Source organism: Melozone crissalis, unplaced genomic scaffold (genome assembly GCF_028551555.1).
Source record: "Melozone crissalis strain CALT ecotype California unplaced genomic scaffold, PUWL_Pcris_2 ptg000061l_1, whole genome shotgun sequence".
NCBI classification, from domain to species: Eukaryota; Metazoa; Chordata; class Aves; order Passeriformes; family Passerellidae; genus Melozone; species Melozone crissalis.
In genome coordinates, this window is record NW_026535839.1 from 17,628,069 (window position 1) to 17,769,852 (window position 141,784).

General features: G+C 48.1%; 1 protein-coding gene across 5 annotated transcripts; it reads left to right on the top strand.

The window, feature by feature from the left end:
• Window positions 1-7,711: 7,711 nt before the first annotated feature.
• On the top strand, window positions 7,712-62,955 carry FBXW11 (F-box and WD repeat domain containing 11). 5 transcript variants are annotated; one of them, XM_054287881.1, is made up of 16 exons: window positions 7,712-7,801; window positions 15,913-15,992; window positions 18,302-18,407; window positions 23,257-23,358; window positions 40,886-40,948; window positions 42,007-42,232; window positions 45,345-45,531; window positions 46,949-47,039; window positions 54,285-54,422; window positions 54,939-55,057; window positions 55,594-55,843; window positions 56,794-56,912; window positions 57,432-57,542; window positions 58,082-58,160; window positions 59,567-59,755; window positions 62,588-62,955. In XM_054287881.1, the coding sequence occupies exons 4-15, from the start codon at window positions 23,308-23,310 to the stop codon at window positions 59,726-59,728; spliced, it is 1,596 nt and encodes a 531-aa protein (XP_054143856.1). In that variant the 5' UTR covers window positions 7,712-7,801; window positions 15,913-15,992; window positions 18,302-18,407; window positions 23,257-23,307; the 3' UTR covers window positions 59,729-59,755; window positions 62,588-62,955. The 5 variants fall into 5 exon arrangements, with proteins under 5 accessions (XP_054143856.1, XP_054143857.1, XP_054143859.1 ...); XM_054287882.1 differs by lacking the exon at window positions 18,302-18,407; XM_054287884.1 differs by lacking the exons at window positions 18,302-18,407; window positions 23,257-23,358.
• Window positions 62,956-141,784: the final 78,829 nt, after the last annotated feature.

Sequence of the window (141,784 nt, forward strand, 5' to 3'; positions counted from 1 at the left end):
TGGTCCCTGCCCTGGCCGGCGGCTTCGCTGCCGTCCCCACATCCAAGCTGGAATCTCCCAGGAGATGGGGCTGGGTCTGCTCAGGGCTGAGCACAGCCCTGGCCCTCACAGCAGTATGTTCTGGATTTTGCCATTGTAAATGGGTCTAATGTGACATGACAAGACCACAAAAATTGGTTGTAAATTTACATTTTTGAATATACTGCTTGTTGTTTCACATGATACATTAGGGTATGCAGCTCCTTTTTGTAGTTTTTATTTTTACTATTTAAGTTTGGAAATGATGCCAAATTTTTGTATTTCTTTAATCAATGTGTTCTCTTCAGTGATATATATTGCATTATATATTGATGTGTATATCAATATATACTGATATGTATTACACTTACACATGCAAACACACTCAGTGGGGGTGGGAGATCCTAGCCTTTGCATACTATATAGCCTCTGCAGAGAGATCCCGAGCAGTGATATCTTGGTGTTGTGATGTACAGAAATGGAGAAGAGTATTAAACCATATTTAAGAATATAGTACAGACTCCTGGTTTATTTTCTCTAGTCCAGGAAACTCTTTGCTTTTTGCTCTCAGCTCAATGCCAGCTTCAGGGCTGGAGGTTGGAGGCAGCTCTTTCACAGCTCAGTTTGTTTCTGGATGTTTCTCCCTGTGCTGGCCCTGCTGAGGCCCCTGAGAGCTGTGCCCAGTTCTGGTCCCTCTCTGCAGCAAGGACACTGAGGGGCTGGAGCCCCAGGAGAGGCTGAGGGAGCTGGGCAGGGGCTCAGCCTGGAGCAAAGGAGGCTCAGGGGGCCCTTGTGGCTCTGCACAGCTCCTGACAGGAGGGGACAGCCGAGGGGGTCGGGCTGTGCTCCAGGAACAGGGACAGGAGCAGAGGGAACGGCCTCAGGCTGGGCCAGGGCAGGCCCAGGGTGGGCACAGCAGGAATTTCCCCATGGAAAGGGGGCTCAGGGATTGGCAGGGGCTGCCCAGGGGGGTTTGGAGTGCCCATCCCTGGAGGTGTCCCAGGAAGGGCTGGAGGTGGCACTGAGTGCCCTGGGCTGGGGACAGGGAGGGGATCAGGCACGGTTTGAACTCGATGCTCTGGGAGGGATTTTCCCACCTCAGTGATTCCATGGTTCTGTTTCTCCAGCACACTCAGTTGCTCTTTGAAGCTGGAGCTTGAAACTGTGGCTTCAGAAGGAGGGAGAAACCCAACAGAGGGCCCAAAGGCAGCTGGGCTGTGTTACCTGGGAGCTCTGAACACCTGGGGCAGAGGAAGGACAGCCTGCAGCACAGCAGCCTGCCCTTAGCATCCCAACCCCAGAACCCCTGGGTGTTTTTTTTAAGAAGTCTTTTCTACTCTGCCCCTCGGGCCAGCCCTGGCTCCCTGTGCCTGCCCTGACCTCTGGCTTCTCCTGTGGCCACCCACGTGTGTCCCTGGCTGCCCAGGGAGCCCCTGCCTGCTCCCACAGCTGGGCAGGCAGTTTGGGAGGGACATCATTAATATCAGGGCTTTTAGCTCAGATTCTCCAAGGCTGAGCCTCCACCTTCCATGGGAACAGCAGGGTTTGGTGTGAGGCTCTTGGCCTGTTGCTGCCACACTGGGGCTTGTGCAGAGTCATTCCTGGGGCTGAGACTGCCAAGCTCGTGCTCTGCCTCACAGTCTCTGATCTGCAGCTGTGGCAGGTGGGACAGCCTGGCTTGTTCTCTCCCATGTCCAAAATTTGGGAATCCAGAGCCCCAAATTTTGGACATGGGAGGTTTCTGCTGGAGCAGACCTAAAAGTGATGCACAAATCTCACACTCTGTGTGACCCAGGAACACAGAAGTGATACTGTTCAGCTCTTGGTGTAGGTAAAGGCATCAAGGTGAGCTCAGCACTAAATTAAAAATATAAAAATAATCCCTTCAGTTGGTGCAGTCAGGGGAAGCTGCTGCCTGCAGAGAACTGCTCCTGCAGCCTTCCCATTTGGTGCAGCCAGGGATATGTGTGTGTATTGCTTAATAAAATGGCAGATATTTCTCAGTTGACCCTTTACTGGCAGCACCAAGCCTGGTTTCTGCTTTCCAGCAGTGCAATCCAAGAGGAAGCAGGAGCAGCGAGGCCTGGCTGTGGAGAGATGCCCAGAGCTCTGCTCTGCTGTCACAGCTGTGTCTGAGCTGCTCTTTCCCCATGGAGCTTGGCTGGTTCCTGGCTCTTCCCCTGCTCGTTTCAGTGACAGCACAGCTGTGGCTGGCTGTGCCGGGTCACCTCAGTGCCTGGCACCTGGAATTCTCCCAGCAGCTCCTCACCCATGCAAGGGCTCTGGAGAGAGACGTGGTGAAACTTTGCTTCCTTTCAGCTGCCAGGATCAGGTCACTGGGTCCCTTCACATTCAGAAAGCAGCTCTGCTGCAGCCTGGCTTTTGTTCCAGGTGCACTCAGGCTGCTCTGTATCCAAAAGTGCCTTTTCTCACACTGAATAATGCAGAGCATCAGGGGGGTTCTCCCTGCCCTGTCCAGGTGGGCACCAGCTCCCATCCAGCCTCAGCTGCCTCAGCACATGGGATTGCTGCTGGGGTGGGGAAGGGAGTTTGATGGGGCCATGTTTGGGCACTTCCAGCAGGTTTGGGATTGGAAGCTGGGCAGGATTCCGTGAGGAATGACTATTTCCCCAGAAGGGATCCAGTCTTGGTTATCTGGAACTGAGAGAAGAAGAGTCACTCCAGGATGTCCCATGGAGTTTCTTCTGTGCACGTTGGGGAGGTTCAGAGGGCCCATCCCTGTGTGCTCCTGGGTTTTGATGTGGGGCTGGAGGCTCCTTGTTATGGTTCACCAGCTCCTTCTGGCTCTCTGAAGGGCTTTTTTCCCTTGTGCCAAAGGCTTTAGCTTTTCTGAAACCTCTGGCTGCATGTGCCTCTCCCCCTCGGGAACACCTGGAATTTGGGGTGTCTGTGTGGGGAGGCCGCCCCGCTCCCTCTGCATTCCCCACTCGCTTTCCAGCTGGCCCTGCATGCTCAGATACTCTGGTAATGCTCTTCTGAAACACTCCTTTTTGTCTGGCTGTAATTAAAGCCACAATTTACCCTTTCTGAGTTGTTATTTCGGGAGCTGGAGCTCGGCCTGTGCTGTTGTCACTCGTGGGTTACAAATGCCATTGTCCCGGGCAGCCGGTGCTGCTGGAGGCAGCTCTGGAATCTCACCCCGCTATTTTTAGGCAGTGCTGAAAAATTGCTCTTCCAACACTTTTGAATCGCTGTCAGTGCTTAAATAAACCAAAGGGCAGGTCCTGGCTGCTGTAAAGAGCGGGATGGGGAGGTGACCTGGAGCTGCTGCAGGGCTGAGCTGCAAATGGGGGAGCTGGGGGAGCCCCAGCCCTGGCTGGGCTGGGAGGGGTCACACATTGCTGCCCTGACACAGCTTTGACACAGCTCTGACACAGCCTTGTCACTGCCACTGCCACAGCCCTGACACTGCCACTGCCACAGCCCTGACACTGCCACAGCCTTGTCACTTCACTGCCACAGCTCTGCCACTGCCACTGCCCTGACACTGCCATTGCCACAGCTCTGCCACTGCCACAGCTCTGCCACTGCCACAGCTCTGCCCCAGCTCTGCCACAGCCACTGCCACAGTCACAGCCACAGCCCTGCCACTGTCACAGCTCTGTCACAGCCCTGCCACTGCCACTGCCCTGCCACTGCCACCCGTCTGTCCCCTCTGTGCAGGTGTCCCATGGTCGCTGTTATGCTGGGGTGGCTCTGAGCTCCTTCCTCATCTCACTGTGCCCCTTTTGGGGTCAGTTCTCCGCCCTTCCCTCTGTGTCCCCGTTGGCTCTGCTGCAGCCCTGTGGCCATGCCTGTGTGCAGCTCTGCTCTCCCCAGAGCCACCCTGGACCTGGCAGCTCTTGGGCAGCTGGGATGGGGGCAGGAGCTGCTGAAGGACTCTGTAAATCCTGTGAGTGTCCCTTGTGTGGGCTCCCCTTCCACCCCAGCCCCCTCCAGAGCTGTGAGACAAAAGCTGTTGCTCACCCAGTTTCTCCTTTCCAGTGCCAGGGCAGGAGTTTCCTGACAAGCTGCTTCACCTGCTTGGCCACCAGGATCACACAGTGGCACAAACCCCTCCTCCCCAGCTGAGGGATCCTCACAGCCGCGTTTCCCTGCCTGGTTGTTCCCTGCCATGTGCCTGGAGATCCCAGGTGGCTGCTTTGCTTCCCTGCCGAGGCTCCAGGACTTGCTTGGAGTGGGGAACCTTCAGATCAGCCTGGCTGAGGCTGCTGGGATCTGCAGTGTGCCCTGAGCTGCTCTGCGGCCAGCCTGGGGCGGAACGAGGGGCAGCGGCTCCTGGAAGGACCCTGGGGAGCCTGGGCTTGTCTGGGCTGTGAATCTTGGCCAGCCTCAGGACAGCCCAGTGTGGGAGGGTGTCGGAGAAACAGTTCAGCTCATTATGCAGAAAAGGTGTAGTGAGAGAAAATCCAGCGGTGTCAATCCCAAAATCCTGCCCCAGTGTGCTGTGGTGGTGCCAGGGTACGTGAGAGACAGACAGACAGACAGAGCCTGTGTGGGAATAGAGCCTGTGGGGATGACCAGGGAGCAAATCCTTCCCTCGGACAATGAATGGACAGAAAACATGGACAGAGCCGATGGCTGAGTCCCACTGGATCAGCCCCGGGGAATGGGGGTGCCCAGGGTTTTTCCAAGCACAGGATCACTTTGCTGCCATGCAGTGAGGCTGAGGTGACCCTCCAGGAACCCCCGCCCTGTTGCACAACACCGAGATATCTCCAGGTCGGGACTTTCCCTTCCACTTCCCCCCATCCTCATCCTCGCAGGAAAACCGGCAGAGCGAGTTCTGTGGGACAGGAACTGCCCCACCTCCCTGTGTGCCTCCACCTGAGCAGGGGCCTCATTAGCATTAATTAGCAGCTGTGTCCCTGGTGGCTGCTGTGCAGATGTGACACAGATCTGTCACACGCGGGCACGGCCCTGTCTAAGCAGGGCACACCCAGAGACTGCTCCTCAAATTCCTGCAGCCAGGTAGGCACGGGAATGTTGTGCTTGAACCATGGAGACATTTAGGGAGGAAAAGACCTCCAAGCAGTGCCTGCCAAGCTGTCCCCAGCCCAGAGCACTCAGTGCCACCTCCAGTCCTATCCAGAACCCCCCTGGGCAGCCCCTGCCAATCCCTGAGCCCCCTTTCCATGGGGAAATTCCTGCTGTGCCCACCCTGAGCCTGCCCTGGCCCAGCCTGAGGCCGTTCCCTCTGCTCCTGTCCCTGTTCCTGGAGCACAGCCCGACCCCCCCGGCTGTCCCCTCCTGTCAGGAGCTGTGCAGAGCCACAAGGGCCCCCTGAGCCTCCTTTGCTCCAGGCTGAGCCCCTGCCCAGCTCCCTCAGCCTCTCCTGGGGCTCCAGCCCCTTCCCAGCTCCCTCAGCTGCCCCTCCTAGGACTGACTCTTTCCCATTGAGTTTTATCTCAGAACTAATTTATCAAAACCTGTTTTGGCATCTTGTTATGCCTCAGACATGTTGCTCAGTCCTCATGAGGTTTTAAGTTGTGAGTTGGTCAGAAGCAATTTTAATTTACAGGTACAGGGGTTGATATCCCCACTCCTGCTTTCTTTCCTTGGTGTTCCACATTAAAGGCAAAATATTTGATGTTTTTATAATGCTTTCCCTTATTATTTTCTGTGTTTTTCTCCTTCTCACATCATAGGAATTGCTTTTATTACACCATTAAGAGCAAATTACAGGAACTGCAATTCCAGCTGACATCTCCTGCCAGAGTGAGACCCATCCTGATGTGCAACATCCATTGCTGTGCTGCAGGAACCCTCAAACTGCTGGGCTGGCCACACTGATTTACCCTTTGTACAGAATCATGGAAGGTTTCCCCCCTCCTTTCTTCTCTTTTTCATTTTCTCCTCATTTCCTTTGCCCTAGGAATTCTTCCCATCCCCAGAACACCAGGCTGTGCTTGGGAAAGCACTGGGAGCCTGGTGCTGTCAGCACATCCCTGCCCTGGGTATATTTAGACTGAGACATGCTGATTTTTGACTTTGGTGTCCCAAACAAATCTCTGCTGCCTTGGTCGATGTCCAGAGCCAGGGCCAGCAGAATGGAGCTGGATTTTGTCCCACCTTTCTCAGTGTGGGGTGTGACACAATGGGAACAATCCCACTGCAATCCTTCCTTAGGGGCTCTGATGGGAGGGATCCAGCCCAGCTGCCAGGGGCCCAGTTTGGCAGGAAAGGAAGGATTGTCCCTGGCAGGGGTGGCAGGTCAGGGGCAGCCTGGGGGGTTTGGGGCACCTTGCCCCACTGTGGGGCAGTGGCATCCCTGGGTTTGGCTTTGTCCCCACAGATGGAAATGGGAACACATCAATTTGTTATCCTCAGGTGAGCAGCAGCAGGGGTTTGATGGGGAGGGCCATTTGCAGTTCTTGTTTTGCCTTTTAAATTCCCTAAGAAGGGTTTAGACCTCATGGTAAGTATTGCTCTAAGGGATTTTGAGTGATGAAGGACATTTCTGCTGACTCCACCGTCCTGTGCAGCAGGTGAGCTGTCAGTAAGGAAGGACTTTGCACCATTTCCATTTGTTCATCCTCCACCTCTTCACCATTTGGCAGAGATTTGAACAGGTAACAGAAAAAGATGCTTAGCAGGAAGCTGCAGGTCCATTTCCATGGCAAGCCCAGTGCTGTGCTGTCACAGCACTCTGCTGCTCTGCACAGTTTTGTTTCCAATTCCCAATGCCTGTGGCTGCAGTTGGTCCCTGCTCGTGGCCAGAGGGCAGCCTGGGTGTCCTTGGTCCCCAGAGCACCTGGCTGGCCCCTGGATGCTCTGTGGCTCCTGTGGCACAGGCAGTTTGCCAGAGGGATCCAGACCCCAAAGGCTGAATCAGCTGCTCACTGCCAAGGGCTGAGGTCAGCTGCAAGGAAATGCCCAGTGGTGCCAGCAGACCAGGCCTAAGGCACAGATCAGGACTTGTGAAACAGAACTGTTTATCAAATAAACAGTCCAACATGCAGAGCCATCTCCTGAGTCCATGTACCACAGAATCCCAGACTTGGGCTGGAAGGGACCCTAAAGCTCATCCCATCCCACCCCTGCCATGGCAGGGAAACCTTCCACCATCCCATGGCAGGGACACCTTTCATCATCCCGGGCTGCTCCAGCCCCAGTGTCCAGCCTGGCCTTGGGCACTGCCAGGTATGCAGGGGCAGCCCCAGCTGCTCTGGGCACGGCGGGAGCCCACAGGGGCGAGTCCCAAGGGCGCTTCCCAAGCTCCCGATCCCGCAGCAAACCCGGCCCTGGCCGCTCCCACACGGCTCTGCCCGCCCGGCAGCGCGGGACAGGAGGCCTCGGGAGCTCCCGCCGCCCCTCGGAGGCGCTCGCTGCCGCCCCGCTCCATTCCTGTTCCGTTCTGTTCTGTTCCGTCCCGTTCCCGTTCCCATTTTCGTTCCCATTTCCGCTCCCGGTCAGGCCCCTCAGGACCCCCCCCCCACGCCGCCCCTCCGACGGGCACGCGCCGCTCCCGGCACCCCCCGCGCGCGGCCGGTGCCCAATGAGCAGCGCGGCGCTGCCCGGGGGGGCGGGGCCGGGCCCCCGCTCTTTCCGCGAGCGCCGTGACATCACGGCGGCCGCAGCGCGCGTGCGCGTGCGTGTGCGCGTGCGCGTGCGCGCGGCGGGGGCGGGCGGGCCGCGGCGGGGCCTGGCGGGCGCGGGGCGGCGGCGGCGGGGCCGGGCCGGGCCGGGCAGGCGGAGCGCAGCGGCCGCCGCCGCGATGGAGCCCGACTCGGTCATCGAGGACAAGACCATCGAGCTCATGGTGAGTCCCCCCGGCCCCCGCGCACACCCTCCCGTCCCCTCTCGCCCCCCCCCCCCCCCCCCCCCGGCTCAGGCCCCGCCGGCGCGCCCGGGCCGCGGGGTCCGGCGCCGCCGCCGCGGGGGCTGTGGCGGGCCCTGCTCGGCCCCGGCCGGCCGCGCCGTCCCCGCGGGGGGATCCGCTCGCTCCCGCCTCCGCCGCGGCCCGCCCGGGGCGCCACGAGCGCCTCCGTTTCATTGAAAATAAATAAATAACTGCAGTGAACCCCCGCGGCGGGCAGGGCCGGGCCGGGGCACGCACCGAACGCGAAATGCCCCGGCCGCGGGGGATCTGGCCCCAGCCCCGGCCCGGCCGGACCCCTCCGTGCCCTCGGGGCGGGTCAGACCCCGCACCGGTGCTGCGGCTCCGCTCCGGCACACACGGAATTACCTAACGAGACTTAATTGGTGTATTGGTTCTGCTGCTCATTAACGCTCACGCCGCTAAATTCGCGCTATGGAGAGGCAGCCAGGTGGGAGAGGTAGAAAGAGGTGTTGATTGTTTATTTTAAATATTAACAAATTTATATCTCTATGGGTAAATATCGGAGGCCCCTCATTTTACTGCCTTTAGGCATGAATAAAATTAAGTTAGGAGTTGAGAGAGAATAGTAATCGCTAAATATATTCTAATTTATTTGTTATAAACATAATTGCTTTTTCTCCTAAGCATAATTTGCCCTCATGTACAAAATTTCATACAGTTCTCCAGAACTGAGGGGCAAAATGCGAATAATTTCCCTTTAAGGCACTCTGAAGGTGAACTGGGTTCAGTGGAGACATAAATGGGTTTTTTAGCCAGTGGAGTTGTTGCTAAACTACCTGGTCCACAATATATGAACTTTCTTTAAGTGTGCCATCTGGTCTCAAAAAGCAGAAATAAAATGAAAAAGAAAAAGGGGAACCTACAAAACCTTTGTGTATCTTTCATTATTTCTACTGATCACTGAGGGCAGGGGCTTAAAAGTCATTCCTAGGGAACCTCCTGCCCTGGTCTGTGATCTCACGCTTGCCCTGGGGACATCAGAGCAGGACAGGCAGGGCTGGGGCAGCTCTGTGGGCAGAGCTCAGGAGCAGCCTCCCAGAGATGCCTCCTCAATTCCCGAGGTGGGAAGTGTGCTCTGGTGCCTTTTTTCTGCCGTGGAACACTCACCAGCACTCCTCAGCTTACGGTTCTGTGAGATGCTCAAATAGCATTTGGAGCTGGAAGGTTTGGCTCCCTCACCTTTCAAAAACCCCCACTTCTTTGTGTTTTCACAAGTGCTCTCCCGTTTTAGTCTCTCCTCTTTGTGGCCAGGTTGTATCAGGAGGAAGCAAATGGGATTTTTGCTGGTGAGTGTTGTACCCTCCCCTTGCTGGAGCTGGGAATTGTGCTAATCCATGCAAACATCAGTGGGGCTTGGAGGAGTTTCAGTCTCTAGTAGGAGGTTTTAGAAATACACTTTTCTCCCTTTCACAAGAAATGGATACATGTAAAAATTGAATAAGATGAACAGTTAATTCTGTCGTTTCCAAGAGAAAATGGTGCTCTCTACAATGTAGTTAGTAGTTGAATTTAGTGTTAACCTTAACTTGCACAGGATCACCTGTGTTTGAGTGGAGGTGTTGCCCTAAAAGCATTGCAGATCACTGCTGGATGCAGATGTGGAGGTTTTGCCTTTTGGTGTGGTGCAGCAGGGGAGATTGTCCAGGAGATCTGTGTGAATCCACAGGGCAGAAGCTGTTTGGGCTGAGTTCCCTGTTGGGGATTTCTGTGTGCTCTGGAAACGTGGGAGTCAGTCTGTGGGAACATCCCAGACCTGGGATCATCCCAGTCATCCCTGGCAGACTTAGGGGGAGGCTGCTCCTTTCAAATGTTCCACATTCCTAAAAGCAGATGTTTTATACCTCTCTTTGATCAGGGAGATGGGCTTTGATGCATTGCTTCCCTCCAGTGCCAGGGATGAATCTGTAAATACAGAAATGAGTAAGTACAGGAGCAGAGTGTGATCTGAAGGTTCTGAGGAGCAAACACACCATCATTCTGATGAACATAATGTGTCAATATGTTAATTGCATGGAAGTTTGAGAACGTGCTGCTCTACCCATCAACTGTGCCTTCCCTGGATTGATCATTTGCATTTATTTCAAGGAAAATCAGTCATGCAAATAATACTGTTCTATTTTTAAGGCTGGAATCTCAGAGAACTATTTCAAGGTTTCAGAGTGACAACTTTGATTTGCTGTGTGAAGTTTTAGTGGGTGTTCCAAGCCACTGTGTCCCTCAGGACAGCTGAAGGCTTCCTGTGCCCTGTGCTGCTTCTGTGGGTGCTGTCCTCAGTCATTCCCAGGGCATGAGTGTTGAGTGGTGCCACCCCAGTTGCAGGTGGTGCCCACCTGTAGGGGTGGGGTCCCTGAGGGTGGCTGGGGCTGCCCAGGCTGAGCTCCTGGTGTCTGGCAGGGTTCACTGTGGGCTCAGGGAGACGCTGGGTGTGAGCAGGTAATCCAGAACAGATGGAGGGACACTCACTGAAAGGGCTCTTTCTGCCCCTGGTTTTGGTTTTCTCAGTGAAATTAGATAACTGGGACCTTTTTGCTCTTTTCAAGAACCAAGTGCAATGCTTTGTGAAATAAGTTTTGTTGCCTGCAGATCCGAGTTGCGTATAAAATCCATGTTCAGTTGTATCAACCCTGTGATTTGCATTTCCCTTCCATATCTGCTGAAAGCCTTGTGTTCTTCATTTTCCCAGGACCCTTCCCATGATTGTTATTTAGTGTTACCAGCAGCTTTCACACTGTGGGAGGGTTAGCTGCTTGGGTTGTACTGAGGTGGTTGTAACTGAATACATCAGTGTGGTGAGTAGTTTGGGGGGCTTTTTGTACATTTGTGGGGTGAACTGTGTGCACCATGAGATGTGGAATAAAAAAAATAAATCTGCTGCTCCCAGGCTCCTGTACCTACCAGCCACCCACGGGAGAAGGCTCCTGAGCAGGGATCCAGTGGAAATTCTCCCACTCACTGAGCTTGTGCCCTTCATGTTCCACTGTGGCCTTGCTGCCCAAGCTGCTCTCCAAACACAGGTCCCTGTGCTGGCAGGTTAAATTCAGCACTCACTGCTCTGTGGTAGGAGCATGAAAAGGTTTGGGGAAGGCCATGCCTGGCAATAAAATGGGCAAGCGCTTGTTCACACTGCTATCATTTGTATCTTGAAGTTGTATATATGGAAATAATCTTCCTAACACATGGCCTTCAGTGTCTAGAATGCTTCTCTCTGGCTCTCCTAAAAGCATCCAGTGTTTAAGTACCTTGGTAAATAATAAATGAAGAATTATAATTGAATATCTTGCCAGAAATCTTTGTTTCCCCTGGTAGGAGTTTGATGTGAGGTGGAGGTGTTCAGTTCAGAGGTACCAGCCTGGGAAGGAAGTGTTTCACACAGGCCTGAGCAGCAGCAGCTCCTGCTGTAAATCACTCCAGGGCCACCTCAAGTTCCTTGGGTCACTGCAGCTGGAGATGGTTGTGCCCCCAAAGTATTTAAAGCTAAAGTGCAAAATAAATCCCAGCATTCTAAAATACAGCTGCCGTGTATATATCTCAGTAGGGCTGCAGTGCTCTGGCTTTTCCCTTCCCTGTCTCAGTCATGGCAAGCTAAGCAGGCAGTTGGATTTGTGGGATTTATTTTTCACATACTCTTGGAGGAACCCTTCAAAGAGTTGACTTTTGTAGTGACACAGACATAGGCAGTGATCATCTTTGCAGCTGAAACAAAGGAGATACTGTTCTAGCTGAAATGTGACTGGTTCTTCATTGAAGCCTGGGAGTAGATGGAGTGTTAGTAAGGTATTTGTAAACCTGTGTGTAACTTGGATGTGCTTTATTCAACAGGATAACAATCTGTTTGCTTTGCTGGTATCTTTTTTTAATCTTCAGTAGCTAAATGAGCAGTGCTGAGAGCTGCACGTTGGACAGTAAAGCATGCAGGGTTTTATACATGGGGAAATCAGCAATGGCTGGAGCATACAGCTAAAGAGGTGCTGGTGGGATGGATTTGAGGAAGGCACAGCCTTGGGATTAGCCTTGGGGCAGGGGATGTGAGGTCTGTGCTGCTGCCAGGCTCTCAGAATGACAGTCCTGTTTCAGAGAGTGCCTTGCAGAGGAAGGATGCAAATCTGAAGAGAAGAGATTGCTGTGACTTTGGCAGCAGTGCAGAAAATGGGAAGGAAGAGCTTAAGAACATGAATTAGAGCAAGGCAACTGCACTCAGAGCCAGCAGAGTGGTGAAAGGAGGGAAGTGGACAAAGGAGTGGAAAGCTTTATCTTTTGGTAGGGTTAGCTGGAGCAATGGCCTGATTGGGGAAATGAGGTGGCAGAGAGAAGGAGGCTATAGAGGTGCAGAAGTGTGTAAAGTTATCTGAGGTTTCTGGTGATGGTGGCAGTAGCCATCAGATAATTCAGGTGGAGGAAAGCTGCACATGTGCCAGTTGTGGGGGAACTTCTGAAACTAAATTGCTTTTGGTTCTTAATGAAAGGAAGTTACCAATTACTGGGGAGACTAAGCCCTGGTGTTTAACCAGAGGCTTTTTAGATCTCATTCCAGACTCAGATTTCTCACTTCACATTGCAGTTACATTTTCTAGCATAACAAAGTTGTCCAAGCTCTGTCTGGTGCTGAGCAGAGGAAGTTTCTGCAGTCTGGAACACGTGCAGGGCTCACCTGGGCAGTGTGACTGGGCAGCCCTTGCCTTGTGCAGGGCTCACCTGGGCACTGTGACCGGGCACTCTCAGCCTGTGCCAGGGCTCACCTGGGCACTGTGACCGGGCACTCTCAGCCTGTGCCAGGGCTCACCTGGGCACTGTGACCGGGCAGCTCTCGGCTCCAGGGGCTGCCCCAGAGCCCTGCCCGGGGCTGGCAGCTCCCAGAGTGAATCCCTGCCCAGGTGTCCGTGTGGAAGGAGATCCTGTCTCTGCAGGCAGCTGCTGTGGGTGCAGCTGCCCTCTCTGAAGTGCTCTGGGGCTGCTGCTTTGATGAAAAGCCCATCTGCCTTTGGTGTGTGTCAGACAGTGCCGGCTGTGTCCCTCAGGATACAGAGCTTTGAGCACTGCTGAGATTTGGGTCACTGAGGAGTGTTGGGAGCAGCATCACAGCAAAACAACCTGCCTTGTTACAAGCTGTACCCTCAGAGAGACCTGGGAGTGTTCTTTGAAAGATGGATGTACCTTTTCATTTCATGCTTTCTAAACCACCTCTGGTGCTTGTTAAATCATCTTGCCGTGTGTCTCGGGGTGTGCTGGGTTTGTTGCCTCACAGTTTAGAGGTCGCTGCTGCTTTGGCATTTCCAGTTGCCTTCCAGTTCCCAGCCCTGGGCAGCCTGGAGTGCTTGTGCAGCAGCGTGCTCAGGGAGATTGCTGATGGCTTTCAGATGAAATGGATGGTGCAGCAAATGTGCCAATGCAAGAGGAATGATGTGTGGGAGAGAACAAGAGGCCGTGCTTGTGAGAGGGCTGCTCTGTGACAAGGAATTTCTTTTTGTTGCAGGGCAGAAAATGAATTGAAGGGAAATGAGAATATTGACTGAGTTGTTTAAATTAATGCTGATGGATAACAATTCTTTCCTTCTAGCTTTTTCCTTGGGCGACGTCTTCTTTATACGGATGCCACTGTTTATGTTGTTACATAATCTGATTTCGTGGTTTGATTTTTATGGCATCATTATTCACGGAAAATCCACTTTTTCTGGAAATTCCCTTCCTTCCCCAGTTTATTGATGTATTTATGAGCTCAGTGGTGTGACATCTGACAGCCTACTCCGTTTTCCTGTACCACTTCCACACATTTCCCAATATGAGCGATGCATGACCGAGAGCAGATAATGCAAAAATAACCCAATGCCATTGGTGTTGTAACAACGAAAAGCATTGACTCTTTCTGAAAACTCAATTTGCTCCTCATGCAGCCTGAATTAACAGTGGGAACATTTGAAGGCATGTTGTTTCTTTGGTACTTTGTTAATCCACATCCCCGCAGGACTTGCATCCTTGTACTTCCACCCCAGGAAATTAACAGTTTTGTGTGGGATCAAAGAGTAGTTCAGCTTCCTGGGCCCATTTGTAGGATGAATACAGATGGAAATTTGTAAGATGTAGGTAGGGACCCACTTGCTAGGAATAGGGAGTGATGTGTTTTCTGGGTAAAATGACAAAAAAAGCTTTTTGGGTCAACTTCAAGCTGTTGGCAACAGTACAGAATTTTGGTTTACTCATTGACTTAGAGGAGAAGAGGAGAATCACTATATATATATAAAAATATATATATTCAGTGTTACAAGTTTGCTCTGAGTTTCATTCTGTTGAGTTCTTGAATATGGAGTTTTGGTACAAAAGTTGTGCCAATGTGCACTGTTTGCCTTTTTGAGGGCTGTGAGCTTGTGTATTTCAGCATGGTTTGCATGATGGGGCTGTTTTCAAGTCTTCCAACCTTTGCAGTGAAACCAGTTTTTGATTTTCAGACAAAAATACCTAAATCTCTTTGAAAATCTATACTCAGAATTTGCAAAACTTAGTAAGTTCCAGCTTGGACTTGATAGAGAATCTCATTGGCAATTCTCTTAGGGCAGGGGAGGACTAGCCAGGGAAACTTGTTATTCAGGCTGTCTCCAGCACGCCAGGCCTTCTGGAGACAAAAATCAGACCTGTGCTGTTACACTTGCAAATAACGTTAAGGTTTGGCTTCCTGGAGAAGTGCCTCTCCTTCCAGCACCCTGCTGGCTCTGCAGTGACTTGGCAAATCAGTGCATTTATATAATTTGATAGCTGGCTTCTTGCTGAGCTATATTGTACTCTGAAAATTCTGAGTCATATGCCTTGACATCCTAGCACTTTCCTTGGCAGCCTTAAGCATCATGCATTGGACATGGTAGTGGGCCCACAGTGCTGCTTTGTCCTTGAAACGCTGCCCTGGCACTGCTGCCTCTGCCAGTGCCTGGGAGCAGGACACCACCCCACCAGGAAGGTGCTCCTTTCTTTAGGGAGCTGTGGGCAGTCAGGACAGTCCTGTCCTCATGGAGATGGTTTCCTGGCACAGCTGGAGACAATGGCATTTTTTGCACCCTTCTGTGAGTTGCTGGAGCTCGAGGTGTGGGGCACAGCAGTGGAGGCTGAGGTTCAGCTCTGGAGGGGCTGCAGAGCAGAGGGTGAGAGGTGGTGGTGATGTGTTCCTCTGGGGGTGTTGCAGCATTTTGTTCTCACTGCTGGTGGGGGAAGCTCCATGGGCCATGGCCTGAAGTTTTTGAAGCTCTTGGTGGAGGTTGCATGGTTTGGTCTCTGCAGGCTGAACTTTCTGTTGCATGTGGAGTATGAGTTTTCTGCAGACCCCATCTTCTCTGAGGTGTCGCTTTCAGGCTGCTTTAAAGTAGTCACACTCTCACTGTGCTGCTGGCAGGACTGGCTGGAGGCCTTTTATCTCCCTCCTTAGCAAGAGGTGACTTGTCTCAGGAGTGGTGTACAGTGTCTTACTCTCTTCTGGCTCTAGATTGTTGTCCAGAGACACAGCAGTACTGCAAATGTACTGAATACAGTGCTGTGTTCCCATCAGGAGTGTCTTGACAACTCCATCTTTGTGCTGCAGATGTGTAAGGCAAATGAGGTCATTTTGAGCCTGGAAACAGGGAAATAATCATTGCAGTGAAGTGCTTTAGAGGATGTTTATGGCAGACCAGGAGAACTTCACTGAGCTGTCATGCAAACCTGTGTTCCTGGAGCAGGCCTGCGAGGTGTGAGCTGGTGGTCGAAGCTTTAGGACTTGGCTTTGTTATTTGCATTGTAGCTTCTTCTCATCTTCCTTAATCTTAGCAAAGTGAGCTGTACCCAAAACCACTTGTTTGGGTGACCCAGGGTAAGGGAAGGAGCAGTTTCTTGTCTGTAAATGCGTTTCTCTGTCTTAGATCCACCAATCCGACGCCCCCACTAACGTAGTCGGTCCCGGGCTGGGCAGGTGCCTGGGCTGCCTTTCTCTAACAGCATTAGCAGTAATTGGGATTTCGTTCAAGAAAGAAGTAGATACACCAAGCTGAAGATGATTGGCTGCTCTCTTTTAACAGACAAGTCTGAGAAGGAAAACCCATTCGAATCCCCTTTCATTCTGGATTGGTGGATCTGAAGCCCAGAAACAAAGTTTCAGGTAAGAAGTCACCCTGTACTATATCTTGCTGCTTCTGCTTAGATGGGTTTGTCCGCACATTCAGTCCCTGCTTTAACTGCTTGATGTCCCCAGGTGTTAGGGCACAGGGAATCAGCTGCTGAGCTGAGTCAGGGCATGGCCAAGAGGTACAGGAGCAGTGCTGGAGGGAATGGCCAGTCTGCTGTGGAGCATCGGGCTGGGAGCACGAGGTGAACTTCTGTGAGTGCAGGAACGGGCACAGCGCCGTTGGCTGCCACATCCTGTGTCTGGAAGGGGAGAGCAGCCTTGTCAGTGACTGTCCTGGGCTCCCTGTGGAGTTCAGGGAGGTCCCAGCTCTGAGTTCAGGCCCTGTCCTGATGGATCCATCAGAACTGGAGAGAACTTCTCTGGTTACTCCTAGCTGTAACTTTTTTCTGTAGCTTTTCCTGCTGAAATGCCATTTGAAATTCTTGGAGTCAGTGTCCTAAACCCTTCCTGAGCTGTCAGTGTGAAGGTTTGGCCTCAGCTGTTTGGGACAGGTGTAGGGCAGGGGTGGCACGAGAAGTCTCACACTGACACTGGGTTTATTTCAGAGTAGGGGTGAGCCATTGTACTTGGAGTCACATTCCTCTGAGATTTGGCATGGCTACAAAAGGTTATCTTAGAGATGGGTTTGGAAGGTGTTTGTGTGCCTCAGGAAGGCAAGCTAGGTCCCTGGCTGGCAGGAAAAGAAAATTGTGTGTGTTCAATATCATATCTGGTGTGAATGGGAGAGCTGCACCTCCCAGTGCCCAGCTTTACTGTGAGTTGGTGCTCTGATGGACTTGGCAACTTATTTCTGCAGTGACTGTGAAGCAGTGTACCTGGATTCCTGTGGACAGTAACAGCAGTAATGCTCAGCCTTTGTGTGTTCTCCTTTGTAGGAGTTACTGCAGTGAATGGGGAGCCTCTGTATTTAACCTGCTGTAGCAGAAACTCTGTTCGTGCTGTTGGTCTCATGCATGGTTTGAATTCTGCGTTTGTTTTCCTGGTGTGGTATTTTGTGCCAAAGTTATATTTGAATTTAATTGATAAATACGTTTATAATTAATTACTTGTGCAAAGGTTTCCTGGTTTGATTTTTAGTGTAGTTGAATTTTATTTGGTTAGGGTGGAGAAGTCTGTTTTAGTGTGACTCTTTTAAATAAACCAGAGGGAGAATGCAGGGGAAATACTTATTAACCTTAGACTGACACATTTCTTACATTCTCATCTAGTATCAAATTGAATTTGTTCCACACAGCCATCAGACTCACTTTGGAGTTAAAATTGTGAAATAGTGTCTTTCTGTGGAATATTTGCTGTTCAGGGTGTGCCTTTTTCTAAAAACTAGAGAACAGGGAGACAGAAGCAAACTTGGCATCTTTAGTGATGAAAACTAAAAAGAGGAAATAATTTAAAATACACTGAGCAGGGAAAAAAGAGGAAGCATAATTGAGTGCTCCTGCTGATCAAGATCCTCAATGTAATTTAATATTGCTTAACTTTTGGAAACACCAAAACAGCCAGCCCTACACAGGCAGCAGTTGAGCTGAGCAGGTTGGAGGCTTTGCTCTTGCCTGTGTTTTGAATGTTGCATTTCAGAAAGTGCCCTGTGAGGCACTCTCAGAGCTGTGGCAGTGTTCCTGTGCAGCCCTGCCTGGCAGTCCTGGGTTGCTCTGGCAGCCCAGCCTCCACAGGCATCGGAACTTGAGTGCTGCTACCCTGCCTTGGCTGTTGTAGGATTTATTGTCAGCTCTGTTAGGCCTCAGCCTTGAGAGCCTAAGGGTCTGAGACAGCTTTTAACATGTTAGACAGGTTTCAGCCATGTTTTTCTCTGTGTCTGATGCCCTGCAGGTTTCTCCTGTGTGATGGGCAGTGCTGGGTCTGTGTTGCCCACTCAGGATTTGCCCTGAGCTGCTGGCTGGAGATGTCTGCAAGTCCCTGTTCTGCTGCAGGAGAGCAGAAGAAAGTGTTTTGCTTTAGAAATGGCCTTTTTAGTGTAACACAGGGGATTAGTGCAGAAAGGTGTATCATACAGCTGTGGGAGTTGGGGTGTATGTACATGAAGGAGGCAAGGGCTAATCTAAATGCTGTGTATTTTGGAAAATTGAGATTATTTCAGTAGTGTTCAGAGTGGCTTATGCAAACATCTTAGGATTTTTTTCCCAGTCCTTTGTATCTTCTTGAAAACAAACTGCTGCATCTCATGAGTCTTATCCTGATTAATAAATTATAATGGAGTAAGATGGTTATTCTATTCAAAGAAAGCATTTAATCTTCTCTCCACTGAACCCATATTCCTTTTGTAGCATTGACTGTGTGTAGCAAACACACTTTGATCTTCAGGAGCAGAGTGGGACAGCGTTCTCCATCAGCCTCCTGTGAATTCAGTGTCCTATCTAGAGCATCGCTGTGGTAATAAGGAGAATTTCTCTCATCAATTCTTTTCCCTTGTCTTGCTTTCAATTTCCTGATTCCTCACTTAGTGTTTTTCCCCAAATGCAAGAGCTTATGTGCAGATCTCGAATGGCTGTTGGAAGGTTATTCCATTGAGCAGTTTAAAAATCTATTGTGAATAGCAATGATTTGGCTAAATTGATTTTCCTAATGGCACTGTGACTCAGCTATTGGTTACCTAATTTTTTTTAGAATGATCTAATAACAGAATAATAAAAAAAATTCACAAGTTAAAATTAGTTTTCCACTCTGTGGGTATTCATTTTTGAGAAATTAATTTTTGCATTTGTAGCTCATGGAAAGAGAGAAATAAATGCAAGCGTAAATTACGTCTGAAACAACTTTGTTGACCTGGGAGTCCAGTTCTGCTGAAATTGAAGCAGATTGCTGGAATGCAATGTAAAACTCCCTGAGTGTGGAAATGTGTTGTATGGATGGTGCTCCAACAGCCTTCTGAATGCCCAGTGGGGCTGCCCTGGCCGTGGGAGAGGCAGTGATGTGATGGCAGCGGTTCCAGCAGACCCGTGTGGAGCACAGGGCACCTCCCCGGGCACAGCCTGGCTGGGGTGGCACAGGAGCAGCCAGAGAGCTCCTGCTGGTGCCTGCAGAGCTGTGCAGGGATGTCCCTGCCAGCCCGGCTGGCCCTGGGGAAGCTCTGTCACCCTGCATGTCCCACCCAGTGTTCACACACACCCCTGGATGTTGTGCTTCCCACCTGTGCACACTCAGTCCCAGCCCAGGGCTTCACCACTGCTCTGCTTGGCACTGTTTGAAGCCTGAACAGGAAAAGCACCAGGTAAGATCTGGAGGAAATCCCAGCCTCCAAACCGGGAGGGAGTTGGACTTGGCTGCTGTTCCTGCCGAGTGTAAAATAATAATGAAGGCCTTGAAACAGTGTTACTGCTCATGTTTTTTATGTCTTAGTGTGGTTAATGCTGATTTTTGAGGAGATCTGAGCTTGCCATTAGGCTGGAGATGGGAGCATAAGGCTTTCCCAGACTGCCCTCAAATCCAAGTTGGCTTTTCAGAGCACCTCTTGGGCTGCATTAAACTGAGCCCCCAGCCATGGAGAGGGGTTTAATTAGCACCACTTACCCATAAAATTATCAATATTAAGTGTTGGTGGAAATAAATACCAATTGTGTTGGTCCAGGCCGAAGTAAACTAACCAGGAAGTCACCATTGCTGAGTAGCATGTGAATTTCTTATAGCTAAAAATCTCAAAATAATTGACAGTGAAGGCTGAGGTTATTTGGTTGTACCTTTTTTGCATGTTTTTTCCTTAAGATCAGAATTTCCCAATAAATTTGGATTCTCTAAATTACCTTGTATAAATAAAATGAATGCAGTGAAAAATTTTGAGGTCATATTTTTAATATTTTATAAAACTCGCAGCATAAGTCTGGGTTATGTAAATGCTGTCATTCTTAGTTATGACGCTGCAATATTGCCATGCCTGGGTTGCAAAGGTGTTCTAATTCCATCAGAAACACAGGCTATAGGCATTTCTTGGGCAGTTTAAAGGGCTTTAGAGGATAAATGTGTGAGGTTTTGTTAAGGGATACAAAAGTGTGAGGATTTCTGTGTGACAGTATCAGGTGCTCTGAAGGAAATGATTTCTGGGCATGTTACACTGCTTTAACCAGGCCCTGTTGTAACCTGGGAGAAGTCCAGAGTGAAGGAAAACTTTAGGATAGGATAGTTCAGGGCCTGAGGAGGTGTTTTTTACACCTCCATCCTAAAAGTTCCCAACTACAAAGTTGTTTTATTGGATGCACACTGCTGTGTGCTTAATTAATATAAGAAGTTCTTAACATTTGAGTTTTAAAGACATTGAAGCATCTCCCCTTTTTACTGAGGATTTACAGGTTTCTCTGGGAATGCAGCATTTTGTATAGGCTGCTTCAGTTTGAGATTTGAGATTGAAATGTAAAGCTTGAAATGTAATTCCTGGGGCTAGACCACCAAAGCAGTTCTTTGTGTATGGAATTAGCATCAGTCATCTCATAATAAAATTAAAGTACCAATCTCTGCAAGCACCAGGCATTGAAGTGATCAGAATGAGAGTTTGTGTCTGTTCCTGCCTTGCCCTGGGGCTCAGAGCCCTCTCAGCTCTGCAGATAGAACCTCCAGGGGATCCCCTGCCCTCACAACGTGAGGCACTTAGAGCTCTGCATTGCTGATTACCTTAGTCCTTAAAATCTGAGTTTCAGTTTACCTCAGCCTGTGCAGTTCTGATCTCTGTTCTCATTTAATGCTGTGCCTGTTGGCCACTGGCACTTTCCCCTCCCCAGGCTTTATTAAACAGTGCTGCACCTCCCTGGGCTCCTGGTGAGAGAAGGGCCAGTGCAAAGTGAAGCCTTTGGAACACTGTTGAACTTTTCTTCATCACAGATCAGGCAATAACATGTCAGGGAAGCACACAAATATTTGCACGTTGCTGTTTTGGTGTGAAGTGGGACACAATATTTAATTTGTAGCATTGTGCAATAGCAGTGCTGCAGCTGAGTGTCCAGGGAGTTTTTGTAAAGCCTTTCATGCAGGTTTCATAATGCTGTGAAAAGGTTTTTGTGTGGCTTAACCTTGGCATGGAAATGGCCTCAGTGCCTAATGCATTTTGAATTAAATTTTTAAAAATGTTCTCAACTTACCCATTTTTGTGTTAAGCACTTCAAATTCAGTTTATTTAGCTAGAGTAGTTCCTAAACTCCCCACATGATAACCTCTAAACCAGTGATTTTTAGTTCATAATCTACAGGTGTAGATTCGTTATAAACATTATCCTCAGCTTTGTGCACCTAATCTGAACATCTCAGGAGAGGAGTTTGCTGTGGCTTTTATCAGTGACTTTTATAAAGTCACATGAGCAAAGTGACTTTTTTTAATCAGGCCTGGATGTTTAAAAATGTTTTTGGGCTTTAATCAACACCTGCAGAAATACCCTGAATTTTGCTGGTTCAGTGTTGCAGAACCATGATGAAGGTATTGTCCTAAATAGGAACAAAGAACAAAATGAATTGCAAAGGGAGTTTCTTGAATTATACACTCATTTTTGAGAAACCTATAAAATGTGTCTCTTCAATCAGTGGGTTTTAACAGTACATTCCATCTTTTTTGAAAATATGAAAGCCAATTTTTTTTTGGTGTCTTCTTGTAGTTAAGGTAGTTTCCCTGTTGTCACTGATTGTCTGTCTTAGAAGTGTCCTGGGAACTAAATTTCCAATGTTAATGCAAGGACATGTCAAAGTTAAGTAATGCAAAATAATGACAGATGTAGTGGAGTAATTACTTTATAGCTAAATCCCATTTCTCTGTAAACATTAAATAAACTTTTAAAACATTTTAGTAATTGAAAACTATGGATTTGTTTTGCTATTAATGAAAGAATAATACAATAAAACATAGGTATGACTATTTTTACCCCTGTCCATAAGAGATAGGCTCCCTGTCTTGCCATTCCAAGTGCACAGCACAGGATATCCCTGTGGAATCAGCACCTTCCTGCTGGGTAAGAGAGGGAAATTCAATGTGTTTTGGTGCTGCTAGGGCCATTCTTCTGCTGGTTTTGCTGTAATTTCTTTCCTTGGCATGGAGATGAAAATATGAGTCTTCCTTTTGTTTTATTCATAAGATATGAAACAAAAAAAAGGTTTTTTACCCTTCAGGTGCTCTGGGCTCTCTCCCCCTCCTTGATCCTGGCACAAACTGCTTTCCATGAGGCTTCACCTCCAGTTATTCCACTTTCAGCTTTGACCTGTGTGGGGCTTTCCTTTCAAAGTTTTGGTGTCCATTGTAACTAAATTGGAAGCCTGTGTGGAAAATAGTGAAAGCTCAGTCTGTGCCAAATATTGCAGCTGGGTTTGTGCTCTGCTTGATGCTGAGAAATTGAATCCTTTTCCCTAACTTTATCTGGTGTATATACTGCTCTGTCCTTAAAAAGAACTGGGAAATAATATTGGGGAGCTACAGAAATTTTGGGGAGTCTGTCTGCATCAAATTTCTTCAGCTTTCTCCAAACTTTTCCTACTTCTCATGTGGGGAATTTGGTAATTAAGCTTGGGTGGCAGGAAGAGTAGTAAACGTAGCCAAGGGATGATTTGGCTTTAGGATATCTTCAACTATAATTCCAACATTTTTCCCCAGGTCATTAGGATTCCTTGATTAAGCAGAGCTTGGTCATGTAATTTGAGCTCAGTTAAGTGTGGTTCCTCTCTAAAATGTGCTCCCATTGTCGGGTTGAATAAAGAACCACAGTTTGTTTGAGAAAGCTGAGACACTGGGGAGTGCCAAACCTTAATTCCCAAACTCCTCCAGGTGGATTCTAAAGCCTCCAATGGCACCTCCTGTCCCCAGGGCACTGTGCAGGGCACAGCTGGGCAGGGATTTTGGCCAGGCTGGGTTGCTGGGTGGGGGCTCTGCCCTGGAAGCTCTGCTGTGGGCAGCAGTGTGGGTGAGCTAAACTCTGCTGCTGCTGGGAGTCAGTGAAAGCATTCAGCGGGGCACTGAGGGCACGGGGTTACAGAGGGGGAGAAGGAGCTCAGGCCAGAGGGGTGGGACAGGCCAGAGGGGTGGCTGGTCCTGGGCAGGCCAGAGGGGTGGTTTGTCCTGCACAGGCCAGAGGGGTGGTTTGTCCTTGATGGCTGCACAGCACCTTCAGTGGTTGTTTCACCCCTGGCACTAACTACGGTGAATGTAGAAATAACATAGATAAGTACCCACGTTAACATACTAATGAGTTGCCTGCCTTGAGTGATTTGTTGTGGCATCTAACTGCTTCTTCTCTTCCTTCCTTTTTGTCACCCTGCAGTGTTCTGTGCCAAGGTCTTTGTGGCTAGGCTGCTCCAACCTGGTAGAGAGCATGTGCGCACTGAGATGCCTGCAGAGCATGCCCAGTGTCAGATGTCTCCAGGTGCCTTTCTTCTTTCTTGTTGTAAATGTTATGCTGTTGAACTTGTGTTAAACTCTCAGGACTCTGTTTAATCGAATTGTTTAGTCTGCTAAATGTTTTTTGTGCATCCTTTTCTGAAATCTTCTACTTAACTGCATTGTAGGAGTGACTCTTTAAGGGCTTTCTGTGCAGCAGGGCTGGGGGAGCTGTTGTGTTTTATTGCCTGTTTACTGACGTTGTGATATCAGTAGCATAGTTCTGCATGTTGCCTGCTACCTTTTGCTTTCTCATTTAACTTAAAAATAACGTAATGAGCTTTGCTGTTAATGAACTGATCAGCCTGTGATATATGTGTGATTGAATTTAGAAAGGAAAAGCTTTTTATTTGCTCCTAAGCGTGGGCCTGGGTGTAGCCTTACCTTAGTCTTTGCACGTGTTTGAACAGAGAATAGTGAGCATGGGGTCCTGGGCTCTTTGGGTTGCCCTGTTAACTCAGTTTTTTAACTTCCTAGAAGTGAAGAATGAGGGATGGGGGTGGGGGGTTGGTCTGCATAGAAAACCACTAAGTCCTAAGTTGTCTGTTGTTTTTCTTCTAGTAAGCTGTTGGAGCTAAGCCTGCATAACTTAGAGATGGGGAATTGCTGCTTCATTGGTTTGGGAGGGATGTAAAATGACAAAAAGGGAGCTTTTGGGACCAGTTAACAATTTTTCCCAGGGTATTTACCTTGGAAGGAAAATGCTGAATGTGTGTAGTAACTGTGTGGCACCTCCCAAAGTGTTTCTGAGTGTAACATTTTTTTTAGCAGAAAACAAGGATTATTTAACATAGTCTGTTTGCATAAGAGCTTCATTCAGTGATTCAAGTCTTTCATGTGTATAAAATGAGTAGTTAAAAGAAACTGCTTTTTTGTGAATGAAAATGAACAATTGTGTCACTCCATTTGAGGTCAGCCACTGGAGAACATCAGTGTCTTACCTTAGAGAGTAACCAGTTTTAAAATAACTTCTCACCTGCAAATGTGGCCACTTGAAATTCAGCAAATGTGAATTTCAGAATCAGAAGTTCCTTCAAAATTTTTGTTAAAATACAAATCTGTTTTTTCCATTTGAATGCTTTACGTTTCCAATTTTGAAATAGTATTCAAAGAAAGGACAAAAACTCAGGTCCAAGACAAACTCCCAGATGGGTAATTCAGTTTTATAGAAATGAACAGTCTCATGGCCAAATCATTGCTTATAGAGGAGTGCCTACAGTCATGCCAGGGCAGAGTCCCAGAGGTTTGGTGTCTGTCTTGGCAATAATCACAAGCTACTTCTAATTTTGACAGGGTGGGATTGTTGGGGTGTGTGCGGGGCTGGGGGTTGGACTTTGCTGATCCTTGTGGGTCCCTTCCAGCTCAGGATATTCCACGGTTCAGTGAAACATTGTGCCAAAATAAAGACTCTTTACTTTTTATTAAGGTTGATTGTTCTGTAGAGCTGCAACCAGAAGAGGCTTTGGGACTTTTGGAAGTGTCTGTGAAGGATTATTTTTTTTAGAAAAGTTCTCCTTTTAGGTGTGTGGCTCAGTGATGTCGTAAGGGGAACTTGGAAGCAAAAGTGACACCAGCTGCTTTCCCCATTTATTATTTTTGGCACTGTGACTTGCCCTTCATAGTTTCCTGAACTCTTAAGCCCACACGGAAATCAGGTGGGGCACAGGTAGCAGGAGCTCTTGGTTCTGTAGCATGCATTGGTTAGAGTGAAATGATGAATAGGAAGTGCTGGAAGGGAAATCCAGAAGCTCTTGGTGATTGCCAGAAGTTACCTGGGGTTGTGAATGTTGTGTGTGGTGCCCAGGCCAGAGAGGGGGAAGAGCAGTCTGGAGCCTTGGAGAATCTCTGCAGGAAGCTCTTGCTCAGTCCTGGGGGTTTGTCAGACCTTTAGGCTTCAGCAGTCACCTGCCATCCACCTGAAGGAAGAAAGCAGGATTGGGTTTGTTGTGCCTTTCTGGGAGGTTGTTAACAATCATCAAACCTAACAAAGCTGGTTAAAATCAAGCTGTAGCATTTCAGCAAATCCCCTCTGCCCATGGATGGGGAGGTGCTCCAGGTCTCAGTCTGGGTGTGTATTCTGTGCTTTTCCTCATGCAGTAAAATACCCTCACAGTGTTTTAAACCTTAGTATTTTAAACCTTGCAGTTTACTGGAGAAATATTTGCTTTCTGCATTCTGTGAGCTGTTAGTGAATGCAGAAGAGAAACAGGTCATTTATTTAAAAAAAAAAATTATTCCTGTTTGTGGTACTTGAGGTTTCTTCTCATCTACACTGGCTTTTGGTTTAATTGGTATTATTAGGAAATACAGTCCCTGACACTTAACACTTGTTTCTGTTGCATGGAGAAGTACATATTAAGTGCCAGTTCATAATACTTGAAACTACTGCAAGGCCTTATTTTTAACTGCTCAGTTACCTTTAATGATGTTTTTGTACATGAACACACTGGTATCCAGTAGCTCCTGTTCTCATTTGCTTTGATATGGATTTCTCTGCAAGATTAAAACCAAAATTCTTGTTTAGGTCTTTAGAGAAACTGGTTCTTGTTAGAGAAACTTGTTAGCAGGTGTGTGATGCAGCCCTGTGGATGCAGCACCTTCCATGGCTCCATCCTTGGAGCACAGCAGGGATTTTTGGAGTGTTTTGTGCTGCTGGTTTGGGAAGTGGCTCCAGCAGGGCTGCCAGGCAGGGCTCTGGGCTCTGTGAGCAAACATCTCCAGTGTGGTGTGAGCACTGCTCATTAAGCAACAGAAGATAAGAGCCCAGGCATCACTTTGAATTATTGCATAATGAAGGAGATGATGAAATAAGTCTTGGGAAATGAATTATTAGAGAGATATAAATGAAATTAACCCAGTAACCAAATACTGCCCCAGCAAGTTTCTTCCCTGCCTTCAGTTACGCCTTTCTTCTACTTCTGTTTTTTAAAAAAATAATTTTATCTCTCTTTTAAAACTCCACTTAGGTTTTGTTGGGCTTATTTACACCCTCCCAAGGTCTTTGGGGCTCTTAAAAAAGTTTTCAGCTTAATTGCATGCAGTGCCCTGCTCCTCTTTGCCTGTGTGGCCTGGAAGCTCTAACAGAGTTCATTCCCTGCAGGAACAAGAGCTGTCTCACTTCCCAAGCTGCCAGTGGGAGATCTCAGCTGGTTCCTCCACAGGCCAGGTCTTAAAGCTCATGCAGTGGCATTGTCAGACTCCTCCAAGCCCATTCTCCCAGGTGCTCAGAGGCTTGGGGCAGCACCTCTGCCTTCCCTGTCCTTTATCCTTTCCTTCTGCCCAGCTCCAGAGGTGCTCCTGGAGCTGCATTTTCCTTTTCATGGAGTCCCCATCCCCAGAGGTGGCACTCAGAGCTCTGGGCTGGGTATAGAACATAAGTTTCCCTTCTTTCAGTTTAAACACTGAAGTTTGCAGAAGGAAGTTTATTTTTTTTATTTATTGATGTTACAATTTAGTATTAACTTGCTTAAGCTTCTGTTTGTTTTTCTTTACTAATTTTGAGCTTCTGTTGATGTTTCTATTGTGAAACCAGAGGGAAGCACAACAACAGAAAGTGTAGTTGGAAAAACTTGCAGTTGAAAGCTAAGAATTGAACATGAAAACTTCTTCATCCTCTTTTTCCAGTACAAATTCAGGCACAGACATGATGCAGTTTTCTTAAACCCCAGAGTGCTGGAGATGGGCTCTGCTCAAACCTCCTCCTCCAGAGCATGAAATCACAAATGGGAGATGAGTGGCCTGTTGCTCTGGAGCTTGCATCCCTTTGGAAATGTTACTCTCTGTAGCTGCTGAAATGGGTTGTCATAACCAGACAACTGCTTTGCTGCTTCTGTTGGGTCTGAAGTCATTTACAAATACCTTTTTGACATGTTTTCTGGTATTTTGCCTCAAAACAGTGGAACTGTTACCATTTCTTTTTGGAAACAGTCCAACAGCTCCATTAAAAAGAAATACATATTTGATTCCTTTTCTTCAAAGGAACAGAATGTTCTGTCCAATATCTGAAATATTTCTGCTTGCTCCCTGTGTTTAAACAGACTTTTCAGAGACAGAGCTTTCAAACCCAGGCCAGCAGTGTAGAAGCAAATAAAACTCCCCATGGTGGGTCTGGGGGCAGTGTGGCAGGGGGATGGCCTGGATTCCCCAGTTCCTTAACCTGAGGTACAAATGGCCAGTTCTCCCTCTGGTAATCAGCAGTGCTGCTTTCCAGGGTGGTTCCTTCTGGCTGGAGTCTCCTCTCAGTGAAAAGTGACACCAGTTTGGGGTTTGTTTTCAGCAGTTTCTTGTAATAACTTTTCTTTTTTAGTTCTCAGTGTGGGTGTTACAGATTTTGAGGCCTGATCCAGCAGCTCAGTTTGGTGGCAGTTGCACATCCTGCAGGCATTTGCAAAGGGTAGCATTGCATTTTATTCCCCTGGTGCTCCAGTGCTTGGCCATCCTTGTCCTCTCCACCATATCCCAGCCTGTTTCCTTTGGAGAGCCCAAACTGGGATGGGCATTCTGCAGTCTGGACATCCCTTACAGCCACAGCAGCTTCTGGTGGTGCTTCCAGGCAGTGTGGCCAGCCATGGCTTGGTGCTGGATCCAGATACCTCTGCCCAGCAGGATGGGGAAATGTGAAATACAGGGATTGCTTTCTCCAAATGTGATTTATTCTCCAAGGGAAGCACTTCTCTGGTGTCCTTCATGTATCTGAGTGCTTTGGGCTTTATGACTTTAGTTTTTAACTGAGCCTGTTCATTCTTAGGGGCAAGGAGGGACCTTCTCTGTCTTGGGTCAGTTCTAGTGTTTGTTTGGAAATGGAAGTGAGTTGTTATTTACTGGAGTGAATCCCAGGACTGAGCTCTGAGCCAGAGCTTTGCTTTCCTCAGCTGAGGAGCAGAAATGTGTCCTTGATGTGTGAGATGCAGCAAAATGGAATAAATATCTGTGAGTTTTGGTTCCTGATTTGCCTGGGACATGACATGCATCTGTCACTTGGAGCTGGCTGTGGCTCCTGCTGAGGATTCCAGCTGTATTCCCTGTTATCAGCAAGAGGGGAGGATTCCAGCTGTATTCCCTGTGATCACAAAAGGGAGTGAAGATTCCAGCTGTATTCCCTGTGATCAGCAGAGGGGGGTGAGGATTCCAGCTGTATTCCCTGTGATCAGCAGAGGGGGGTGAGGATTGCAGCTGTAATCCCTGTTATCAGCAAGAGGGGTGAGGATTCCAGCTGTATTCCCTGTGATCAGCAAGAGGGGGGTGAGGATTGCAGCTGTATTCCCTGTGATCAGCAAGAGGGGAGGATTCCAGCTGTATTCCCTGTGATCAGTGAAAAGGGGGTGAGGATTCCAGCTGTATTCCCTGTGGTCAGTGAAAAGGGGGTGAGGATTCCAGCTGTATTCCCTGTGGTCAGCCAGAGGGGGGTGGGAGCAGCCTGTGAAGCCTCGTGGCAGGTTGGGGTCACCCGTGGTGGCCTCCCCTGGCTGGCACCATTTGGGTGCTGCCAAGCCCTGACCTTTCTGCTTGTGGGGAAAGAGTTTTGCTGCTACAAACAACCTGACACACACGAGTGCTTTTTTTGGACTTTGTTGTTTTCAGTGGTTTTTGGAGAGCACTAAAGGTCATACACTTCATCCCCAAGCTGCCAAGTGTGCTCGAACAGAAGAGTGACCCCTTTCAGGAGCCTGCTCCTCTTGGTGGGGAGTTCTCTCATTGTGGTCTTCTCTTCAGAAGCTGCCAGTATTCAGAAGTCAGTAATTTACTTAATCACTGATCTGCATGGGCCAGATGAGGTGGAAGTGGTGAAATGAGTCCCTCTGAGATACATCACTGCAGAAGGAACTTCTGAACACACCAAAAGTGATGGGAGCTTGGAGATCCAGTCCTTACTCCTTTAGGTGACTTGCTGGCCTGCCTTTTTTTGTTGGTGTTTCTGTCCTGTTCCATTCAGAGATCCCAGTCTGTCCACTCCACACTGGGCAGGATATGTCCCTGTGGAGGGAAGTTTTCCATGGTGAATTCATGGATCACCACAAGGTACTGGCAAATCCAGTGCCCGTTGCTCAGAGCTGCCAGAGTGGATGCAATGTCAGACATTAATTGTGTCCCTCACAAAGCACAACACAGTCCCACTAAGCCTGAGAAATTTCACAAGTGGTGGGCAGGAGCTGTTATTGCTGATGGCTCTGCTCAAGTGTCTGCAGAAGGGATGCTGTTAGCCACAGCCTTGTGTTGATGCTTTCTCAGCCTCCTGTGGAAGAGAGGATTTTTTCTCTCTCTGATCCTGTTATGGTGGAAAGAAATGTGTTAGGAAACGTGCCTTGCTCCCTGCCTGCCTTCTGGCAGTGCCATGCTCGTGCTGGGAGGGATGGAGGAGGGAAATCTGCCCAAGGAGAGGAGGAGATGCAAGGCAATCTGTTCTGGGTGTGTGTGACAGTCCTCTTCCTTGCAGGTCTTGTCTCTTTCCCACAGAGGAATTTTCTAGGAAGCAGAAGTGCATAATCAAATATTTCCTACCAAGGTTGAAATATGGCATTTGTGCAATGTCTGTGCACTGCAGCCTCCTCATCAGACCCCCCTGGCAGGAGGGTGGGTCCCGTGCTCAGGAGGATTCAGCGGCTGTGAGTGCCAGTGTTGATGGCTTTGCTGATATTGGAGGTGCCACTCTGAGTCTCCATCAGAAGGACACTTACCCTCTCCAAGTGACAGACACCTGGTCCTGAGCACACTGCCCCTTCCCAGCTTTCCCTGAGCCTCTGTGATTTGCATCTGATGAGTTGGAGTTGTTGTGTGGGCCTTCAGGACTCACATTGAAGAGTCTTTACATAGGTGGTTGGTTTCTTATGGCAGGAGAACCCAAATACATCAAGGGAGGCATCAGAGTCCAGGGTAGCACAGCTGGCTGCAGACACAGCAGGGGATGCAGCAAATTGTACCAGTCCCCATCTGGCAGGGCTGGGGGAGGTGCTACAGCAGAGAAAGAAGGAACTATAAAGTGAGCTTTTTACTCCTCTGTAATATTTCTGTGGCAAAAAGGTCCTGTTTGCAAAGCCTCACTGCTTTGTGGTGCAGGATGGTCTTCCACTGTTCCCGAGTGGATTTTGGGATTGCTGAGAAGTTAGAGGTGAAGCTGTTCCCTCAAAGAACAATGCTGTAACTGATTTGTGTTGTCCTGAAGTATCTGTGAAATCCTCTTTCAGCCTTGCTGAGTTACCCTTCCCAAAGACCCTTCAGACTGTGGGGCTGCCCCAGGAGGCAAAGCTGGGACTCCTGGGGCTGTCCCTGGGTTCAGAAGCTTTCCAGCAGCTTTCCTGCCTCAGTGCCATCCTGCCAGGCCCTGGGGCAGGGATTGTGCTGGCACTGCCAGGGCACAGGGCTGGGCTTGGGGTGCACAGGCTGTCAGCTGGCCCTGCCTTTGGTTTGCCCTGTGCCACAGCTCTGCCCCCTCTCTCACACAAGAAGCTGTGCTGTGGCACCAGGCACTGATGGTGTGGTGTGGATTGAAAATAATCTTCCCAAGCCAGGACCCTGACACGTGGGACAACTGTTCCTGCTGTTCTCAGATCCTCTTCTGCAGAGTCCCACAGTGAGGTGCTGCTGTATTCATCAACTGGATCTTGAAGTTGTAGAGAGAGAAGGGGTGCTGACCTTCCAGGTCAGGAACATTTACCATCCATTATATAAATCATGTGAAATCTAAATTATGCCATTGCACATGCCTTTGAAAAGCCAGATAAAATCAGCACTCAAGTGCAGAGTGTCTGCCTATCCCCAGGCAAGGCTGGGTGGATATTTTTAAAAAATTATTTGAGTATTTTTTTACAACTTGTATCACTGAAGGCCTTTTCATTTAGCTGCAGTTAGGCTGCAGCCCTCATGGAGATAAGATTTTCTCCACATTCTGGGTTGCTTGGATATCAGCAGCTCCAAACCCACACTGAACCTGTGCTTAAACGAAAGCTTGTGTTTCAGGCAATTAGGGAGTGATTAGAATTTCCTGAGGAGTTGTGAAGATTGATCCATTTCTGTGGGCTGCCAAGTCTGGAATGCACTGCTCTACATCTCTGGAGGGAACAACTGGACTTCCAGCAGGACAGGATTCTTCCTTGGGGTAGCTCACTGCTTCTTGGCTGCAGTTGTATTGAATTTTCATTGTGGTGGCTGCTTTTTTCTGTATTTCTTTTGTGTGCAAATACCTTCTATTTTGAGTGCAAAAGATGAGTAATTGAGGGTTATTGCAGGTTTGGTATTTCAGACTGTCCAGTGGCTTTGAGTAACCTTTGTGTAGCTTTCACTGTAAAAGTTTGTATAGAAGCCTGTTCAAAACCTGCTTAAAGTTTTTCAGTGTCTGAGGCCTTTGAGTGTCCCCTCCCTCTCACAGCTCTTCAAACCCCTCGTGCTGAGGGTTGTGCTTTGGGCTGACAATTTGGGGTAACTCCCTTTAGTTTGATATGGAAACAGCAGCAGAGACCTGAACCCAAATTCCCTCTGGGAAACCAGCAATAATCTTTGAAGTATTTTAACTTTGCACCAGGCAGCCGAGTTGCAAATGTGTAGTTAATCTTAACAGAGGCTAATTTATTTTTGATGAATTTGAACTGATCTAATTACTAGCTTAGCCTGAAATTTGCTTCCCAGATGTTACTTATCCTGCCTTGAATCTGGAATACTGTTAACATTTATTAATTCTGTGGGGCAGAGTGCTCTTTTCTGCCTTTTTACCCATGAATGTGGCATAGAGAAAAACATCCAACTTCTGGAGCTTTTGGAATTTGATTTTGCCTTGCCATGGTGTGGAGGTGTCCATGCAGGCCCTGGGCTTTGGGAAGGATGCTCCATGGGAGTGGCAGAGCTTGCAGGAGGGGATGGGCAGGGTCTGGGCTGTGAGCAGCAGTGCTGGTGGAGCATTGGTGCTGCAGGGATGCAGCTGCTGCCTGTGGAGTGCCTTGGCTGCTCCTGGAGCTGGAATTCAGCTGCTGTTCTGTGCTCAGCCCTCGGTCAGATGTGCGAATCTGAGCAGTCAGCAGTCAAATGCAACTTTAAATAGTTTGTTTTCCTTTTACAAGTCCTGTAAATGACGAGATGAGTGGATCTGAAGTGGTCTCTTTGCATCTGCTCTAAAAGGAAGAAAAGCGATGATAATCTTAAGCCAGTATTTTCCCTTCAAGTTTTCTTTTTTGCATGCTTTTTTAATACAGGAAATAAAAGCTAAAGCAGTTCTTTACTAGACGTTGAGACAGTTTCTAAGGTAGTAAATATGACTTAATGTTTTCCTTATATTAAAAAAAAATATCAAAAGCTTGATATACCTAATCCTCCTAACTGCCTACCAAAATCCAGTTGTTAGAGTAGCTTTTGATACAGTTACAGCTGTAGATGTTCTGAACAAGTGTGTAACATGGTGTAGTCAAAGCTTTGAAAACTTTAACTCTGCTTTTCCTTCAGAACTTTCAGTGAGTTTGCTGTATAAGGGACATGGTTTGAAGTTTGCCCTGAATTTTAAAAGTACAGAGGAAAAACTGTTCTGCTTTGGGATGGATTAAGATTGAAAGTGCAGATTCTGCCTAAATAAGTTTATCTCGAAAATAGATGAACCATTAGTGCAAACTACTGCTAATAATTGTGGCTGAGAACTTGTGGTAGCTTCTTCATTTAAAACAATCAATTGAAAAAGCAAATGAATACCTTGCTCCTGATATCTGTGTACCTTCCCACAGCCTGTTTGTCAGGGCTATGTCTCTGGTTTAAACATTTTACTTTTAAGAAAAAGTTATTCACAGGCAGAAGGGATTTGTATTTTGAAGTATTTGGCCTGTAGGGCAGTGAAAATTAATTGTGAGATGTTTTAGGCAAGTGACTGCAAGTGTTGTCAGTGATATCAGTGATAAGCTTGATGGCTGCTTTGATACACATTTGAGTATTGAGATTTGCTGCTGTGGCAGGAATGGATTGGGATTCCTGCACACATCAGTGTCTGCCAGGGAGAGCTGAGTGACTGGGCAGTGAAAGGATTGAACTGAGACACCTGGAAAACAAACACCACTCTGAGCTGAAGGTGGAATTCAAGCTCCTGTTGGGCTGGGCAGGGGTGGGAAAATGAATCCAGCTTTCCTCTGGGTGAGCCTCAGGTGAGGCTTTGCAGAGAGCCTTGATGGCTCCTCTTACTGCTGGCTGCTCTTGTGCAAGCTGGGAGATGATGATGATGATGGTTATTATTATTATTATTGATTGAAAATTTCCCCCTGGCAGCACCAGCTGAGCTTGTGGGCACCTTAACCCCCAGCCCTGGCTGAAGTGCCAGCTGTTTTTGCCATTTCTCCTGTATCAGTGGTGCTCTGTGTCTGAGGGCAGGTGGACACAGTGGTTTTTCTGTGTTTGGGCTCTGGTTTCCATCCAGCACCAGGGTTTGCACCATGTGCAGTTTTGCAGGCTGTGCTTTGGTGCTGGAGTGGTGCAGGGATGAGTCATCAAATTGCTACAATTACACAATTCCCTGCTCATTGTCCTTGTAAATACACCGTGGTTTTATAGCATGGGTACAGGCAGGTTTGGGTTACTGACTCTTTTCTCCAGACACTCAGAACATTAAATGAGAGTTTAGGGTGTCTTTGAAACAGTCCTTGCAGGGAAGGTGTTGTTAATGGGATCCTGCAGTACCTGTTGAGGTAAGGCTGCCCTTAAGACCCAACTAGTTACTGCATATTTAAAACCCAACCAAACCAAATCAAACCCCCACTGGATGTCTCTTGGGATTGCAGTAATTGCATTGTTTTTCTGGTGACATCAGCCTGCTGTGTGGAAATGGAGGCGTGCTGGAAAATAGCTCTGAACTTGGACAGAAGTGCAATTGTTTTGTTTCTTATGACAACCTGCACTGAACTAACTAACTCACTAAGTCAGTGAATATTTTTGATGTAAATCTCTCTGAGAACGTGTGATACGTTATTTCAGAAGTTGTAAAAGCCCCAGAGTGATTTTCCTGCTGCAGTTCTCCATCATCTGTGGCCCTTCACAGGCTGGGGTAAGGATTAAATCCTGCCCTGCCAGGCAGGCTCAGGCTGCAGTTTGGGCACAGAGCTGCCTGTAAAAGGATGTGCCATCACCAAAGGCTCATGCTGCGGTTGGAGTCCTTGCTGAGTGTTTCATGGAATTGGATCAGAAAAGCAATCCTGAGCTGCTGAGCATTTTCATGTGTAATTTCAGTTTCAGAACAAGTTATGTGCTGTGACTCTGGGTGCTGCCCCCACTGACCTGAGTTCTGAGGGCCACCAGGGTGATCAGAGGGATGGATGGAGCACTTCTCCCATGAGGAAAGGCTGAGGAAATTGGGATTGTTCAGCCTGGAGAAGGGAAGGCTCCAAGGAGATCTCATTCTGGCCTTCCAGCAGCTGAAGGGAGAGCTGACTAGAAACATGGAGAGAGATGATTTACATGATTTTATTAGTTTCATGTGAAGTCAGATATACTGAATACTCAGAGATACACAGTTTTATGTGTTTTATATATATATACACACACACACAAGATCAGTGAGTTAATTTATAATGAGTTTAAGGTGAAGACTGATACTCTCAAAGGAAAGTTAACATAGTGGTACTAATTGCCAGTCATCAAAGCATTGGTGATTAAGCAGAGTGATCTCCTTAGTGACTGCTTGTGGTCTTTGGAACCTGCAGAAATGACTGTTCTGGAACATGTAGGTGAGGAATGGCTTGAGATTTTCCTTCTTTGAGCTGAGGCAAGAGCAAGCAATTCTAGTTTTGGGAGACTTATTGCTCTGGCCAAAACCTCCTGCAAAGCAAACCCTTGAGAGGTGTCAAACTGGGGTATGGAAGTACATTAGGTATCTTCTAAAAACTTACCATCTGTAACTTGTGGTCAAACTTTAGTTTGTAGCAGCTTGAAACACAAACTGGGGAGCTGTGGTGCTGAATTCAGCACGTCTTCCTTTTGACTTTTTGGTGGTTAGTCAGAGGCCAAATAAAAACTGATGCCCTATTTTCAGTTCTGAGGGTTTTTTTCTAATTTTGCCTTCAGCTGTTGGCTCTTGGTAGACTCTTTAAGTATTTTAAGTATATTTTTGTCTGAACTTCCAGCAATAGCTGCACTAAAATAAAACCTGGCAACTGGGAGAGCAGCAAGCTAGGTAAGAATTGAAGCATGTTCAGCCTAATTCGTGCAGATCCCCAGTGCTTACATAAATAGTTTAGTTTAAGCTGAAACAAGCAATTACTGATACAGACATCAAATATAGACATGGCTATGGTCAGCAGTGTAAACCTTCAGTTTGGTGGACAGCCAGCTGTCCCTGGGGCCAGGGAGGCCAGTGGAACTTGGGGACATCAGGATTTTTGCATTTCTTCACAGGCACATCTTGAGGAGGGTGAGAAGGGAGGGATTTGGTCCTTGCTGTGAGAGAGGTTCATTCCCATCTTGTGCAGTCTAGGTTAGGGGTTCTCCAACTTCATTTCATATTTGTGCTCCAGAACATTTTTACTGAGAGCCTCTCTATAGTTAGAGGAGGAAAATCCCCTCTAATCCCTGATCAAGTATGAAGATGTTGTTAATAACCATTGTTTAACAGGTTCCTGGGTTAGCACATGCTGCCCATTTCTCCCCGTGGAGATGCTCATTCCATTTAGAAATGCCCTGAAGCCTTTGGCAGTTTCTGGCTCTATTAAAAGCAGGAAGCCATGAGGGGCATGTGCTCATCACTTTTGGCTGGTGCAGATGGCAGCCCAGCTTTGTCCCTTGCTGCTGGCCCCAGCTGTCCCAGAGGATGGCAGATTCCTCTCTTGCCTGGGAAATGTGTGTGGGACCTCCACACTCCCTGTGGGGCAGAGCTGGCTTCAGGAGGGCATTGAAGCTCCAGTGCTGTGTACTCCACCTGCAGAGTTTGACTCTGAGGTATCCAAGTATGTATTTGTTATTTTGTGTTGGTTCTTCAGCTTCTTCTAAATCAGATGTTGTTTGTTAAAGGGCATCAGAACCTGTTTAGCTGAATTGTTTTAATTGGTTTTGCTTATTTTGTAACTTTAACTGAAATTTCCTGCTGGTTTTTTCCAGAGAGTGGGAATCTTGTGACAGGTTAGACTGTTGAAGACTTAGCTGGGTCTTTAACTGAGATGGGAATTACTGGTGTAGTTTCAGGGGCAGTAAGACATAGAAGTTCTTGCTTCCTTTCCCTTTCATTAAAGCTCAAATATAAGACTCTTCTTTTTTTCAGGGCAGCAGAGCTGTTGTCTTGTTTTGTCCATCCATCCTCTGTATCCTGTGAATCCTTTATTTGTCAGGGAAAGCTTTATTATCATCAGAGAAACTCAGCAGTGCTGTGAGGCTTGCTCAGTGCTGAAACTCGTGTGTCGTGCCCCAGTTCCCAGGATTTCCTGCTATCACTTCCATAATTGCTCTCCCTTGCTGGAGCTGCCAGTGGCTGCAGAACAAAGCTGCACCTGGCTGTTCTCCTGCCCAGGCAATTGAGTGACTCAAGGCACTCCCAACTCCCAGAGCCCAGGCTGAGAGCAGCCTGCTGGAAATCTGGAGCAGCCTCTCCAGGTTTGATGGATTCCTGCTGGAAAAGGTGCAGCTTTTCCTGCTCTTTCTGAGGGAGGGGAGCCTTGCAGTGCCACTCACCTGCAGGAAAGCACAGAGTGCTTTTGCCCCTCACAGCCTCAGATCTGTGCAACTGCTGTGCTTTAGACATCAGATGCTGCCTGGTATCCAAGGATCTTAATTGAAACTGTGATTTATGGAGTTATGGAATACCTACAGTATCTTTGCCTTTGGGGATCATTCATAGTTCTTTCCGTTTCAGAAGCTTTTTGTAATCTCCAAAAGGAATTAGCTTGATGAGGCTTGTCAGAACCTCTTTCTCTCCAAGTAACTTGTGAACCTGTTTTTGCCACGGTTTTCTGCACCCCATAGAAATCCCATAAAATTATTGTGGAGCAGAAAGACTAAGGAAAGCCTGAAGTTTCTGTGGGACTAAGTAAGGAATGTGGGATACAAATCTCCAGGAAATGAGCTTTTAAACTTGCCCAGCTTGTGGAGCAATGTGTGAATTTTACTGCCATTTCTGGTTACAGCCAGTGGAAATAGAGGCTGGGGCTTTGCTCAGTGTAACTCAATTCATTTGGGTTTCAACAACTGTGAGGCAGCAACAAACCATCCCAGCTTGGACCCATTGTCATCTCCTGGTTGTCACTGCTGTTCCCAGTAGGGATGGAGAGCACTTACTCCAGGCTGACTAATTAAGGAATGACAGCTGGTTGGAAATAATCATTCTACTTTTGCAAGAGCCATGAGCAACTTCACAAGAATTCCTGGAAGAAATGAACCTATAAACAAGATGAATTGGCAATATTTAGAAGCTCTTGCCCTGTGAGAAGCTGCAAGGCTCTTGTGGAGGTCACAGTCACACTTGGAGAATGTGTGCAGGGCAGCTCAGCCTTGCTGGGGTCACTGGGATGAGATGCCAGTGCTTCCATCGGGCCTTGGAGCTGTTGAGCAGCAGAGCTGGGGGAATTGGGGTGAATTCTTGGTGATGGCACTTCAAAGCCACGTGGGAAAGCAGCTGTGTGTGGAGCTGGGTGGGTGAGCAGAGGTGCCACTGAGGGGAGGGAAGAGCTGCCCTTGGAGATGCCTATCTGTGTTCTTGCACAAGGACTGGTGACGCCATCTGTCAGGAATTCTGAAATCCTTCTTCTGCCAAGTGCTGGGAATGGACAGGGCAGATCAGAGCTGTCTGATTGCTTCTTCCAGCCAGCAGGGCAGGACCCACCCATCACCTCCTGGTCTCCAGTTAGTAGGCTTAAGTGTTGGAGAGAGATTGCAGTCTGAATTGGGATGGGTGTGATGGGGGAATGACCCCAAAATGAAGTGCTTTAAGAGAAGCAGAGCAAGTTTATTTGGAAAAGAAGATATAATAGGGAAAACAAGATATGTATTTGGGAGCAGAAAGGGAAAGGAGGAAGGATTTAAAAGCTCTAAAATACAGTAAGAAAGTGTGGAATGAGTCAGGGTGGGAAAAGAGTAGATGTAGTAGTAGATGCCATTAAATGAATGCAGCTGTCAACTTCCTGGTGAAATATCTGAATACCATGTTCATTTCCAGCCTAAAATACAAGCTGAGTTATCTGCCCCCACACTCATGGCTCACATGGTGACAGGACATGAGTGTCTCTGGGAGCAGTGCATTTGGAGTCCCCATCCCTGGAGGTGTCCCAGGAACACCTGGAGGTGGCACTCAGTGCTCTGGGCTGGGGACGAGGTGGGCATGGGGCACAGCCTGGACTCTGGTCCCTGTGGTTTTTCCAGCCCTAATGGTTCTGTGGTCCTGTGAGATTCCAAGGCTGTAGCCTCTCCCCACAGCCTGCTGCCCAGGTCTTTCCCAGTTCAGTGGAATTGAGTAGGGGCACAGCACAGAGGGAAACTCACTTTACAATCTGCTGGTGTGGAAGTCTGATGGTTTTGGTGACATTTGTGTCCCTGCACTCTGTGTCACAGTGTGCTGTGCTGTAGTTCTATTGGATGTTCATAGAATGACATCATGTTTAGGAGGCAGTTCTTAGTCTCCATCCCTGGGAAAGCTGGCAAAGATCTGAGATATTTTCTGTTAAAGGGAGAAATGCAATGGCAGAGTCCCACCATAACCTGCTGAAGGAAAGTTAGGGGGCATAGATGGATAAAATGTGAGATTTCTGCTGAATTTGCTGACCAAAGCCACCTGTTTGATATTCTCAGTGTTCTTGTTTGTATCTCCCAGGATCCATGGGTTTATTCAGCCTTCAGCTGCCAAAGGACACGAGATGTTCCTTACTTGTTTAAGGACACACTAATTGGATGCACAGTTAACAACATATAATCACTCTAATGAGTGTTTTTACATATTCATATTGAAATAAAATCAAATCAAAGACACCCTGCATAGTTCCCTGGTGGCATGTTTGCTTTCCAGAATGGTGTCACTGGTGTGGGCTGGCTGGTCCCAGTCAGTGAGGGGCTGCTGTGAGTTCCCTCCTGGGGAGGATCAGCCCTTGCACTTCTTTGTGCCCCAGTGAGAGGGGCTGGTTGGGACTTGTGAATAACTGGGATGGCCCTGCAGAGACTGTGGCTGCAAAAACCATGGAAGGTGTGGCTGTCTGTTCTGTGGCTGTCCAGAAACACTAAAATCCATGTTTTTGTAATCACCCCAAACATCTCCTGCCTTTATTCCTTTCTGGATTCCCCCCCAGCCACCTCCTGGGTTTGTACATGTCACTGCTGTGTGTGTCATGAGCAGGCAGTTGAGTCTTTCCATCACCTGTGGGCACAGTTTTATCCTGCCATCCTCAGCCCATGTGCCACGTGTGTTCCTCTCCTTCAGAGGGGGCTCAGGGTAGGCTTGAGCCAAGGCACTGGGCAGGGGAGGCAGGGTTGCTGTGGGCAGGACACTGCTCATTTTCCAGGTTCTCTGGTTTGTGCAGCACATCCTTGTGGAGGAAAGAGGAGGAGATGAATGCTTTTGAGATGGAGTTGTGTTTTGAGCGGGGGTGGATGTAGTTTCTAAGGAGTTACCCATAATCCAAGATGGTAGGAGTAAGGGAATTGTGTGACTTACTCCATTGGATGTTTTAGCTGAGCTCCTTGTTCCTGTTGAAGGGAAGAAGGCTGAGATAATTGCAGGTGTTTGAGGACACTCAGTTTGTCCTGCTAACCCTCTGCCAGTGCCCTGGGCATGGGGATGGGGAGGGCAGGGCTGGGGGAAGCTGGAACTGCCTGGGAATGAGGGGTTTGGGAGCAGGGAGGAGAGGTGGTGGTGGTGTGCCATGGGCAGCCAAAGGGAACAGCTCACCAACAACAGGGACAGAAAAGAGACAACTGCTTTGGGAGACAGAGGTGAGCTCAGAGAAACAATTGCAGCTGCAGCTTTGTGGAAATGCTTCCATCTCTCATTGGTGAAGGAAAGGGAGGGAAGCAATAGTAAGGATCAATTCTGGTTTGGGCAGAGCATGCAATAAAGGCAGGGGTGACTGCCAAGGGTTGTAGGCACAGCCTGGGCAGTGAATTGCAGAGATGTTCTGCAGAGAATGATCCCTATTTCTAGAGCTGGGAAAAAAGCATATTCTGTTGCATGTAAGTAGTGTATAGTGATTTTTTTTCTTTTTTTTTTTTGCCTAGCTGTATGCAATTTAACTTTGGCAGAAAGTGCTGGTTGAATACATTGACAGGTTTAATTGCTTTGGCTTGAGTAGGATGAAAGTGAATTTATTTCCCAGTGAGAAAAGCGTTGAAAGGCTGCATGAAAACCTGTCAAAGGAAATTGAAGCGGGGTTGGGGAGTTATCTTTACAGTAAATGGAATTGATAAACATGTCAGTTAAAAGGGGAATTTATTTATAATACTCAGGTTTTGTGGCCAGAAGTCTTTGAGAATTCCATTCACTGGGAAAATGAATTTTATTTGTTCAATTGATTTGCTTTTTCGTAATGCTTGTAGAGCAAGAAATTGTCACAGAATACAAAACTGAAGTAATATTTGTTCTTTTTTTGCAGAACACGTCAGTAATGGAGGATCAGAATGAGGATGAGTCTCCAAAGAAAAATACCTTGTGGCAGGTAGGACTAACATGGATGTAGAAGGAGAGGTGCCAGGATTTTGTATATTCCTGCTTTTGAGAAATGGCCAAATCTGCATAATCATCCTTGGATGTCGTTGGCTGTATCCTCCTAAAATTAGCTCAGCCTTCAAGTGAAGGATGGTGCCAGTGGATAATCCTCAAGAAATTATCGTTTTTGCTCAGATTTTATAGTTTGTGCTGACCTTGGAAGGACAATGCTCTGTCAAAGCAACCTTGGGAATAAAGTTAATTTATATTTCTGAGCATGTGACTGTGTTGTTTGGAATGAGAAGTTCAATGTGGCAAGGACTCACAACCCGTTTTTTGAAGAAGTTTGGGAATATTTTGGAGCTCCAATTGCTCCCCAGCAGCCCCTTGGCTCCTGAGGGGCTCAGAGGAGCTGGCATCACTCTGAGCTGTGTTCAGTAATGAGCAGTGGCTCCTGCTGGGGTGTTCTGGGCCATCCTGATGTGGAGCTGAAGCTCCTGGGATTTTAATGAGGTGTTCATGTGCATGTCCCAAACATTGACAGGAGAAAACAAACCAAGCCCTTGATTCTCAGTTTTTATTTGAGGACAACCAGTACAACACTGACATGAGGGTCTCAAATTCTTATTTTAACTGTCAGAATCTGAGCAGAACATTTGTGGAGACAATCTGCAATGTGCCTGGAAACCACTGCTTTGAGCTGGGAAAGGTAGCTCTAAAAAAAATTACATCCCTTGGGGTTTAAGTGGTAAAAAGTGTAAGGCAGGAATTCAAGATTTTCACTGTAAGTAGCAATTTGGGAGCAAAGGCTATGAAAGACTTTAAAAAGTCTTTGAAATTCATCTGATGTAACTCATTTCTTGAAGAATGTGTTTTAAAATAGAGTTTTGATTATTTCTTTGCATCTTCTTACATGTTCTTCCTTGAGAGAGATTTTATTAAGCTGTTCCTGTAGCTTATATATAAATACCAATGTTGAAATATTGGTATTTATATGTATTTAAATATATAAATACCAATATTTAAATGTACACTAACATATAAATAATGTTCCTTTCCCAACCCCAGATAAGTAATGGAACTTCATCTGTGATTGTCTCAAGAAAAAGACCATCGGAAGGAAACTACGAAAAGGAAAAAGACTTGTGTATAAAATACTTTGACCAGTGGTCTGAATCAGATCAAGTGGAATTTGTGGAACACCTCATTTCCCGGATGTGTCACTATCAGCATGGACATATTAACTCCTACCTGAAGCCCATGTTACAGCGGGACTTCATCACTGCGCTGCCAGGTAAGGCCAGGGCACAGCAGGGCCTGCCCTGGGCTCTGCAGCTCCTTGGGGACATCCCTGCATGCCACTGTCCCTCAGAGAGCCTCTGCTGCTCCTGCTGCAGGGAAGGGCAGCAGGGTGCTGAATCCCCTCTGTGACTGATTGTGTTGGCCACTGGATGCCAGTGTTGTTCCACGTTAAAACAGTCGGGCTGGTGGAGCCCAGAGGATTTGTGCTGGAATTGGAACTGAGCTGTCACAAAAGTTGTGTGTCTGCAAGCTTTGGTCTGAACTCCTTTTTCATACAGAAACTGCTGCTGCAAAGGTATTTTAGTTTAGGAACTCTTACATTTTAGTGTTGTTCTGAGTTTCTGCTTAGATGAGTGCATCTAGTTTGTCTACTCTTGTTGCTGACCTGAGAGCAAAAACACTTGTGGATTTTTATTGTGTTGTCCAGCCCTGACTCCTCCTTTCACAACCTCTTCTGACACCCACAAGTGTCAGCCTGTGTTGATACGTTCACATATGAAATCTATTTTTACACTTGCTCAGTGAATTTTTTCACAAAAATGCAGAGCAGCAATAGTGGATATACAGGATCTCTAGGTTGTAATCTGGTAAAGTCATGTTTTTTTTCAATAAGTTTTTGGAAGAAATTGTATTTCTGGATTCTTGCTGCTAGGGGCAGTGATTCATATGATTCTTGGAAAGGGAGAAGTGTGGACATTGTTTGCAGAGTGGGAAATCAGCCTGGGTGAGTGCTCAGTGTGTTCTGTGTGCCCCTGGCACAGCCTCACCCTGCAGTGTGTGAGCAGCCTGGGGGGTTTTCCCAGGAATGCCAGGACAGTTCTGAGCACTGAGGGTGGAAGAGGCCATGTAAAGCCTAAAACCTAAATCCTAAAACTCCAAATCAGCTGCTCCTCCTAGAAATGACTCTCCAGACCCTTCATTTGCAAGTCTGATCTTCAATTAAAATTTTGTTTGCTTTTATACCTCAGGGCTGATAGAGAATTATACAGATCTTTCATTTTATATATTTCTGCCTAAGAAAATGTTGGGACCTTTGTAAGGTTTGTTGTTTACACCACATTTGTGTATACCAAAACGCATCTTTACAATTTCTGTGGCTTGTCCCCAATGTAAATACTGGGAATTGTTCCCATGTTCAGCCTTCCTTGAAGGTGCTGTGGCGTGCAAAGAACATCTGTCCAGATTTACCCAGGAACTTAATCCCAGCTGCTTGAAATCAATCCTGTGTTGGGCTGCAGGCACATGAAAGGAGCTGGAGTACCACTCTCAGGCACATGGGGGGATTTCTGGGGTCATTCTGTGCAGGGCCACGAGTTGGAGTTGATGATCCTTGTGTGTCCCTTCCAACTCAGGATACTCAATTCTATTCTTTTTAAAAGATGGCTTTGCTTGTCTTGAAGTCAAATTCTTTTGTTGTGAAGAGGAGTAGTTTTTGCTCACTGTCCTGACCAATTTTACACCTATGAGAATGCAGGAAAAATGGAAGAGTTAGATGGAATTGTTTTCAGTGACAGAGTGGTAACTGTGGCATGTTTCCTGATCTAAGTGACTGTTTTGTATCTAATGTTGATCACATTTAGAGAGTTGACATCCCACATTTGGGTTTCATTTTCACACAAAGTGATATTTATACAGAGACCTTTGAAATCCCTGTGAATTTTAATTGTTTGAATTTATTATTGAAATTCAACCAAACCTTCAGCTGCTCCCTCTAATCAACAACAGCTCTTTTTCACCATTTCTGTTAAACTGTAAAGACTCTCTAGAGTCGTAAGGGATGGCTGTCATATTTTCCTTTGAAAAGTCTACCAATAGATGTCAAATTCATTTTACTTCAGAAAATGGGAAGGCTTTAGTACCTATTTCAGAAATTTTCTGAAACAAATCCCTGTCTTTTAATCTAAAATAGGGATATGGAGCTATTTCAGGCCTTAATGTGTCTTAGACTTAGTCCTGCATGTTGTCTGACAGCAAATCTATTCTTGAGATTTTTACTGCTGGCAGAAGTTCACAGGTTTAAATTGCTACATCCAAAAGAGATGTCAGCTGAAATATTTACCCTAATTAACATGATAGGATCAGGTCCAAAGCACAGACACAAAGGACAGGGCCACTAGATATATGTTATAGTTACCTAAATGATGTAGAATAAATCAATAAATGAGTAGACTCACATGTATTAGTTTCTGCTGTCTGCTGCTGTTCATTTTTATGAAGGCCATGTGAAATTCAGTGTGCAGTGGAGAACTGTATGAATAAACTTTCTTCATGCTCTAAAAAAATAACAGTAGTTCCTTTGATTTGTCAGGACTGTTTGAAGCCTAAAGTGGGCTGTCATGAGATAAAGTGGAAAATTAAAAAGGTCATCATCTCCTGGTTTGAAAGATTTTTTTCATGCTTGGCCAAGGGGTGTATGTTACTCATGAAAATTGACTTATTCAACATCTCAGGTTGAGGGAAGTTTTGTGGAAAGCAAAATTGCAGGTCTTTGAAATAAGGAACAGACTGAGCAGTGACTTTTCCACAGGGAAGAATTTCTCTCCAGTATCCCATGTAACCCTGCCCTGTGGCAGGGAAGCATTCCCCCTGCCCTGGCCCTGCAGTTCCTGATGCAGGGGAACTTTCCTGCAGCCCTTTCTGACACTGGCAGGGGCCCTGAGGCCTCCACACAACCTTCCCTTCTCCAGGCTAAACATTCCCAGCCCTTCCAGCCTGGCTCCAGGGGGAGCTGCTCTGCTCCCTCCAGCAGCTCCAGGGCCTCCTCTGGACGTGCTCCAACAGTTCCATGTCCTTGTGTTGGGGACACAGAGCTGTGATCCCTGCTCCAGGTGGGGTTTCAGAGAGCAGAGTGCAGGGCAGAATCCCCTCCTGGGCCTGTCCACGCTGCTTTTCCTGCACCACAGGAAGAGTGGAAACACAGGCAGGAAAGACAAAACCTTGGAGATGTTTTGGTGTCTCTGTGTGCACTCACCTGTAGCTGGTGCCCCTACCAATGGCAGTGTTCTCACATTGGTGCCATGCCCTGAAACTCTGATTCTCAGTGTCTTGCAAAGCTGCTTTGGTTGTTTCTGTGCACTCACTGACTGCTCTTCATTCCTTTGTAGAGCAAGGCTTAGATCACATAGCAGAAAACATCCTTTCCTATCTCGATGCCAGATCCCTGTGTGCAGCAGAGCTGGTGTGTAAGGAGTGGCAGAGAGTGATCTCAGAGGGGATGCTCTGGAAGAAGCTCATTGAGAGGATGGTACGCACGGACCCGCTCTGGAAGGGGCTCTCCGAGAGGAGGGGCTGGTGAGTGCTCACTGTGGCTCTCAATTCCTGGGGGGTTGTGGGTCCCAGGGGGAGGGGAGAGATGAGAATTGACTCTCAAGTTCTTAGAAGGCTGGTTTATTCCTCTCCTCTCCTCTCCTCTCCTCTCCTCTCCTCTCCTCTCCTCTCCTCTCCTCTCCTCTCCTCTCCTCTCCTCTCCTCTCCTCTCCTCTCCTCTCCTCTCCTCTCCTCTCCTCTCCTCTCCTCTCCTCTCCTTCCCATTCCCTTAAAAAAAAATTATACACTTAAACTATACTAAAGAAACAGAAAGGAGACATCAGAAGGCTTGAAAAAAATAATAATATAAGATATATATAAAGATACCTTATAATAAAAGATATATATAAAGATAGCTTATAATAAAGATAATAAAAGCCTGTGACAGACTCAGAGAGCCTGACACAGCTGGACTGGGATTGGTCATTAAGTTAAAACAATTCACATGGAACCAAAGATGCACCTGTTGGTAACAACCTCCAAACCACATTACAAGCAATCAGATTATTGTTTACATTTCTTTTTTGAGGCTTCTCAGGAGAAAAAATCCTGGGGAAGGGATTTTTCATAAAATATGGCAGTAACACCTGAGCTCCCCTGCTGCTGCACAGCCTCCTGTACACATCCTCCCACGAGCTCTGCCCAAAAGGAAGGGTACAGGAGATGGGTATTGCTGAGCTCCTGATCTCTGCTGGGGCGGGAGGCCAAAGCTGTCAGCTCCCCTTTCTGCTCTGCCTTTGCCCCTGTCCTTTTAAACTCCCATGTCTGACACCGTTTTTTCTTGCTTGAGTCTGCGCAAATTTGGAATTTCTATATTGTGAGGAGAACTATCAGTTCCATCAACTCACAAAAAACAGTGCCAGCACATTTGCAGGGCTTTTTCTCAAGTGAAGTATTTCCAATTGGACTTTTTCTTTTTTCTTTTTTTTTTTTTTTGTTTAGTTTGCTTTTGGATGGGTTTTTTTTGGTTGATTTGTTGTTGTTGTTTTTTTCTTCAAGTATAAAATAGCAGTTTGGGCTGCAGGAGCCTCTCAAAGGGGAAACCCTTGTTTTCCTGTCCTTCCCAAGTTTCTGGAGAGCTGTTCTGCTTCAGAAACCTGTTTCCCTGTGCTCTCTAGTGGTGTGCCTGAGCAAAGGCATGTACAGAGCAAGGGGATGGCACAAGGATGAAACCTTGTGGAGCAGGAAATCGGAACTGGAAAACACTTGTTATCTTTTTAACCTTGGACATTCTAAATATTTGCCAAATTGCAAAGTCACAAGGGTTGTAATAGTGATATTAAAAATTCTCCCAGACATTTCTGAGAATATGTGCTGAGGGTTTTGTTCTGGGCAGGCTTTGCATTCCTGTGAAGTTTGGATTCCTTGTGGTACATTGAAAACTGTTTCTCCTTCTTTCTAGGGATCAGTACCTGTTTAAAAACAGACCAACAGATGGGCCCCCAAATTCATTTTACAGGTCCTTATACCCAAAGATAATCCAGGATATAGAGGTAGGTGTTCTGATCTGTCCTGTCTGCAGGACAGAAAATGGTGCTGATTTTGGGGTTTCAGAGGTGGTGAATGTTGGAACAATGAATCTGTGTCACTGCTGCTCTTGGGGTGATGTTAAAACCCCCTCAGCATCTCCCTGGCACAGCAGGTGCATTGGTTTACGTATTAACACCATCTTTTTTGCATTTCAAGAGTTTTGCAACTCTTCTGAGACTATGGATTTGAATAAAATAGCAGGTTTAGGACACACTACTCCAAGAAAATTCCCTGTATTGCTGAATGTTCAGTATATTGGTGATACACTCACTTAGAAGGTGATCTGACGTTGATGCCTTAAACAGCAATTATTTAAAATGTAACTTATCACTTCTAAAGCAGTGGCTGACTGTTCAAATACAGCTTTGGTCCTCATAGGGATTTTTCCTCTCTGCAGTGGTTTGATGGGGACAATCATCAGTGCTATGGTGATGAACCCACAGGGCCATCAGCAGTAAAGCAGATTCAAATATAAAATTTGGCTTATCTTGTTTTGAGATCTACAGAGCTGGGCTTGCCTTGGTGGTTTTGAAATATTTCTGATAAATCAGGATCATCCCAGCTGTTCTGCCAGCAGGAGAAAATGTGTCTTGCTCTGTTTGCTGTACTCACCACAAAGCTCTGAAGTTACACCACAGACTGTCATGGATTTATTTCAGGATGGGAATTTATTGGTCTGAAATTCATTAGTGAGGAAATGTGTTTTGATGTTGAAGACAGATGTGAACTAATGGAATCACTGTGTGGAATGGCAAATGGCAGTTTGTGCTTCTTGGCACTCAGGAAACAAAATTATCCTCAGCTCTGAACCCAGCTGTAAAATGGTTCTGCTGGAAGCCATAATGTATTTTCCAAATATCTTTTTATAAACCTTGCTAGATTATTTATAGGCATTTAAAGAACTGAGCATGAAATACACCTTAGGCAAAATATGACCAAACTTGATATTTACCTGTGAGCTGAATGATCCACTTAATTATGGGAGGGGAGTTGTGTTCCCCTGTGGGGAATGAGAGTGATGCTGCAATGATAAGAGGCCTGTGGGATTAAGAGCTTTTAATGTGATATTTTCTTGCTTTCTGCACAATTCTGGCCTAGTTCTGTAAAGAAAATGGGCAAAAAGCAGCATGAAAATGTTTGCCTAGAACACTAAAACAGTTTGGCATTACTGTAACTCACACTTTTAATGTTATTGTTCTGCAACTCATTTGTATAAGTGGAACATTTGTGTAGGCACTGCTGTTATTAGAGATGGAAGGACTCCTTGAAGGTGTTCTGAGGGTTTTTGAATTATCCCAATCTACTCTTTAGTGTTTTGGCTCTTTAGTTGCTGTGGATTTGCTTTCCAGTGCACAGAAACAAAGCTCCTGAATTAAATACTTCTTGCTAGGATGAAGCAAATAGGAAAAAACCCAAACCCCTTGTGCTTTTCTCATCCCCAATATCAATAATAAATAGAAAAAGTTGTCAATATTTGAAAAGCTGCGAGTGGGAAAAGAGTAGAATTTAAAAATGTATTGTAGCAATGAGTGTTTCTGCCACAGCAGATCTTCCCCTGCTTGCCTATTCCCTCAAGCCCTCTGAAATATTCCTGTTTGCCAGGTCTCTGACCTGGAGTGGGGTTGGTGTTTGTGCTGATAGTCAAAGGCCCAATAATTCTTCACTTCCAGAAGTCTATTAGAATTTTTCAGATAAATCACCCTTTAAAGTACTTTTCACAAATTGCTTCCCTAAAGGGCTGTCAAAAGAAGCTTTCAACACTGTTTAAAATGTAGAGAGTGAGTACCAATAACAACCAAACCTAGCTTTAAGATTAACTTTTTCCTCCTCTTCCTGTTTTTGTTGCTCTTCCAGAGTTTTGTATTTATCCATTCTTCCATGTTTCACAGCAAGGTGTAGAAGCTCTTGAATAAGACTTTCATCTTCGATGTCATGAAGAATTTTTTGTCTCTGAATACCAAAATGTTTTTTCTTCAAATATTTGCCTGGACCTTAAATTAAATATCTTCCTGTTTCTGCCAGAGGGTCAGAGTTAAGGAGCCATATTAGCATTTATAGAATTATATACCTGTTGTTAAAAACAAATCCAAAGGATGGGGTTTTTTAATACAGTTAAATATATTTGATGTAGCACAAAAATGTTGTCATTTGGTATTTTACTACAAAGATGGACCAAATCCTGCTAAATTGTTTCCAAGGGTGAGAGTTAGGAATTTACTGCTGGTGCTAAATTGGGTTGTGGGCAGAGATAAGCTCAAGGCAGAATGTACTCTGAATTTGAAAAATAATCCCAAACCTGAATTAACAATTGGAAGGAAAAATGAGGAATGATAAACAGCAAATTTGAATTCTTTCCCTTGGGCTCTGCTTGCATTGTGGGTCAGAAGTTCATGCAGCCACAGAGTGGTGGGAGCTGAAGGTAACACAGGCAGGGGTTTGGCACAGGGAGCTTCCCTTCCCTCTCCAGAAATGTGCTGGTGCCAGTGTCTGCTTACTTCATGCCAGACACATTTTACTAACATCGTGTCACTTCTGAAGTAATTTGATTTGAAAATAAGAGGACATTTAGAGATCAGAAACCAAATTCTTGGAAAGAGATGGTTATTCCCCACCTCCACTGTGAAACCAAATATTTAATTAGGTTTCATTTCACAAGAGGTGGCCCAGTCCCTCCAAACATCTCCAAGTCACATGTTGAACTGCCAGGGTTCTTTAGGAGCTTTTTTGAAAGGGAAAACCTTTTTTGATTTGGGGGTTTATCCTAGCACACCAGCCTTGGTGTGAGCCCCTGTTTGTGGGGAGCCCCAGCTGGTGCGGAGTTGCTCTTCCCATGGGGCCAGGCTGGGAGAATTAATCCTGCCCATTCAGAACCCCAAGTCCCTGGAATGTTCCATATTATTTGTGACGCTTGGCCAGCTACTGTGTTGTCCCCTCAGGATTAGCACAAGTATCTATTTCTAGTGATGAGTTGAGAAGACTTTATTTCATAAATGTTCTCCTTATCTTGAGGCACATGGTGAGTGCCCTCAGTTTGTTTCCATGGAGACTTGGGTCCACCTAATTAAGATGAAAATAAATATGTGGTTTATTCGAAGACTTTACAAAGATGTGGTGCCAGGCCATCAGATAAACACTCTGTGTTCTTCTGATTTCTGGAAAAGTTCAGGTTTTAGGACTGGAACATAAATTTTAAAGCCTTGGGACAATTTGAAAAGGGAAAGAAGTTAGTTCTTGCCCTGAGTCCCTGCCAGCACTGGGACTCAGTTGTTTATGAAGATTGCAGGGTATAATTTCTGAGGGAAATGGGTTTGTTTAGTACAGCTCTAATTATGATGCTGGAGAAATTTTATGTGCATGTATGGGGAGAATCTGGTCAACATTAGATGCCTTGACTTTTTTTCAGCCAGCCTTTGAAATCTCTATTCCACAGGCTCTTTCCAAAAATAATTTCTTAAAAATGAAGCTGGCCAAGGAGAGGGGAGGCTTTGGAGCAGGAGGGACCAAGTTCTTGTGGTGCATGGCACAGATTGCAGCTCTCTCCTCTGAGCAGGGCAGAGCTGCCCTGGGCTGGGGCCCTGCCTTGGGTTCCTTTGCCCCACAGCACTCCTGCCTCTGAACACAGAGGGGCTGGAGAGCAGCCCTGGAAGGGGACCTGGGGGTCTTTGCTTATCAGACCCTCTTAGTTTGATCATGAATGAATTATCAAGTCCTCACATACCCTGGTGACACAAGTTCATTTATTTGTGCCTTCCCTCTGCCGTGGTCAGGAGGGATTTTCCTTTTTCCCTTTGAGGAAAGCATGAGAAGAACAAAGGGTTGGATTTTTGTGGCCTAATGCATCAGGAGAAATCCCTACATTCATAACAAATGTGGATGTTCCTTCTGCTTTGTGCTGCCCCACTTGTCCTGCAGGAGAATTGTGTGTTCAGAGGGAACAGGAACTCCTTGGTTTATGGGATTAAGATAAACCTACTTACTCTGCAATAACATTCACAAGGATAAAAATGCAATTGTTAGCCAAGGAACTGAACACAGTGTACATTATCCAATGGTAAAAAAACCCCTGCTCCTAGTAGATTATCCTTAACACTTCCAACGTATAGTTAATGTTCCAGCTGTTAATGCAGATGAATTGCATTCTTTTCACTGTGCATCTTTGCACCAGAGAATGTATTCTGGCATGGTCAAGGCTTGGCTACACCTCTCCATCTTGGACTATGTTCTGTTTGTACTTTTCTCACTAAATGCCTTTTTTTCATTCAAGCCATTTGTGCACCACTTCAGCTGCCAAATGACTCTCCTGCTGTGGCAAATGCTAGGTCTTCCCCTTGTGCGTCCAGATTTTGTTGGTTGTGCAGCATTTGTGAGCTCCTCAGTGCTGTTGCTCTGGTGAGCTTTTAGGAGAGTGTGAGAAACTGTGGGTGTGAACTCAGAGATTGTTCTGCCTTTTACTGGGGAAACCTGAGTTCAGAGGCACAGAAGATTTTTGAGGACATGTGTAGAAAATGCAGTAGTGGCTTTTGGATGTCTTGGTGTTGGTTTGGAGTCATAAATACACAAATAAACTGTGGGATTCTTCAGCCCTGACTCCCTGGTGCTTGTAAGAGGCCACAGACACAGTGATCTCCTCATACCTGCTGTCCTCCCTGCTCAGTGTACCCAGTTAGGATCTCTCCTGGCAGGAGGGTGCAGATGAAGACTTTCACTCCTGCACCATGGAGCAATGACCAGAAATTCCCTAATTCCCTGTAGCAGAAGCTTTCATGTGGTTGGCAGTTCTTCATTAACCATGTTCCTCTCGGAGGGTCCTCCAGTTGCCCACCCACTCAGTCTGTTCAGTCATCCCAAGTGTTATTTCTCTGGGTGTGCACATCTGGTTTCACTCCACTGCCCAGGGAAGTGCTGCTGTACATTCTGTGTGTCATGGCTGCTTTCCCAGCATCCCAAGAATTAAGGCAGCGTGAGGGGATTTTACAAGTTCTCCAAACACAGGCACTGTTTTCCCACAGTAGCCACACCACATAATGCCTGTATGGAATGACATCTCCTCACAGAGCTGAAATGTGCACTTGTATGTGCCTTACTGCCCTCACAGAGGTACACAAGTTTAGTTTCCTTTATCTGAAGCCAGCATTTTCCCATGGGGAGCAGCTGAAGTAGCTTCCTATAGTGAACCTGTGAGAATTGAGCCAGCTCGTGTCCCCAGTGCCTGCTGAGCAAACTTCCACTGCATGCTGCTCTGTCTGGGGAGCTGTGACCAGCAGCATTTCTGATCTGGAGGGCTCCCAGTGTGTGCTGGAGCTCTTGGGAGTGCCTGGCACACCAAGCTGAAGTGTGGAAGTGCTCACAGATCCTGCACAGCCCCTCTGGCACATGCTTGGTGCAGGCTTAGTGCAGACCTTTCCAAGAACAGGGCTTTGGGGAAGCTCTCCCTTAAGGCTATTCAGAACTGAGTATCTGAACATAAATAGTTTCTAAAACTATTTAAATTGGCTGACTGGAATCTCTGATGCTGTGTCTGCTGTGCCTCCAGTGTTACTATTTCATATTTAAATCTGCTGCTTTCAGGTCTATAATGACATTGGTTCCTGCTGTTATGTCTGCAGTCCTCTCCTGTTCCTGAGGGTCAGAGGAGTTGATGAGCTGCAGTCATGCCCTCCTAGCCCAGATGAGATGGAGCTTGGGAGCTGCCTGTCCCCCCTCCTAGCCTGCAGTGCATGTGAGCAGGGAGATGAGCTGGGCTGATCTCCCCAGGGCAGTGCCAGCTTTGGGCCAGCTCCCAGTGTGCCAGTCAGCAGGGCACTGGCTGGCCAGAAAGCTGATCCCAACTCACACCCTCTCTACCCTGATTTCATTGGTTTCCCCACCAAACTGGAAAGGAATGAGGGGGCTCAGTGATCTGTCAGCTGCTCCTCCAGAAGCATCTCTTCATATTTGTGATTTACACAAATTCCTGGGGCACAGCAGGTTTGTATTAGGACTGGGTGTAATTCCAGATTGCATAATGGGAGACAATTTAAGGAGCAAACAAGTGGAAGACAAAGTGGAAAGTCAGTTTTCCCTTGAAGCAGACATGTTTTCCTAGAATTGGGATGTCACAGTCACACTCCATTTCTGTCTTTACTGAGGGTTCAGTCGGTTTTAATCTTGGAGGAGCTGCAGAGGTACCTGCTACTGCTTTGGAAGTTAGGATTACATAATAAATATACTTTTCCAAACAAACTGCCAGTCTGTCAGCTTCTCCCAGGTTTCCATGCAGTATTTGGGGAGAATTCCAGGGAAATAGCTAAACAGATGGCCTATTCTGATGAAAGCATCCCAGCCTGCCCAGGTGCTGCAGGTGTTGGCCTGGAGTTCTGGGCACACATTGTTTTATGGTTGTGTTAGGATCTTGCTGTCCAAAACCCCACATTTCTTTGAATCCAGCAAGGAGTAAATCTGATTAAGTAAAATTGAGTAAAATTGATTTTCCAACAAGGAGTAAATCTGATTAAGACCTGAAAATCATGCTGGTTCTGCTGTGAAATAGTTTGCAGCTTTTTGAGGCGTGTCAGGTCTCTCTCCTTAAAAATACCTCTCCGAATGAAAGTGTTGAGAATTACTCTTCCACAGATTTCAAATGGGGGGAGGAAAGCAAGTTTGGGTTGTTTAAAACCTTATAGTTCCTGCTGAGCTTTATTTTTATCAGGATTTTAGGTACTTTCAGGAGGGTTTCATATCTCAACACCTCTTTCCAAGGTGTGTAAGTACAATTAATGGGTGATAGGGCTGGATAGGGGAAGGGAAGACCCAGGAAATCCCTTCACCCACATGTAGGAATCAGCAATTCTGTAATGTTGGTCACCCAGGTGAGGCTACACAAGGCACCATGTGAGCTCCTGGTCTCATCTCTGCAGCTTTTGTTGGTTGGTCACATAAATGTGGGGGGAAATGGTTCTGGAATGTATCTCTCTAATGGCTCCTTGTGAAATTCTCATTAAGGCTGGTTGACCATGATTTCCTCCATAAACACAGCTTTTGTCATGACAAATGACAGAAGTGCTAATGGTAATTCATTGTGGTTTGTGTGTCTTTATTGGGAGCAGGAGAAGAGATTTGGTTTATGTCCTTCAGATTCAAGGATGGTGTGTGTAAAAGTGGGAATCTGGGGGTGTGGGACTGTCTTGCTGCAGCCTGAGGCCCAACTCCTGTTTCTGCCCTCTGGCCAGACTATAGAATCCAACTGGAGGTGTGGGAGGCACAACTTGCAAAGGATCCAGTGCCGCTCTGAGAACAGCAAAGGGGTCTACTGTTTACAGTATGATGATGAGAAGATCATCAGTGGCCTACGAGATAACTCCATTAAGGTGAGCACTCCCCTTGGTCCTTGCCCTGGCTGTGGTGGGGCTCTGCCCTGGAAGCTGCCTGTGCTTCTTGGCGTCTCTTCATGGGACAGTGTGTGCTTGGTGCGGGTGGCATGTCTGAGCCTGCACTCTGCTCTCGGAGCCTGGGGCACTGCCAGGGATCACATCCTTTAACCACAGAGGTTGCCCTGAAATCAGTGTTCCCCAGGAGGGGGAGGTCTCTGTGTGCCACTGGCCTTGGCTGGGGCTGTTTCATTGCCAGGACTTTGCTTCTATGCTCATCCTCCCTGGCACTTCTTTGGCCAGACAGGATTTGATCTCCTCGTGGTGCTTGGTTATTTTTCACTGTTCTCTCAGAAACATACATCAAGACTTCCTAAAGCTGAAGGGAAGGACGAGGCCCACTGATGGGACAGACTCACCCCTCATGGTTGTCCTCCTTTGCAGCTGTGACAATGTTCAAGTCTTGATCCATGTTCTTGATGTGGATAAGCCATTTACCCTTCTTGTTTCTAACAGATTTGGGACAAAACAAGCTTGGAATGTTTGAAAGTATTGACGGGACATACTGGCTCAGTTCTTTGTCTGCAATATGATGAAAGAGTTATTGTAACTGGATCTTCAGATTCTACAGTGAGGTGAGTGTTAAGTTCTTGTACAAAAATAATTTGAGTTTCAGGGCTGGGAATATTTTCAATAATCTCTAAATATCAGAAAACATCCCTACAATTAATGTGGTATTTGTATTCCAGAAGCAAGATACTCATACTTGGCAAAGGATCATATTAAATAATTTTTCTTCAAAATCTATTTTGTTCTTTTCGGATTAGGAATTTTGAAGGAATATGACCTGAGGGATTCAAGGCATATCCTGAAGTTTTGGAGTGGCTGATGGCCAACTATGCAATAATTTCTTCAATTAGGGTTTCTTTAGGGCCCTGTGACATGTTGCAGTCGTGACTCTTACTGAGAGGGTGTTCAGTACACATGGAGCACTGCCTGAGGTGCAGCTCTGCTGGCAGTGAGGACACTTCAGCAGCCAATCTTCCTGCCTTGCACGAGCCCTGCCAGGGTTAGCCAGCCAGAGCTGTCCCGTGGAGACTGGGGCAGGCTTGTGCCTGTTCTCCCCCCAGAGCCATCACTTCCCGTGGGATAACGCTGCTCTCTCCCACAGAGTCTGGGATGTAAATACAGGGGAGGTTCTCAACACGCTGATCCACCACAACGAGGCCGTGTTGCACCTGAGGTTCAGCAATGGGCTGATGGTGACGTGCTCCAAGGACAGGTCCATCGCCGTGTGGGACATGGCGTCCCCCACGGACATCACGCTGCGCCGCGTGCTGGTGGGACACCGCGCCGCCGTCAACGTGGTGGACTTCGATGACAAGTACATCGTGTCAGCCTCGGGGGACAGGACCATCAAGGTCAGTGGCAGAGCTCTACTCCAGGGCCTTCCTGGTGTCTCTCTGAGCAGTGTCTTCTTGCTGGCTCTTGGTGACTTTGGGCACACAACTGCACTGGAATATTTTCATAGAAAAGCAAAGCCCATTTGCTGTTTGAACTCTTTGTCTCCAGATCAGCTGCTCTGTTGAATGTGGCACATCCTGTGCCTTTTTCCAGTGGTATTTTTAATTTCACTTGGCAGTTCTGTCCAGACATGAAATTCCTCAGCAGTGCCTTTCCTCACCATGCCTTCCCAGCAGCTCAGCCAGGCTGTGCCGTGTTTGAAGGATTCAGAGGCTGCATTTGAAGGCTGTGACCTATCAGAAGATTTGAGTTACCCAGAGTGCACTAATATAACAAAGGCATTTCCACCCTGCCCTCTGTGAACCAGAGCTGCCTTAGCCTTGCCCAAAGAGTTCTTGGCAGTCCCATGTCCAAATCTCTGCCAGAGATCCTGCTGCACTCTGTGTTGGAAAATGAGGCACTTTATGCTCTGTGTTACAATTTCAACCAGAGTTCATTAAAAATGGGCAAAGTTGATTGAATCCTTTAAAGTTAAGACCAAGCTTAAAGGCCATTTGGACCTTCTCTTACTAAGAGCTTCCTAATAATTTCTTTGGTAAAAAAGTGTGAGGGTTTTGTGTTTACTAACTTCGGTTTTAAAAATTATTTTTAACTTATGAAGTGTAGTGAAGGTTTTGAAATTATTTGGAGCAGTCTGAAAATATTTTAGATACAGCCCCCAGTTCTTCTCAGTGCCATAGCAGCGCCTGTGCCTCTGTCCCTGCTGGTCCCCACTGGTGCCCGGGCCCTTGGTGTGGGTTTTCCCTCCTGTGTGAGCCCCAGCCCCTCTGTCTGTGAGTTCCTCGTGGTTTCTGGTGTGGAAGGAGCGCTGTTTGCCGCAGCTCTCAGGGTTTGTCCCTGTCCCCAGGTGTGGAGCACCAGCACGTGCGAGTTCGTGCGGACGCTGAACGGGCACAAGCGCGGCATCGCCTGCCTGCAGTACCGCGACCGCCTCGTGGTCAGCGGCTCCTCGGACAACACCATCAGGTGGGTGCCTCCAGCTGCTGGCCTGCCAGCAGGGGCCTCTGTCCTGGAAACAGCATTGCCCTCAGTTCTGATGCTGCAAAGCTTCCTTGGCATGGCTTGCCATTGGAGCAGATGGTTTATGAAAGGGGCTTAGCTCAGTGTGGGAGTAAAGTTTCACAACCTTGTGAAAGAGTGGGACACTGAGGCTTCAGAGTGAACAAAACCTCTTATCTGCTGCTGTATCACCTTGTCCTCTGCTGGGAGAGATGGAGAAGACATTGCTCCCTGGTTTTCTTATTTTCTGAACTTCTAATCAATGGCTTACAGAGAACAGAAGAAACTCTGTTGGCATTTCCCAGAATAACACACATCTGAGCTTTACTTGCATGAGATTCTGAATGCTTACAATAATTTTAATATGTGTACTGTAGCTGCTCTGAATGACACTTCTTACAGCAAATTCCATATCCCCATAGCAAACCAGGCAGTAGATGCTTAACCCTGGGTATGGAATCAGCCTTTCTCCTGTGTTCTCCCCAGGCTCTGGGACATTGAATGTGGTGCCTGTTTAAGAGTGTTAGAAGGCCATGAGGAGCTGGTTCGGTGCATCAGGTTCGACAACAAGAGGATTGTTAGTGGAGCCTACGATGGGTAGGTCTGACAGCAGTTCCCAAAATTTAGCCTTTCTCTTGTGGGGCTCTCAGCAGTCTGCAGACCATTTCTGTGGGCTGAGTGCAGGACTCCTCTCCAGAGTGCTTCTGGCTTGCTCAGTGTCTGCAGTGCATTGTGGATTCATGGCTGGTACATCCATATCCAAATTCTCCATTTCTTTCTCTGCCTGGAGAGTTACTGAAAACAGTTCTGGAACTGGGTTTGGGTGTAGCCTTTTATTTGGGCTCAGTGTCTGCCTGGGGTTGGGGGGCCCAGCTTCATTCCCACATTGCAGAGTGGGAATGTGTAATCTGTGTGTGCATTGTCAGCTTGTCTGTCACAGCTGTCACAGAGCCATCACTGGAATGGCTGCTGCAAAGAAACTCAAAACCACCTGGCTTTTACAAGCTTGAGCATTAGTATTTCTCACAGTGTGCTTGATCCTGAGGAAGTAGCTGTAGGGAAAACATGGCAAGCTTTCCGGGGCTTTGGATGTTAGTTTCTATATTTTCATAATTTCTTTCTTCTCTTACTTTTAGGAAAATTAAAGTTTGGGATTTGCAAGCTGCTCTTGACCCTCGTGCCCCAGCAAGTACGTTATGCTTGCGTACGTTAGTGGTAAGTAAAAATTATTAATTTGGAGCAGTCAGGGGTGTTTCAGTGCATTATTGGGGGATAGATGGGAATGTCAAGATGGTTTATGAAGTCTATAGGGCTTAAGAATGAAAAAAAATTTATTATCATATCCTGAATGATTTGCATCAGAGCTTAAATGAAAGATCAAATTTTTCTGGTTTGAGATTCTCAGATACTCTGAAAAGAAACAGAAATCATGATACTGTATCAAATCACTCTGGTTATTGGTGTTTCCCTAATGTCACTGTAGGGCTGCTTTAAATTTCCTCCTATTAAAAAGGGGCAAGAATCTTTCCCAGACTTTTTTCCTAACCCTTCACTTTGGAAAGAAGAGCTGGGAAGGGAAAGGAGGCTGAGTCCAACAGATTGCCACAGGAACTCTCAGCTTTTCATAGGACAGTCACATTTAAAGCTTAAGTTGCTTAAGGTATATTTTTCTATGTAAAGAGGGCTTTGGCTTATGACAGCAGACTTAATTAAAAATAGATGGGGGAATGAATTTCTTGTTCTTTCCACCAAATGTGTGTGGAACTTTGCTTCAGGAGTCAGTTTGACAATCCCATAGCAACACAGAGTCCTTGACTGTAGGTGATGCATGTGTTTAGCCTTTCCAACACCTGGAGGAGTGCTTATGTGCCTGGAAATGCTTCTCCTTTTTCTTTCTCTTCAATAGTCTTGGTATAGAGATGCGATTTAACTATTCTTTTATTTAGTTTTAGTAAAGAAGTTCTTGTTTCTATGTTCTGTAGGTATCCTGTGGCTTAGGTTGGAGTGTGGGATCCCTCTGCCAGCTTGGGTTAGTTCTCCAGTAAAGGCAGAGTCCTCACTTTAAATTTAATGAACATGGATAAGCTGCACTAAAGGGAGAGCCTTTTCTGGGCTTCTTGGGCCACTTTGAGATTTGTTGGAAGCTGCTGGAGCATGTGCTCCCCTTCTTATGGCAGAGTTTGAGTTCCTGGCTGCTGCTGTGTGAGCGTGAGGATCCTCTCAGCAGGGTGGAGCTGTGATGTGCTGTTTGGGGCTGCACGCAAACAGAGTCAGCAGAGAATTCTGCAGGAGAAGGAGCCCTGGCAGAGCATCAGTGCCAGCCAGGGTCAAAATTGCTGCTCCTTGGTGGACAGACAGCTTCCATCTGGAATAATCTCAGCCTGTGGCTGGGCTGGGCCCACTGAGGGAGGCTCAGGGTGCAGCACTGGATTTGGGAGCTGTGTGTTTCTGTAAAGAATTTATATACAAGCAGCTTTTCTTCTATCTGTGTATAGTTATGAACATTTTTTAGTCAGCAATGCAGAGTTTGAACGTACCTTGTGTGTCCAGATCCCTGTGTGATACCAGTGCAGTGCCATGTTTCCCTCTTGCCTTGCTGACTGCTTGCCTCTTGCCCACAGGAACATTCAGGACGTGTCTTTAGGCTCCAGTTTGATGAATTTCAGATCATTAGTAGTTCCCATGACGATACAATTCTGATTTGGGATTTCTTAAATGTGCCACCGAGTGCCCAGAACGAGACCCGCTCTCCATCTAGAACATACACCTACATCTCCAGATAACAGTCTGCACTTTACTGCCCTCAGAAGGTAAGGCTCCTCACTGGCTGGGGCTGGGAAATGTCTGACACATTCCCTCTGCCTGCAGCTTGCCTTAGTCAAACAAGCTGAGGTTTTCCTTAAGAGAATGAAACCTTTTTATGCCACTTCTTTCCCCATCTGGCCTTTGTGTGGTCATGCTCCAGCATGTCCTGTTGGCTTCTCCCTCCTGTAAAGCCTCATGGTTATAATTGGGTGTTGAGGCTTGTTAGAGAGAGCTGTCATGTATTCACAGTATTGCTGGCAGTTGAGGAGCCTTGGTGTATGGCACAGACATTCCAGCTGTCCCATCAAGTGGGAGCTGCTGGGGGCTCTCCATGGCCCTGCTGCCTGTGGGGAGCAGTGCAGGGACCTGAGCCTGGGGCAGCAGCAGCTCTGTGAGGAGCACAGGTGGCAGGGAGAGCTCTCAGAGCTGTCTGAACCAGAGCCCAGAACTCACTGGAGTTTGGTTCCCTTTCCCAGTCACTGCACTCAGTGCTCAGAGCCCTTTGTTGGGAGTGTGGATTCGTCTCTCTGCCAACAACTGCACTTCAAACTACACCTGCCTGTGAGTGCTGGGGCTTGGAACACAGGCACTGCCTTCCAGAGCACAGCAGGCTGTGCCAGCGCTGCCCAGGAATGGACACACCACAGCAGGAGGAGCTGGGAGTGACATTGCCCCAACAGGAAGGATTTACTTTGTTTGAATAGATAATGAGCACTTTGTTTAAATGTGGTGTGGAAAGCCTTCCTGTAAGAAGGGATTTTCATTATCTCTCTGGATACATTTGTCCCAATGTATTCCTCAGGGTTTTGCACTCCTGCAGGACCTCTGGCTGGGAAATCCCTTCCCTTGTGGAGACACACTTGGAGGTGCTCCTGCTAAAAGATGAATTTTCTTTCATCTCAGGAAGGGTTAGCTGCCTTCCCTGCTACCAAACTCCTTTAAAAGCACCAGGGCAGCCTCCTCTGTGGACCTGACCCTGGGATCTGCTGGCACATTGCTTTGGGGTCTGAGCCAGCAGCTGGCCATTGCCAGGCTGAGCTGCCTCTCAGCATTCCTGGAATAAGGAAGAGCTGTAATGCTGTGAACAGGGGCCATGTGCAGAATCCCAGCTAAACCTTCCCTTCACAGCAGGTTGTAAGAGCCCAGCTGCAGGGGTGGCTTAGTGACAGTCATGGAGTGGCTCATCCTGCCTGGGGCAGGACAGGGACACCTAGAAAAGCTGCATTTTATCAACAGTCTCCATCTGCCTTCCAGTCCTGCATCAGTGCTTGCTTCTGTTAACTAAAATGATAATTTGAGATGGACAAAATCTGTTTTTAAATTACAGATTGGGCATAGGTCTTTAAAAGCCACATAGAGGGTGTCTTAAGCACAAAAGAAACACAGAACCATAGAATATCCTGAGCTGAAGGGACCCACAGGATCATCAGCCCAGCCCCTGGCCCTGCCCAGACCCCCCAGCAATCCCCCCTGTGCATCCCTGGTGTCCAAAGGCTCCTGGAGCTCTGGCAGCCTCGGGGCCGTGCCCATTCCCTGGGCAGCCTGGGCAGTGCCAGCACCCTCTGGGGGGAGAAACTTCTCCCAAAACCCAGCCTGGCCCTGCCCTGGCCCAGCCCCAGCTGCTCCCTCAGCTCAAGAATGAGGGGTTGTGTAAAATTCCTGTCACTCCTTGAGCAGCGCCGTGCTGGTGCCATTTGGCCACGTGGCACACACAGCTCCATCTCTGGGTTTGCCAGGGCAGGGGGAGATGCTTTTGGCAGGGGGTTGTGCTGCTCACACCCTGCACCCTTGGCACTTGAGCACAGCTCGGCCTGCCTGGCCCAGGAGGCACAGCTGGGACCACACAGCCCCCAGGTCCTGCTGTTGGCAATGACCGTCCCTTAACAGCCATTTCTTCTGCTACAGAGATGCTGTGATGTCACTTCTTGACAGGTTTGTCTGACTTGAGAATCCAGAACGCCTAAATCTACATAAAATTATGGTCAAACAGCTAATATTTCATCATGACATTTAATGAAACAGTTTTATAAGCTTTCAAACATCACAGTCTTGCGAGTTCTGAAGCAGCCCTGCACACGTTTTTACAGGCTTTGCAATGTGAGGCTCTTCAAAGTGGATCAGTTTTGACAGTCCTGGCAGTTGGCTGTGAGAGTTTTATTGCTTTCTGTTGAATTCCTGTTGTTTATTGTAACATGATAAAAATTGTTACCATATGATAGTCTAATATTCTGGTATTAAGCATTAGGCCTTGGGCTGAGGGAAGGGAAGTTAAGAGCAAGTGCCTAAGGATGTTTTAACCTTTCATGGGAATGTCATCTCAGAAGAGGGAAGTTCTCCTTAGTCCATTAAAGATGGTTTTGGGAAGTGGCAGGTAAAATCAAAGTTCAGATTTAATTGCACTCAGACCTTACACTGATAACAGAGCCATCAGGCTGGAAATGGGATTATCAAGGTATTTGAGGGTTTTGTCTGTTTTCCTAAAAGCTGCTCATGTATTAAAGCAGCTGAAATTGCCTCCTGTGCAGAACTCTTCCTGTGCAATGTGAGGAACAAAGAACCATCCCCTGGCCATTTTGGGTTGGGTTCAGGGGGCTGGGCTGGGACTGTGGCTTTGTGAGGGGAGACTGCCTGTGGGTCACTGCCAAGGAGCAGAGCCACGCAGGGCCTGGCCCCTGCTGCAGTGGGGCTCAGAGCCCTGGCTGTCCTGCAGCAGTGTCACCTCCTGCTCTGCCCTTCCCCTCCTGGCCTGGATGCAAAGGATGCTGTGGGCCTGAGCACCTGGGGATGCTCCTTGCTCTGTGCCTCCTCTCAGTTCACTTGTCTTTTGTCTTTTTCAGGGTTCCACAGTCTTGAACTACTGGATTTTTGGCTACTACATGCCTGAAGATGATTGACAGCTAAAGTCAGAATTGGTTCTAGATGCTGTGTAGATGCAAAGCAGCACAATTCTATATCTAAATTTCTTAATCTTTCCTGCTCTCAGTGGTCGTCTTTGAATTTGCTACAAATTCACTGACTTGGAGTAGATGAGTTTCAGAAGCCTATCCTTCCCTGCTGTGAGAAATCCAAAGCTTCACATGTAAATTGTCCGTAGAAACTGAACTCTGATGGCTTGTTTTTCAGATATAAATCAGAAGTCAAGAAAGGACTTGGCCTAATTTATATTGCTTTGCACTTTTGTCTGACTTTAAAGGAAAAAAACAAACATTCTCCAGTGAAATTTGGGTGCCAAACACATGCCCAGAATGTACAGAGCTTTGCTTTCCAGTCACCACTGTCCTTTAGGCGTTCCCCATGGCAGGTTCAGAGCCCGTTCTGTTCCATAGGTGTACGTTGGACTCTTAGAAATATTTCTGAGTTGCTCAGTAATATTTTTGGATTACAGTTTACTTGTTTCTGCACCAATAATTTCTTTTAAATTAAAGATTCCCTGTAATTCAGGCTAGGTTATCTGAACTAGTTGTATAGCACTGTCTTTTCCTTTGCCCTGTGCTCTGTACTCGCCGTCCTGCGCTTCCTGATGTTTGCTGTAGTCCCCTCCTTCCCTGTGTGCTTCCCTCATCTCGATACTGTGTAAGCATGTAGATACCTTGTACATACAGCAGAGCCTCTGGTGCCAGCCTCAGGGTGTCCTGACACTACACACCTGACACTCAGCGTGGTGGCACTTGGCAGCAGGATGTCCCGACCCCTGGCACTGGTGGTGACGTGATTACCTAGACACTGTCTCTGCAAAAGGAGGTTTTCAGTATTCATTAGTTGGGGTTTTGTTTTTGTTTTGGTTTTTGTTTTGGTTATTTTTTGTTTTTTTTTGGTTTGTTTTTTTTTTTTTTTTTTAATGGGAACTACATATTTTAAAATGTAATTTCTAAACTTTTTAAAAATTAAAAACTGTTTAATTTATGTTCTGTATCTTATATTTTTGTGCCGCGGGGTTTGCAGCTGTGTGTCTCTGACACCAGTGGGGCCTCCCAGCCCCTGCTGATGTCCTCGGTAGCATTAGTTTGGCTGCTCAGTGGAGAAGATACCATGGGCCAAAGTTCCATTATTTATGTTTGATTTGTGACACTTGGTGACAGTGAGAGGAGCTCGTTCCAGTCACCGCTCTGCTTCCTGTGCTGGTGTCCCGGGAAGATCGGCTGCCGTGTCCTGGCTCCTCCATGCTTGTGTTAGGGAGCCTCCATAGCTGCTTCTTCAGTTCTCTGAGTGTCCCTGCCATCTGTGTGGCCACACAGAGCCCTGGTTATGCCAGGAGGAGCCGTGCAGCCGTGCCAGTGGATTCACTGTGTGCGGGAGGGCTGGGCTGGCACGGGCTGTGCTGCCTCCCCTGTCTGTGTCTGTGCTGTTCTGTGCTGGCAGCAGCTCTTGGCTCTGTGGGGTTGTTGCCTTTCCCTGTGCAGTCCGGGGCAGGGTGGGGACAGCGGGGCAGCTCGAGGTGTCACAGCCCAGCCCCTCACAGGGTCCCTGCAGGGCTCCCTCCCCGTTCCTCCAGCTATTTATTCATCCAGATGAGCGAATGTGATGAAGTCCAGAAGAGCAAACTCGCTCCTGAGCGTCCATAAGGTCACTTTTTGGTAAGCTTGACAGTAGTTCGTGCAAGTGTCTTACTTTACCCTTCTCATCTAATAGCTTTAATATTAAACTGTTTAAAAAAGATCTGTTGCAGCCCTGAAGAAAAAGGTTCTTTGTTTCTGAAGAGCGGAGTCCTTTTTTTAAAAATGCATGTGTAAGATTTAAATTCCTGTTTTTCCTTGGGAGATAATGGTATTTGGACATGCAGTCTAAACTTCTTTGTGCTTTGTGTAACATAGCAGTGGACTTTTGTGATTGGCACCCAAGGAACTCGACTCCTGGGATTCATGGTAGTGATCCTGGCTGCACTCTGGACTTTGTTTTGCTAACCATAATTGAGCAACTGTACATTACTGCGATATTAATGTTTCAAAGCACTGGGATAGTCTAATTCTAACTTGTAATTATGTTTGCCAATTATCTGTTGGGAAAGTTGGTGTATGAACAGCTTCTTGAAACTGTTAAATTGTACAGATATCGTTCATGATCTAAAGCTTTGTACTGTGGAATGTGCTTAATAAAAAAAAGTTTGAACTTAATTTGTCACATGGATGGATGAGTGATGTCACCTCAGCAGGGTTTGGGTGTGAGTTAAGGATGGGTTGGAGCAGCCTGGCTGGGGGGGTGCCTGCCCACTAAACGCCCTTGCAGCCCAACCCCAGGGGCAGACACGGGGCCTGTGGTGCCCAAACCCATCTGGCCCAGCCCAGCTCCTGCTCTGGCACAGGGGTGGCAGCTGCTGTTCCACCCTTCCCTTTCTTCAGGACAAACTGGGAGGAACACTGAGACCTGGAGCTGAGCTCATTCACCCACCACAGAGGTCTGAACCCCACTGCCCCTGCAGGAACATCACAAGGAATTTTTTCTTACTTTACCAAGAATGCAGATAGAAGTTTTAAAATACTCCCCATCTCCTGGCTTGTTGAAGCAACCTCCATGCCTTGAGCTGTGCAGAGTCTTCCAGGGCTCTGACTCAGGAAAAGCTTTGCCTTGGGCTTTCCTTTGCCGTGCAGTGACTTGTTCAGTGCTGGGTTTGGTGGGTGTTTCTGGGAGACACTGACCTGAAAAGGTTTTGGAGGAGTCAGAAACTCCACTGTAAATATGAGCAGTTCTGGCTCAGCATTGGCAAATCCAGGCCTCAGGAGTGGCTCCAGTGCAGATGACTTTTGCTCTCCTTGCCCCACTGGTGATTCTGGATGGGAGTGCTGGGAGCAGCATTGCCTCTGTCAGGCTGAGGCTGCCCCTGCAGCTGGGTGAGTCCAGGCCCCTCTGGTGCCAGGAGAGCTCTGGGAGCACAGCCTGGCCCAGCTCATGACAGGGTTCTGAAGGCCTCGCTGGATATCATTATCCAAATAAGCCACAAAAGCTCTGGGATGGATCTGCAGTGCAAACCTTGAGGTCAGGCTTTAACATTCCAGCACACCTGGGTGGCCTTTGGGTTTGGTTGTTTTGTGGGTTTTCCCTTGCAGCTTTCATGGTTGGCTGTAATTCCCACCAGAGAACTTCCCAGGGAAGTCGTGGAAGCCCTGGGTGCTCCCACCCATCCTGGGGGATTTGAGGCCCCTTTGGACTCTCCCCACACCCTGTCCTGAGCGTGGAGTGCCCGTGGGGCCGGGCAGTGCCCTGGGAGGGTGGGCAATGAGGGCAGGGCTGGACCCCAGGGACCCCCACAGGCACTGGGGTCTCACTCAGGCCCAGCATCTCCTGCCAAGTCCTTCCCAAACTGGATGGGGCTGAAGCAGCACAATTCCAGAGGGGAAAACTCCATCCAGCCCGGCCTTGGGCACTGCCAGGGATCCAGGGGCAGCCACAGCTGCTCTGGGCCCTGTGCCAGGGCCTGCCCACCCTCACAGGGAACAATTCCTCATTCCCAATATCCCATCCATCCCTGCCCCTGGCACTGGGAGCCATTCCCTGTGTCCTGTCCCTCCATCCCTTGTCAATTGTCTCTCTCCAGGTTTCCTGGGGCTCCTTCAGGCCCTGCAAGGCCGCCCTGAGCTCCCCCCAAAGCTTCTCCTGTGCAGGTGAACAATGGCAGCTGTGCCAGCCTTTCCTCCCAGCAGAGCTGCTCCATCCCTGGGATCACCCTGGAGCCTCCTCTGGCCTGGCTCCAGCAGCTCCAGCTCCTGCCTGTGCTGGGGCAGGGCTGGGGCAGCTCTGCAGGTGGGAAATCACCTGAGCACAGGGCAAAATCCCCCCTGCCCTGCTGCCCACACTGGGGAGATGAAGGGAGAAAAAGGACCTTTGGAAAAGACCCTTTTCTGCTCCCCATCCCAGCAGAGCTTTTGCTAAAAATTCCAGGCCGGGCTCAGTCTCCAGGATCACTCCCCAGCCTGGCTGTGCTGGCAGACACAGCTGTGCCCATCCCTGCAGTGGGAATGACTCCCGTGGGAAGCTGCTCTGGCACCCAGGCTCTCCGTGGTGTCTGTGTGGGCTGTCCCTGTGACACAGTGCCAGGCACAGTCCCTGCTCTGTGACAGTGACAGGATTTGGGGCAGGGAGATGGAGCCAGCATTGGCTTCTCCAAGCTCCAGCTTTTCCCTGGATACGTTAAACACATTTGTGCAATGCTCTGTGGTGCTGAAACAGAACTCAAGTCACTTGTTAATCACTCACACACCAGGACCAAACTGTTCAGAGCTCCTGCCCTCTGCAGAGCTGCTCTGCAGCAGAACTCAGTTCAGGGCAGGGGATAACAGAAATCAGCAGTGATTATCCAAGCCTGTAGTAACATCCTCTTGGAACAGCTCTGGGCACTGGAGCAGGGTGAGGGACTGCAGGGAGTCGAGGCCTCTCTGGTTTAGGCTGTCTGAGCTCGCTCAGTCTCCCTGAGTGGTTCTATCATCACCAAAAGTGTGGCACATGCCAACTAAAATCTGTGAGCACTGACTGAAATGGTCCTTAGTATTTTTGTTTTGAGATTCTTTTCTAAAAAATGTTGTAAACAGTAATTTAACAGATCAAAATTGCAAGTGAACCAAAGAGAGATCCCGCAGTATTTTCCTTGGTTTTTGAACACTCAGGACAGGAGCTGGGCGCATCCAGCCGGGCTCCAGGGATGAGCACCAGGACGGCCCCGCCGCCTTCCCTGAGCACCAGCAGCGCTGTGGGAGCGCTAATTGGGAACCGTAATTGGTTCCGGCTGCCTCTGGGAGGGTTTGCAGGGACCTCCCTCTCTCCCATCTCGTCCTTCCCAGCGTCTGCTCGCGGCTGAGCCCGGAGCAGCCCCCGGCCGGACAATCCCCGTGGCAGAGGAATTCAGGGATGCTCTGTGGGGTTCCCGTATCAGCTCGAGGAGGCTCCGCGCCCTGGGGACCCCGCTGTTCTCGCGGGTCTCTCTCGCCCCTGACGAGCTCTGCAGGTCCTGCAGTCCCCGCCCTGCAGCTCCTCGGGGATGGATTGGGTGGGAAAAGGCGCTGGGAGCGCTCTGCAGACACCTCGGCGGCTCCCAGTGCTGGGGCTGCTTTGGGCGCTGGCAGGGACATCCCGCATGGACATCCCTCTGGGACATCCCTCTGGGACATCCCTCTGGGAGATCCCTCTGGGACATCCCTCTGGGACATCCCTCTGGCTCCTTCCCAGAGCCCCGGGCACCCCTGGACGCTCCCAGCCCTGTCCCCAGGCCTAGCGGCTGCCACGGGAAGGTCCGACACAAACCCGCCCCCAGAGCGGGGCTGTCCGGAGCGCGGAGGAGGAAAGAGGCGCCGGGGGTTGCCCCAAACCTTTCCTTTCCCTTGGGTCCGGATATCGCTCCGGACTCCGCATGCTGGAGCCTCGGTTATAGCGGGGGGGCAGCGCCTGCTCCGCCCGACCCCTGGCACTCCCCATTCCCGCCCGCTGCTCCTCGGCGGGGCTCCCGTCCCTCTGTGCCCTCTGCTCTCCTGATCCCGGCTGCAGGGCAGGGGGGAACGGCAGGAGCAGCCCTGGGCTGCCGCAAGCACGGCAGGAAGGAAGATCCTGACTGCGCCAATTCCTTGGCGAGGTCGGCGCGGCTCTGGCTCAGCCCCTCCCGGGTGGCGAAGGCCGGGGGCAGCCCGGGCGGGCGGGGCCCCTTCCCGAGAGAGCCGGGCCGGCCTGCCCAGCACAGCACAGCCCCTGTCCGCCGAGCGCAGCACAGCCCGGCCCACTGAGCACAGCACAGCTCGGCCTGCCCAGCACAGCCCTGCTCTGCCCGGCCCTGCCCGGCCCGGCCGCTCCCCTCAGGAGCTCCGGGCTGCCCTGCCCAGCACACCCCTGCCCTGCCCGGCCCTTCCCTTCCCTGCCCTGCCCGGCCCTGCCCGGCCCGCCGAGCCCCTCAGGAGCTCCGGGCTGCCCTGCCCGGCCCTGCCCTGCCCTGCCCGGCCCAGCCCGGCCGCTCTGGGCGGCGGCGCTGCCCCTGCTCCCCCTGGATGTCCCTCGGGAGCCAAGGCACCAAGGCCGAGCCCTGGAGCCGAGGGCGATGCTCTGCCCCTAAATCACAGCTCGGGGCGCATAATCCTGACTTCACACTTCTTCCCAGACAATATCTTTCCATATAATCTTAATGATTCCTGCTGCAATAACAAATAGGCAGCCCTGAGAATAACTTCACACTTAATTGCTCGTGCCAAGAATCTCACCACTTGGCCCTTCTCTGGGTGTTTTCCCTCCAATCCATCTGCACAAACAGAAGTGGGCCAGTTCTGTGCCTCAGGAATGAGGAGATAAAAAGGCAATAATTTATTTTTCCACCAAAGCTAGAAGTATTTTATAGAATTTGCTAAAGTTTTTGTTTCAGGAAATTTCATCATGTCTCCAGGAAAAAAAAAAAGTGCCTAATTGGCCTCAGATTTTCTAACTCCCTTTTCATTTTTGTAATATGAGGAGGTCTAGGTCATCTCAAGGTCACTGCAGTTAGTGTTGCTTTAGTGCACCTCTGTGGATACCTCGTTTCTGCAGCAGTTTTTCCTTGAAAAACAGCCCCAGCCTGCTGCTGTAACAGCCACTTTCCTTGGCAACCAGTTGCATTCCTTTAGCATATGGAAATATTTTTTAAAACACATAACATATAGGGCTGCTTGTAGGTGAAATTCGCCAACAGAAATGGAGCAAATTCTTCTAAGCCCGTTGAATGGTGCTGTAAAAAAAATGCTTTTTACAGAAAGCTGCCATTTCCCATTATCTACACTAGGATCTTGATGTCAAAATAAAATGCTGGTGGTTATCAAATTAATAAAAATGTTTTGCTTGGGAAAAATTTAATTTTACCACCCTCCCAAGGCTTCCTGCTGTGTTGCCATGTTGGTTTACATGGCTTCAGGTGGTGAGGTCATTCCAGCCTGATTTTTTTTGGTCTATCTCGGTAAAGCTGTAGATTCCAAATCTTTTGTTTTAGAAAAACTTGTTATGTGGTATCTTGAAAATGTAACAAATGCTGAGTCTGCAATACTGGAGAAGCAGAGCTCAAAAGAAAGAAGTGTTTGTACCTGAATGATCAGATTTTTCTGAACAGGTATGGCCAAAAAAGAGAGGAGGCACCATCACAGCATCCCAGCATGGTTTGGGTTGGAAGGGACATTAAAGCTCATCCAGCTGAGCTGGATCCATGCCCTGAGTTACTGTTCAAGGCTTTCCTTCGAGGGACCAGCCCAGGCTGGAATTACTGCAGGTTTCAACAGCAGATTTAAAGCAAATCTGATGCTTTCTACAAGTGGCCCCACATTGCCTCCATCTGGGTTGGTGCCTTTGTGCTGCTGCTGTCAAAACCTGGCAAAATTTTGCAAATTCAGCAAGGAAAAGCCCAAATGCAAATGAAAACTGGAGGGCAAACCTGGGCAGGTGTGTGGAGGGCAAAGCTCCTGGTCCCTGATCCTTTACACAAGAGAGTATTTTAAATTTGCTGAGGAAGGGCAAGCTGCCTGGATGTGAGGGGAAGACAAACAGAGAGGATGGAGCAGTGAGATCCTCAGGGATCTGCCACAGCCCTGGTGCATCTTCCCAGGGCTCAGGGACACAGGGAGCAGCTCCCAGAGCTGGGCACAGCCACAGGGCTCCCACAGCTGGGCCAGCTGCAGCTTCTGCCAAGCTCCTGGTGGCAGCTGCGGGCCTGCCAGGCTGGGACAGGACCCCAGAGCTCGCTGATGTCACATCCAGGGCATCAATTACAAGCAGAACTCGGAAAAAGTTGTAGTGGAAGTGGTTGTGTTCCCAAAGGAGAATTTTTTTTTCTGGCACACACGTGCTTCAGCAGAGTGCAGGGCTGGACCCTGGGCTGAGGGATGTCAGTGTTTGTTGGTTAAACAAAGGGAGAGCCCCTGCTGCAGCTGGAGTCTCCTGCCAGGGGTCCCTGGTTCCCTGCTCTGGCCTTGCAGCCCCTCTGGCACAGGGTGGGCTGTGCCTGTGCTTGTTCATGCTAAACAAACCACTGTATTTTCTGTTATTGCTGAGGGAGGAACTGTGCCCAGTGCCAGGGACACCTCCCACTGTGCCAGGCTGCTCCAGGCCCCATCCAGCCTGGCCCTGGGTACTGCCAGGGGCAGCCACAGCTTCTCCCTGTGCCAGGGCCTGCCCACCCTCATGGGGGAATTTCTTCCTCAGTAATCTCAAGCTACTCTCTTTCAGTTTGAGCCCATTCCCCCTTGTCCTGTCACTCCAGTTGCTGACGAATTTGTCCCTCTCCAGGTTCCCTTCAGACCCTGGCAGGGCTGGGAGGTCTCCATACAACCTTCCCATTTCCAGTCCTCACACCCAGCTGGATTTTTGGTGAGCATAGAACAGTTTGTTTGCACCTCCTGCTTCATCCTGAACACCTTTTGCCATATTAGACAAATAATAGAACTGGAAAAGACACCAGTAACAAATCCCAAGTTTTTCTGTGGATGATTTCCTGCAAACACTCATTTCTAGGAGTCTGCTGGCCAGCACTGGCTGAACACCCAGCCCAGTGAGCTTCCTTCTCAGAGTGCAGGTGAATTATTTGCCATGCCTTGCCCTTGGCTGTTTTTTGAGGGTGATTAATGATGTACCTTGGGTGCTCTTCTCTTGTTTTGCTTTTTCTCTCCATGACCAGAGAACTGAAACAAGAACAGTGAAATGAGGAAATTCAAGTTGCCACTTGGACTTGCAGCAGGAATTCCAGAGCCAGCACACATCCATGTGAGAGCTGGCCAGACTCCCTCCCTGCAGAGCCTCTGTGACCTCCTGGCAGCTCCTGAGCCACTGCTGAGTGTTTAACCTGTCCCCTGGGACACAGCCCAAACATGCTGGGCCTTGCTCCCTCCCAGCTCCTGCAGGCACTACAGGTATCCAGATGATCTTCCTTTTTCAGGAAAATCAACACTTTCAGGAGCCTCGTGGACTGGACGTGTGTCGCTTTCCTCAGCCAGGGCTGTGGTGTGGTGTGAGGAGAGCCCGGAATTCCTGTGGGCCACAGGACAGGGACTGAGGGCAATGGCAGCACAAACGCAAACAGGCTTTAATTCAGTTTATTCTGAGACAGTCCATGGTCCCCTGTGCCACAGCAGGGCTTTCCTTCTGCAGCCCTGAGAGCAGCTCAGCACACACCCAGCCCCATTCCCAGGGAGCCAGCCCCAGGGGCAGCAGGGCTGGCTGGGATGTCTGGGCTGGGAATTCTCCCCGGCTGAGCCCTCAGCCACAGGGGCTGGTGCTGCCAGCCCTGCCCAGGGAGGGCTGGGATGGGTTTGACCTGCAAGGGAAGGCATTGCCCCAAACCCAAGCCAGATTCCAGAGGCAGTGGCCAGTGCAGCAGTTAAAACCCAGCTCCCAGCAGGGCTGCAGAGAGGCCATGGTGGATATGGGAATGCTTCCCTTTTTCAGAACTGGCAACGAGTTCCATGCCATCCCTTTGTGATTTCAGGGCTGGTGGAGATGTGGAGCTGTGTAGGAATCTAGAACATCCCTCTGGCTGTCCAGGACGGGCAGGACCCCTGCCAGGGGGCTCAGAGACCCTGGCACAGAGCCCAGAACACCTCTGGGTTTGATTGTGACCTGTGGAGCATGTTACCAACCTTAGATAAAGATCAGCAAGCCACAACAGTTTAAGTAGAATGACAGTGAAGTTATCATGGGGTAGAAAAGTAGATTTTAGGGTTTTTGGTATGGGGGTTCAGGAAGCAAGATGGGGGGAACTGGGCATCTCCAGTCTTTCTTCTTCTTCTTCTTGGCCTCCATCTCCTGCTGTGATGTTGGCATTTACAGATTGGTTTAGAGTAGAAGCTCACTGTCTAACATAGGTGATAGGTATTGGAAAGTAATTGTAAACATTGTACATGTAGTTTTTAGTATAAAGACATAACACCACCCTGGGGGCAGGCAGAGTGCCTGGAACTGTCCTGCTGGATGGATCTCGGCAGGGCAGGAGACAATTTTTTATAGACAAGATGCAATAAACAACCTTGAGACCAAAAACTGAAGAACTCTGACTCCTTCTTCAAGTGCCTGAGCTAAGAAAAGAGACTTTTAACAATCTCAGAGTCACAGCAACCCAGAAAAGCCCTGAGGGAGCTGCATTAGCTCCTGTCCCAGCTGCAGGCAGGGAGGAGCTGAGCTGTGGCTGCTGCTCACACACAGCAGAAGGGCAAGTGGGTTCTGGACTCACACATCCACAAAAATGGCATTTTGGTGCCACAAAGGGCTGACACAGCTCATGTGGAAAGCCTGGGCTGAACCTGGAATGCCAGAGCCAAGTTGCACATGGAGATGGGGGTGTGGGAGCCAGACCCAAGGAATGGATGTTGGGATCTTGCAGCCCAGGCTGCATCCCTGTCCCCAGTGGAGACTTGGATCTACAAACAGAGCCACTGCAACATCTCACCCGTGGGAGCTGATTCTGCACCTGTTTGGTTAAAAACCATCAGCAATGCCCTTCCTGAGCCTGCTCTGTGCTGCTTCCCTTCCTGCAAAACAAACAGGAACTGGGCTGGGGGGAATGCTCTCGTGGCAGTCCTACACAGAACAGAAATGCACATACGACCTGGCATCTGCTTCTTTTCCCCAATAAACTGCAAAATCAACACACACAAATATGTTTATGTGAACGGGCCAGAGAAACAGCTGGTTCATCAAAGCAGAGGGGCACGCTTGGCTCTGCTGGGCCGGCGTTCAGCGGGCTCCCATGTATTTATAAAGTGAGAAAGTGGAGCACATTTGAACATGCAGGTGTATAAATATTCCTGCCAGACCTGCTGGAGTGTTTGAAGTCTCCCTGAAGCCGCTGCTCTGACTCACCCCTTCCCAGGGAGTGTGCCCTGGGGGAGCTGCTGTGCCAGCCTGGAGTGGCCCCTCTGGCAGCCCTGGCAGGGGGATGGTGCCAGGCCAGCCCCAGCTGTGCCCTCCGGGGCCAGGGGCTCAGGCTGCCCTGCCTGGCAGGTTGGGGTGGCACCACGGAGGTGCTGAGGGCAGATGTGGGGCTGAGCTTTTGTTTCCTTGGCCTGGCACCCGTGGCTGGAGCTGCAGCTTCCCTGCCAGCGTGGAACAGCCGGCTCAGCTCTGCAGCCTGCACTGCCAGGGCAGTGGGCTCAGGGCTGGAGCCCCCAGTGACCCTGAGCAGGGAGCAGAGCAGCAGCACTGGCACAGGGACACAAAGGGCACATGCAGCACCAAGATTCTGTCAGGGCCTTCCAGCCCTGCCTGCCTCTGGCTGTCACTGCTGGGCAGGGAAGAGTAAATCCTTTCATAATAAAGCACATGCACACCTCCAGCCCAGGCACACACCTGCACAGCCCCCAGCACAGCCTCCCCACAAAGCCCTGGAAGCTTTCTGTCACTGTGGAGCAACCTGGGGCTGAACCCAGCCCAGCACGGGCTGGTGTGCTTCTACAAAATGAGTTTCCCCAAATGTATTCTCCTTTTCTGTGTGGAGCTAAATAAAACAATTATTAACATATTTTTCTCAGTGAGAGGTTTTTTTGTTTGTTTGTTTGTTTTTTTTGTTTTTTTTGGTTTTTTTTTGTCAAACAGGTCTTCTACATGGAAAGTTTAGAGTAGAATCATAGACTGGTTTGGGTTGGAAGGGACCTTAAAGATCATCCAGTGCCACCCCTTGCCAAGGGCAGGAACCCCTCCCACTGTCCCAGGGTGGTCCAGGTTCTGTCCAGCCTGGCCTTGGGCACTGCCAGGGATCCAGGGGCATTTGGCTGTAAATAGCCTTGGACTGAATTTTGATGTAGCAAGTTGGAATAATTGTTTCTGTGGTTCCTGGTGAAGGAGGTCCCTAATGTGAACAGTATTTCCACCAGGATAAAGAAAGTCAGGAGTTTTACCTTATAATGTGAGCTGAAGAAATGACCCGTGGGTGTTACCTGAGTGGATTTTCCAATCTTAGAGTTTATTTTCATTATATTATCAGAATTTTCTAATTTGGGTAAGCTCTATGGAAGAGCTTGTCCAGCTTCCACTGACTCTCAACAATGGAATAAGAACCCCTGACCTGGATCCATTCCCACATCCTGCCAGTCCCACCTTCCCTCGCTCATCAGGACACTGATGAAAGCCACTAGATGTCACTGCTATATTGCACTAATGAACTTAAAATAATATTTTTCTGGCAATAAATGTTCTGACTCATAAGGAAGTTGGTTTATAAAAGCTGTGGATAGTTTGGATTCCTTCCAGTTAAAAAACAAAACAAAACTTCTTTTTCTTTTCTTTTTTAGTTCACTAAAAATATTGGATCCAAGTTCAAAACTCTCATTTCACAAATAACATTGATTTGTATTTTAAAAGGAGGAATACTTTGAAGTTAATACCAAGTAAAGAAACGTGGTCTGTGGCTCTGTGAGCTGAGATGATGGGAAAAAATTATATCTGAAGGTCTGCAGTGCTAAAGACAGGGCTTGACTAAAGGCAGGGCTGGAGGTGGTCAGGAATGCTCCTGTTCCTGTGCTGGCAGAGAGGGAGGCAAAGGCAGTGAAATAACATAATAGCAGCAATAACATTGCATTAATGTGCCTTGGTGTCCCAGGCTTCCCAGAGCAGGGCAGGACAATCCTCCCCTCACCCAGCAGCAGCAGGAGCCGCCCTGGCAGCTGCCAGAATTCCCTCATTTGATTCTCCCTTCTGCAAGGGAAGGTGCTTTGGGCTTGAGTTTTGTGTTTTAGGGCTTTGGTCACTGAAAAACTGGCAGGTGAGCTCAAAATGTAACTGCTTCTGGGAAGGAATTCAATGTACCCCAAGTGGCCACTGAGAATTCCTTCCCCAAACGAATCCTTGGTTTTTTCTCCTGATGTCACCTAGACAAGAACTGACTGTGCAGGTAATGAGATCATCCTGAACTCCTGATGGTGGAAGATGCAGAGAATGTCCTGAATTCTGCTAAGAACATGCTCCCTCTCATCTGTCATGGGAAGCTCTTTTTTGGAGCTGGAGAATGCAAAAATGATGGGATGGGATGGGATGGGATGGGATGGGATGGGATGGGATGAGGATGAGGATGGGGATGGGATGGGATGAGGATGGGGATGGGATGGGATCCATGGGATGGGATGGGATGGGATGGGATGGGATGGGATGGGATGGGATGGGATGGGGATGAGGATGGGGATGGGATGGGATCCATGGGATGGGATGGGATGGGATGGGATGGGATGGGATGGGATGGGATGGGATAGATATTTTTGCCCCGTGGAATTTCTTTACCTTCTCTCTACCAGTAAGTGAGCTGGACACGTTCATGCCCTTTGGGAACCAGCATTTTGGTGTGGGTATAAGAACACAAATTGCAAGGCCATTTTTGGGCCTGTCCCCACCCCTTCATGATTTCTTTATCCCAGTAGAAGGAGCTGAAGTTATTGGCAATTTATTGAGAACTGTTTCCTACAGTGAGGAGGAGCCTGAGTGCAGCTGAGCAGAGCCCCATCCCTGTGCCTGGGAGCAGGAAATGTGGCTGCTCTGGGATTCCTGCCCACCAGGATGGAGAGGAGCCATGCTGTGGGTACCTGTGTGAAGGAAAACAACTGGGGCTCTTGGCAGGAGTGGGTTTAGTCTATGTCCTCTGTGCAATGTGGGTGTGAAATGAGTTCACCTCGTGCTCTGTGTTTTGACCACACAGCAGCAGCTCCTTGGCTGTCTTGGACCAGCACCAAAGGGGCGTGAGGGGCTCTCTGAAGTGTCTGGGCTGGGCTCAGAGCCTGGGACACAGCCCTCTGTGCAGGGGAGGTGCCTCCTGTGTGCCTGCTCTGCCCCAGGGGTGCCTCTGTTTCCATGTTAATTAGGACAACTGGAGTGGGTGAACTGCTTTGGGAAGCACCTGGGGACTGATGGTGCTGGAGCACTGCAGGCTCTAATTAATCACCTGACATCCAGCAAAAAACTGTGCCCAGACACCCAGGGTAACTGGGACTGCAGGGAAATCTCTCCTCATGGGCAGTGCTACAGAGTTTGTGTGTTCCACGTCCAGGTAAACTCCCAGCTGGAGCAGGACTGAGACAGAGAAACACAGAAAGGCAAGAATAACTCACTTCCCTGGCTCAAGTTACTGACAAAGGCATGAAAGCCTCAGCCTGGAGGATAAATTATGAGCTATCAACCCAACCAGAGCCATAATAAGAAGGGAGGAATCAGATGAGTAAGGCTATAGGGGAAAAGCAAACACTGTGAGTAATGGCAAGACAAGGTTGGTTCCCTAGAAGTTGTCTGACCACATTAGATAGCACAGCTCAGTGGCTGGGGCTGGGCCCAGTGTCTAGAGAATAAATCAAATGGGTTTTTTGTTATTGATAAAACATTCTCTCCACAGCAGATGGATTTAATATTCCCTGGATCCATACTGTTGAAGCCCAGCAGTGGGGATGCCTTTCCAGGTCTGCACTATTGATGGCTTTGTTTCCAAGGGGTGCAGACTCCCAGAGTTCTCCCAGGACTTGTTGCTATAAACTGTGAGGGGAGGATTTTTGTCTCTCTCTCTCTCCTTTGATTCCTTCCTCAGTTTATTGACTTTCTTTGCTCCTGATCCACTTCACTTCCGCTGGCCCAGTTAATTTCTCCCACTTCCTTCTCTCCCCTGCTCCTTCTTTCCTGGCACTTCATCTCTCCCTGCTCAGGGTGTGGGGACCACGGATTGGGAAGAAATCCTTGACTGTGGGAGTGTGAGGCACTGGCACAGGGTGCCCAGAGAGCCTGAGGATGCCCCTGGGTTCTGTGCAGGAACACATCCATGAGACCCTGTAAATGCACAGGAGCAGAGGCACAAGCACTGCCATTTCCTCAGTGGAGCTGTGAGATCTGACCCAGGCTCTGGGATGAGGGAGGTGCAGAGGGCCTGGGCTAAACCCCCACCAAAGGCTTCTGCCCATGGGAATTTGCACTCTGCCCTCTCTCCTCTTTCAGCTCTGAGCCCAACCTTCCATTCTCTGGACCAGCTGTGGGCTCTCCCTGCTCCCTGCCAGGTGTATCTGCAGGGGCCCAGAGTGGCTGATTTGGTCTGGGATTATCTTCAATCTTTTAATTGCAGACAAGTGTGGGATCTGGGACAGCCCATGAGAGTGAGAGCTGCCCCATTCCCACCACAAGGAGCTCTAATTACACCAGCAGTTAATTGAAATGGCAGCAGGACTGAGTGCCTGGGGGGCAAGGTGAGCGTGTGATGTGGAGAAAATACAAAATGGTCCTTAACTAGCTGAGACTCTCTCCAAGCCCATCTGTACACACAAAATATATTGACAATAAATAAGTCAAGGAAAGAGCAAACTCTGGTGCCAAGTGTCCAGGCAGTTCTGTAGGACAAATTCTGCCCCCACCATGAGCCTAAGCTTAGGTTATATTTTTCAGCAGAAAACTCGTATATACAATTAAGAACCAAGTTTATCCTCCCCTGCTTTTTGCTGACCTTCAACAGTAGAAAAGGGAATCACTGCAAAAATTTTTGAGTAACAGAAAAAAACCTAGCTGCTAGGGATTAGTGGTTTATTTATTTTCTCAACTAATTCATTAAGAGAAGCTGAATTTAATGTCTTACTCAGCCTGTAAAGCCTTCCTCCTCGTCTCCTCCAGCCCACTTCCTCTGAGTTCAGCACTTCCTGCAGGTAGATGTGGTGCTCACTGTTGTTCCACAATGACTAAGTTCTCTTGAATTGTGTTGAGGTTTAATAACAACAAGAATTAGGTTTGCTGCTACCAAAACCATTTCATTATGACACATCCAAAGACACAAAACCCTCTTGTGCAATAATAAGGGGAAAAAAAGAAATCTTTCCATCCACTTGTACAAAAGAAGCCTCAAGAGATCAGTGTTATAATAAGAAGAAAACAAACATGATTCAGTTTAGAAAAATGCAGCTAATGTGTCTTAAAGGAAACTGCAAGTACTTAATCAAACAAAGATTTGGGAAGCAGTGTTGCTAGACATGACCTGGGAGTTAAGGGAGACAGCAAATGAGATATTAAACAGATAATTAGGCTTTTTGCTGAAATGGCACTGTCAGCATGGGATTTGGGGTGTTGTGTTCAGCTGTGTGCGTCCCAAATGGATGGGAGGTACAAAGGTTGTGGGGATTGAGTAGCCATGGAATAAGCACATGAGGGACACAAAAGAATTGGAAAAGAAATGGGGGAATAATTAATAAGAAAGCAAATACTGAGGGTTTGACTTAGGGATGGCACAAAGAAGGGTGAAGGAGTTCAAATCTGGGAAAGCCCTAAAGGGAAGAGGAGCCACACAGGGAAACACATGAGGGAGAATCTGAAGGGTGTGAGGAAAGACAGTTATAGGGTGACAAGCAAGAAAGGACTGAGACCTCTTAGCACTCATAACAGCTACTCCATCCTTTCCTTTTATTTAGAATAGCCTGCACTCACTCCTCCACATTCCTGCTCCTGACTGTGTTGTCTGTGGAGGGACAGACAGTGGGACAGAGCTCTCCTTTGCTTTTGGTTAGTTTTAGCTAGCTGAGGCAGAGAAGTTCCCTGGACTGTGGTTTTCTCCCTTTTCTTTGCCCCTGTTTAACCTGCTCTGCACTGAACACCCAGCACAGCACCGGCAGCTGCTCCTGTGGCCACCGGGCCAGGCCTGGCCTGCGACATTGCCAGCACTGAGGGACTGACCAGAGACTGAGTGAGCTGAGCTGCAACCCGGGGAGGGACTTCCTCAGTTTGTCATCTCTTTTGGAGCTGCAAGGGGTTTTATTACCAAATGTTTAGGTTTTATTGTTTAATAAACAGGTTTTTCCACTTTTCTCCAAGGAGATATGTTGGGTTGGGGTGAGGGGCCGATTGAATCTGCTTTTTTAGCGGAGACCCTTTGGGGGTTCTCTCCAAAATCTGCCCTGACCCAGGACATGAGGTCAGTCTGTAAGCTCAGGGCTGATCCAGTCTCATCTCACTGATGCACTTTGGTGTCTTCATGTCCCAGCTCCAGTGGGTCCAAAGGCTGGGCCAGGTTTAACAGGGTTTATTCAGTTCACTTGTGGAAGTGCTGTGAACTTTATGACTGGGGCAGTGGCTGACACTGGAAAGATTCTTATTTTCTCCAGAGTTTGGAAGACAGGGTACAACCTCCCCTCCTCACCAGTTCTTCCAGCCTTGAGCAGCTCAGAGCCCTTCAGGGCTGGGGCTGCTCCCCAGGGAGGGATGTCCAAGGTGCAGGGCACATGTGAGCACAGTGTTTCTTCTACTTTGGTACTGCAGCCCCTCTGGCCAGACATCAGAGAGGAAGAGACAATCTAAAGCTCTTATTGATAGCAAAAAGTTAAAGGAATCTTTTCAAATCTTACAGTGAAAGGTTCATTTTGATTCAAGTCTGACTTTCTCCAGCCTATTTGCACAGCTTTCCCTATTACACCGAGTATCAGATGAAAAATAAAATTACTGATACCTGGGAGGTTTTGGGGCTGCTTGTGACCTGTGTTTCACCTGAGTGGGAGCCACAGATAGAAAACTGAAAGTTTGCAAGAGCTTGTGGAGCATGGGAGCAGAGCCATGACCTACAAGTTCCTCTTGGTGGCTCCTGGACCTGACAGCGGAGCAGAGGGAGGAGAATCAACACATCCCCACACCTCCCTGGGAAGGGAGAGCTCCCTGGGAATCAGCACCTCCCTTCTGGTGCCAGCCTGAATTCCTGACATTGCAGCCACAGGCAGCTGCCAATGCAGCTCTGGCCCAGCCAGGCCAAACAAAAAGTTCCTCTTGAATATTAAAATTAGAAATAAGATCTTGCTCAGCTGGACATCACATTGAAAGCTGTGGCTCACACTGGGGTGGCTCTGACAGGTTCAGGACTCTCCCCCTCCTTTCCAGGGCTGCAGGTACCTGCCCTGCTCTGACCTGGCACACTCAGGACTGCCCAGCACAGGGGCTGCCACCGGAGAGGAGCAATGCCGGCTCTGCTGGGGCATGAAAAAAGCAAGAGGGAGTTTCATTTGTACTGAAAAGCTTTTGTAACAATGCTTTGATGATGTGCTGAACCTCTAAATGTATGTGTTACTTCTATCTCTTTGGGGACAGGGATATAAAGAAAGGGGATGAGGATCTTGGGGGAAGCCAAGCAGCAGAGCCTGGTGTCCTGTGGAGTTGTCCAGCACAACAAAAAAAATGACTTAGAGAAGAGTAAGTCCTGCAGTTTAAATACTGTTTGTAGCACAAAAAGAGTCTTTGTTCCATAACTGCCATCAGCAAAATGGAAAAGTTCTCTGCCTGGATGGAAATCACCTCACGTGCAGGGTTTTGGGAAGAGGCAGAGGGTGGCAGGCACACACCCAGAGAGGCCCTTGGTCTGTGCCTCTCCCAGCTTGGTCACAGAGCTCTCTACAGCACTGGCCACCTCCTACCTACAGCAACAGGGCTTGGAGTCTGCAGATGGAAATAAAAACCAGCCCTAAAGCTGAGACTTGAGTGACTTTGGCTGTTAATGACTTGTCCCCAGGGCAGGTGAACTGTGATATGCACCAACAGCAAAATTTGTTCTTTCACAGTTCAAGTATTTTAGCTTCGATGAATAAAAATGCAGCAGATTTTTGCATCCCAGCAGAGCCTGATTTCCCTGTCACTGTGGAGCAGTGAGCACTTAAAGCTTCATCATCATCTGAGCCTGGCTTGGCCGGGGAGCTGTGCAGCTGCAGCTCTGAGAGCAGCAGGCCTGGCTCTGAGATACAGCTGCAGTGGGACTTTGTGGGGTGAGAGGGGTGGTGTTAACTTGAATTGCAGACTCCTGGGCTCTTTTCTCTTTGATTCTTGCTAGTGAAATGTTCTTTCCTCACTAAACCTTCGCAGTGCTCCAGCTCAGCCCCATGGGTGTGCAGGAGCTGCCCTGCCCAGCGTGGTGCCAGCTCCTCCTGCCACAGCTGGGATGCTCCTGGGCATGCAGAACAGCAGGGTTTGCCACTGGCCGAGACTTCCACATCAAAGGGCTTTATAAGCAGAACCTCCGATGTGTTTGAGGTTTGCCCATCACTGCAGGACACTTCCCAAGAGCATATTTGCTCATTAAAAAGCAGCCAGACTTGTTCCTGCTGGCGTTCTGGTTTGTTTGGATCCCGGGCTGCCTCCAGGATCAATGGGAGTGTGCTCTTGGAAAGGGCTGTGCAGAGATGGGGAAACCTCAAACATTTTGGAGGTTCAGTCTGGAAACCTCTCTGGTTTGGAAGTCCACCAAAAGCATGTCATGAGATGGTTGGAAGACTGGGTGGGGTTTACATCTGAGGATAGAGTGCAAAAGTGAGAATTGTTTAGCTTGGAAGAAGGAAGGGTTGGAGAGTATGTGAGTGAGGTGTTTAGGAAAGGTACGCAAAAAAACTAATGCACTCCTCAAGTTAACTTTTGTCTCTAACATGAGAGCAAAGGGTCATTTAGCAAAAAATGAAACCTATTTTATCATGGACCATTTAACTGGACTACTTAGAAGTGCTCATCACAAAGGCAAAGACAAGAACTGGTACAAACAGCTTGATTTAACAGAAATGCTGTTTATTTTGAGATGGTTGTGTTCCCCTCAGCAGTTTTCCCTCTGCGTGATTTGCCTGAGAAGGTTTTAAATGATCTGGGCTCCTCAGCACAGCAGGGCCAGGAGCTCCTGGAGCTGAGCAAGGGCTGGAGCATCTCAGTGCCCAGGAAAGGCTGAGGGAGCTGGGGCTGCTCAGCCTGGAGAGGAGCCCAGGGAGAGAGAGGGGCCTCAGCCCTGGGGGTGCCTGGGTGTGTCCCAGTCTGTCCCTGTGTCCCCAGTGTGTCCCTGTGTCCCAGTGTGTCCCTGTGTCCCAGTCTGTCCCTGTGTCCCCAGTGTGTCCCTGTGTCCCCAGTGTGTCCCTGTGTCTCCCAGTCTGTCCCAGTCTGTCCCTGTGTCTCCAGTCTGTCCCTGTGTCCCCAGTCTGTCCCAGTCTGTCCCAGTCTGTCCCTGTGTCCCCAGTGTGTCCCAGTGTCCCCAGTGTGTCCCTGTGTCCCCAGTGTGTCCCAGTGTCCCCAGTCTGTCCCTGTGTGCAGGCCCAGCGCACCCCAGGCTCTGCTCCAGGCCCAGCCATGGCCCCAGAGCCACGGGCAGGGCCTGAGCCCAGGAGCTGCCCCTGCCCAGGAGGCAGAACTGCTGCCCTGGCAGTGCCAGCCCTGAGCAGATGGTGCAGGGGCTGTGCAGTGTCCCTGCCTGGGGACATTGCAGAGCTGTGAGCACACCCTGCTGTGCCCTGAGCTCTGGGATGGGAGGTGACACAGCTGAGCCCTGGGGTCCCTCAGCCTGACCCACTCTGGGATCTGGGATTCAGAGAGGAGAATCAGCCCTCATTGAGGACTTTTACAGCATTTCACTCCACAGGCTTCAATCCAAACTTCAGGCTTTTCCTCAGGATCTGACCTAGCCCAGGTTTTTATATGGCTTTTACAGAAACACCTGGGGAAATCTTGGGACTGTTCAGACGTTCAACAATGAGTTTGTGTGTCTGATGGGCTTTTTGAAAGTACTTACATGATAAAATCCATCATCGATGGATGGAAACACCAGGTGGGTGTTTTTATCTTAAGAGCTTATACACCAAAAATCCCAATTGTCCTCTAATTGTCCTCCTGATAACACAACAGGTAACCAGCACCCACTCCTCTGGAGGGGATCTTGTGCTGGCAGGTTCATTTTTAACATTGTCAGGCAGCAAGGACAATGTTAAAGTCTGCCAGGGCTGGAATAGCACATGGGGAATGGATCCAGCAATGGAACCCTTCCTTGGGACAAGTATGAGCTGGGATTTCCCGGGCTCATGGAAATCCCTGTGATGAATGCACTCACCACTGGATGTCATTGTTTCTCTATAGGAAAGCGTCGGGGACACTTTTATTTGGCAGTAGAATTGTTTTTATTGTCTGGGTTTTTTTCTGCCCCAAATAGCAGCCCCACATATGGGACATTCAGGTGTTTGGCACCTCTTCCACTGGGCTGCAGCCAGCCCAGGGCCCAGATTACGCCTCTTGTTTTGCTAGGGCGGGGCGGGTTTGCAGCTCTGTGATGGATTCGGTCTCTGCTCAGCCCCGCAGCCTCCGGGCCAGATCGTCAGCTGGTGTAAATTGTGCTGCTCGCAGGATTGCAGCGGCGGTGCCAAGGCAAACACCGGGATCCAGCCCGTCCTGCTGCTCCGATCCCTCCAGCCCAGGCAGCCATCCCTGCTCCCTCAGCCCCTCCGGCCCAGGCAGCCCTTCCTGCTCCCTTAGCCCTCCCTGCTCCCTCAGCCCTTCCTGCTCCCTCAGCACCTCCGGCCCAGGCAGCCCTCCCTGCTGCTCCGATCCCTCCAGCCCAGGCAGCCATCCCTGCTCCCTCAGCCCCTCCGGCCCAGGCAGCCATCCCTGCTCCCTCAGCCCCTCCGGCCCAGGCAGCCCTTCCCGCTCCCTCAGCGCCTCCCTCGTGCCCCGCTCCCACCTTCATCAATGCTCTCTACCACAGACCGAATCCTTTTTTAATCCTTTCTAGCTCAGTTCACCGTTTGAAAATATCACCCAAATTATGACATCAGTCGATTTTCCGTGTTCTTTCGGCTCTTGGTTGTGTTATCTTCAAGATGCCCCGTCCAGGTGCAAATCAGCCTTAGGGAGAAGTGGTCAGCTGGAAAGGTAAACAAGTCATATAAACAGAACCCAGAATCCTCTCCAATTTAACATCCACCTTTGCTTTTTGGTTGTTCTGGATTTGTTTCTGATCCGGTCTCACTGTCAATTTTCCACAACAACTCCTTCATTTTTTAAAAATCTCAAAATATATCATAGATTCAGGGAATGTCCCGAGCTGGAAGGGATGCACCAGGATCACCCCATCCAGCCCCTGTCCCTGCCCAGACCCCCCAGCAATCCCCCCTGTGCATCCCTGGTGCCCAAAGGCTCCTGGAGCTCTGGCAGCCTCAGGGCCGTGCCCATTCCCTGGGCAGTGCCAGCACCCTCTGGGGCAGAACCTTTCCCTGGTGTCCATCCCAAAGCTCCCCTGCAGCTGTTCCCTCCTTCCCTGAGCTCTGCCCTGGGCTCCTCTCTGCAGCTGAACCAGCCCAGTGCCCTCAGCCCTCCTCGGGTGGCCCCTGCAGAGCCTTCCCCAGCCCGGCCCCTCCTCTGGGCATCTGGAACAGCTTTGGGGCTCTGATGTTGTGGCACCCAAAACTGTCTCAGAATTCAAGGTGAGGCCACTCCAGTGCAGAATAGAGCAGGACAATCCCTCCCTTCCCCTGGTGTCCCCAGGACAGGGATGTTCCTCCTGGCTCCAGGGCACTGCTGATCACATTTGTGCAGGTATAACTAACACAGAACATTCAAACTGTCTGGTATTTAAGAACTTACATTTAGTATAGATATCGAGATAAATATTTAGAGTGTAATATATATTATATTACATTATAAATATTTTATATGTATACTATAGTGTATATATATAGTATATATTTATATATATAAATATATATATTTAGTATATCTATACTACATTTAGTATATATATATATGTATGTATATGTATATATATACACACTAAATATAAGTACTTAAGTACCAGACAGTTTTATAATAGGCACATTTAGTATTTAAAGAACATGGGATTTTACCTTGTTAGTTCCTGCCCTGAGTACATAACAAGGGCTGGCAGAGGTTAATTTTAATGCAGGCACAGCTAACGAGGTGATAAGGCTGCCATGCCTCCTGTCACCTGCTGTCCCCATGCCCTGTGCCATTCTCCAGGACAGAGGGGACATTTGGGACATCTGCTTCCTGCAGGGTGAGGAACCAAACCCCACGGGCATAGCATTCCTGAGCAGGATCAAATCTTCCCTGTGCCATTCCCTGCCATCCTCTGCCAAGGTTCAGTGCCAGCAGGAGGCTCACAGAGCTCTCATCTCTCCTTACCTAGAATGAAAAGTGATTTAAGGCAGTTAATTATTCATCGAGCGACAGACAAGGAAAACACCTTTGGGCATCACTCTGCTAAACCAGACCAGTTGTTTTTACTTCCTTTGTATCTCTGATTATCCAACAGCTCAGTGGATGTGGGAGGAATTTTGAAGATTGCTTTTCTGGTTTGAGGTGTGATGGCCTGCAGGAGACTGAGAGCCTGCTTGGTCAGAGGAGCTGTCCATTGTTTGTTAATAGATTACATTTTTAGCAAACCCTGCCACTTCACACTGAGCATTGTCCCCCTCAGAAAGGTGCACCCCAGGCTCAGGGCTGTCTGCACTGCAGTCAGTGATGGATCTGAGTGCATCCTTCTTTCTGCACCAAACCAGGAGCTGCTCTGTGAGCAAAAGCATGGAAGGGAAAGCAATTGAAGCATTTTGTTTCACTCAGGACTCTGGAAGAGATGGAGAGCCTCAAAAAGAGGGCACAGAAAACAATCAAAGAGTTCTGTTAGACAGTCTGCATCCAATCCATGAGAGATTTTTGGTGAAAGTGCAGGTAATTTGTAATTAAACAGAGAGATGATGGAGCTGTTTGTGGGCTACAGAAATTTAGGAGATCTGTGAGGTAATGAAACCATGCAGCTTCAGAGTTGTAAGGATAGATGAATTATAATGAAATTCTTAATTTCTGTGCCAAATAAAAATGGAAGAAAAAGATTTGGCATCTCACACAGTCTTTTGGGATGGGATAAACTGGAATTTTTTTGAGTTTTAAGATCAAAGTGTGTTATAATTTCAAATGAGGCTGCAATGACACCACATTCTTACCAATTAAATTGCTGATTTGTGTGGGTTTGGGATCTTTGGGTTAAAACCACATGAACAAATATTCCTAACTCGTGCTCCTGTTACCTGACTTTGTCCTGAGGGCTGCAGCACAGAGGGGTGTGCTCTGCTCAGCCTTCACCATGGGAATTAATTTTATATCCTTTTCATAATTTTATCTTCTATCTGGACAAATGGTGTCTCTGGCACTGGCATGGATAATGAGCAAGGGGCTGCTTGGAGTGTCTGATGGAGCAGAAGTCCTGAACCCCTGATGGGTAAGTCTTTAGCTCAGAGTGACTCTCAGGGCTCATCTTGTGCAACAGAGGAGCCCCATGAGCAGGACATGCTCTTGGCAAAGCCATCTGTGTCAGGCATCTGAAAAAATCCATGCTCAGAGGCTCAGGATGTCTCACTTGGGGTGCTGTGGGTCTATTCTGCTCCTCCACAGGGCCAGGGAGGAGGTCACTACTAAATACCTTGGTTTTTCCATAGGAGTGTGACACCCAGCCCTTTCAGGTGCCTAGAAAAATGCCCCTTCATGTCCTGCTGGGGCTTAATTAAAGGCAATTTGTTAATTAAAGGCAATTTGTCTCATTCCCCGTGCTGAATCCCCACGTAGAACAGCTCCCCTTGCCTCAGAGCAGCTCCAGGAGCCACAGTCCCTGCTGGGTGCTTTGAGGGAATGTCTGATGTGGGAATTTGCTGCCAAAGGGAACATCAGCTCAGAGCCTCAGCTTGTTTGGTAACAAATTAAACCCCTGCCTGTTTCCCCAAATTGCAGCTGTGACCTGGACATTTTGCAGCTGCTACACCATTAACTAGGAGTTCATGGTATTGCCAAAGAAAGATATGAAAGAAATCATTTTCAAGTGGTAGATTTGACTTATCTTCTTGTTCTAGGGACTCTAAAGTGGATTTGTGCCCTGCTCACTCACAGCCATGCCAGACTCAATTACCCAAATTAAGCCTGTTCCCAACTGCCTGAAACTGTTGCAGTGTCAGGAGGTCTCTGTAACACTTCTCTGAGCTCTGACCTAGCAAATGTGCCCTCTGGAGCTGCTCTTTTGATTTTTTCCTAACACCTAGAATCCAATTGCTTGAAGCAAGTGCTTGGTAAAAGACCCAGTGAGCAGCACAGCGTCGGGGGAGAGGCCAGGACAGACCAAGCACTGCAAGGGATTGAGACTTCAGCAAAGCTGAGAGCAGCCCAAACATGCTGAGCAGTGAAATGAGTGTGCCACTCCTGAGGTTTCAATCCAGATTTTGATAATGACTAGGAAGGGCAGTGATAAATTACTCTTAGATGTAAAAGGACTAGACACACAATGTTTTCTGTGGCTTCTCTGAAGTGTGTAGGAGCTCTCCTGTTATGTGGAGGAGCAGGAGGAGCAGGAGGTGCTGGAGCTGCAGCTCTCAGGCTGTGATCCCTCACCATCACAGACCCCTGAGCCCATGGCTTTCATTCAAATCACAAAGTGTTGCTCAGACTAATTCAGAATTGCCAGTGCTGGATCCTGAAATCTTCTACCAGCCTTCATCCAGGAGGCTGTGGCACATGCTGCAGGCTCCCATCAGGCTCCCTGCCTTGCCTTTCCCGAGGGAGTCACACACATTTTCTGCTCTTCAAAGCCCAGCCTCCAATTTAGAAATTGTGCATTTTCACTGAGCCAGAGAGTGACTGCTGTGCTGGTACCAGAGCACCAGGAGGGCACCAGGTGAGCAGCATCCTCTGTGCCCCTCAGAGCTCTGGGGCAGGTGCCCAGGGCTCCCCTGGCAGCCTGGGCCTGCTCTGCCCTGCATGCTCTGCCATGGATGGGGTTTGCTCTTCTTTCTGATCTGGTTCCATGCTTGACACTGCCCTAATTTGTCAAGTTGGACCTCCTGGGTTATCTGTGTGACAAATAACCTGCAGGTGCTCTGCAGGGCCACCTGCTGTGTCAGGGATGTCTGAGGGCTGGCAGGTTGTGTCCCTTTGTTAAATCTCCCTGCCTGGGTGTGCTGCTGTGTGTGCTGGAAGCAGCAGACCTGGACAGCGCAGAGAAGAAATGATGCACAAAGCCTGTGAGTTTATAAACTCCTCTTTGGGCCAAAGTCTTCTCTGAGGGGGATTACTGAGAGTTTTAACTTCTGCAGCTGTTTCTCTGTGTTCATAAAAATTCAAAGCTCTGTCTCATGTTACACCGGGCTGGAGCAGCTGCGTTCACGTTTCAGGTACTGCCCACTGCAAATTGCTCCTGCTTCACAGCAGCAAAAACATTGCACAACTGGGATGAATTTGTCTTCTAGTGAAGCTCCTGGTCCTTATCACTCTAAGTAAGCAGTCCAAAACTCCTCTGACTGTTGGATCTTCTGTGATACCCACTCCTTCCACTATTCCAGTTCTCACAGTTTCATTGAATCTCTTGGAGCTGGATGTGAATCATGATGGAACTCATCAGTCATCACGCCCTGCTCTTGCCTGGGGGAAAGCCCTGCCTGAGTTGGATCCCTTTGCTGCTTCCTTCTCCCAGGTGGGTGCTGAGGAGAGCAGGCAGTGCTCTGACCTTCCCTGGGGTCAGGTGGAGAGGGGGCAGAGGGAAACAGCCCAGCGTCACACCTGCTGAAACACCTCTGCCTCTCTATGGGCACCAGGCCATCCTGCTGAGTGCTGTGAAGGAAAACCAAGGGTCTCTTAGAGGGACAGTGGCTTCAGCAAAAGACAAAATATTGGCAAATGATAGAAGATAATTAAGCAACTGTGAGTTTTGGGGACAGCAGCAGTCTTGTATCATCAGACAGCACCTCATGCCAAACCACAGCCCTTTCTCTGTTCCAGTGAAGCTTTCTGTGAGCCTGGGAGAGCTGCCTCAAAAAGAGAGGAAGCAAAGAGAAGAGTCTGAATGTCAGAGTGTAGGGCACAGCTATTTGGAAGATGCCTGGTTTCTCTCAGCAGAGCAGTGCCAGGGGACATCCCCAGGAGGTTGTGGGGACCTGCCCAGCCCTGCCCCAGGCCCAGCCTGCCCTCAGGGCACCCTCCCTTCACCCAGTGCTGGCCAGGGACAGGAGCCTGCTCTGGGCACTGCAGCCAGGGGCTGATTGCATCCATTGGAGCTGAGCAACCCCAGAACTTCCTGTGCTCTGTGTCCACTGGGGCTTGTGAAGCTGTTATCTTGTACTTAATGACAGCAAATTAGTATTTTATGCAGATTTAGCATCATTACCCCATTTGTGTGTAAGAGCATCTGCCTGGGCACACCTAATTGAAGTTCTGTTTTATAGAAATGCACACACCTTCCCTTCCTCCTCCATGCTCCTCTCAGACACTGCTTCCCTGTCCTGGATTTTCATTTCCTTGTCCTGGTGCCAGGGTGGCATCACAGCCATTCCCTGTGCCTGCCCTGGTGGATGCTCACCAAAATCTTTATTGTCTTCAAGAAGGAAGCCCAGAACATTCTCTGGGCTATGGAATCAGCAGATCCAAGGCCTGCCTTAGTTTTCTCTTTGCTGTCATGTTTTACATACAATGCACTGCCCTGTCTGCACTTCAGGTGTTTCAGCCACTCTCAGCCTCCACCTCAAAACCTGCTGCTTTTAGAAATCTGTCCTACCCACTCTTTTAAAAAACATTTTCTGATGTAATGTTTCTTTTCTCCATCTTGCCAACAATTTCTGCCTTGCTGCCTTTATCCCTGCCACGAATTTGACACCTTTGTAATTTAATCTCACAGTCCATGTCTTGGTTTGCTCATGTCTGGAACATGCCAATGACATTACACTGCTCCCTCAGCACATGTGCTTCTAATTCCCTGTATTGTCACACACCAGCTCCAGGATCACACTGAGGGTTCAGCCCTGCCCTGTGTGCTGCAAGGAGAGGGCAATTCCTGCTGGACTCAGGGGTTGCTGTGATAAAGAGTCCTTTGCTGATGAGCTCCTGGGAGGAAACCAGTCTTCCAGGAGTGTGTAATAGTCATGGAATCATGGAGTCATAGCAGCATGAAATGATAGAACAGTTTGGGCTGGAAGGGACCTTAGAGCTCATTTCATCCCACCCCTGCCATGGACACCTCCCACTGTCCCAGTGTCCAGCCTGGCCTTGGGCACTGCCAGGGATCCAGGGGCAGCCACAGCTGCTCTGGGCACCCTGTGCCAGGGCCTGCCCACCCTCACAGGGAACAATTCCTCATTCCCAATATCCCATCCATCCCTGCCCCTGGCAGTGGGAGCCATTCCCTGTGTCCTGTCCCTCCATCCCTTGTCAATTGTCTCTCTCCAGGTTTCCTGGGGCTCCTTCAGGCCCTGCAAGGCCGCCCTGAGCTCCCCCCAAAGCTTCTCCTGTGCAGGTGAACAATGGCAGCTGTGCCAGCCTTTCCTGCCAGCAGAGCTGCTCCATCCCTGGGATCATCCTGGAGCCTCCTCTGGCCTGGCCCAGCAGCTCCAGCTCCTGCTGTGCTGGGGCAGGGCTGGGGCAGCTCTGCAGGTGGGAAATCACCTGAGCACAGGGACACAGGGAATCCCCCCCTGCCCATGCTGGGGCTCAGCCCAGGGCTGGGGGTTCTGGGTTGGGGCATCTCCATCTCCCACCCCCAGCACCCCCAGGTCCCCCTCCAGGGCTGCTCCAGCTGCCCATCCCAGCCTGGATAACCCTGGGGTTGTCCCAGCCCAGGGGCAGCTCCCTCACTTGGTGCTGTTAAACCTCATGAGGTTCCCTTGGGCCACCCCTGGAGCTTGTCCAGGTCCCTCTGGTTGTCACCCCAGCATTCAGGGGTGTTTGAGTGGGGTCACAGGTGCTGCCCTGTGTGGGTGCACCCCTCAGGTGTGGGTTGTGTTCTTTAAACACTGACTCCTGCAGGGACTGGGGGGTTCTGTTCTGCTGCCTGCACCTTTTGGCTGCCAGAACCCCTCTGGCTGCTGCTGGGAGCTGCTTTTTCAAAAGGGGAAGGAGAGGGCAAACAATGAGTCTGCCTCTGTTCCCCTGTCCTTAGTGCATGTCCTTAATGCACTGTGGAACGTGGAGCAGTTATCCAATCCAGGGCCTTAAGGATTTGTTTCCAAGAGCTGGAATTTCTGCTTTGTCAGAATGGTCTGTAATAAAAGCTGCTCTGTGACTTCATCCCTCTGTCACAAAAATAATCTCTCCTTTCTGCTTTTCTGCCTTTTACAGGACAGCCAGTTTGGAATGAATGTGATAGAGATATAGCATTGACTGACACAGGTTGTTGGGTGGAGCAAGCAGACTTTGTGGTTGCTTAAACCTTGTTTCCCTAAGAAAACAAGCCTAAAATCAAATGCCTCCCGGCATGGGAGGGCATATGAAAAATATTTGCATAAGGAATATACAGTTCCCCAATTGTGGCATTTTCCATGCCTCTCAAAACCATTTAAAAGCTCCTTCCTAACCACCAGCTCTGTGGCTGTGGCACACTGGCTGGGATTTTTGGCCAGCACTGCTGCTCTGCCTGAGGAGAAGGTCATGTTTCATTCCCACAGCAGAATTACCCATCCCTGGGAGCCTCCAGAGTGATCCTGACCATGGGAGTCTCTCTTGGCTTCTGAGCTTTACAGAGTCCCAGAATCACAGCACGGGTCAGGCTGGCTCAGCTGTGTCACCTCGTGCCCCAGCAGGGCCATGCCAGAGCTCAGGGCACAGCAGGGTGTGCTCACAGCTCTGCAATGTCCCCAGGCAGGGACACTGCACAGCCCCTGCACCATCTGCTCAGGGCTGGCACTGCCAGGGCAGCAGTTCTGCCTCCTGGGCAGGGGCAGCTCCTGGGCTCAGGCCCTGCCCGTGGCTCTGGGGCCATGTTGCATTTATGGCATAATACAAATGGGCAGAATTCCTTTGTGCTTCAGTGAGCAAATGTAATTGCTGGCAGGTGTGAGGTTCAGGTTAGCACTCCCAAACTGCCCCACATTTACAGAGTTCCCCCAAACCAGGCTGCAGCCCCAGACTCTGCTTCAGCAATGGGAGAGCAAGGGCTGCACCACTGCAACTCAAATGGGCAGTGGAGCCCAAACTGCTGAGAATCAGGGAATATCCTGAGCTGAAGGGACCCACCAGGATGATCCAGTCTGGCTCCTGTCCCTGCCCAGACCCCCCAGCAGTGCCCCCTGTGCATCCCTGGTGCCCAAAGGCTCCTGGAGCTCTGGCAGCCTCGGGGCCGTGCCCATTCCCTGGGCAGTGCCAGCACCCTCTGGGGCAGAACCTTTCCCTGGTGTCCATCCCAAAGCTCCCCTGCAGCCGTTCCCTCCTTCCCTGAGCTCTGCCCTGGGCTCCTCTCTGCAGCTGAACCAGCCCAGTGCCCTCAGCCCTCCTCGGGTGGCCCCTGCAGAGCCTTCCCCAGCCCGGCCCCTCCTCTGGGCATCTGGAACAGCTTTGGGGCTCTGATGTTGTGGCACCCGAAGGGCCTCAGCCCTGGGGGTGAGGCTGCCCCAGCCCAGAGCAGAGCAGGACAATCCCTCCCTTTTCCCTGGTGTCCCCAGGACAGGGATGTCCCTCCTGGCACTGCTGATCACATTTGTTCCCCTGGCAAGACCCTCAGGTCCCCTCTGCTCCTCCCATTCCCAGTGCTCTGCTGGAGCCCCCAGCAGCATCCCCGGGGCTGGCAGGCAGCCTTGCTGCTCCTGAGGGAAAAATGCACCTTTGGCATTTCTTTATGGCCTGATCATCCTGAGATTTGTCTGGCTTACCCTCAATGCCATGCTGGTGCATTTTTGGTAGTTCAGGATCACAGTAAAGTTTTCTGCAGAGCCTTTGCTGTTCAGGGATGTTGAATCTTACATTGAACTGTGGCTATAAGAAAATCCTGTTGTTGTCACTGAAGCACTACACAGAAAGAGGTCTGGTTGAAGACATTGTCACCCCACCATGTATAAGAAAATTCTGAAGAAATCTGTGTGTATATGTACACCAGATATCAAGGATAATACTGTACAAATTCTTAATGCCAATTGAATATTGTAAGACCCCTCAGGACATTTTGACAAAATTGGGTGCTACAGTTCTTGCTTGTCTAAAGCTGGGTCAGGTCTCATTCCTTCAGAAACCTTCTCTGGAATACAGGTAGGGAGAAATGACCACTGTTGGAATTTTCAGAGCAGTGCTTTGAGAAAAAGAAACGTGCTGGGGTTCTGCAGTAAAAATAGGATTAGCACAGATTTTTAGGAGGGAGGGTAATGGTTACATCCATCAACCAAGGAAAGATCCATATGTGTCTATCTTATGTATAAAAACACAAGCTGGAAGGGTAGTAAGAATGCATCTAATATCTTGGTGTTAGATTGAAATGAAATGAAATGAAATGAAATGAAATGAAGTGAAATGCTCTGAGTTAGAGACACCTTGGCTGCAGCTCTTGCCAGGGTATCAGAGTGGCTCTGCCAGCTCAGTTTTCCTGGGAGGAATTGCACTTCTGTCATATCAGCCCATGGTGGTCCAGATAACCCAATGAAATGTGGATGTTTTCTGACATTTTTCATACACCTGGAGGGTTTTCTCTCCTCTGAAGCACAGCACACACTCCTTCTCCTGCTGGAACTGAGCCCCCACTGCCAGCCACAGCTCTGAGGCAGTTTTCATGCCTACAGTGAGCTGCAGGAGTTGCTCCTGATCCCAGTGGCTCTCTCTGGTTTGGGCAGACACCAGATGCACTTTGCTGCTGTGAACAAAGCTCTTCCACACAGATGAAAATAAGGAGGATGCTGCAAAGCACAAAGCTCAGCCTCAGCAGCAGCTTTGAACAAATCCCCGAGGTGTTTATGTGCTGAGGGCAGTGCTCCACACAGGCCAGCTGTGAGCAGCTTTGTGCCATCCCCCCAGCAGGGGTGACGGATGGAGGAAATTGTGTGCAAACACCACCACGGTGTGGTGGCACTGCAGCTCCTCCTGGCACAGCCCCTGTGGAACAAACCTCCCTGCGTTAGAAGGCACAAATATGAAGTCTTTAGGAAAGTTGGAGAAGGGCTTTACAAGAACCTTTATTTTTCCTGCCGTGGATGCCTTTCCTCACAGGATTCCTTTATGTCACTGTGCTCTGACTGAGGGGAATAAAGGAGTCACTGTGTGTTCAGCTGGGCAGAATATTTCATATAAATTTGAAGGGGTTGCTTCCAGAGAGGCAAACTGAAGAAGCACCAAATAAAGTAGAAATTCTTAGTTCAAACGAATAGGGCTTAAATTTTGCTGACAAGAAAGCATTTAATCAGCTGAGAACACAGAGCTGGGATTTAGCTCTGCAGCAGAAGTACCTTGAAATCCCCCTGGGATTCGCTGCATTGTACAGGTGGCAGCAGACAATGTGCAGAATGAGACAGAGCCTGCCTGGAGCAGCTCCTGGCTCTCTGGAAAGAGCAGGAGAACAGGGTGATGGTATTTACACCTGAAATATGGGGAGCAGAGGCCTGGAAGAGGGAAAGGAATAAATCAAAGTTTGTAATCAGTAAAGAGCTGGGAGCAGATCTCCTGTATCTCAGCATGCTGCAGTGAGCTTAGGGCAAAAGCTCATTCAGCCCCCTGGTAAAGGCATTTGGATTGCTGGGAGAACAGAACATCACTTGTCAGTCATTTATAGAAGACTTATTTTTGTGCTTTTAGGAAGTTTATAAATCAGGCTCCTTCTCTGCCCAACCCTGCCTTGGGCACTGCCAGGGATGCAGGGGCAGCCACAGCTGCTCTGGGCACCCTGTGCCAGGGCCTGCCCACCCTCACAGAGAACAATTCCTCATTCCCAATATTCCATTTACCCAACTCTCTCTTGGTTTGAAGCCATTCTCCCTTGTCCTGCCACTCCAGGCCTTGTAAAAAATCTCATGTGTTGCTAAATCCTGAGACATCAGGATGTCCAGATGTCTGTTTTGAAATTAGTTCCTTTCCTTTTGAAATTCTGAGTATTAATTATTGAGCAGATCAGCTGAGAATTCTTTATTAATAATGTTTATTTATTTTATATTTATTTAATTTTAATAAATAATTTAATATTTATTTGCTTTTATCTGGAAACCAAGGCCTTGGGGAAAAAAACCAAAAAAACCCCAATCAACCAACCAGCCAACCCAAAAAAAATCCAAAACAAAGCAAAGCAAAACAAAACAACCCATCACCTTGGACCAGCTCCAGAGCTGATTGAAGAATGCAAACTAAAAAATGCCCACAGAAATCTGCACCTTGTGTGGGAACTGGGATCTTCTGAAAACATAAGGCTTCTCCTAGTTCATATCAGACAAGTGAGACCTCTTTCTCTAAGCAATGCCTCCTATTTCTGAGAGTTGATGCAAAGAACTGTGCTGGAGTTTTGTTGCAGACCCCAAACTTACAAACAGTCTGAAATGTAAAGGTATATAAGAAGGTTCAAATACTTATGTACAATATTCCTAGAAAAACAGACAGAAGAAAGCCAGTATGAAATTTTAGTCTTAAATACATTATAAATATTACTGGTAGTGCTGCCTGTAATTAAGCTTGCCTCACATTTCCCATTATAAGCCCCAGTTTTCAGTGGCATGAATCTGTGCCAGATTTTAACTGTTTGGGCTGAAACTTTCCATGCTGAATGTCTGCCTCAGATGAATTGTTTGGAAAGCTTCAACAAAAAATGGTTTCACCATTTCTGGGAATGAAATTAAGAGAAAAATATTTTCTTTTGCCCATGCAAACTCAATTCTGGCATTTCCTAAGCTTTGAGTGCTGGGGCTGTAACCTTGATGTTTTTATATATGTATGTTTATGTTTCCTTCAGAAAGGGAAAGTTTATAAAATAATGCCTGCCTGGGTATATTTGGATAGCCAGGCAACTTTGAACTCAACATGAAAACTGTAAATAATTTAATTAGCTTGGAAACAATCTAATTACACTGATTTATTGTTTATCTCCAGGCAAATTGCTTGAGGCCTGACTTCAGTGGGCCTATCTTTCCTTAGGGACTGGACTATGGATTAATTTAAAATTGGTCTCTTAATTTAACTTTGAGTTCAGCTCTTAGATATGAAGAGTGGAGGATGCCCTCTCCCTCCCTGGCTGCCAGGCTGATTTAAGGCTTACAGGCCATTTTTGAGTTGATTTGTTGGATGCACCCTCCTCTCACCAATTCCAGCCCAGCAGCAGGCTCAGTTTCTGGCTCAGTTTCTGGCTCAGTTTCTGGCTGTTTGAGGGGACATTGTCCCTGACTTTGCCCTGTGTGTCTGCAGGTGCAGAGACCAACCACAAACCCGATTTTAGCTGCATCTCTGATGACTTCCACCAGCCAACATTTGCCTTGCTTTTCCCCATGAGAAACAAGAGCCCCCCCAGCAGCCAGGACTGACAGAGAGGAGCTTTGCACAGTTTAGGGAAGCACCAAAGGCTGAGGAGGCTGAGCCTAGAAAGGCCAAGCCTGGCTCAGGGCTGGCTCAGCAGCATCCCCATCCCAGGGCTCTGTGCTTGGGCTGAGGAGAGCCAGGGGCACCTGGGGTGGGGAAGGGCTCGTGCAGGTGTCTGTGGGTCTGTCCTGCTGGGCTGGGACATTGGGGCTGCTGGGAAGGACCTCAGGAGCTCCCACAGTGACCTGGGCCAGCTGATCCAGCTAAGGACATTTATTGCAGTGCTGCCCTCAAGGTCACCTTTATTTTTCTTGCATCTTTGACTTCACTCACTGGATAGAATTTCTTTTATTTCTTTCATGTTGAAGTGTTCAAGAAGCAATTAGGATGGATTGTATTTTCTGAAGAGGAATCAGACAGGTGTGAAAATTATATCACTAGTTGTGTTAATGTTGTTACTGCCAGGGATTTTTAGTCAAACTGCCCAGGAAATTATTTTGAAAAAAAAAATTGTGCCAGTTTGATCCATTTGTCTGTTCTATTGGCAAGAGCTGTGACAACAATGAAATAATTTCTGTCTCTGTGCTGCAGGCCCAAGGCAAGATTTTCTTCCTTTCACAGCTTCTTGTGCAATTGTCTTTAAGTAAAATTAACTGTAATCGCTGTAGTTGGAGCAAAAGAACATCTCTGTGAACAACCTTATCTTCCCCGAGGCTGATAGTGACTGCCCTCAGCCACAACTGCTGCAGCCCTCCCTCTGCTAGTGGGGCCATTGTCCATTGAAAAAAGAGGAAAGAAGACTTTGCCCCAGAACAATGACCGGCATTCCCACTCCACAGGCTCTGGAGCTGCCCGGCTCGCAGTCTGTCCTGCGGGGCAGGGCTCTGTCCAGCAGCCGAGCTGCTCTGGGCTCTGAGCTCAGGGCTGGCAGCGGGGATGCTCCCAGGGATGCTGTGCAGGGATCCTCCAGGGAAGCTGTGCAGGGATGCTCAAGGGGAAGCTGTGCAGGGATGCAGGGGAAGCTGTGCAGGGATGCAGGGGAAGCTGTGCAGGGATGTTCCCATGGAAGCTGTGCAGGGATGTTCCCATGGAAGCTGTTCGGGGATGTACCCAGGGAAGCTGTGCAGGGATGTTCCCATGGAAGCTGTGCAGGGATGTTCCCATGGAAGCTGTTCAGGGATGTACCCAGGGAAGCTGTGCAGGGATGCTCCAGGGAAGCTGTGCAGGGATGCTCAAGGGGAAGCTGTGCAGGGATGTTCCCATGGAAGCTGTGCAGGGATGTTTAAGGGGAAGCTGTGCAGGGATGCTCCAGGGAAGCTGTGCAGGGATGCAGGGCAAGCTGTGCAGGGATGCTCAAGGGGCATTTGGACAATGCTCAGGGTGGGATTGTTGGGGTGGCTGTTCAGGGCCAGGAGTTGGGCTTGATAATCCTGTGGCTCCCTTCCAGTTCAGGATATTCCATGATTCTCTAATCAGTGGGCACCTCCCACACCTGTCCCTGTGGTGTGCCCATTGCTTTTGAGAACTTAGGGCATGGACTCCAGGTGCTGCCCTTGCCCAGTGTCTGTCCCCTGCCTGTCTGTGTGAGGGAGCTGCACTCCCTGACGGGATTTGCTCTTGAGAAACGCCTGTTGGCCATCAGTCATCTCTGCCTCTGGCTTCAAATGTTTGTGTAATGATTTGTTCCAGCATTTTTCCAAGAACTGAAGCAAAGTGAAAAGGCAATTGCAGCAGTCTCTGGAATTTTCAGATGCCAAGTACCCTGTGACACGACACATCTGGGGTGGGTCAGCTCCAACAGTGGATCCATTTATGTGCCCTCAGCTCTTCTCTCCAGTGCTAAACTGGACCTCTTGGTCTCTCTCCTTTCTCAATCTTGTCACTTGAGTGTGTGGTGAGATATTTAATTGACTAAAATGTGTCCCAGCCAACAAAACACTGGGACTGATAGGAATAGTTCAGTGTTTAACATGAAGTGTACAAACCTTACTGTAAATTCAGCTGGTGCAGCTTTTGGCCTCTTGTCACTGCTTATTATTGTTGGTTTGTGTTTAAAAACAATATTACAAATTGCAAACAGAATGGGCTTGTTAATTAAGGGTTGTTTTGTGGAACCAAACATCAAATAGCCTCCCTGTGCAGGCTGTAGCTGTTCCTGAAACCCATCCGTGTCATATTTCTCTGCAGAGGTTGAAATATGTCAGGCAGGTGTTTCAAAAGTCCTTCTGCTGCAGGGAAATACACTCTGATGTAATCTGCCTAATTTGACTCTTTGAATTACTTTCAGGCACACTTGCTGTTTGTAATGGAAATAGCTCCCCAACCACTTCAGAGAGCACTTTGTAATGTGAGCTGGTAAAACTCTGCAGGTGTAGTGGTTTTTTATTTTATTTAACATCTTAGGTTTGTTTACTTTAATGTGTTACTGAAAAAGTGGCATAAAAGTGGTTTAACAAGTCATTTTTCATTTGAAAAATGTTTTCTTCTTAACAAAGTTAACATCCAGTATTCTGCAGTAGAACTACTGACTCCAGGAAATCACATTTTGCCCAGGAGAGTTTGTTTCCTGAGGCTGAAATTCCCCCAAGACTTTTGTTTGGGATTGTACATACCTGAGGCCTTTTGGCATAAGCATCAATTAAAAAGTGGGAAATGGTGTTTTCCTTGCTAATTCTTGGCTACTGAATGGAGGCTACTGAAAGCCCTGGGTTTCGTTTAATTTATTTTTTGCTTTGGTTTACTCCTCTCCCCACACCCACCCTCCATCCCCTCATATGAGTTTATGAATTAACTGGGTTGTCTCAGGAGAAAGGCACTGAGATGTCAGAGTTCATCATCTGAGCTATGGAGTTCACAGAATCCCAGGATCACTGAGGTTGGAAAATCCCTCCCAGAGCATCGAGTCCAAACTGTGCCTGATCCCCTCCCTGTCCCCAGCCCAGAGCACTCAGTGCCACCTCCAGCCCTTCCTGGGGCACCTCCAGGGATGGACACTCCAAACCCCCCTGGGCAGCTCCTGCCAATCCCTGAGCCCCCTTTCCATGGGGAAATTCCTGCTGTGCCCACCCTGGGCCTGCCCTGGCCCAGCCTGAGGCCGTTCCCTCTGCTCCTGTCCCTGTTCCCTGGAGCACAGCCCGACCCCCCCGGCTGTCCCCTCCTGGCAGGAGCTGTGCAGAGCCACAAGGGCCCCCTGAGCCTCCTTTGCTCCAGGCTGAGCCCCTGCCCAGCTCCCTCAGCCTCTCCTGGGGCTCCAGCCCCTTCCCAGCTCCGTTCCCTGCCCTGGACAGGCTCCAGCCCCTCCAGGGCTCTCTGCCCATGAGGGCCCAGAAAAGGACACAGCCCTCGAGGTGGGGCCTCTGGTGCTGAGTACAGAGGGATAATTGTTAACAATGGAGTTCACCAGTTGTACCTGACCAAAGCTTGTACATTTTGAGCAAATTATAATTTAGAGAAGTAGAAAAATGCCTGTGATGTTAACTTTATGTTCAACACACAATCCCATTATCAGTATCAACACACAGACCCATTAAACTGGAAATAATCAAATGAAAGCTGATAATGAGCAGCCAGTGCAGCCACTGGTGTCCAGGAACTGCTTCATCCTGCCAAGGAAAATGTATTCCCAGCATGGTCAGTTTATTAACTTTGTTTTCAGTCACACCTAAGGCTGTTTTTCAGTGGAGATAAAAAGATGAAGAAAATCAAGTGTGATGTTTTAAGGAGATGCTATTTTGCCCTGATATTTAGTTGTGGGGCTTACCATGGTACCAATTTCAGTACATTCTTTTTTAAATGGTCCCTTGCTGTATTTCATAGCTGGGATTGCTTTGAACACTCCAAGTTCACACCTCCATATTCCAATACAGCCTTTCCAAGGCTGCCTTTGCACCTGCCCAGGTTCAGAGCACTGTCCTTTCAGGCTCAGGACTCAGCTTTAAACATCCATAAGCTGGTTACATCAGAACTTCAAGCACCGCTCTTGTTTTTCAGTCAAGGCTACCATTTTGCCCTTGCCAAGTTTGGAGTTTTAAATCAAAGCCATTTTTGAATTATCCAAGCACCAAAAAAGAAAAAAAGAAAAATATCTGAAAAATAAAGTTGACAGCTGTGAGGTTTTTTTTCCACATTCATCTCCCTCAAACAGCTGAATGGATTTTATAAGACTTTCCAAAAATATCCCCCTCTACGCTAAGGGCAGAGTTAGTTAAACAGCAGAAAAACTTAGTAAATCTACTACAACTCACTCTCTGTTTTGACAACTCTTGTCTCTTCCTCGCTTGCCCACTGAGGTAATTTACGCCGGCGTGTTTGGTTAGTGCTCGTGTTTCAGGGGTGGCTGCTCTCCCTCTGAGGATCTGTGTTTAGAAAAAGCTTCCCTGCAATCCATTATTTTCCAGAGCAAGGAGCAGGGTGTTAGTCAGAGGTCAAAGCAGTGACTGGAGCAGTCACGACTTGTGAACATTTTCTAGCTGAAGTTAAGCCTCGAGGAGTGAGGCACAGACTGAAAAAATACTCACCAAAACAGAAATTGCACCATGGCAGCTGGAGAAAAGCATTTCTAAAAAGGGTTCCCTTCATTTTGTGAACAACAAGTACAATTATTTTCAAACATGATGCAGAGGGAATGAAGAATAGTTCCTGTTTCCCAAAGAATTGATTTGCCAGCTCTGAGTGTGCCCAAATGAGGGACAATTCTGTCCCTTCGGTTAATTTAATGGGGAGTTTACAAACGGGGCCCAATCAAAGTTCCCACTTTGTGTTCAGTGACAATCTGGGGTGTGTGAGCAGTGTTTCCAGCCCTGGGAGTGGGTGTGCAGAGCCCAGGACTGCCCTGGGAGGTGGAATTGGGGGAATGAGGAGTTCCCACAGGCAGTGCCCCATTGCCCCTGGGAGCAGCCACAGGGAACAGAGAGGGGAAGTTCCAGGGAATCAGCTGGTCCCTGTTCCTGCAAGGGTGCACTTTATGGCACCAGGCACATCTGGGGAGCACCTCATGCTCTGCAGCATCCACAGGGAAGGATCTGCATTCCAAGCCGGGCTTGTTTTGACTTGTAAATCTGTTTTTATGAGGTGTGTGTGTGTGCCTGCCCCAGGAGGGGGAATGCGCTTTGCAAACGGGCATTTGGATACCACATGTTTGGAAAATGCTGGCCATGGCTCAGGAAAAGTGAAGTTCTTCCTCTGTAGACCTTCCTAGTGACAGGTTTATCTCTAGAGCACACTTCTGAGGCATGATGAGCAATAGATTAAAAGCTTCAGTAGCTTTCTGTGAGCTGGGCTGAAATTAAGCTGTTCTTTAGGCCTGGAAACTGAGGCTCAGGGCTGTCTGAAGTGTTGTCCTTCCTTGTGTTCCATCAAACCTACCCTAAAGTCAGCAAAAACATTCCTGTGTGGTCAGGTGATGTGGATTTGGGATACATGGGCTTGGTAACTGCATGGCAGCCTTAGTGTGTCCTTTATTAATGGGATGCAAGAGTTTCATTTGTAAACCAGAACTCCAGCTGGACTTCAGCTTGATTAGGGACTGTGGGATCTCAAAGAAAAGTCAAAGTCTATCTTGGGTTAAACATACTTAGACCAGGACTTGAAATTTGCATTTTAGTTCCATCAATATCTTTTCTGTCTCTTTTAACAAGACCTGGTAACTTGCAAGGTTTCAGCATTGAGAGTCATCAAAGCAGATTAATAACACCACAGATGTTTTATTTTTGTATGTGGGCAAGATAATATCGTTAATATCTGTCTGTCTTTGTCTGGGTCAGTGTGGATTTTTACAGAGGACTACATTAAAAAGAGATTACCCTGCCATGACCCACCAAGTTTCCCTTTCCACCCAAAAAAACATGGGAGAGAGCCAGTGAGCTTCAGTTCAGATGGAAATGGATGTGCTTCACCAGTGCCCTGGAATGCTCTGTAGCTTTCAAAAGAAAATCAGAATTCAATGGAAACTGTCTGCTTTCCTGCAGCAGCAGGGCTGTGGCTGCCCTGGGCTCATCTCCCCCTGTCTGAGCCAGGCTCAGCTCCTGCACCATTCCTAGAAAGGAACAGTCTGCTCCAAAGCAGGGCAGGGATGGCAGCATTCCCGTGTCTTTCCAGGTGCTTTGGATCCAGTTCTTCCTGACAATGCTCAGGGTGGCACTTTGGAAGGTTTCCATGCCAATTTGAAAACCACAGCCACACAAATTTGCTGTGTTTGCCCTGGAGCCCAGGAGGGATTCAGCCCTGGCCGGTGAGCAGCTGAATTCCAGGCAATGGGACACAGAGGGATTTGCTCTGGGCTGAGCTTCATTCCTAAATATCCCCATGCAGAGGTCTGCCCTTTGTGCTCTGCAGCAGGGGGGGCTTTGGGGAAATCCAAGTTTCCCCAGCTGAGAGAGGCTCTGGGGCCTCCCCTTTTCCCTGTAAGCAGAACCAGTTTGGTTCTGCTCTGGCACTTTAAGCTGTTTGTAGTGTCAGAGGTGTGGGATGGGTGGTGGGGACCAGAGTTTCTCCCAGTGCTGGGGCCACCAAATTCATCCACAGGATTCAGGAGGTGCCATCTTAGAGCTTTCCTGGCCATGGAGTTCCTGCTGTTGAGTGGTGGCTTCTCAACTCCTTTTCTCTTTGTAAAATTCTGTTTGTAAAATTTCTCTTTAGAAAATTTCTCTTTATAAAACAACATCCTGTGTTCCAACAGCCTGGACAGAAATGGCAGAAGGTTGAGGATCTGCTCTGAAGTGTTTGAGAGCCATAATAAATCAGGGACAATTAGAATTTAATATACCAAAACCCAGCAGCAAAAAGTGCATTTAAATCAGCTTTGGAAATCATTCCTCAAAACTTGTATTTTATGTCTGATGAAGCTTTTTTTACACAGGACATTGTGCTGCATTTCTGCCTTGACTATATAGAGAACAATCACCCAGCCTGCACCTTTCTGGAAGCTGGATTGGACCGCAGACATTCAGCAGCTCCAGTTTGGAGACAATCCACTTCATAGCTCTCAAGAGCTACAGATAACCCCCAGAGACTCAGTGGATTTCCCATTTAGGGAGAACACCCCAGGTCTCTGCTGCAGGGCTCTGGTTCTGTGGATGTTCCCTGATTTGTCTTGGCAAGGGAGTGGGGGGAATTTGAGAAGGTAGCAAATTGCAAGATTATGTGCAAAGCCTGTGATTTCAGTGCACCAGAAAGGTTCTCCTCGTTTCCTTTCCTGCTCTGCTCCAGTGCCTGGTCCATGCTCTGCTGGCTGTGTGCAGGGATTAGTGTCACACACAATCCATCACAAACCCAACATGTGTTCTCGGGGATGTACCACCTTTCCTTGCTTATAATCACACTTTCATTGTGCTCTCCAGTCAGAGGAAAAGCTCTTCCTCATCAATATTTGGTTGAGCAGACTTGTACCAGATGTAGATTAGTGTGGGCTTTTTTCCATCTGGGATCAATCAATAAGATACCAGTTTAGTTTTAAAGACAATGGACAGATTGTATGAGGTATTTTGTACCTGTGGAGGTTGTGAATACCTCTGGTGCTGTTAATTCATCTCATCTCACTGGTTTTCTCTCTGCAAACTGCTTTTCTGTCAGTTTGAGTATTTTTAAGTGGATGTGGAACAACTATCGTTCTTCTTTTCAAGGAGAAGGCACAAACCCTAAAACTGTGCATGGCAATCACAATTCTATCTGAGAGTACAACCCTGGAGATCTGCAAAAAACAAGGTGAAAGCCTTTGCTCTACATTCAGCACTTGGAGTGTGCAACTCTTGCTCCATGTATTTGCCAATGTATTCTGAAAAGGCCCCCCGGCTGTCCCCTCCTGTCAGGAGCTGTGCAGAGCCACAAGGTCCCCCCTGAGCCTCATTTTCTCCAGCTGAGCCCCTTCCCAGCTGCCTCAGCCTCTCCTGGGGCTCCAGTCCCTTCCCAGCCCCCTCAGCCTCTCCTGGGGCACAAGTGACCTCAGTGCCTTTGGGGGAGCCATCCCTGTGCTGCGAGCAAGAGGCACCTGGAAGAATCTTGCAAGGTGGGGCTGGAGAAGAGTCAGATCCCACAAAAAACCCCAACCAGAAAAGGGTTCTTTCCCCTGTTTTTCATAGCATTTGGACTCATGCTTTTACTGCTCAGAGCAGGAGAGGGCTCGTCCCAGGGCAGTGGAAGCTGTTTCCTCCATAGGCAGGGGCTGGGTGTGTTTGCAGCCTGAGGATTTGGGAACTGGGGATTCCTGCCTTCCTCCATGGGGAGCAATGTCCCCTCACATGGCAGGAACCCTCTCACTGATACTTCCACACAGTGAGCTGGGAAAGGCATCCCTGGGGTGTGGGTCAGCGTGGCAGGACAGGCAGGACAGGCAGTTCTGGTGCCTGACATGCTCCAAGACATACCCAGACATCCAAATTGCCTCTTCCTGAGAAGGCCAAGAGCTCTTCCAGGGGCGGTTCTGGGAAGCCATGCCCTGGGTGTATAATTCCGTTTGGAATTTCAGGATCAGACATAACACCGTTATCCACTTCAGAGGAAAAGCCTTAGAAAAAGGAGGGGGGAAGCTGAGTCGATAGTTGGAAAAATGAAAAATGTTTAAAATACTTTTTTTGGGGAAAAAATCCCCAACCCAAACACTCAGTGAATTCCACTGGGCTTCTGGCCAGTGCTGGAGCTTTCTCTTCCAGAACGTCTGAGTGCCAGGGAATCACCAATGGTCCTGGGAGCCCTGCAGCCACTCGTGGGGCTCTGTGCATGGCACCACCTGCAGATGGAATGGCTGGAGAGCTCTGCAGGTTCTAAAGCTCACCTCACTGCAGCACAGAGCACAACCAGAGCTGGACAGACAGTTCTCTGTTCCCAGAGAGGGAATGAACCAGCGGCAAATCCACACACGGCACCACTGGAGCTGTCTTGGAAAACTGATGTGTGGACTGAGTTTTGGAAGAGGTCATGGCCCAAGATAAGAGAGAAGGGAGAAAAAAATGCAAAATGAGCAGTAGTGATCTCTGTGGATTTGTTTTTTAAATAATCAGAACACAATTGAAGTCAATTTTGCCATTTCCAGAATCTCTATCTCTATCATCTGAATCTGCCCAAGTATCTCCTTTTTTAACACTGAATATCAAATTCTTTGGGCAAAATTACCTAAACACAACCAAAACTCTTTTAGAAGTTGAGTTCTTTTCCAAGGAAAGCTTGAGCAAATCCCTTTGATAAAGGGATTTGGCCAGGAGCAAGGAGGAAATGTGCTTTCTGGGTGACAGCATGAGCAGAAGGGTTGGGATTCCAGACCTCTGCTCTTCTAAGTTATAGGGGTTTTTCTGAAATTAAAAAGAATTTCATGTGTCTGTCATACCAGTCCCTTTCTTCTGAATTTCAGTGGATGTAAATGAATACAGGAATCATCTTATTTATCATCTGCTTAAGCAGATTTGAGATGTTTGGCTGTTGTTTAATGCAATATATGGCATTTTTCTGGATTATTGGAGCAAGACGCAGAGCTTTTTGTCTTGCTGGTCTCACAGACCTGGCAGCTGGCTGGTGGGCATTGTTGATAAATGAACACTGAGGAGAACATGAAAGCCTCAAGAAAAACACATTCTCATTTCAGCCCCTCTTCTGCTCCAGTCTAACTAAAAATCCTAACCAAAGCCTTCGAGACAGCCTTTGAATCCAGGTGGTAAAAGGGCCTTGTGCTTTAATACATAACCAGAAATGTTGTCAAAGCTCAGAGAACTCTGGCCTCATTTCAGAATCAGCCATAGGATGTCTGCCGGAAGCAGTTCTGGTGATTAATTGTAGGTTATTTGAGCTATAATGGGTCTTAATATTAAAGGTTCATCAGCTGTGGAGCTCTTGGAGGGGTTTTATACATTCAGCGCTATGAGCTCAGAGAGTTTGGAAGTAAACATTGCCTAGGACAGAATATTGAAGTAAAACCTCATAATCATTGTGGAATTTGAGCTATGAGCTGTGTCACCTTGTATGTGCCTGTTCCAGGTGAGTCCTTCCTCATCCTCACCCTCCTGCCTGGCTTCCCCACCCTGAAGGAGCTACAAGGAACATGGAGAGAGATGATTGTCAAGGGATGGAGGACAAGAGGGAATGGCTTCCCACTGCCAGGGGCAGGGCTGGATGGGATATTGGGAATGAGGAATTGTTCCCTGTGAGGGTGGGCAGGCCCTGGCACAGGGTGCCCAGAGCAGCTGTGGCTGCCCCTGGATCCCTGGCAGTGCCCAAGGCCGGGCTGGACACTGAGGCTGGAGCAGCCTGGGACAGTGGGAGGTGTCCCTGCCATGGCACTGGACAAGATGAGCTCTAAGGTCCCTTCCAGCCCAAACTGTTCCGTGATTCTGTGATTCAGATAAAGAGGGATGATAAATTTTAATCACACTGTGGAGCTGAAATCTGCCAAACTATTTCTGGTAAGCAAATGCCTCTGGCAGATGTTTTAAGCCATTTCCAGTGGAACCAAACATCTGTTTGTTGTTTTGTGGAACAGTGTCCCAAGAGCCAGGTTCTGCCTGGAGGACAGGGTGTGTTTGCACACCTTGTGTGCTCTTCAGCAAGGAATTGTTCACAGTTGCTCCTGGATGCCGGAGGAGGGAGCAGCCAGGGAGAGGAAAGCCCAGCCCGTGGTGGGGTCCTGAGCCAGCGGGTTCCTATAGCTCTGTCTAGACTGAAGAGGTTTGGAAATATTCAGATTAGCTTTGGATAAGCCTCTGAACTTCTGGATATTTCTCCCAGCCAGATCAGACCTCTAAAGAGTTTGAGGTTTGTCCATTGCTAATTTTCATGTGCATTACATTAGAAGCTCTGGAATGAAAATATTTCTTATTTTAAAAATAGAAAAATTAAACCAATAAATTAGAAGGAAAAGCATGCTGAAAAAAAATGTAGAAAACAGATGAAAAGCAAAAGGGGAAAGAGAACTTCGTAAAAATACCATAAATGCCAGGCCTTTCAAACACGATTTCCGGCATATTCCACTTAAAAAAGCACGATATTGCAGCACGCTCTCACACGCAGGGCCAAAAATATGAAAGAATAAAACCTTGTTTGATGTCGAGAGCTGAATGGATGTCATCTGACCCATCCCGATCCGCTCCGTGTCAGCTGATTTTCCACGCCGGTGTCCGCACCCTCCCCGCCCTGCTTTGGGCAATAGTGCTGACACGCTTCCTGCCCTGGGCCCTGCAGCATCCTGGCACACGAGCCTGTGGCTTGGGCACAGCACTTCAAAAGCTGCTTCTGGCACAGGCAGGATGTGTTTTGGAGTGAGCTTGGAGGCTTCCCAAAGCGACCTGCTCCAAGCAAGCCCAAAGCTTACATTATCTGCTGAAAGGGACCCAGCTCCTCTCAGGAGCTGCCAGGGCTCCATGGAATGACGTGGGGCTGTTGAGGAACCCTGACAAATGCAGTGGCTGCTGACGAAAATACAAAGCACCAGCACGACGCAGAGGGAACGGCCCAGGGCTGTGTCTGCTCCTCATTGCCCAGAATCTGGAGTGCGTCCGCTGTGTGCTCTGCAAATGGCAAAATGAGCTCGTCTGGTGATTGCTCAGAGCCACTGAGTCCACTGGGAGCTACACAAGACAAAAGGAGGGAAACTTTAAAAACAACATCTGCTGAATATGAAGAAGTTGCAGCCACTACTAGTGCATCTTCTGGAATTAATGTGTCATACAATTTCTCTCTGCTTAGTGAAAGTTTGTTTAATTAGAGGACAGAGAGTAAAAAGCAGAAACACATTGTGTTTCAATGCAGAAGCAGCACTTGCCAGAGTCCTTGAGCATATAATCATGAAATGGAGTAGTAACTATATTTTCCTCCCAGTGACTCTCCAGATGCCTCATTTGCAGTTAGAAGCTGATTGGTTTTCTGCTCAGTGGCTCTTCTTTTCACAGTAAATCAGTTGAGCGGTGGCTGCTCATGACTCTGCAGTTCAGTCACAAACACCCTGCACTGGAAACCATCAGGGCAAGAGCTCAGGAACAAACTGAGCTGCCTTCCTCCTCCTCAGAGCCTGTTTGGCTGAGATGCCCTCCTGGGGTTCCAGGGCTCACCATCCATCATTCCTGCTGGTGGGAATGGTGACATGGGGACAGGCCACCCTCCACTCGCCTCCCCTACTACTCAACAAGGAGAACTTGACCCTGCGGGGCTGCTGCCTCAAGAGGTTGGGTTGGTTTCTTTAAAATCCCTCAATGCACTCATTAGTTTGCCTGCTGTAAATGAGCCTGGATAAATGATTATGGGAAAAGTTGCCATCTAAGTAAAATTGAATAAAAAGCAAAGTACTTTCCTCAGTTTTCTATTTTCACTCCATGAGTGGTGAATGGGAGAGCCAAAGTAGCAGGTCAATAATGTTCTCTAATGAAGTGCAGTGAGCAGCAGGTCAGCAAAGCTCCAGCCCTCCAGAGCAACAGGGAGCTCCGTGAAGGTGAGGGACCATGTGCCACCAGGTGCACCCGTGAGTTTATCTGCTGCTGAGCCTGTGGTACTTGTAAAGAGGGAGCAGCCAAGGGGAAAACAGCTCATGGTTCTTCTCCTGCCAGGGAAAAGCACAAAAGGAGAAAACTCAGCAGCCAGTTGTGAGTCCCTACTCTGACAGGAGAGATGAGAGTGGAAAGCTCAGTGGATACCCAGGGCTGTCCTTTATCCCTTGATGTGCAGGTCCTGAGTGTATTTATTGCCAGTGAGGGGCTGAATGGACATAACCAGGTTACCAGGCTTATCTCTCTTTCCAGGTCAGAATTTCCCCCCACCCACCCTGTATGACCCCTCCTGTATCTGTCAGATAAACTCAGCAGACATCAGTGTGTGGTGAGGTCTCAGCTTGGGATACTCAGCTTTATCATGGTTTAAATAATAAAACTGCTTGATCACATTGCTGGTCAAGTGATCACTTCGAAAAAAAAGTGTTCGTGGGAAAACTCACATTTCCTTTCCTTTGTAGAAATACCACCAAAATGATCTAAAAATTACCTGTGCCTACAGAGGCTGTACTGTTGTGGTTTTTTTGCTAGGGAACTTCAGCATGGGAATGGCTCCCAGTGTGTGTGCACAGTGGGATGTGCTGGCTGCTCCTGGCCTGAGGGACAGCTCTCCACACTTGTGTTTCCTTACACAGGGAACCAAACCCTCCCAGGGCACAGTTACCAAAATAACCCTTCCTGTCTTCCCTTTACACTCTCAGGGCTTGTTTGTGAGCTTGCTTTCTCAATATTCATGAAAAATTGTCATTGTCCCAGCACTGACAGGAGCAAACCACAGCAGGGAATTTGTTTTGAGCCTCGGGCAGTTTCCTGCACCACATTTACCCTCTGCTGACCTTCTTGTCCACACCCTTAATTTGTGTCTCTGCCAGGAATCCTCTCCCAGTCTCTGCTGCATTAAATGCACCTTCCCAGCCTTGTGGCACTTTTAAATAGCCCGGCTTTGCCTTCCCTTCTTTAAATAGCATTTTCCATTTGCTTCTTATAAAAATCTGTCATATCCTGCTGCTCCATTCATTGACTGAAGTGCCTTTAACACACACCAGACCTTCTGACACTTTGTTTTTCTTTCTATCTTTCTGCTTTAACATGGGGTGACCAAAACTGGCAGAAGCAGGCAGAAATCTGAGCAGAGATGTGGCCAGTGGAGATTTGTCATTTTTATTCTCTCTACATAAACAACCCCCCTGAAATCCCTCCTCTTTTTTGAGGATAACTGAGGTGTGATTTTTTTGCCCTATTTCATTGTTTCATTAAAGCATGAGCAATCCCTTCTGTGGGATCTTGGACCAGGAATAAAGAGATGCTGAGCAGTGCCAGGTTGCCCCATTGCAGCTGGGATTTCCAGCCCCAGCTGGATCCTGTCCTGGTGTGCCCCAGGCAGGAGCAGCACAGGCCATGGCTGAGCCCTGCTCACGTCAGGGGAGACACAGAGACCCAGCCTGTGCTGCTTTGCCTTTGGTCACCAGTTTTGTACAGGGAAAAACATTTCCTACCATTTAGTTCATGTTTTCTTCTGACTTTTCAATGAGGCTTTGGGGCAGATTAAATACTAACTTTGAAATTAAGAATCAAGGTCTTAATTTTCAGTTGACAGAGATGGTGGGGAAAGTATAATTTTACTCAAAAAATCAGTTTTGATTCTAAGGCATGGGGGCACTTTAGAAAATTTTGCTGTTATTCTTTTCAGTGCACTCTGTTCTGCTCCTAAAATGTGAAAACCACATTTTATTCTCTGCAGTATACATTAGAAATGTTTAATTGCTTCAGATAAGTGTAAATTTAAATACTTTTACTGATTTGTGCAATAGTATTTTGTCTATCAATTCTTTAGAGTTGCTTTCATTTGGTAATTCAAAATGCCTAACAGATTGAACATGTTTTTGTTTATTAAAAAGAACATAATTCTCAATGTAAAATCCCCTTTCTATGGACACACAGCATTGTTTTTAATTCCTTTCAATATTTCTGCCAATAGAATACTGTGAAGAAACTGGAGGCAGATTTATTAATTGTTGTTTGATAGAGTCAGATGAAGCTTTGTGAAAATGTTTCCTTCTAAACTTGTCCCTCACTGCAAGAAAGACCTTGAGGGGCTGGAGCCTGTCCAGGAAGGGAGCAGGGCTGGGAAGGCTCTGGGCTGTTTGCTTCGTGCAGCAGGGAGGGAATTGGGACAGTAAATCCCTGAATTTTCCTGAGAGGAGAGCTGCCTGTCCTGAGGGTGACACAGGAGGTGGAGGAGCTGTGGGGCTCTGCCCTCTGCACCCAGCTTTGGTTACAGAGCACCTTTTGCTCCCTGAGTGCCAGAGTAGACCAGCTCTACTCCTGCATCTTTTGCTATCCTGCATTGCTTTCCAGTGAAAAAACTCCACAAACAACCCCAAACCAACAACCCATCCCCATCCACCTGCCATGACATGGCCAGTGCTGTTACAGAAGCTCAGCTGGAGTTTAAAGTGCCTTGTTAAACTTTTCCCCTGACTCTCAGAGGTCTAAAATGAATGTTCAAAGGACACGGCAATGGCAGGGAACAGTGAGCTTATTTAGATAGTGGGAATGTCTTTCCTGTGCTAACAGCAGTGAAAAACCACAGATAAGGCTGAAAGTCTCAATGTTAATTAGACAGGAATTTCCTTAATTTGTCAGTCTGTTTTAAAAGTTGTAAATCCAAGAAGCAACAGATGGCTGAGGAAAAATGAGAACAGATTAGGACCTACATCCTCTCTGTAATGCCAGGTATTATGGAAAATATTTCTGAACACAGAACTTAAGCACTTTGATTGTTTGAGCTGTAGGGCTCTTTATCTGCTGTCTGTGCTGAGAGGCACTGGAGCACACACACCAGCCCTGAATGGATGTGTAATCCCATAACCATTCCCTGCTTGCAAAGCTCTTAAGCGTGTCCTTCAGCCCCACAGAGATCAGGGGCTTTGAACACATGTTCAAAGTTAAAGCACATGTTGAAGTGCTGGTTAAATTGCTGTGCATCCCTCACAGTGTGCATTTGTTTCTGCTTAACCTCTGAGCTTTGTGTCCTAAGCCAGCCAGAGAGAAGGAATAAAATGTTTGTAAAGGTGATGTCAAATATTCAGTCTCTACTCTGAGATAAAGAGGACCATCCCCTAAAATAAGCTCTGCTCATTTGCTTGTGCTGCTTTAGTGATTCCTCAATTTATATAATTTTTCTCATCACTCCATGAATTATGCCTTTGCAGAAACTGAAAGGCCAATTCAGAAAGATAAAAGACAACTGTTGGGGTCAGTGAGGAAATCTGTGAAGTTCTGAGAACAGTTTCTGGGGCTTGCCAAATTTCCCACATTTGAAAAATATGGAGAAGGAATTTGAAGAAGTTCTTATCACTTGTGCAATCAGAGTCCCTAATGCTGGCAGGTTTTTTTAACAAGTTCTCATACACTACTGAAGGCACTGAGACAGGGAGACACATGGTGTGTTTTTCAGTTGGGGGGAAGAATGCCTTTCCTGGCACTCAAAAAGAAATATGAATAGATGAGAACATATTACAGATTGCCAGCATCAGTGAGGAGCTGATAATGATCTTCACTGCCTGAAATAATAAAAATTAAACATATAGAAAAGAGACAAAGCCCTGCATTTTATCGTATGAACAAAAGTCCTCTGAGATATTTGTGTGCCATGGTGAGAAGCTTTTGAATCAAAATTTTGAGAAAGAAAAAAAATCTACTCTGGGGAACACAGGCAGATTTGAGTGGAGAAATGTTTTGGCAATTTTTGTACGCCCTCCTTGCAGTGAAATGCTTCACTCAGCAAGTGGCCCCAGCAGGCTGATCCTGCAGGAGCCCAGGGACTGCAGTGGGGTCCTGGTGCATCGCAGAATCTTGGGACGGCCTCAGTGGGAAGGGACATCAAAGCTCCTCTGGTCTCCTCTGCAGGTTCTCTCCAGGGATGCCATGTACACCTGTAATTACCTGCATCTGTAGGCTGCAGTGGGACTGTCACTGAAGGGAGGAGAGAGGGAAAATCAGAATCTTTAAGTCTAAAACCCCAAATCAAACAGGATGGTCTGTCTAAGACAACCCAGTTTGGTTGTAATGGTATTAGAAACCTTAATGATGGAAATATTATAAGTGTATGGCTGCATATAAATGCTTGACTGGATGGTTCCAGCAAGGTTTGCTGTTGAGGCTGTTCTTTACAGGGACTGAGCCTGCAGCCAGGGAACACAGGGAGAACATCCAGGCTCCTGTGGGATCAAGCAGGGGCTCATATTTTGTCTTTTCCGCCTGCTCCACCCCACCCCAGCCTGAGGTGGGACTGGAAAGGAAACTTCTGGAATACATGAGGAAGACCATTCTTGTGGGATTGCCATCCCAGCCAAGACCGGGAAGCTTTGGAAAACTTGCCAAGGAGGAAAAAAAATCAGACTGCTGGTGGGAGTTTGCCAGCCTGGTTTCCAGGCCAAGGGGATTTGGAGCAGCATCTGGATGTTTCAGAGGTTATCCAAACCAGGCCAGGAGACTCTCACTCCCTGCTCACGTAGGAGTTCAGCCCTCTGAGCTGGGCTGTCAGTGAGGATGTTCCTGGACTGGAATGCTCAGCAGCAGCTCCAGCCTTCCAAGAGCAGTGGCTTATTTCCCATGACCAGAGGAGCTGCTGTGCTGCTGTCCAGCCGGCCACAAACTGTCAGTTCAAAAGGCTTCTCCCTGAAAACAGAGGAAAACAATGCACCAAAAAGCCATTCTTGGCATTCTTCTAGAAATGTCTCTATCTCTCATCCTCTCCAAAGGCCACTTAAAGCCAAGCAGCTCCTGTCCTTTCTTCTTCAGCTCTCAGTGGGATGGAAATGAGCATCCAGCCTAGGTGGAGGTGTGGCAGCAGAAGAGGTGATCCTGTGTGGTTACAAGATATTGTATTAAGCCATGAGCTCAAATCCAGTAGGAGTTTTTAGTCTTGCTGTGATGTCAAAGCAGGGGGAATACACCTATTTAATAAATGTAAATACACCTATTTATCCCTCCTTTTACCATCTGGATGGGATCATTCTTTGGTAGTCCCAACACAGGCTAATTACATTCAGTTTTTTGCATGTTTTGGGTCTGCTGCCAGTCGTTATAAAGACACTGAGTGTGATTGGTTCATTGCCTTCATCTCCTGCTGCACACTTGAGTAAAACAGCTGTAGTGCTGCCAGCTGGAGTTAGAGAAAACCTATTGAAATTTAATAGGATTATAAAATAGTCTACTTTTATCTATGTTTACTAATATCTAGGGTTTTTTTCCCCCCTCTTTAACAACAGTCCAGGAGGACTATATTGTTATTGGAAAGGAAATATGGAGTGTATGGACAGGGAGCCCAGAAGAGAACTGCTGCCTGCTAACAGGATCTCATGGGCTGGTACTGAGGGGGCATGGGGTAAATGGATGATCCCAATCTGCCACAGGGGTGTCTTGGGCTACTGCCATGACTAAATTAAGACAAGGAGCAAAATGCACTTGTGAGAGGGGGCTCAGTTCTCACACAGACCTGATTTGTCCCTTTTAAACTCACCAAGGCTGAGCCACAGGGTGTTTATCTGAAAACTCTGCTGCATTTAGGAGAGTGGCAGGGAAGCTGAGCTTGGTGGTCTCCCAGGAGAGTTTAGGCATCCTGAATTGGAGAGGTGACACCCTTAGAACCTAAGTCAGGGCCATTATTTAAGGCCCCTAACAATGTACTTGGTTTCCTCTTTATTAAAATTTGAAAGCCACTGAGATATTCTTTTTGGATTTTAGGAATTGGCTTTGGAGTTCCAGGAAGCTCAGTGGAGGTTTGGTTGACTTCAGCATGAGAAATGGAGCAGCTTGAAGACTTGACCTGGAAGTTTTCTCTGTGTTTGTGACTCAGAGATGGAAAGAAAGTGTTTATGGTTTAATTTCCATTTAATGTTCCGTTGTGGTTCTTACATGCTCCATGGGCCTTGGGTTTAGATTGGAGCACCTATGGGCTCTTCAGAAGGCTCTCCTGGCCAGATAAAAAAGTGCATTTCAGGAGCAAAGCACATCTGTGCTGCAGCACAGAGTTCAAACCTGGGGAGGAGTTCCTGGGAGCAGCTGCAGGTTGTCTCTGGTAATTGGGAGCAGAACGGGCTCCAGCACTTGACACAACAGGTTCACACAGAGTGATTGGGTAAAGAAACTTAATGTCTGCTTTTAATAACAACAGCAAGTAGCAGAGGTGGCAAAGTATTTTAATGACATCATTTGCCCAGCTGTTTTACACATCTGTAATGTGCAACGTCGCTCCCATTCTGTAACACTTCATCCTTGCTCTTCCACACCTTGGGGATGAGGGATAGGGTTACCTGGCTGGATGGAGCAGCCTGGGAAACATTTGTGTTTGTGGGTAGCTATCAGCAGTGCTGCTGTGAAAGCCCTGGCTGCAGAGCTCTTGCATTAGGTGTGTTTTTTTTTAACGTGCTAATTACTTCACTGTGAATTTGGCACCGAGGCATAGGGCCCCGTGCTCTGGGCCAAGCTTACAGCTAGGAATGAAACATTTGCAGCAGCTGCAAAAATGTTTTTACTTATTTAGGGCATGCTAATGTTTTATAGCCATGAATAATGACAAGGCAATAAATCATTCATTAATTTGTAATGCTGGAGCTTCCCCTCAGATGTGATGTCTGAGGCAGTGATGGCAGGGGAGGAGGAGTTTGGTGGCTGCTCTGTGTTTATACAAAGGGACAAGAATTGACTGCAGATAGAGAATCTGGTTAAATCCAGTGGGATTCCCTTTTGAGCTCCTTTCTCTCCATTGTAAGGATGGAGAGACAATTTACAGGAGGTTGCAGTGAGAGGACTGCAGTGAGAGGGATGGTTCAAACTGAAAGAGAGTGGGTTTAGATCACAGATTAGAAAAAAAAATTCTCCCCTCTGAGGGTGGGCAGGCCCTGGCACAGGGTGCCCAGAGCAGCTGGGGCTGCCCCTGGATCCCTGGCAGTGCCCAAGGCCAGGCTGGACACTGGGGCTTGAAGCAGCCTGGGACAGTGGGAGGTGTCCCTGCCATGGCAGGAGGTGGAATGGGATGAGCTTTAGGATCCCTTCCAACTCAAACCATTATCTGATTAATTCTATGATTCTATGAATAATTAAGTTTCTAAGTGCATATTTCTCTTTTATAAACCTTAGTGGAAAACTCTGGGAAATTTTTTTCAAAATAATTTTGGGAATTGTCATCTCTGAGGATCAATGCCTCTCATGCTCCTCAGCCCAGGAAGGTGAAAAAGGCAGCGCTGTGAAGCTCAGGTGTCTTCCAGTCGGTGCAGCCCAGCAGAGCAGGGGTTAATGCCCTGGAGTGTTCCTGCGGCAGTGCCTGGATCCATCCCAGGGTGCAGGGGGCTCAAGGATCCATCCCGGGGTGCAGGGGGATCAGGGATCCATCCTGGGGTGCAGAGGGGGCTCAGGGCTCAGGGATCCATCCCAGGGCTCAGGGCTCAGGGATCCATCCCGGGGTGCACAGGGATCAATGCTCAGGGATCCATCCTGGGCTCCAGGGACTCAGGGATCCATTCCGGGTGCAGGGGGACCAGGGATCCATCCTGGGGTGCAGGGGCTCAGGGCTCAGGGATCCATTCCGGGTGCAGGGGCTCAGGAATTCTCCTGCCTGGAATGCAGCAGTGCCGTTTGCAGAGCAGGGTTGGCTGCCAGGCCATTCAGCAGGCGGCTGGTTTTGGTGAAAAGGCAGCTTGAAAAGTTAAAACCTCCTGATTTTTGAAAATCAGCTGGAGAACATTACAGTCACGCAGAACTGAAGGCAGACAACTCGTTAAAATTAGCATGGGCTGTAATTAAAAACATGCTGGGGGAAAAAGGCCCTGAGAAGAAGCAGACTCTTGGAAAGCTCCTGACGCTGCTAGATGTTGAAATGGAAACGAAGCTGGCTAATTGATCTCAATAATTGCTGGGTAACTTCACCCTGCAGGAGGTACCAAAGGCCGTGGTCAGCTCTCAGTCTGACAAAGGGAGAATTGGACGGGGAACAAAGGGAGGATTGGACGGGGGAGCAGAGACTGGTGCTGGGACCAGAGCCACTCCTCCTTCCCAAAATCTCACTGGGCTTTGCCTTTCTGTGCCACAGCTTCTTGTGCCAGGCAGTGCTGCCGTGGCACAGGAATCTGCTTGGCTGTTGGCATTCCCTCTCCAGGAGCCCCGTGCCACCTTGGAGGGCAGGCCTGGCCCGTGCCAGGTGCAGGGTCACACCTGGGGCACATGAAAACTCCAGGTGACACCCAGGGAAGGGATGTTCGGGGGCAGGGGGGAATCTCAGAACTGAGTTCAGCCCTGCTGTGGCTCAATCTGCTCACCATGGGTGATGCTCAGGCCTGAGGGAAGAAAGTGGGGGAAAACTGGGCATGCTGGGCCTGTGCCCAGGGATGGGATGGGTCTGGGGTGGCAATCCCAGCCTGTTTGCCATCTCTGCATTGCTGTCTACAACACTGGAATTATGATTTATCAACAGAATGTCATAAATTCCCTCTCTGCTGCTGCTCTCACCCCATTGCTGAGGGTCAGCCCAGCCAGGTGTGGGTGAGGAGCAGCCCTGGGGTCCCCAGCAAAGGCAGGGCTGGCAGGGCTGTGGGGTCTGCAGGCAGGCAGGTGGGAATGCTGCTCGTGGGGATGCAGATGGCAATGCAGATGCAGGATGGAGAGCCGGGGAGCACATCTGGGAGCACATCCCTGCTCCTTCTGCAGCTCCTGAGGCTCAGGTACCTCCAGGAACAGGGAGTGCAGTCAAATCAGCTGTCAGCAGGTGCATGTGGACTGTCACTGCTAAAATAATGGGCTGCCAGCATTTATACCTGCATGAGGAATTTCTCTGCTGGGTGATAGAGTATTTTTCCATGTGCTCTAGAAAATACACTTTACTTTTACAAAAATTGCCCTCAGCAGCACCAGCAGTAACCTTTCCTGAAAATAAACACCATTATGGCTGGAACACTCCCTCAGACCCTCCTGCATTCTGCCTTCAGATGAACAAAGAGCACAAGTGAACCCTCTCCTCACTGGGGTCTGATTTTGGGTTGGACAGCTTGGACTCGATGCTCCTGGAGGTTTTTTCCAGCCTCAGTGGCTCTGGGGTTCTCTGACTGCTCCCCACAGCACAGGAGGGAGCAAATGGCATCCCAGGCTCCTGGGGTACAGGCCAGGACTGGTACTCAGCAAACTTTGCCCACATCTTATAGAAAATAGAGTGATGGAAATGAAAAATAAGAATTAACTCCTGGGTGGTGTATTCATGTCGGTAATTTGTTGTTTAATGAGGGATTTCTGGGGCAATGATTTTTTTTTAATGGAAAATTATTTACCTAGAGCTGGTAGATTGCAGGAATCCAGAATGGTGACTTGATGATGTTGCCACCTTTATGTGGTTTGCACTTCATTTACATGAAACTTCCCAGTATGTTATAAATATAAATAAATTCCCTTTATTTAGTGTGTTGGGACTGTTATATTGCAAACAATGGGTAAAGATGTTGAAGAGAATGTTTGGATTTTCTATGTTGGGAAGACATTTTGTGACCCACTCAAGGTAGAGAGGGGTTGCTGTTTCCAGTTTGATCCATGGTAGGAGGTCTGATGTGAAAACAGGTGAATTAGGCTTCAAAAGCTTCCAATCAGATAAAATGAGGAACAGATTAAGTGCAGTAGACTGGCACTGTTTATTAGAAAATGGCCTATGAAGGAAAATTGGCTGAACTTTAAAGAGGTGCTGGAGTTGGCTCGGGGGGAGTGAATATAACTTTACATAAAACTAAACATAAAACTTTAAGCCCAATGTGGATGAGTGATAAGTTGTTAAAGTTAATTGTGAGTGAAAATAGAGCTCCAAAGTGTGCAGGGGCAGGGGAGCCTGGGGCTGGGGGGATTGTAGGGACAAAGCTGCTACACAAATGGAGCATCTGAGGGGCAAATGGAGAGGGAGCAGCTCAGGCCATTCAACTCAAGAATATTCTGGAGGACAAAGATGTGGAGTGAGGCCCAGGGATTGCTCTGGGGATACTTTGTGTTCTGGGATCTCCAGCAGCTCCCAGGGAATCAGTTCCGTTTATGCTGTGCCACCACAGGGTGCAACTCTTCCAAGGAACTGTAAACAGAATCAATTCAGTTATTCAGTGTGTGTACAAATTACTAGTAATTAACAGTAATTATTGTACTGTAGCATTTCTAGAACTGGTGCAAGGGTCCCTGTGTGATCATACCCTGTGTGCTTTGGGCACTGGGGGTGGGTTTGGGTTGCTGGGTGGGAGGAGAAGGAGCAGAGCCTCCCTGAGGGCAGTGCTGGGGTCAGGGGAACTGGAGGCACATCCAGAGTGGGTTTATAGCACCCAGAAGTGGCAGGGTGATTTATGGAACACTTGAGGGACAGAGGCCATAAAAGGAACCATCCTCACCTCCCAGCTCACAGCTTCTTTCTCCTCCATTAGCCAGGGAATCACCAACTTTGCAGAGCAGCTCATAACTGAGCAGTTGCCATGGGATACTGGACAGCCTCTGAATGCTGCAGCCACACAGAGCTGCACAACAGACCTGGCTGATATTAAAAGGTGCTTTGGCCAAGTTTCAGCAGCAAAACAAAAATAAGGAAAATCAAACAGACATCTTAAATGAGGTTCCAGGAGGAGGAAGATGCTAAAACAACTGGAAGAAAATATGTCTTTAATAGCAGTTTTTTCAAGAAATGTAGATAGAAAATAGCTAGAATAGAATCATATTAATTAATTGCATTTTTTCCTACCACTACGTGATACTTTGTCAGCCTTTGCTACTTCTGCTGTTTATTTTATAATTATTCCAGAATCAGAAATCCTTTTTGATGAGGCTCAGTTACACAAAAAACTGTACAAATAAACACTGCAGATACTCAGCAGTAGCATCAGGGATAGAAAAATTTTCTACTCTGAAAAGAGAGGCGTTCCTAAAAAATCCCATTCATTTGTGAGACAGAAAGGATAAAAAAGATTCAGTATTTATAAGACATGTTGTCCTTCAGCAGGAGCTCATGTTCTGCACACCAACCCTCAGAGAAGTGCCTGGTTGGTATCCTCAGATGGAAAAGCTGTGTCAGAACTTGCTGCTCTTTCCAACAGAATGCTTTACTGCACAAACAACTCCTATTGTAATTTATTCTTTGAGGATACTATATATGCATATATATATATATATAATATATAAAATGTTTTTAATAAAATCAAATTAATTAACAAAAGAAGTGTATTTATGACATGTATTTCCTCCCAGTTTTCTCCTCTGTGGTGTTTCCTGAGACACCTGCACTGGTGATGCCCTAATGTGGCAAAGTGCAGGGGCGTGGTTTGAGGATTACAGAAGGGAATTTTTTTGTACTCCCCTTTTTAACACTTGCTTCTTTTCTCATCTCTAAATGCTCTCCAATTTCTGCATGTAATGTAATGTAATTCCATTTCCAAGTAATTTTTTCCCTTTTTTCTTTTTTCTTTTTTTCTTTTTACTTCAAACAAGAAGAACTAGTGATTCCCCCCCCCCCCCCCCCCCCCCCCCCCAATGCCAGGCACCCTGATTAACCTTCAAAATGAACACATTAAACATGGATTTGGTTGTATTCTGGTGGCTGATGAGACTTTGACTGGCAAGGGCTTTCATTGGTGTCTGCACTAGACTGGAACTACACTGGATGCTTCCTGATGCTCTTAATCCATCAATATTTTCCTTCCAGGTCTTTGAATCAACCATTCCCCTGCTGTTCATTCTCTCTGGCTGCTGGAGATGAGGGGACTACACCAGACCCTGATTTACAAATCAGTCCCAGTGATTTTCAATAATTCAGATTATTTTTGCTTTTAAGCTGAATAAGAAGGATAACCCATTATTCTGTGTTATTATTCTGTGTTATTGTTCTGTTTGTCTTGCTTCTCCTTTGTGCAAAGCCAAGGGATGAGCAGTGAGGTGCTGCAGGTTGGGGTGAGACCCCAGAGCTTCCCACCCAGCTCCCGTTCCTTGTTATGCAACAGGAATTTCTGAAACGTGCTAAAAATCCACTTTCTAACATCCTGGCATATAAATGAATTCCCTGTGCTTCCAATCCAGGCAGGATGGTCTCACATATGTTTTTTGTCTCATATTGAAAGGATTTGTGCTAATTTGGCTCCATACCCCCACCTATAGTTTTGCACATTGTCTTCATCTTTATGGTGGGGTTTGCCTGTGAAGGAGGAAGACAAAACCAAATTTGGGTTGGAGAAGCAAAGACATCTTAGAGCTCTGTACAGGGCAGGTGTGCTGAGGTTCTGGTGGGCTGTGATGGTGTTTGGGACTCATTCAGAGCCACACATGGGTGGGGATGTTACAGACCAGGCTTTTTCCCAGGATTGTTGTTTACCTGCTGCCAGGCAAGTCCCCTTTTCTCTGCTCTCTTTTTGCTGTTGATACAAGTCAGTATCACAGAATTTCTAGGCTGATTGATTTATTTATTTATAGTACAGCTCAGACTGAGGGGTCTGTCTGTGGTCTGAGCACGAATGTGCCAGGGCAAGGGTGGCTTTGGGGTCATGGGCCAAGGTTTGGGGCTTTTTTGGGGTTGTTTTCCTTTGTTTGGGTGTGGGGTTTTTTTGAGGAGAGTGGTGTTTTTTCCAACTAGAGAATTTTCTCTCTTTGTGCAATTTTCTTTGCTATGTTTCCACTAATGTGCAAGATAAGATTAAATTACTTCCCAAACCCTCATGTCCAGTCCTTTGCTGGAGAAATGAGCACACAACATCATTCTCTACTTAAAATCATCAGACTTTGCCTTAAAATAAATTATCTTGGGTTTTTTTTATACCTCCTGTTCGATTATAGCCCCTTTATCACAACAACTTTGTAAAACCAGAGCCAAATGTAGCAATCAGTCCTGGTTTTACCTGGTATTTGTTTCAGCCAGTTTCCTGCCACTCGAGGCTCTGTGCCACCTGCTGGGGCAGTGGGACAATGGTGACATTTTTCAGGCTGGCTGGTGCAGGACCTTTCACATCCACAACCTGTCTCTGTGGATGGTTGGCTTTAGCTGGATTTATCACAAAGTGAGGAAACACCTCTGCAGGTTTTTCTGACACCTTATTGACTTCTTGGTGTGCCTGTTTAAGCTCTGTTGTCACAGGAAGGTTTGATTTGTTGCTACTCCACCAAACAGGGACATCCCCAGGAAATCTCTGAGGGATGGCAGCGTGCCTGTCAGAGGGACGCAGCACCTTGGCCCTGCCCTGTTCTGAACTCTCCCTTATGGCAGGAGGATGCTCAGGATCCAGGGATGTGGGGGCCAGGGCTATGCTGAGGCGCAGCTCTGCCCTTTTCCCTCAGCCTTCATCCCTGCTCCTTTCCTATGGCCTCCTCGCCCTGGCTTTGCCATCCGAGCTCCCTCCCTGGCCAGGGGGTGCCCTGGCTGCTTTTCCTGCCCAGCTGCTCGCAGATTGCCGCCTCGCTCTGTGCCTGTGCTGACACTTTGTCCCAGGCTGTGCCACTCCCTCTCCCCTCAGCGGGCTGCTCCCTGCGTTCCCGGTGATGGATGGAGGAGCGGGAGGAGCCGTGAGGCGGGGCAGCGCTGCCCGGCCTGGCCGCGATTTGTGAAGTGTGGGGGGGTCCAGCTGCAGGGCTGAGCTCACGCCTGGCCCGCAGCCAGGGCACAGCCTGAGCAATCCAAGCAGGTGTTGGGGACAGGTTTGAAGTGCCAGGGCCGGGACTGTGTTTGGTTTCTGCACCAGGGCTGTGAGGGGATGGAGCTCTCGGAGCCCTGGGAGGGTTTGGGCCCTGCACGGAGCAGCTCCGAGAGCAGACAGCTCTACCCAGCAAACCCCGGGGTGCCTCTGCTCTTCCACCCTGAGACAAGGGCTGAGCTCAGCCCTGCTTGGTCAAAAAGTCCTCATTTGGTAATGGTTTTAAATCTATTGTACACTTTGCCTAAATGAACTTCATCTCACCAAAACAAACCAGAGCAATTATTTCAACAAAGCCCGCAGAAAACACTGGCATTCACTCATGGAAATCTCTTCTGATGGCATTGGATTTGGAGGTGATGTGATGTGATGTGAGAGGTGTTTTTAGGTTCCTCCCTGCAGAGCTGCTCTCCAGCCTGTGCTGGTCACCCTGCCTGGGTGTGGAGCCGCTGCCTGATCCCAGCCTGTCTCCTGCTGCTGCCACTGCTCCCTGGCACATGTGGCTTTCAGCCCCACTTCAGTGAAGGTGTCTACTTCACAAAATACCCTTTTGTCCCTATTTGAGAAGTTCTGAAGGCATTCGCTCTAACCTCAGCCCTTGTGGAAGCCTTGTCAGTAGAGGAAGCTTGTTCTAGCAGGATTACACAAGTAATTGAGGCCCCTTCATCCCTGGCACAAATCCTTGTCCTGGCTGAGGTCTGTGGGGATCTTGTCTATGCAGGAAGAATCTGTTCTCTTGGCACAGACTGAGGGTCCTGGAGTGCAGAAAGGGCTCCAGCCTCATGCCATGATATCCCAAGAGATCCCCTTTCCTCCCCTCTGTGTCTTGAAATGGTTGGAGCTTTTACTCTTCTGGGTGATTTTGCCCATTTCCTCAGATGCCATGGCTTGCATTGGTGGGTGGCAAATTAAACAGGAACCAAGAGCTGGGATGAATTTCAGCAAATCACTTCTTAGTCCACAGAGACAAACATGGTCCCAAAGGAATCGTTTCCTTATGAGAAGTGGGATTTTGCCAGTCCAATGCTTTGCTAAAAAATCTGTTATAAGAAAATTCCAAGGAATTATTTTTGCGTTTTTCCTTATGCAGTTGTATTTACCTGTTGCTCATGTGTGTAAATGTTCATTTACTCATCTAAGAAGCTGATTTTTCATGGGAAAAACTCTGCTTGTCAGTCTCAGTTCTTAGAAGCAGTGGACCCAGGGGCCATACTGGTGCATGCCCTTGCCACTGCTATTTTCTGCCCTTGCTGTGGGTCAGATTTTCACTCTATGCTGGCTGGGGGGCAGCTCTGGGCTGTGCTTGGTGCCAGAGCTCTCCCAGCTTGCTCCAGGAAGGTTTTGCTGCAGACACAGCTCAGGGACCCAGAGCTCTGAGCTTGTTTCAGTGCAGCTCAGGTGTCCTGGAGCTGCCCCCTCCTCCCGTGGCTGCTGGGCTCTGGGAGCTGCAGAAGAACCCAGCAGAAAGGAATCCATCTCTGACAGAGCTGGATCCAGCCCAGGCCCAGTTGGCTGCGTGGTTTTCTGGCAAAGGCTCCTTTCCCATCCATATCCATTCTTACATCGTGAGCTTTCCCCATTCAAATGTTTTGATCTCACTGAAATGTTTCAATTCAATATTTCTTTCACAATGCCATTTTCTGAAAATCAGTATGCTCCCCTGGAAATATTGGATTGTGCCTAAAATACATTCTCAGCTGGGAAATGCAGGCAGAGAAATGTCAACCAGCTTCTCTTCAGAGAGGTTCCATTCAGTGTCCATGACCTGCAAAGCCTTCTTCATTCTAGAACAATCTACTTTGGAAATTGGAGACTTGATCTCCGTTGTCACCTAAGCACCCCAAAGCTTTGGAGTTTCCTCTGTCCCTCTGCCTGTGCACAAATAAAAACCAAGCAAATTGTTAAAATATATAAAGGCCTTAAAAATACATATGCAGATTATCCATGAGGTATTTGCCATCTGAAAGCTCAGTCTGTACAATCAGCAGGCTGCCACACAAACTGGGAACTCTGGGATGCTGCTGGAAGTCTTTTCTTGTGGAAAAGTCATAATCCCTTCTTTAAGAGGTGAGTGTCAAGATGGAGACAAGAAAGGAGAAGGATATAGGAAAGGCATCAAGCTGAGAAAAGAAGAATGAAATGGGTCCAGGACAGAAAGCTGGGGAGGAGAGAGGGAGGAGGAAGCTCATTGAAGGTTTGTTGCACTTAGCATTAGGAACTGCTACAGAGCACACAGGTTGGAGTGATTTTCTAATACTGAGTAATATGTCAGAAGGGCTATTCTGGATTTAGACCAATATATACAGTTTCTTGTCTAAGCAGAACCATATGCTCAAATGAGAGATTATTTTATTTTACTAGGATGGACAGTAAGTAGAAACACATTCCAGATTTCAGGAGGTTTCTTCCCCCCTTGGCAGCCACGGTGCTGCTTGTGCTTAATCTTTGGTTTTTCAACTGTTTGATAAGTGCCTGTTGCTTTGCAGGATCCAATTCCCCCTCCATCCTGGTGTCTGCTGAGCTGTGACTAATGACTGTGTCAGACAGCTCGTTCAGCAGGTCACCCTGCCTGGAGCTGGTAATTGTTGGTAATAAAACAAATCAAACTGATATGCACAATATGCAACACGCTGTACAGTAGAGATGTAGCTTTTGTGTCCTTCCTTCAGTTGAGACTTAATGTTCTGTGTTCAGAGACTGACCTCATCCAAATCCTTTCTGACAGCCCAGAAAGCAGGAAAAAATCCCCAAACCTCTTTGTGGAATGTGCAAGCTGGTGTTTAATACATGAGCCCGTGCACAGCAGGTTGAGCAATAAAAGCACACAGAGATTTCTGCAATTTGCCATTGGGAAACAGCCCCACCCCTCCTGTCCCAGGCACTGGTGGCTATGGCTGCACCTCTGGGGCTCTGTAGGTCAGGTGCCCACTTCTCCTGTTTGCTGCTGACCTACCCCTGGCTCTAATGAGACGTTTTTGGCCTGACCCAGGCTTGGGATGGACCCTCTGGCTGTTCCTCTGGGATCTCCCCAAGGAGAAGGAGGAGCTGGTGCCTGCTGAGCCTGCTCAGCTCCCAGGAGCAGGGGTCCTGTGCCCTGGCTGTGTCCCAGGGCTGCTCCTGCCTTCCTGGGGATTCTCCAGCAGGAACTGCTCACCATGGAGTGCTCACACCCAGCGACTCTGGTCAGCCAACCTGGGGCATCTACTGACACGTTTTATGAAGGGATGGTGTCCTAGGGTGGACCAGCAGCAAAGCAACTGGTTTAGCTGAAAAAAACCTGACTTTTATAGGGGGTCTTGAAAACAAAGGTCTCATCTGTTACATGTGTTGTAAAGTGAATCCCCCCCCACCTCCACTTGCTGTTCTATCAGAAGCAAGGATGATGGTATGAAAATGGCTTTTAAAGGGATTTTGCAATTAAAAAAGAAAACCAAGATAAATCGTGGACATATTTGCCTCAGTCAGGAGGATAAACAGAACCATCTACAAGGATACTCACAGGGTAAAACCCAGTGTCACATTAAAGCTCTTTTACAACCAATCAGCTGCTGGGTACCATCAGCTTTAGCTGTCCCCAGCATCTCTGAAGTTATTTGGGTGATATTCTGTGGAGATGTCTGTTTCCCACTGACCTGCACTGAGGATGATCCCCTCTCACCAGGGGGAGATGCAGAAGCCTGGTACTTGCTGATGGAACTGCACACAAGCAGGGAGTGTCTGTATCTTTTTCTCATAACTTAAGGACATTTGGTTGCTGGTCTCTGACAGCAGAAATACTCCAGAGGTCACTGCAGGCAATTTTTCACTTTCCCATACTTCATCAGCCTTTCCAATGCTCAACATTCTGAACGTGGGGGGAATACAAGGGTGTATACAAGGGAGGCAAATTTGTGTTTTAGTGCTACACCCACCTCACTTAAGAAAGGAGATGGAAACAGGTTAATTTAGAAATGCTGCAGACTCATTTCAGTTTTTGACTTGAATTGCCAGGTTCCCTCTGCCAGGTTCCCAGTGCATTGATGTTCACAGTTGTACATACACATAGAGCTGTACATTACTTGTGTACATTGTGCATTAATTCTTGTGTACAGTGAGACAGAACAGTCAGTGCCAGCACAGCAAAATCCCCCTGACGGCGTGGAGACTCCTCAGTGACAAATATCACAGAACGTTTCTGAGGCTGAAGGGTTAAGACAGGGAACTGCTGGTCTGGGCTGTTCCTGGGAGCTCCATTACACGGCCTAACACCCTCTGGAGAAGTGGTTTTGGAAAACGGCATGTGGTGTGGGTTCTGTGGTATGGTTGAGTAATTGTGGTGAACAGCCCAGTACCTCCTCGGGGCTTTGCTGCTTCCTTGTGAGGTTTGCCCTCCTGTACCAGACTGGAATGCTGTACCCGGGGCTGTGTGTGCAGCTCTGCTCACAGTGACCCCATGCACCAGAGCAACTCCCAGTCCTCATCCGCATCACAGCCCACTCCAGAAAGCTGGAATCTCCGGGAAAACCCATCCAAAGCGCTCGTGTTCCGTGGGGCAGAGAAATTCCGGGTGTTCCAGCGCGGTGCTCTGCCCTTTGTGGCGCTGAGGACCTGCCTATCGGTGCCACTGGAACATCACCAGAGCCTGGCAGCCCCAGGGACGTGCCAGGGCAGGGCTGAGCTTCCAGCTGGGCTGTGGGCTTGGCACCCCGCTAAAAACAGTTGGAGATGTGCTGATAACAGCAGCTGGAGATGTGCTGATAACAGTTCGAGATGTGCTGATAACTACAGCTGGAGATGTGCTGATAACAGCAGCTGCAGATGTGCTGATAACAGCTCGAGATGTGCTGATAACAGCAGCTGGAGATGTGCTGAAAGCCCAAAGCAAACGGAGGGAACTGTCCCGGGAATTGCAGGATTCTCCAGGAAGTGGCTGCTGAGGATTTCGGCAGCACTCCAATCGGTAGGAATACTCTGTTTAAAATGGTTTCAGGGAAGATAAATATTTGTGTGTGCTATCTTGACGTATGGAGATAAACACAGTGGTTCTGCACAAATATTGGTTTGACCTCAGATTATTTCATTAGCAGCAGCCTGTGGGGCCCGTTCAACGTCCCTGCAAGCAGCTGCCACCTGTTGTGAGCATCCCAAGTTTGCTTTATGGCTGCTGTCGAGTGTCTAAAAGTAGCCATGTCTTACTCTGGGCATTTTCTGGCCTGTTCCAGCTTGGTTTCCTACAGAAGATCTGCTGGGATGGGATGTTCCAGCCTGGGGTCCATCGGACTTTATTCTGGGTTTTAGAGCAAAGGGAAATGCCACATGCAGTGCATGAGGGTTGCACAAGGCACTCTGCAGAAATAAAAGGGGATACTCAGTTGTGGGTTGGGTTGTAAGGGTCGTGCTCTGGGGGATGTGCAGGTGGCTGTGACAGGAGAATGAGCAGAGTGGGATGTGCTTGAGCCCACAGTGGCTGGGGGGAGCCCAGCTCCTCCTGACAGCCCTTCTCCCTAGACTGCAGCTTTAATTAATTCCCAGTCAGGCTCAGCATCTAGGCTGGCTTGCTGAGGGAGGGAGGCCGTGGACATTACAGCCTGTGGATATGAAATATTGTGGGTTTTACCAAAATTCCCATTTCCAACCAGCACCAGTTAACTGTGGACAGCAGGGGTGGATCGAGTGGAGCCTGTGCTGGGCACGATAGAGCCTCCCGGTGTTTTAAAAAGAACAGTGGGATGTGTTGGCCCCCACTTTCATCCCTCCTCATAAATTACCCGGAGTTCAGCCCCAGTACCTGACAGTAGGGCTGTAACCCGGAGTCTGCAGGCAGAAGGGGCCAAACTTGACTGAGTCAGCATGAAGAACTGAGCTAACCCATGGAGAATCACAATCTGTACAGAATTAATTCAGCTTAAGCTTTTCCCCTTGGATTTTTATAGTAATACCAGCAGAACATTGCAGCATTTGGACAGCCATAAAAAAGAAATGCTACAGCTTGAAAAATACTTCAGGCTGCTCCTGAGATGAAAGCAAGCCCTGGATAGCTGGGGAAGTGTCAGGCAAACCCCAGCATGGCACGGGCTGCTGCAGCACAGAGGGCTGGGGCTGTCCCACACAGCCCAGGTGCTGCCCCACAGATTGCAGGGGCTGCTCAGGCCCCTTGGGAGGGCAGGTGGAGCAGGAGCAGCTGTCCCAGAGCGATGGAGATGGGGATGGGCTGTCCAGTGAGCTCCTCAGCACAGGCTCCCTGCAGGGACCTGCAGCCTTGCTGCCCACCGTGTGATCAAGGCAGGAAAAGCAGTGAGGTGCAAATGAGAAATATAAGCTGAGAGCATTATTGATAGGGCAGCTGCAGTCCCCACGCTGCATGAGTCATGTAATCCACAGGCTGCTCAGCCTCACTGCTCAGAGAGGTGCGTGCAGGATGGTTTCAATTTCCAAGCAGGGCTTTCTGACCACTCATGCTTTTGAAAAGCAAAACAAATATCTTGGCTCAGAAATGACTGCAAAGCAGAGCTATTCTGCTCTTGGCCCCTTGCCTGCTTGCCCTCTCAGAGTGGAGCTTGTGCATTGTGATGGAAACATAACAGTTCCCCCTACCAGGGAACAGGTCACTCCTGCTGCCTCTGGGAACCAGGAGACACTGCTGCAAGTACCAAACCTGAACCAAATGAATCAAAGAGGATGAATTTGGGAGAAATTTGTAATTTGGGGTTACATCTGAATTCCTTTTAATAGGAAAAATCTTTTGATTCGATTTCAGTTCCTGTCCTGGTAAAAACATTCCAGAAATGCTTATTAAAAGAGAAATTAAACCTGATTTTGAGGCAAAATGCACTTCTTAAGAGATGCTTTGCTGATGTTTTAACCACAAACCTTTACACTCTGAGCATGTTCCCCTACAACACTGGATGCTTGATATCCCTTTGTACCAGCATGTGAGGAGCACTGGGAATGAGGCCTGCAGGTTTCCCTGCTGGGCCACTGCCTGAACAGCAAAGCTGTGGTGCATGTAATAGAAAATGGAATTAATCACTTGATGCTGGATAAGTTGTGAGTTTTGTTAACCACTGGGTTTTCATCAGAGTTATAATTTTGATGTGTTCATATGCTAGTGAGGACAAAAGAGGCTCCTCCATCCCTGGCAGTGTCCCTGGATGGGGCTGGAACAGCCTGGGACAGTGGGAGGTGTCCCTGCCATGGCAGGGGTGAAATGGGATGGGCTTTAAAGTCCCTTCCAACCCCAACCATTCTGGGATGTGGGATGATTCTGTAACTCTGGACTTGAGTGTAGGAGGAACCTTTCTAGAAATACCCAGGTATGGCCCTGAACGATTATTTGCTGAACCTTTTTTTTTCAGTAGCACTCAAGTGGTAAAGCTGGACAATGTCTGAGTTAGCTCAGCTGAAAGCTGAGGAGTTGTTCTGCAGCTGAGGGTGAGATTCAAGCCCAGTAAAGCCAGTTGGTCGTTCAGTTCTGACTGGGGGATATTTTGTGAGAACCACAGAAGTTTGGCCTGTGGGTTTGGATTCTTTGCAGGAGCACTTTGAAGCATTAAGGGGAGGGGAGGTGCTGGAAAATGTGAGCCTGGAGAATACACACAGGGCAAGTTCTGCCTGTGTATCCTCAAGGAATGAGAAACCAGGAGAATGTATCTTTGAGTGGGCTCTGGAGATTTCAGTCCTGTCTAGGTATAAAACAGCTTAAGGAATGTCATGGACTTTACAGAAGGGCAATGACTTGGGGAATCTACTTTAAAAAAAAAAAGTATAAAGTGCTATAAAACATGCCTTGTTTCAAGAGAGAACTATGGAAATAGAACAAGATTCACAAGTAATTCATCTCAGGCTGTGGACTGGTGAGTATGACTCTGCAGCAAGAATATTAATATCTGTTAAATTCTCCAAATTAGCTTAAACATTCCAGAGAAAGGATGTAATTCTCAGTTGTATAGGGAAGGAATTCACCCTTCCCCCAGTCTTTCTGCTTCCCAGGGACTCAAGAGAAATGCTAATATCAAGTCAACCTATTTTTGTTCCCCCCTTTAGTAATGGGGTCCAGATTGGTGGTGACTGAAGGCCAGTCCCGTCAGAGGAGTTTTGTGTGATGGATCAGGAAGGGCTTGTTGCAGCGTGGTGGTGCTGAGTGCCCAGCCCAGGCTGGCAGCTCACTCAGACTCACAGAGCTCCTGGATTTGGGTTTACAGGAGGTTTTGTGGGGCATCCTTCACCTCTCACTGGAGCAAAGCTTGGGAGCTGCTTGTACTGCAAAATAAGAGATGTAGTACTACACTGAGTGAGTCTTTGATGTATCACAACTCCTTCTCTTCACATTTATTAATCAGGGTATTGTCAGCCTTAATAAGGGAACTAAAAATTATTGGGGAGGATGTTAGCTTGTTTTGACCAAGGGGCTGTTGGAAGATGAAGCAAGAGGACAGATTTGTATCTGTGACGAAGCACAGTGAGGGATGGGGAGGAGAAGCAGCAGGAGAGGCTTTTCAGGAGCCACAAATGAGCTGAATAAACAGATCTAAACCTGTCCTGCGTACCTGGGCTCGGATTCAGCCCTGAGGTGGTCAGCGGTGCCATCTTGTGTTAAGTGGGTGGTATTTTTGGAAAAAGATGGATACAGGTTCCTCAAAGTCCTTGGGAAAGGGGTGTGGAAGAGCCATTGAAAAGTGCTGGTGTGAGGTGAGGGGAGCAGTGAAGCCCACAGGTCTCTGAGCCAGAAAGGCAGAGGATGCCCCGCTGTCACACACAGAATGATTTCAGCTGAGACACTCCTGTGCAAGGAACTGCACCAGCAGATTTTTTATTTAAATTGTGCCCTTGTTCATCCTGCTCCAATAGCAACAGTGCATGTGATGGATGCATGAGGGCTTCCCTGAACACAGGGGAAGTCTGAGCATCAAAAGCTGTTTAGAGGCATTTTGGGGGTTTAATAACCAGAATAATTTTCAGCAGAACCAAAGTGGGTTTGTTTGTTGTAACTGTAGACGAAGTTAGAAATACTTCTCTAGGCTGACCTGTCATTAGTTTTAGGAGTCTTTTGACCTTGGAAGGAGATTTCAGAGCTGATGTCCAGTCCCTGCAGTAACTTTCAGCCTGGCAGCTTCCCTGAGGCAAAGCAGCTCAGCCAGGCTCCAGAGCCAGAGGTTTCTGCACTGAGATCAGTCCCTGCACAACTGTCTGTGCAGTAAAGCCTGACTGCAGCACGTGAAGAAATCCATAGAATAAAACCTTGGGGAACATGTTTGACCTTCACATAACCAAGAGGGAAATCTGGAAAACACAGGGCCCTGCAGATGATTCGGGGTTTTTGGTTGAGTGGTGTTTTGGCAAGGAAACTTTATAACTGTTCGGGGAAGGCAGCTTAGGCCATGGAAGAAGTGGAAAAATCACTAAACGATGCTGGAGGATCTATGGGATTAACATTTCTGAGTGGGGAGGGTTATTCTGAACGCAGAAGTTGCTCTAGGTACAAATAGCAAGTCAGACAAATCTGTTGGTGGGAGCTGCCTCTCTGGGAGCCCAGCAGAACAGGATGCAGGCAGGGAGTAACAGGAAGCAAAGAAGTAAATAAACCACATAATGTTGTAATAATGGATGGGTGCTGCTGCTGCCATAGGAATGATGGGCTGCTGGCAATGGCTGGGCTTGGAAATAAGAGGGTTTGCTGCTACCCAAGCAACTGGGATAATTTGTTCTCTCCAAATCACTGGCATGAAAGGTTTTATTGCCTGTGGCACATTTAATAAAATTCAAGGCCAAATGTGAATTTTGGGGCACATGGAAGTAAGTATTTACAGTGTAAGGGGTCCACACGGACATTTTCTTTGCACAAACCCACGGAGCATCCTCGTCCAGCCTCCCTGGGGAGATGTGCTGGAGCCCAGCCCTGGCAGGGCTGCGGGTGCCTCCTGTGGCTGCAGGGGCTCAGCAGCAGTGGAGCAGAAGTGGAGCACGGGGCTCCCAGGGCTGTGCATGGCTCAGCTGGTGCCTCATTCTCCGTTTCGGCCCTTTTTCTCTGCCCGGTCACGCGTAGAACGGCCTTGGGACAGCCCGCGCTCCAAAGGACGAGCACACTCTTCAGATTTTTCGGTATTCAATATTGTTTATTATCTCTTATCTACAAAGTCATCTCCCAGCCTGACAGAGGTCTGCCCAGCAAGACAGCCATGGGCACACTGACCTCCCACTGGGTGGTTGTCTATTTTTATACTAAAAACTACGTACAAGATATTTACCTTTACCTTCCAATACCTTTTACCCTTATTAACAAGTGCACATTTAATGTGAACCAATCCCAAAGTGCCAGCATCACCACCAAAGATGGATGACAAGAAGAAGAGAGGAGAAGGACAAGACCCGCCCTAATTCCTCCATCTTGTCTCCTAAAAAACCCCCTGTACCAAAATCCCAAAACCTGTATTTTCACCCTGTGAATAATGAATTCCTTCACCACTTATCCCCAAGTGATCCTCTTGTCCTCAGACAGGTGGCACATCCCGTGCAGGGTCGAAATCCAACCACCAAGCACTTCTGGCAACATTCCAGGATTTCCGAGGGTTATCTCGGCAACTCTGGACATCAGGAGTGATGTGCTGCATTCCCACACCTCATGGCCCCGTGAGCCCTTCAGGAGGGAGAAGCTCCAGCTCAGGGCTGCTGTCCCTGCCTGTGGAGCAGGCAGAGCTCCAGCTCGGTGTCCCCGGGGATCAGCTCCGGGCCGGGTGCCAGCGCTGGCGGGGGCCCAGCTGTGCCGCTGTGCAGAGCAGCATCCCTTCCCCAAGCAGCGCCCCGGGGGAATGCCCGGCTCAGCTGCGCTGGACACGCTGCCATAGCGTCACCCTGGCTGCCCGCCAGCCCAGCAGATGATTGATTATTTCTGTAGGAATCTGCTTTTAAAGCTTCCCCTGCAGTGTTACGGATGATATCACTCGGTGCTCGCGCTGACCAGACCCGTTTCAGCCTCTGGCTGTGTGCAGAGATACAGCTTGGCAGAATGCTCAGGGCCTCTCTGGTTATTGCTGAGGGTTTGGAGCTCAAACCTCTCCCTGCTGGGTTGCAAAAGTAGAATTGGGTGTTTTTACTGTGTGTTCTCCTTTTCTTTTCCTGAGTGTATCTGGGAGGGGAAATCCAAGCATTTTTATGTTTGTTATGAGCTGTAAGTGATTACAAGTAGTGTGGAAGGATAAAAGATGGGTATTAGAGGGACAAAGGGTACCAGGGAAGTCACCATTCCCTGAGGTGGGTATAGGGTAGAAGGCTCTGCCTCTGGGATTACTGCTCTGCCCCAAAGCTGGCTCAGTGCAGCCCCTCCTGTGTCTGAAAACAAAGGGGCTCTCTGACCCCTTGGGTGATGAACATCACATGAAAACAAGACCCTTCTTGGGTCCTATGATCAATGTGCAGTGATCTCAGTGTGCTGTAAGGGCATTATTTGAATTTGGAAGCAGCATTATATTTTATAAAATATAAAATAAAGAAACTCACTTTATTCAGTGTTTAGCTGCCTCCCAGTCTTTCCCAGGGATAAGAATATTATGATTACAACAGCATGAGTTGCATGATGCAGACTTTAAATCAGTGTAAAGGTGCTGTGGACTAATCTGTTGATTTCCATATGGGAACAAAATTGTATCAGAGAGCATCTTCCTACTGGTGTAATTCCAGGCACAGTGCTGTTTTCAATAATGTAATGATGATAATTGGTGGTTTAAAACTGACAAGGTCAATTTGCTTGGCAGCCATTCATTTGGCAGCCAGCTTGACAACATGAAGGATTGACACAAATAGGGCAGAGAGATCGTGTCCTGTTCCCAGGTCTGGGAGCAGCCCAGGGTTTCAGTGCTGTTTAGTGAACTCCTCTGGCACAACATCTCCTGACTCTGTTCTCCAGCACAGGACAGGGCCAAACTCAGCTGCAGCCCCAAATTGTAAAACTCTCCAGCAGCAGGTTCTGCCAGGTGAGGGAATCAGGCAATGTGCTGCTATTGCCATTCCAGCCTGTTTCACTGGATGTGTGCAGGTTCCCAACGTGAAGGGAAGGTGATCATTTAGTGGATGTTAATGTCTGGAAGAAATACAGCTCCCAGTTCAGTTGCTCTGCTGGTGCTAGATGCTGAGTCCAGACAGGAATGTTCTGGGAGCTTTCAGCTCAGAGCAGAGGGAAGAGAATCTGCCTTTTCCCATTTCAGCATTTCCCACCCTCTGCAAACCCAAACCACTGGCTCTGCATTGTTAACAGAGAGATAAGGAGGTAGCAACACACTTGTATCCCAATCCACTATAAACTAGGAGCAGGTCTTGCCATTACAGGGTGACCCTGAGGCCGGAGTATCTGTACAGCTCAAACCCCACAATCAGTAGAGATTAACAATAGTAAATCCTGCAAACCATGCAAGGATGGCCCTAAGTAGAGCACCACCCATTTAATTTGCAAAGTTTCTAAAACATCTTTGAAATGAAATTATTTTCTGTTCTCTGCCCAAGAAATCAGCACACATTTTTACCCTTTTTGCACTTTTGTGCTCAGGAGGGAAGTGAGCCCCCTGCTCTTGTAAGTAGAGATTATTTCATCCATAGATTTTGGCCAGTAAAAAGAGATTAATTCTATTTTTGTGTGTTAATTTGATTCAGTGCAGAAATCAGTGAAGCAGATGCAACCCTGGTTTGTTTATGGGGCACCTTGGGGCAGGGGCAGTGCTCATACTGAGCATCTCAAACCCACACACCAGCACTGCTTCACCTCCAGGCCAAGAGGGCTCTGCTTTCATTTTCCCTCTTAAAATCACTTCCATGGAAAGCCCTGGAGCAGCTCAGGGATTCCCGTGCAATGGAAAATGAGCCCAGGTTGCCCTCTGGCATTGCCTGGGATGGCTCAGCGTGGCCCTGCTCCTGCTGGGTGCCCTGCACACACCTGAGCCCAGCTCCTGGCAGGGAGGGCTGCGAGCCAGGGGCTGGGCCAGCTCCCACATCCAAACGTTTCCATGAGGGGAACCCCTTTGTGTTGCCCATCTGGTTGTCAAACAGGACCTGGCTGTGGGCCTGGAGCTGGCACCAGATGAAAAATGTGCACTTTAAACATTTCATACTTACGCTGATGGGAATGGGCAATTCCTCAGCACATTTTCTCAACGTTTTTAAACAATAAATGTCAACCTCAGGGCAAAGTGAGACAGATTTCAGATTAAAGGGATGGAGTTTGCTTAACTTTTATAAATCCCTTGGTCCCAACCTCCTTCATGTTCCTCAGCACAACAAACATGGAAAGGCTGCATGGAATGCAACAGGCACTTTTGTCAACACAAGGTTTTCCTTTAATGTTGTGATAGAAAGATTTCCAAAATAGATTTTCATGATGGATTCAGGACTTGGCATGCCAGGGAGAGTCTAGCATTCTCCTCAGCAAAGCCAAAGGTTTGTGTGAGAAGACCAATAATGCCAGGCAAAAGAGCCTTTCGGTCCCAAGAGAGCTGAAATATTCCTTTGTTTGTTTTTCACCCTTAATTACTTTTCCTGTCCTGGTTTGATCTGTAGTGCTGAAGCTTGTCAGCACCTATAGCCTTTCCTTTAGGATTGATGTCTTGGGAACTGAAATAAAAGCAATTTCCACGTGGTGTCTCCCTGCCATGGCTGCTGCCTGAAGCCCGATGACTTTTCTTTCAAAAGGCCCGATTTTCTGCCCATATAAATGGAACAAATCTTAATTGGAGTCAGGAGCTTTACGTTCCTTAACACCAAGGCTGAGGCTTCCATCACTGAGCCTGATGTTCTGTCACTTGCAATAAAATCTTTCAGTTTCTGTTGGGTCTCTCATTTTCCAAAGGAGAAATGTCTCAGAAAGAATGAATGCCTCGGAACACTTGCCTTGATTTTGCCTTAGTAGAATCTTAAGGCTACTTCAGATGTAAATTGTTGAGTTTACAGCTGAAGGGAGAAATTGTTCTGAAGAAGAAAATGAACCTTCTATTTGGAAAATTAGTTCTCAGAAACAAGCATTGCTCATAGTGTTTTTTCCAAGTGAAGTGATTTCTTGAAACATGCCCTGTGTGCTTTCCGTTGTGTCAGCTGGCACTGCCATGCACCAGAGAAGTTTCTCAGGTGGCTTCCAAGAAGCTTTTCTGTACCATCTCTTGGACAGGGATGTACAGCCAGGTTTGCTCAGCCAAAGTGGGACTTTTAGGCTTTCAATTTTTCATGGTTTGGTTCCCTCTATTGTCCTTAGCAGAAGTTTCATGGTAACTTGCAGTGGAGGGGATTTTCAAGCTCGTGCCACGTGCAGTTTCTAAAATGAAAAACTGTGAGCTTCAGTTCTGGAGAGCTCAGCTCAGCATCACAACCAGGGCTCAAGTCACTTGGGGGAAGAAGGCTCCAGGGAGAGCTAAGAGCCCCTTCCAGCCTAAAGGGGCTCCAGGAGAGCTGGAGAGGGACTGGGGACAAGGGATGGAGGGGCAGGACACAGGGAGTGGCTTCCCAATGCCAGAGAACCGGTGGGTCTGCTGCTCTTGAGTGTGGGAAGACACCTTTCAGGGAAACACTCGGAAATATTACACAGATGTTCCTTTAGTGTTTTGTATTTCCCACTTCACTTAAATACCCCTTTAGTTCATGCTGGCATTGAGTGATGCAAACAGAAACAGAGAGAATATAACTCCTGGAAAGCCTGTGAGATGCTGGTGCCAGACATTGCATTCTCATAATGCTCATGTAATGTATAACCAGACCTCTAAATATTTTTTAAAGGCCATTTGTGAATAGTGAGGTGAGGACATATTGCATTTGGGCAGTCAGAAGTTTTAGAAAGGTGCTGCAAGGGAAGATGTCAACAAAAGCTGCTGCAAAGTTGTGCTTTCACTTCACAGGGCTTTGAGGAGATGCATTCTTGGGCCTGGTTCATGTGGGCTCATTTCTCTGACTCAAATTCACTTTGAATTTGGGCATCAAAGGGATTTTCAAATTCTAGGTCAAACTCATTAAAAACCCCGAGTCTCACCTGGTTTCAGCTCTGTAAATGACAAGAAACAGTAAATCTGCTGCTGTGCTTTGGATACCAATCCATAAATCACGGCATGGGATATTTGAAGCTTGGCCCAGAACCTCTCTGTCCAAGAGCCAGTTGTTGCTCCAAGAGTTCATGACTTTGTTCTAGGCAAGCTCACAGATATGGGGAGGTTTAGTGGCACATGGAACACGTCAGATTTTTTTGGAGATTGCAAACACAGCACCCAGCGTTTGGATTGGGGATTTTGCTAGCAGAAAGCTGCATCTCTGAGACTGAGCCCAGCTGCCTGACCAAAGAGTTTTCCAGAGGTAAAAATCCCAAGCATCCCTTGCCCGTGTCTCTGGGGAGCCAGGGAAGCACAGGGACCCCTCTCCCTGCTCCCCCTGGCTCCTCCCAGAGGAACGGGGGCTTTCCCGGAATTCCTGCCTGCCTGTGGTTCCTTAGTCAGTCCTGCAAAAATGTATTTTTTATTGAATGTTATTCTAACCATAAAACCTTTAAGTTGTTCAAATACTTTCCTTTGTACCATAGACATCTGAGACTATGAGACATTAACAAGTAAATGTATTTTTTTTCCAACTGCTTCGATCTGCTGAGGAGTTTTCTTTGGACTGATCTGCCCTTGCCTTGTAGCAGAGGAAACCTGGGATCTGATATTGGATCTCCTCAGTAGCTGTCTGCCCAGCTCGGAGGTCTAGGTGTGTTTTACTTTGAATTCAAAAAGAGACTTTATTCCTTGGCAACTCCTTTGCTCACACAGGATCCAGAGATGTTCAAAGCCAAGAGATACCATTCTGATTCTCTTTGAATCCTCTAGTAAGCCTATAAGAGTAGCAGGAGTAGAGCACATATTTTAGTAAGACTCTGCTGAAAGAGTTCAGAAGATAGAATTCAGCCTTTTCCATAGTTATTTTAAAATTAATATAATGAGCTCTTTGACTCTTGTCACCTCATGTCTGCACTCAAGCCACTAGAGCTGACTTTATAATCACTATATTTTTATTATTTTTTTAATGGCCTCACCTGTTGAATTGTGTCCTAAATTGCAAAATGCAGCAGAGTGTTCCTGCACCAGATCAGTTATGAGAGACAGAAAAGGCAGAAGATGGAAGAACTAAATCCATTATTGCAGTTTGGGGTATGAGGGGGCACACCCCAAATTTGTTCTGGATCTCATAGAAAGACTGACCTGGTAAAAGATACACCTGATTGCTCTGGTGGTCCCTAAATCAGAGACCTGATTTTCTGATGTGCTGATCCTCTTGGGAGGCATCCAAATCAGCCCTTTTTAGAAACCTGGGAGTGCAGCAGGAGTTTTCAGGAGTCACCTCCATGGAGGACAGGTACACAGGCAGGAACTGGGGAACTGGGTGTAGGAACTGACCTTAGTTACAGCAGTGACAGAGCAGGCATTGAAAACTGAGTGTAAACAAAGTGACAAGTGATCATTTTAGGAGGGGTTACCGCTCCTGGGTATCACAGAGCTGGCTCAGAGTATTTAACAGGAGGCCTTAAGCTGAGTGTGGGAGTTTGGGTTTGCCCCAGAAATCCTGGGAGGTGATGGAGGTGAGAGAACTTCAGCAGATGCTGCACACGGTGTTCAGGGGTGGCCACTGCTCTTTTCTCAGACACAGGACAGGTTTAACTATGAAGGCCAATTTTTCCCTCCAAGCGAACTGGAAGTAGAGTTCTAAAGTTACACCTCAGAGGCCTTTGCAGTGTTAGATTTTAATTGCTTTTTATTCAAGTGAGGTTTTTTTATATGTTGTGTAAGAAGTTCAGTGTGTTTAACACCTGATTCGCTCTGCATAACACCTGATAATTTGCATTTGACTTTTTTGCCACCTCTCCAATGGGAAGTGTTTGAATATTTTGAATTTTTTATGAGCAATTTACTTACTCAAGTGCTACCATAACAGATAGAAACTATTACTTCCCTTTGATCCAGGGTGATGTTTTGTAAAGTCTGATTATAGCACGGTCTTTAATTCCAAGCCCTACAGTCTAGGGCCTTTTACCACATAACCCTGACACAGATCTTGACACTAACCCTCTAATTATTTTGCACACCACAAATGTTAATATTTACCAGGGAGAGTCAACCTCCAAACCACAGAGTGTGGTTTGCATTGTTGGTGGTACGAATTATACATCAGCTAAATAAAAATGTTAACCTTCCCCTAACGTAATTAGATAAACAGATCTCGCTCCTGAGCACAGCTCAGACAGGTCTGTAAATGCAGAAACGTTTCTGAATCCCTCACACGGGAGAGCTCCGGGCCCTGGAGCCCGAATCCCGGCCCAGGCCCTCAGTGACTGCGGGAAACCTCCGGGCCTGGAGAGGCACCAGCCCGATCCTCTGTGCACAGGCTCCCCCTGATGGAAATGAGAAATACTCAGCGCCGCCCTTCCCCTCACGGCTCGGACTGCGCTCGGAGCTGGCTCGGCTGAAGCCCCTGCTCGTGTTTTGACAGTCAGCGTTCGAAATGCAGATGATTTAAGGCGCTGCTGCTGCTCCTGTGCCACACGGCAGTGATTGATGGCTGGGGTATGTTCGTGCTCAACATGGTGTGGGCTGCTTCACATTGGGAATTTCTTGTGGCATCCTGTCAACGAGGAAGGGAGAGAAGCTCTCTGCTGTGGGAAGGGCTGAGGTGTCACAGTGAGAGCTGTGGCCCTGCACAAACCCCCAGCAATCCCCCCTGGGCATCCCTGGTGTCCAAAGGCTCCTGGAGCTCTGGCAGCCTCAGGGCCGTGCCCATTCCCTGGGCAGCCTGGGCAGTGCCAGCACCCTCTGGGGGGAGAAACTTCTCCCAAAATCCAGCCTGGCCCAGCCCCAGCCATTCCCTGGATCCTGCTGCTGGCCAGGAGAGTGAAGAGATCAGAGCTGCCCCTCAGGAGGATGTTGAAGACCACAATGAGTTTTCCCCTCAGTCTCCTCCAGCTGAACAAACCAAGTCCCCTCAGCTGCTCCTCCCCAGACCCTTCCCCCATCCTCATGCCCATCCTTTGGACACTCTCTAATGTTTCTTTATATTTTGGCACCCAAACTGCCCCAGCACTGGAGGTGAGGCTGTCCCAGCCCAGAGCAGAGCAGGACAATCCCTCCCTGGGCAGGCCTGGCGTCCCCAGGACAGGGATGTCCCTCCTGGCGCCAGGGCACTGCTGACTCAGATCCAACTGGCCATGGACCAGGACCCCCAGGTCTCTTCCTGCAGCAAAAGGGAAGAAAGTGTAATTAATATCAGAGCCAAATATGGCTAATACACACCTTGTTTCAGTGCAAGTTTTGGTGGATAATTACTTTTCCCTAATTGTGTAGCAGTTAAAATGATTTTCAGCATTATCCTCCAGTGTGTGACAGAACGAGAGAGGCTCCTGCACCAGTGGAATTGTTCCTTTCTCCAAGCAGAGTCTGAAGAAGCCCTTGGTGCTGTAAATATGGCCAGGGAAGGTTACTGGGGTCGGCAGGGGGGTGCAGCTCCGGAGATCCCTGCCCCAGGAGGGGTTTCAGGGCAGGACAGCCCAAGGTGCCCGGGCAGCCAAGGCAGGCTCATTACTCCTGACATCCTTCCCTCAGCACCAATCATTTTTCCATTTCAACAACGGCTGTTTACAGCAGCTGCTGCCTTATGTTTGGTTTGATCCTGGTCCAGATTTTGCAAGTGATTAAAATGCTGCTAATAAAGATATTTTAACTAGGATTTGCATGTTGACTTGCCTTTTCCAGCTACAAAGATCTCAGCACCTCTGCTGTCCGTGGCTGCCCGATGTGGCTGCCTGGCCGCTCCAGGGGTGACCTGGTGGCCTCCACACCAGCAGTGCAGCCTCAGGCAGGCTGTGCCCCCCTCCCCAGGAGCAGCAGGGAGTGAGGGGAGCTGCTGGATTCTGGATCCTGGAAGGAATCCCGGTGCCCTTGCCATATGCATGCCGGGGAGATTATTTTACACACGTTTCCGTGTATGTTCCCCTGCTTTACCACATACTCAGCTG

What these genes read in the sequence shown, in the direction of transcription:
- FBXW11 (XM_054287880.1), top strand. Translation starts at nt 7,757, where the DNA reads ATGGAGCCCGACTCGGTCATCGAGGACAAGACCATCGAGCTCATG. An exon ending in ACAAGACCATCGAGCTCATG is followed by an intron (nt 7,802 to 23,256) that starts GTGAGTCCCCCC and finishes GTCACCCTGCAG; the next exon opens with TGTTCTGTGCCAAGGTCTTT. An exon ending in CTCTCCGAGAGGAGGGGCTG is followed by an intron (nt 45,532 to 46,948) that starts GTGAGTGCTCAC and finishes CCTTCTTTCTAG; the next exon opens with GGATCAGTACCTGTTTAAAA.